Source organism: Anolis sagrei, chromosome 2 (assembly GCF_037176765.1).
Source record: "Anolis sagrei isolate rAnoSag1 chromosome 2, rAnoSag1.mat, whole genome shotgun sequence".
Classification (NCBI taxonomy): Eukaryota; Metazoa; Chordata; class Lepidosauria; order Squamata; family Dactyloidae; genus Anolis; species Anolis sagrei.
The window spans coordinates 194,462,323-194,606,501 of NC_090022.1; the positions used below are offsets into that span (position 1 = coordinate 194,462,323).

At 41.8% G+C, this 144,179-nt stretch overlaps 3 protein-coding genes across 3 annotated transcripts in view; 1 reads left to right on the forward strand and 2 right to left on the reverse strand.

The window, feature by feature from the left end:
• DCTN6 (dynactin subunit 6) overlaps positions 1-2,189 on the reverse strand; it is an 8,454-nt gene extending 6,265 nt beyond the window's left edge. Inside the window, exons 1-3 of the mRNA XM_060762717.2 lie at positions 2,081-2,189; positions 1,272-1,336; positions 305-410 (exon numbers count right to left, since the gene is read on the reverse strand). Of these exons, the coding sequence (XP_060618700.1) occupies positions 305-410; positions 1,272-1,336; positions 2,081-2,103 (194 nt within the window). The 5' untranslated portion in view covers positions 2,104-2,189. The remainder of the gene's footprint in view (positions 1-304; positions 411-1,271; positions 1,337-2,080) is intronic.
• A 3,036-nt stretch (positions 2,190-5,225) lies between these two features.
• Positions 5,226-9,483, forward strand: MBOAT4 (membrane bound O-acyltransferase domain containing 4). Its single transcript, XM_060760859.2, has 3 exons — positions 5,226-5,527; positions 7,303-7,527; positions 8,502-9,483. The coding sequence occupies exons 1-3, from the start codon at positions 5,409-5,411 to the stop codon at positions 9,481-9,483; spliced, it is 1,326 nt and encodes a 441-aa protein (XP_060616842.2). The 5' UTR covers positions 5,226-5,408.
• Positions 9,484-22,659: 13,176 nt separating this feature from the next.
• PRAG1 (PEAK1 related, kinase-activating pseudokinase 1) lies at positions 22,660-84,520 on the reverse strand. Its single transcript, XM_060762716.2, has 6 exons — positions 84,316-84,520; positions 63,643-64,078; positions 50,505-52,303; positions 36,348-36,505; positions 30,317-31,047; positions 22,660-23,924 (listed from the first exon to the last, which is right to left on the reverse strand). Exons 2-6 carry the CDS (start codon positions 63,988-63,990, stop codon positions 22,902-22,904), a joined length of 4,059 nt encoding a protein of 1,352 aa, XP_060618699.2. The 5' UTR covers positions 63,991-64,078; positions 84,316-84,520; the 3' UTR covers positions 22,660-22,901.
• Between the last annotated feature and the right edge of the window lie 59,659 nt (positions 84,521-144,179).

The following is a 144,179-nucleotide window of genomic DNA, read 5'->3' on the forward strand; positions in this document are numbered from 1 at the left end:
AAAACATATACACACACACATATATATATAAAATATGTTTTTAACTACATGTAATCTTTCAGCCTGTTCAATTTAACTGTTGATTCAATGTATTAAAAATAACTAGTATTGATTAAGATAACCTCAATGTATTACCTTGCAGTTTGATCAAGGAATATAATTTGTAACTGATCTTCTGTAAAGAATGGCCAAGAATCACACCTTTAAAAAAGTGCAGTCCAAAACATCTGGGGAACACTGAGTTGGGGAAACCTGCCATAGCAATTGCAATCGATGTAATTAAAATCAACTGAATCATACTAACCCATTTATGATAATGGCTTGTTCTTCTATGAGGTTACCTTCTCCGATCACTATTGGTCCAGCTTCTGCAATGATCCGTGCCTTGGGGTGAATTACTGTGCGAGGGCCTGTGGAAAACACTCATGGCTTATTTTTGATGTAACACTACTATGACATTAAAATACATCATGTTTTCTTGCACACATTCAGAAGTAAGTGCTTTCAGGTGCAAAGCTGATTTCAATTGTTCATGGAGCACAATCCTGTCATGTTCTACTGTGTCCTGGCCTCAATTGATAGGTTGTCAGTTTGAAGCCCGGGTCAGGGTGAGCTCCTGGCCCTTAGCCCAGCTTCTGCCTACATAGCAGTTTCGAAAACAGCAATGTGAGTAGATAAATAGGTACCACTTTAAAGCGGGGATGTATTTAAGGCACCCATAAGGAAATGCCAGAAAATGCCAGCAAATCCAAAAAGGGAGGAAGTTTATGAACAAAACTCTTCAGCAGGGAAACTGGAGTGATTTAGCCCCAATAAGCTGCCGTTATGTGCCAGGTATAGATACTAATGGCCAAAGTTATTATTATCAGAACGAGTACCAGCTGCTATGGGCTGCATGTATTTATTTATTTATTTACTTTATTTGTATACTGCTCTCCTCAGCCCTTAGGCTGTATGTATGTATGTGTGTGTTTGCAAATTATATGGGATTTTTCAAATTATTTTGAAGCCTTGTTGACAATCTTGCCTTTACTCTCTCCCAATGAAATTTCAAATGGTACTGCCAATTGCTATTATTATGCTGCTCACTGTTAATCACGGCACTTTCGAAGAGAGAGACAACTACTCAAGGTATGTTATCTAATGTTTGCTGTACAACAAAGCAGCTTGGGAATTGTGAGGAATTTATGTAGATTAACTTTCAAGTTCTGATGGTTACGGAAATTAAATCCAAAGAATCCAAAAACAGCACACAAACAATGTTTTCTTACCTATTGTCACATCTCCCTTGATTTCACTCTCTACACAGACAACAGCGCCAGGAGCAATCTTTACACTAGAAAAGAGAGCAAGAGAAACAGCAGTCATATTGCACATCTCCATCCAAAATATGTGTATTTTGAATGCAAACTCATCTGATAGAGAATGTAGAGGCTTACATGGTTTTTAGCCCTAAAACAAGGCATCTTTCTGAACTATCTTACTAGGAGAGGACTGGTTCCTACTTAGGGCCAACCAGTCCAACTCCCTTCACAAGGGCAAGAAAACATAATCAAAGCCCTCCTGACAAAGATCCATCCAGCGATAGATAGATATGATTTACACACAGAGAGAGATATAGTATCATAGATTTGAAAGGGACTCCTAAAGAAGGATGTTGCATGTTCCAGAGTAGGCAAACTAGACAATTTCCACATCAACGCTGACAAAGAACAGCAAGAAATACTGTTTACCCACAAGCATCAAGACATTACATAGATTAGAAACCAAGACTTTCTCGTTACTTTATTCTCCAGATCACCAGACTGTGCCACAGCAACGCCTGGCAAGGGACGGCTAGTATTTCAATATCGACATTGAAAGCTGTAACCTATTCACAACCGTAACAGCTACTGAGAAAAGGGCCTCAAGAGCAATGCTAGGCCGAGGTTTTCCCCTGTAACCACGGAAGGAGGAAAGGGCTCTCGGCCTTCTAGCACCTCACCGCCCCTTCCCAACCAATAGAGCAATTCAGACCCGGAAGCGACTGGCTAACCGACCCCCCTCAGCTGAACACCTCTATTGAACCAGTTGCACTCACCTCTTCGGCGCTTTCTCCGCCATCTTTTCCGCTCACGTCATCTATTGCTCGGCCTGCGATGAGGCAGCCTGGAGGAGAGGCGGGACATCTGCCAATCAACTTGTCAGCCTTGCGTTTGATTGGGCGGAGTTGAGCAAAGCTTTTGTGGGCGTGGCAAAGCGCGGTTCGCAACCAATGGGAAACATAGGAGGGTGGGACGAAAGGCGTTGCAGACTCCGCCTCCTTCCCTACTTGCCTTTGGATGTAAATAAATTGGGACCTGGGATGACGTCATGACATCCGCCGGGAGTGAAAGGAACAGCTGCAAATGTATTAGAGCCAGTGTAGTGGTTTGAGCGTTGGACCTTGACTCTGGAGCACAGGGTTCGAATCCCTTCGTGGTCACATCTATCAACCCTATTAATGAATGCAGTTTGACACCCCCTGGCTCAATGCTGTGGAATGCTAGGAATTGTAGTTTGCTGAAGAACCAACCAGCAAAGGCTCCAAGACCTTGTAAACCAGTGGTTCTCAACCTGTGGTCCCCAGATGTTTTCGGCCTTCAACTCCCAGAAATCCTAACAGCTGATAAACTGGTTGGGATTTCTGGGAGTTGTAGGCCAAAAACATCTGGGGACCCCAGGTTGAGAACCACTGTTGTAAACCGTATCTTGGGAAGTTTGACTTGACCACGGTAGTCCGTACTCTGTTTATATCCCGTATAGACTACTGCAATGTGCTCTACGTGGGGTTGCCTTTGAAGACTGTTCAGAAGCTTCAAATGGTCCAACGGTTGGCAGTCAGGTTACTAACAGGAGTGGCGCTCAGGGAGCATAGTACTCCTGGCTTCCAATTTGTTATTGAGCACAATTCAAAGTTCTGGCTTTAGCATATAAAACCCTAAACGATTCCAGCCCAGCTTACCTATCTGAATGTATCTCCTCCTATGAACCATCTAGGAGCTTAAGATCGTTTGGGGAGGCCCTTGCCTGCCTCCCAAGCGCGATTGGTGGGGACGAGGTACAGGGCCTTCTCAGTGGTGGCCCCCCAGCTATGGAACTCCCTTCCCAGGGATATTAGATTGGCCCCCTCCCTCCTGACTTTCCGAAAAAAGGTAAAGACCTGGATCTTTGAGCAAGCTTTTAGATAACACGGAACTATTAATGATGAACATAGATGATGTTATTGGATAACATTTTTAACAAGATGACACTGATGATTATATGCTTTAATGGTTTTTATTTATGTTTTATATTGTAACGTTGATTGTTTTTAATAGCACTTATATGAATACCTGACATCGAATTGTACCAATCTGTAACCCTCCTTGAGTCGCCATATGGCTGAGAAAGGCAGGCTACAAATATCGTAAATAAATAAATAATAACGACAATCCGTAGGATTCCATTATTATTATTATTATTATTATTATTACTACCTGAAATACTAATGTGGCCACCGTGAGTGTAAAGGGAGAGGCACAAAGGAAAGGCATGTGAAAGGATTACAGCCAGATCTCCAATTTGCTGGGATTAGATACACAGAATCTGCACGGAAGTGGAGAAACCCCAAATAAAAACCTGCTAGTGTTTTACCTAAGGCCTCTTCCACGCTGCCCCCATAGTCCGGGATCTGATCCCAGACTATCTTCTTATCCCAGATTATCTGGCAGTGGAGACTCAGGCCCCTTCTACGCTGCCATATAATCCAGATCATCAAAGCAGATAGTCCACATTCTTTGCATTGAACAGGATTATATGAATCTACACTTGCTATGTATTAGGGTTCAAAGCAGATAATCTATAATTTAATATTTTTTCTTCCACCCCTCCCCCCCTTTCTGGTGGTGCAGTGGGTTAAACCACTGAGCTTGTTGACCGAAAGGTCGCATGAGCGGCGTGAACTTCCGCAGTCAGCCCCAGCTTCTGCCAACCTAGCAGTTTGAAAACATGCAAATGTGAGTAGATCAATAGACACCGCTTCGGCAGGAAGGTAACAGCTCTCCATGCAATCATGCCAGCCACATGACCTTGGTGGTGTATATGGACAATGCCGCTCTTCTGCTTCGAAATGGAGATGAGCACCAACCCCCAGAGTCAGACACGAATGGACTTAATGTCAGGGAAAAACCTTTACCTATAAGGTATTTACTTCTGTTTGTTTTAACATTAACAAATGAATACCCCAACGTTAATATTTTCAGACCTGTACATAAAGTCTTTCCCCGAGATATATATTGATAAAAAGGTTTCCATTCTTCTGGGAATGTGTCCAGTGACATATCTATCCTTCAGCAACATTGTTAATAATAATATACTTTATATTCCGCTCTATCTCCCTATCTACAGAGTACATATATGGCAGATATTCAATGACATTATAAAATTAACAACAAAGACAGACAGTACATAGACAGAGGCAAGGCTTCCCTCTTTTTCATTTCCAGCATCTGGAGGCTGTGCTCGACTCGACCATGGGGAGGCATTGTTGTCCCATTTTTCCACATCGAGGAGCCCGATGTCCATGGATACCTTCCTGATCAAATTGCCCGCATGTATTCAAGAGCACCTTTTACTTCCCTGCTACAGCAGTACCTATTTATCTACTCACATTGCTGTTTTTGAACTGTTAGGTAAGTAGAAGCTGGAGCTGATGGTGGGAGCTCACCCTGACCTGTGGCTTGAACTGCCAGCTTTCCGGTTGGCAAGATTTTCTGTAGCTGGCAGTTTCACCCACTGCACTAACCGTGGCCCCTGTCCATTTCTATTCGCTCCTGCATTTAGAAGGTAAATGCAGAGTTTGGTATCTGATTGCTTTACAGACCGACCAGATTATTGAAGTATTTGTCCATTCCTGCTACTATTGCCTTTGTTTACACTTCATCTAGCGTGCATATGATAGCAACCAGAGAGAATGGCGAAGACCCAGCTTTCCTTCCTTGTTCTGTGCCATGGAGACATTGACATTATTTGCGTATTCAGGCTTTTATCTCCATTTCCACCTCTTCTTGTCGTCAGTGTTTAGAAGAAACCCAGCAGAACAAGCATGTCCCATATGTCAATCTGAGCAGCATGGCAGGGAAGCTCAGCAAAAGTAGTGTGTGGGCAAACAGAAGATATTTACTTTCTTTCTTTCTCTGACTATATTATATCAGGAACCCAAAGCAAAAATCCACAACTCTTCACCACAGTGGTTTTAAGTTCTGGTGGACTCACCTTTGTTATCTGTTTGATCTCCATTAAGAGCTCGCCCTGATATATGGAAAACTTAGCAATGTACAGGACAGGCTTTATTTAGGTGACAGTGAAAGACTACATATGAAACAAGCATTTTGGGATACACTGTCACAATGAACTGGGAAACCCCATTTTTATTTCAAGCCACGGCTTTCTATCAGTTGGCTGCCTTGCCATTTGCTGTCTTGTTTCATTATCTATGCAGCTCTATGAACCTCTCTATAAATTCAAGGTATGTATGCTTATTTTATGTTCTGTACAATATTTTTGATTTGTTACATTTTTGTTGTTGTTACCAGCAAGAAATATACTTAGAAATGTTTACAATGATAGCAATTGTATATCTATCGACTGTCCCAGGAAGGACAGACTTGACCAGTGGTTCCCAACCATTTCTTTTTTTTACCAGATACCACTTTGATTCTTTTGTCGTGAGCTCAGACCACAAGGTTCAAGAATAATAAACGGTGTTCATCTAAAAATAATCTTTAATCAAAACTTGTAACATATTCATTAAACATAATAGTAACATAAGAGTACTATTATAATATTAAAAGAACATTTTAAATTGAAAATTAAATTCGGTTTGCAGCAATATGATTTTTGAATTTGCATCTTCTCTACAAGTTGGGTAACCCTGGGGCTAATATTATTGCTCAAAGCTACACACATATCATCACTGACTTTCAATCAATTCTTGGATTTGTTTTTAATTGCCAGCAAAGCAGAAAACCCTTGTTTGCCTAAATAAGTTGTAGAGAAGAGCATAAGATAGAACAAGGCTATTGAGTATAAGCGTAACAAACAAAAACTATATTGTCTTTTTCATAACAATTGAAATTCATTTCAGTGGCCCCTTAATGAGAAGATAGGGAAGCTTGGAGAAGGCAATGTTGCTGGGGAAAATAGAAGGAAAAAGGAAGAGAGGCTGACCAAGGGCAAGATAGATGGATGGTATCTTTGAAGCGACTGGTTTGACTCTGAAAGAGCTGGGGGTGGTGACGGCCCAAAGCCAGCGTCGACTTTATCTCAGTCATAAGATTGGGTTGTTGTAGGTTTTTTCGGGCTATATGGCCATGTTCTAGAGGCATTTTCTCCTGAAGGTTCGCATGCATCTATGGCAAGCATCCTCAGAGGTAGTGAGGTCTGTTGGAAGTAGGAAAATGGGTTCCATGCAGCTGTGGACAAGTCTACATAGGGACCACCAAACGCAGCATTGCCCAAACACGAATCAAGGAACATGAAAGGCACTGCAGACTACTTCAACCAGAGAAGTCAGCCATAGCAGAGCACCTGATGAACCAAACCCATTTTCCTACTTCCAACAGACCTCACTACCTCTGAGGATGCTTGCCATAGATGCAGGCGAAACGTCAGGAGAAAATGCCTCTAGAACATGGCCATATAGCCCGGAAAAACCTACAACAACCCAGTGATTCTGGCCATGAAAGCCTTCAACAAATCATAAGATTGTTTTAGGATGATGTTGGTAACCGTGTTATGTTTTTATTTGATTGATTATTGTGTTTTGTTTTATCTGTATTAGGACTTGTCACTTTGTAAGCCGCCCTAAGTCCCCTTGGGGAGATGGTGGCAAGGTATAAAAATAAAGTTAAAAACATTAAATAAGTAAAAAATTAATATGAGTATTGAATACTCATGGTCAGTAAAACTACTGGAGCCGTCAAATCGCTAAACAGAAAAAAACAGATTTTCTGCTTGGAACTGCATTATATGAGTCTACACTGCCATATAATCCAGTTCAAAGCAGATAATGTGAATTCTATACAGCTGTGTAGAAGGTGCCTTAGTTTCCCTGCTTGCATCTTCCCTGCAAATACCCTTTACCCTCAAATTTATCTGCCTTAGCAGAGAGTTTATCTCATGTAATATCTGGTTCCCAATTTTCGAAATGTTCTGCAGTGCAAAAAGCCTTAGGAACAGCAGGAAACTTCTGAGGTTGAAAATTGCTTCATTGACTTGGGAAGCATTTTTGTTTCTTTTCAGGTATGTTTTTCTCTTGGTTGGTGGCGTCATCCTTGCTTGTGCTGCCATGGGGTGCTACGCTCTGCTGGTATTTGTATCTGCCTTCTGCTCTCTTGCTATAATCCATTCAGCTGACCTGCAGCATGTCCACAAACGGGCATTCTGCTTCCAGATGACTTGGCAAACACTGTGCCATCTTTGGCTGCAGTACAAAGAGTACTATCTCCAAGAAACTACATGCCCCAGGTAAAGTGGTAATTGCACCCACCTATTAATGCATACAATTATGCAGCTCATATTTTTTACAAGCTGTTTCTTTTGGCGGAGCCCCAGTGGTGCAGTGGATTAAACTGCTGAGCTGCTGAGCTTGCTGACTGAAAGGTCGCAGGTTCAAATCCTGGAAGCAGGGTGAGCTCCCACTGTTAGCCCCATCTTCTGCCAACCTAGCAGTTCAAAAGCATGCCAATGTGAGATGAATAGTTACCACTCTGGCGGGAAGGTAATGGTGCTCCATGCAGTCATGCTGATCATATGACCTTGGGGTGTCTATGGACAACACCGACTCATCATTTTGCTGAAGTGAAGCTTTTTAGTTACCTTTACTCATGTTGTAAGGCTATTTATGGAGCAAAACATCATCTTGTGTCATTGGGGGCGTGGGGAAGTCAGCGCCTCACATTCCCTATCGCCTGACTCCCAAGTCAGTTGATCCCATGGGAGGAAGCATTGATCTTGCGGTTTCCCCCATGACTTTCTATGGCAACACGGGAAGCCTCCTATGTTGCGGTGGCAACATGCACCAGCTCCGCCCTACTTCACCCACATATTTCCACCGGTGTCGTTTGATGGGAGCCAGCAGGCTCTGTGGGTGATATAGGGCAGAACCGGCATGTGCTTCTGGAATCCTGCCCTTGTGATGAGGTTTTAAGAGTGAAAATAATATTTTTCTGCACCTTTACAAAATGACAATGTTTTAGATAATTCTAAACAAGTGGTTCCCAACTTTTGGCTCTCCAAGTGTTCCCAGAAAACCCGGCCATCTTACCAGCTGTTAGGACTTGTGGGAACTGAAGTCCAGAACACCTGGAGGACCAAAGGTTGGAATCCACTGTTCTGGGTAGTTGCAACAATGAAATATTTCTTAAATTGAATTCTCATAACATAGAACCCACAGCCTTATAAAGGCAATTAGTATATCCTTCTGATCTTGTCTGTTTCAGATTTTCCATCACCCTTTCTGTTCTCATGCTGATGACACAGAGGATCACCTCACTGACTTTGGACATCCATGAAGGCAAAGTGAGGCTGTGGCTGCCAGATGCAGAGAAGGGGCCTCTTGAGCGGCATCTCCTGCAGGCACTGCCAGTTTGTACTTACCTGCTCTCTTTCCCTATCCTGCTGGGTGGCCCTCTGTGTTCTTTCAACAGATTTCAGACATGGATAAGGTGTTCCAGAAGAACCTCATTTTCTCAGTGCTTTCTTTGGGCTGCCATTCAAAAAGCTTTAGGTGCTCTGATGCTTGGCTTTCTGAAAAATATTCTGAGAGGATATATTTACTCCCAGGCTGATCAGAATGACTGCTCTTGCTTTGGCTGTATTTATGTCCTATGGACTTCAGCCTTGTTCTTCAGGCTGACCTATTACTCCAACTGGATGCTTGATGAGTCCCTCTTCCTTGCAGCTGGCTTGGGATTAGAATTAGACTGTGCGGGAACTGCTAAACTTATGGATGCAGACATTTGGACCCTAGAAACAACTAACATGATTGCCGTCTTTACCCGAACATGGAACAAGAGTACAGCTCAATGGCTGAGGAGGCTCATATTCCAGCGGAGCAAGACACATCCTCTGTGGGCTACTTTTGCCTTCTCAGCCTGGTGGCATGGCCTCCATCCTGGGCAGGTCTTTGGGTTCTTATGCTGGGCTGTTATGGTGAAAGCTGACTACTGTTTCCATCGCTTTTTCCATTCAATTGCAAAATCCCAGCCTCAGAGAGTAGTGTATCAGAGCCTGACTTGGTGTCATACCCAGCTACTTGTGGCGTACATTATAACAGCTGTTGAGATGAGAAGTGTCTCAGTACTTTGGTGGCTATTTTTTTCATACAATAGTTTCTTTCCATTAGTCTATGTAATTTCATTCCTCTTGTTAGCAAGGAAAAAAGTGACCAGTCCCACTGACCCTCATATGCATACTTCCTGACCTTAGAAATATATTCTTATATATTTTAAAGGATATGGGTAATTGTATACAAAATTTCATTGCATTCTTCAGCCAATTTTGCAGCTGTTCAGTGAGTTTTTAAAAAGTCATTATGAAAATCAGCAACTTGAATGTGAAAGAGAACCTTATCACACGAGGCAAGTAAATAGCAATTGCATCAGGATAATTGCATCTGTGGTTGGAGTTTATTTCATGGCATTGTTCTTGTGTTGTTTTCCTGTGGGGTATCGTTTTGAATTTTTTTTTATTTGACAAAAATTCATTAATGACTTCCTTTCCCACTTCTGTTGTGCTATGATTTCCTGTGCAATTTTTCCTTATGCTACTATTGTGTGGTTGAGGGTGCTCAGTCGGTATGCTTTAGGAGTGGAAACATCAGAGGCCAAGGAGTGAACATTTTAATGTGATTTCATTACATTTAGCAAAGTAATTGCAAGAAACTTTTACACTTTAATTTGTTTTTCTGTTTGGGAAAAAAAAATGCTCCTTCCCCAAACTGGAGATTGTCAGAGGGCCCTTCCAAACAGCCATATAACCCAGAATATCAAGGCAGGAAATCCCACGTTATCTGCTTTGAACCGGAATATATGGCAGTGTGAAATGAAATAACCCAGTCCAAAGCAAATATTGTGGGATTTCCTGCCTTCATATTCTGGGTTATATGGCTATGTGGAAGGGCCCAGAGAAGCCAAAACTTTGCTCATTGTCCCCCACCCAGCCTCATTTTCTAGAATCTCTCTCTCTCTTTTTAGTTCGATATTATAACATCATGGTGTGCAAACATCCCCATTCGCTTTCACGTAAAGCTGGAGATGTAAGAGGAAAAACCAAGAGTTTTTTAAAAAGCATTCATTCCATGGACCCCCTGCCTCTATCTTGCTGTTTCTTCTGTCAGACATATGGTACTAATAGCTGGCATGGGGATAGATCAGACATAAATATGGTAGTAGCTTTCCTCTACCGCCAATTAGTTACATCTAAGGCCCCTTCCACACAGCTGCATTAAATCCACATTGAACTGGATTACATGGCAGTGTGGACACAGATAATCCAACTCAAAGCAGATATTATTGATTATCTGACTTGATATTGTGGGTTAAATGGCTGTGTGGAAGGACCCTGAGAAGTCTGATCAATCCCCTCACCACTGAAAAAAGTTAAGTCTGTTTTCGTTTATATGGGAGTTCTGTGTGTGTGTGTTTATGTGCTGAATTAGGGAAAGGCGTGGGGATATTTTCTTGGAGAAGGTAGTGGGTGGGCAGACCCAAATGTTGTGTGCCATAAGGATTTGCCAGATACTGACACTGCAATCCTGGAATGATCGAAAGTCCACAAGTAAAGAAATAAATCTTGATTGAATAGCATTTTTGCAAAAATGCCAATGTAGTGGGAAAAGAGCCACGTGTGATAAAGCCCTCCATTCTGCCTCTTTCCTTCACGCTTCAGCAATGACTGAACCACATTGTAGTTGCCAACTGCAGCATGGCTTTTAAACAACTCATTGAAATAATGTCTGTATGCCTGCATATTCACATTCTAAGAAAGCAAATGCAATAAATAGAATATTTGCTTAGCATTGACTAGGATGGATGACTTGCACAGAGAACGGAATAGGTGGAGTGAGCCTCTGTTAGTTCTCCTGGACCTCTCGGTGGCTTTCAATACCATCAACCATGGCATCTTTTGTGGCTGCCTTGCTGGGATGGGACTTGCAGACACTGTTTCCTGGAGGGACGAGGCAGAAGGTGGTGCTGGGGAATTCGTGTCTAAACCTCTGGACATTGACTTGTGGGGTCCCTCAGGGCAGTGTTTTAGCCCTGTTTAACATAAACATCAGTGGTTCCCAATTGTTTTTTGACCGGGGACCACTTGACCAAGGCCCACTTTGACCAGGGCCCACTCGAACAGGGACCTCTTTAACCAGAGACCACTTTGACCAGGGAACACTCTCCAACATTAGAATGTTGGCCAGCTCTGCGGAAAGGAGAGGAAATAAAATCAAATAAAATAAGAGGAAGGAGGTTCGTGGACTGGATTTTCATTCTCATTGCCCACTGCTGGGCCACGACCCACAAGTTGGGAACCACTGATATATATGAAATAGTTGGAGAGGTCATCTGGAATAGTGCCATCTATATGCTGATAACAGCCCTAGATAATTTTCAATGGTAAGCAAACAGTATTTTGGCGTTCCCCCCCCTCCCCCCCCCCCACAAATCCAATCACTGATATATATTTTCTGTTCATCGTGGGAGTTCTGTGTGCCATATTTGGTTCAATTCCATCATTGGTGGAGTTCAGAATGCTCTTTGATTGTAGGTGAACTATACATCCCAGTAACTACAACTCACATATGTCAAGGTCTATTTTCCCCCAAGAGCGCCCCTGGGCAAAATCAACTATACTGCAAATGCTTACTTTGTGTAATGGGTTGAGCCGCCCCTGATAACACTCAATTCTACTTCTCCTTTCCATACAAAATCAAGGAAGCCGTTCCTGTTCTAAATTGGTGCCTGTCATCAGTAATGGACTGGATGAGGGAAAACAAATTGAAACTTAACCCAGACAAGAAAGAGGTGTTTCTGATCAGTCCGAGTTAGATCAGGGAATAGGGATGCAGCCTCTGCCCCCCCCCCCCCAAGATGCAGCTCCACTCTACTGCTTGACTTGGCATTGAACCTGGAGGCCCAGATTTCTGTGGTGGTCAAGAGTGTCTTTGCACATTTGAAACTGATGCGTCAGCTGTGCTGGATCTGGCTACAGTGGTTCATGTCTTTGTTACATCACGTTTGGATTAATGCAATGTCCTCTACCTTTGAAGAGTGTTTGGAAACTTTGGCTATCACCAGATTGTTAACAAGGGCTGGCTACAGGGAATGTACAGCCCCCCTGTTGCAACAGCTCATATTGTTCTCAAAATAGATGCACAGCTAATGTAAGGGTTGGGAAGAGTAAAGGTGAGTTGTTCATGGCATAGCTATTAACTTGTGGAAGACTAAACACAACCAAAACACATATAGAAACTGTTAATTTTCTGGAGCTTGCTTTGCATGACAAAATCTAATTTTGGATGCCAAGCATCAAAACACCCATCTTAGGACTTCCAGTGTAGCATTTATCTTCCTCTTGAACATAACCATTTAAGGAGAAGAAAGTTGCTTGCCTCTATTGTCGTTTGTACATATAATGTAACAAAAGATTTTTCCTGTGAAATGAGATTTGGCACCAATACAAAGTTTTCCAGTAGATTCCCTGTTCTCATTTAAATTTCCAAGCCAGGCCTTATTTGTTATTTTCTTACAGATGGGATGGTACCCATTTCCCATTTTACAAACCTTTGCATCCAGCTCCTATCCAGAATTAGAGGTGCTAAACCTCACAAATTTAGAGGAAACTTTGGGCCCTTCCAGGCAGTCCCTATATCCCAAGTTCTGATCCCAGGTTTTCTGTTTATCCCACATTATCTGGCAGTGGGGACTCATATACAATAGAGTGTCGCTTATCCAACATAAACAGACTGGTGTGGATCCCCTGGTGGCGCAATGTCTTTTGGTAACTACAAATATTCTTAAATGTACCTGAAGATGCCTTCAGGTATGAGATGGAGTCCCCGGTGGTGCAATGGGTTAAACCCTTGTTTCGTCAGGAGTGAAGACCGACAGGTTGAAGGTTCAAATCCAGGGAGAGCACGGATGAGTTCCCTCTGTCAGCTCAAGCTCCCCATGCGGGAACATAAGAGAAGCCTCCCACAAGGATGGTAAAATGTCAAAGCATCCAGGCATCACCTGGGCAACATCCTTGCAGAGGGCCAATTCTCTCACACCAGAAGCGACTTGGAGTTTCTCAAGTGGCTCTTGACACACACACACACACACAGGCTGGCAGAACACTGGATAAACGAAATGTTAGATAATAAGAAGGGATTAAGGAAAAGTCTATTAAACATCAAATTAAGTTATGATTTTACAAATTAAGCACCAAAACATCATGTTTTACAATAAATAGACAGAAAAAGCAGGTCAATACATGGCAATGTTATGTAGTAATCCCTGTATTTACAAATTTAGCACCAAAACATTGCAATGTATTGAAACAGCTGTGGATCCAAGTGGGAGGCAGACTTTGTTGGATAATACAGAAAGTTGGATGAGCGAAGTTTAGGTAAGTGAGACTCTACTGTAATCCAGTTTAAAGCAGAAAACCTGGGATCAGATCCTGGGATTTAGGGCCTGTCTGGAAGGGCCCTTTGCATGCCTTATGCTGCACAGCATGACAGTCTCAGTATGTGGAAAAAATTGCTGATGTTGCCAGATATACACACCTCATTTAAAGTATTACATATAGCAAAGAAATTATTCTGTATGGTCTGGTTATCGTATTCTATCCTATTGGACCGGGTTGTGACGCAGCTGGTTGGGGTGTCAGCTGCATTAAAATCACTACCGACCAAAAGGTCATGAGTTCAAAGCCAGGCCTGGTCGGAGTAAGTTCCCAACCATTTGTCTAGCTTGCTGTCGACCTTTGCAGCCCGAAAGATGGTTGCACCTGTCAAGTAGGAAATTTAGGTACCGCTTATGCGGGGAGGCTAATTTAACTAGTTTATGACACCATAAAACTCTCCAGCAGTGTGCAAAAGAATGAGGAAGTACTCCATTGGTGTCACAAGTGGACGGTGAAGCGACAACTCCCCTGGTGGCTGGAATTCAAAGTATACCCTCATTAAGCTGGAAAGTTAAATAGCCTCTGTCTGTCTGTCTATATATGTTGTGTGTCTATAGCATTGAATGTTTGCCGTGTATATGTGCATTGTGATCCACCCTGAGTCCCCTGCAGGGTGAGAAGGGCAGAATATAAATACTGTATATTTATAAATAAATAAATAAATAAATTCTAGAATTGCCCCAACATTTTGGCAGATTTGCCACAAATAAAAAAATATACAGTAGTACAATTGCGCAACTTCATTGTTGGTACTTTCAAGTCAACATCAACGCTATCCTATGTTTTTCTTGATAAGATTTATGCAGAGGCGGGGGGGGGGGGAGGATGTTGTTTTCCTGTGAGGCTAAGAGTGTGACTTTCTCAAGGACACGTAGTAGGCTTCCATGGCCGATCGAGAATCTGAATCTTGGTGTTCTGGAGTCTAATCCAGTTGTTCTTAATCTGTGGGTCCCCAGGTGTTTTGGCCTACAACTCCCAGAAATCCCAGCCAGTTTACCAGCTGTTAGGATTTCTGGGAATTGAAGGCCAAAACATTTGGGGACCCATAGGCTGAGAACCACTGTATTAGCCCTACAGCCCCTTTAATTTTGTCTCAAATCATTTTCACTGCTTGCTTAGCAAGAACAGCTGTGCTACAGCTCTCTTGCAAATATCAAAACAGACTGGTAGCACTTTACTAAAAGTTCCACCAGATGGCAGCATCACCCAATGTATTTGCATGACTATGGTTTCTCAGTGTCCTGTATCTGTGTGTACAGGACAAAGTTGAAGATCACTGTATCTGCTGCAATGGATTAAGGTAAGTAGAAGGCTGATTCCTGATCTGGTCTCTCCTGGGTTTGTACATAACTACTGAATTCATTGGAAAAGACTTTATAGTTAGCCCTCCATGTTTATGGATTTGACTTCTGTAGACTTGATTGTTCATGGATGTAAATGTTCTCTCTAGAGATTTCTAGGTCCTCCAGCATGAGTCATTGTCCAATGCTGAAAATACTGCACCAATCTGGCTCTGTTCTAATTCTCTGTCCCCGTGGTCGCATACTGTGGACTTCGTACAAAAAGGTGCATGGTAGTTTCCATATCTAGCCCAGTTTTAGGTAAGCAAGCATTTGAAGCATCCAGCAATCCAATTTCTCGCTTTGACTTCAGGGCGAAGGTCTTCCTTCACTGAAGATGTTGTGCAACTCCTTGAACTTTGCCCACTTATTCTGAGTGAGCACAATCTACCTTTGTGTGTGTGTCAACCAAATATCCATCCAAATATAACTCTGTTAAACTCCTCCTGCTTAAATTATAACACTAGTAATTTTTGCTCAGGCATAGCCTGGTTGCTAGATTCCCAGCTGTCACTGGACTTGGTAAACTGTAACTACATTGAATTCCAAACAATGTTTTATTAAATATTAATGCTATATAATGCTGTGGATTGGGATTGGGATTCTTTTCTCTGTTGGGTATCGCCTGGCTTACTAGTTCAGCTGGGGTAAGTCAAGCACTTGAAGCATCCAGCAATCCAATAAAATGATAAAAGGTCTGGAGAACAAGCCCTATGAGGAGCGGCTTAAGGAGCTGGGCATGTTTAGCCTGAAGAAGAGAAGGCTGAGAGGGGATATGATAGCCATGTATAAATATGTGAGAGGAAGCCACAGGGAGGAGGGAGCAAGTTTGTTTTCTGCTTCCCTGGAGACTAGGACGCGGAACAGTGGTTCAAACTTCAAGAGAGGAAATTCCATCTGAACATGAGGAAGAACTTCCTGACTGTGAGAGCCATTCAGCAGTGGAACTCTCTGCCCCGGAGTGTGGTGGAGGCTCCTTCTTTGGAAGCTTTTAAACAGAGGCTGGATGGCCATCTGTCAGAGGTGATTTGAATGCAATATTCCTGCTTCTTGGCAGGGGGTTGGACTGGATGGCCCATGAGGTCTCTTCCAACTCTTTGATTCTATGATTCTAAGCAGGTTCTCTGGGATGGAGCATTGCTGGCATCTTACCTACTTTCCTCCACACAGCCACTGATGGGCCATAGTTGGGTAGAAATGCTTCAATTCTTCTATGTGTCTTAATGTGAAGAGCAGGTGGTTTCCAAGCTCTCAATAAAATTCTCAACTGACTCTTTTGGACTGTATCTCCCAGAGCCCCAATGCTCTCAAGCTCTGTTTTTATTGTGCATTTATGCCATTGCCCTCAACACAAAGACAGTTTGCATAAATGGCAGCACCACTATTTTTCTCTATGGTTCTTTCAAGGTGGAGGAAAAAAAAGAGTTCAGCCAGATAAAAACTTAGGCTCTTGGTACCCTACTGCAAAAAAGGCAAGAAGCTATAGATGCACATATATAGCATGATCCCTCCTTATCCAGAGATTTAATATTCACTTATTCATTTGTCCATGCTCCAAAAAATAACCCCCTTGAAGTGTTTGTGGCCTTATCTTAGGTCTCTCAGGCTGATTCTATGGTATGTGTCTGGTCCAAGTATAGTCAAAGTAAACAATTTGCTATCCAGTTTCAGGTATCCATGGGATGTGCGTGTGTGTTGGAATGTACCCTCCACAGATACAGGGGTTGTACTTTAATCTCTAAGTAACTGCTGTAACATCAAATGACCCCATCCTTCCCTTGCTTCTGACACTGTCACAGACCATGTTGAGCTTTCACGAAAGGTAACCAATCTTGTTCTGGTACTTTTAATGCAGAGGTTACAAAACTGTGGCCCAGAATTTGCAAAGAGACCCTAAACTCTAGTTGTGTGCCCCCAGAGCTCCCTACCCGTGCCCTGAGCTAACCCTCTGTCCTCAAACCTTGTGAGGTTGGTAGGGATGAGGGAGAGGGCCTTCTTGGTAGTGGTCCTCCCAAATCTGGAATGCTCTCCTCAAGGAAATAAGATAAGCATGCACTCTTTTAACCTTGAGGAAGGAGTTAAAAACTGGCTATTTAAGCAAGCTTTTGATAATATCTAGAGTATTATCTAACTATCGAACAGGGCTTGATAACAGGAACAAGAAGCTATAGATGCACATATATAGCATGATCCCTCCTTATGGACTGGCGTTAAAACTGCATTTATATTTATATTGTTTTTAGAGGGCAGATAGTTTTTAGATTGTTATTTATTAATGTTTATATTGTTATTTTAATTGTATGAAGTGATAATTGTTTATTGCAGTCTATTGCTATATTATTTTCTGTATCTGTCGATTGGTGTATGCCGCCCCAAGACCCTTCGGGGAGAGGGGGCGGAGTGTAAATAAAGATGATGATGATGATTAGAAACACAAGATCACTCTGCTGACTGTTGTATTGGATCACATGTCGGACACTTCCCAGGTGTCTAGGACTAGGTGATGTATCGTTGAATAATGCATTCAGATCCCAGTAAGGTCGGCTTTTGCAGCTGTCAGATAATTTTGTCAGTGCCAAATGTGTTTAAGTACAGGTCAAGGTCTTTAGGCACTGCACCCAGTGTGCCGATCACCACTGGGACCACCTTTACTGGCTTGTGCCAGAGTCTTTTCAGTTTGATCTTTAAACCATCATATCATGTCAGCTTTTCTAGTTGTTTCTCTTCAATCCTGCTGTCGCCTGGGATTATTATTATTATTAGTTGCAATTTTCAGGTGCAGATGGGTAGATATAGATGTCCACTCTGGCTAATAGTAATCTGGCATAATGTGGATTTGGATCAGCAAAGTTACAAAGATTACATTGATGACATAGCAATAGAGTCAGCAATAGTATCCCTTGGACCAAACTGAGCCAGTTTAAGTCTTGCTTAGCCTTCAAACTGTCAACTTAAGTAACCAAACAGTTTTTGATGTGGGGAACTTATGATGCAGACAGTACACTGCTTTGGAAAGAAGGGAGTTAAGAGTGTTAATCCTAATCTTCCAACATAATTTATTATTGTCCAAGAATACTCTCCTTTCTAAACCTTGCCAGGCTGCTTATCCATTCTGGGCCCTTCTGGTGTGCAGTTCTTAAAAGTATGCAACCTCCCTTTGGCTACCCTATCAGTTTTGTATGGGAAAGTGGGAAGACGTCCAAGCCAGCCACACCGTGATGAACAAACCAGACGCTGCTTTTCTTATGCATGGCACAAAGCCTGCAGTGTGAAGGCTCCATTGTTCCCCTCCTTCCTCTGTAAACAATTTGACTGGTGGGGTTTTAGGGTTTCCTTGACTTCACATTTCTTGAAGTAAAGGATGTTTATCAGAGCATGGGCCTTTACCCTAGAAAGTCAGGGCTTTCACCATCTCCTGCAGCAGAGAAACACACATGTATACAAGGAAACGACAGGCAGAGAATTACAGCGGGAACAGGAAAATGCACCTTGTGAAGTAGCACTTGAGAATTTCATTTTCTATAAGCAGCACACAGTGTGGTCCCCGGGTTTGTTTAAGCATCCCCCCGCAAGCCAGTTCAGCTTCACCATGCTCTTCAAGCAGACCTTCGCATTTTGTGTCTCCAAACAGCCAACTACAACTTCTGATGTTGTGAACCATTGTTCATCATTTTGAGCACAAGGCTACATTAGGCTACATGAGTTTTCTGGGCTATACAGCCATGTTCCAGAAGCATTCTCTCCTGATGTTTGCCCACATCTATGGCAGGCATCTTCAGAGGTTGTGAGGTCAGTTGGAAACCAGACAAGCGAGGTTTATATATCTGTGGAATTCCAGGGTGGGAGAAAGAACTCTTTTCTGCTTGAGGCAAGTGTGAATATTGCAGCTGGCCACCTTGATAGCACTTTTCGATCCACTCTGCTGCCTGAGGGATCCTTTGTTGGGAGGTGTTAGCTGGGCCTGATTGATTCTTGTCTGGAATTCCCTGTTTTTTGAGTTTTGTTCTTTATTTACTGTCCTGATTTTAGAGTTTTTAAAATGCTACTCAAGGTCGCCATTTGCAACATTCACACTTCCCTCAAGCAGACAAGAGTTCTTTCTCTCTTCCTGGGCACTCCACAGATATATAAGCCTACCTGAGGGCATACAAATATTGTGTGGACAATTTGCAAGACATCTGGGATTTCACAAAAGGGGTACATAGAATCATAGAGTTGAAGGAGACCATATAGGCCATCTAGTCCAACCTCCTGCCATGCAGGAAAAGCACAATTAAAGCACAATTGATGGTCACTCAGCTTCTGTTCAAAAGCCTTCCAAGGTACTGAGGAGCTATTCCTGCATCTCGGGATTTCACCTTGCATGAGCCAGTCTAAGACACTTCATCTCTCCCTACTTCTCCTTTTCATCCTTGTTGTCTGCATCAGTCTGACTTCATTAGTTATTTTTATTTTAAAAAGAAAAAGGTGATTACATTTAGTATGTAAAGTGAGTTAGGCTGACCTGCTCAACACCAATGTCTAAAGCATAAATGAAGCGTCTGTGGCCTTTCAGAATTTGGCCTGCAGCATCCTTACAAGTTGATGCAGCAGCAAAGGTCAATGCAATGTTAGACGGCATTGACAGAATTAAAGTGTCTAGATTGAGACACATTCCATTCTCCTTGGTAAGACCTCACTTGCAATATTATTTTCTAAACACCATAAAGTTTAAGCTGGATATGGACAAGCTGGAACGTGCCCAGAGAAGGGACAAATACTATTAAAACCAAATCCTATGAGGAACAGTTGAGGAGTGTTCTGTGGGTTGCCTGTATTTAGCTTGGGAAAGAGAAAAGGGAGATACAATATCAGAGCCACCTTCAAACATCTAAACTGCCAACTACAGAAAACCAGATGGTTGGCAGTTCAAGCCGTGGGTTGGGGAGAGTTCCCGCCATCAGCCCTAGCTTCTGCTTACCTAGCAGTTTGAAAACAGCAAAGTCAGTAGATAGATAGGTACTGCTGTAGTAGGGAGGTAAAAGGCACCCCTGAAGACATGCCGGCAATTCGATCAGGAAAGGCGTCCATGGACAACAGGCTCCTCAATGTGGAAAAATGGGACAACAGCACCTCCTTATGGCCGAATTGAGCACAGCCTCCAGATGCCAGAAATGAAAAAGAAGGAAACCTTGCCTCTATGTATTGTCTGTCTTTGTTAATTGTATAATGGCATTGAATGTTTGCCATATATGTATTCTGTAGTCCACTCTGAGTCCCCTTGGGGAGATAGAGCAGAATATAAATAAAGATGATGATGATGATTATCAGCATCATCATGCAGAAGACCAATCCTACTCACAGTGATGATTCAGACATAGGAAGGAACTATATCATTAAATAGCAATTAGTATTGTCTATGCCATAGTATTTCTGATTTCTATGTATAGTTGTGATGGTTGGAGACTAAGGTTGACAGGAAAAGAATCAACTTATTTAAACCATGGAGGAGAGTTCTATGGATACCATTGACTACTAAAAAGGCAAATTAAGCATGAATGCTTCCTGGAAGCCTAAATGAGACTGTGGTACTTTGGACATATCATGAGATGAATTGACTCATTGGAAAATATTACAACGCTTAGTAAAGTCAAAGGCAGTAAGAAAAGGGAAAGATCACATGACAGGTGGCTTGATTCAGTCAAGTTTTCAAGACCTGAGCAGGCTAGTCAAATAATGGTCTCTTGGAAGTCTTTTCCTTTTTGGAGTTGCCAAAAATCAAAGTCAATTTGATGGCAAATAATAGCATGCAGCTTTCGAGGATCTACTCTTTTTTGCGTATGATTTTCTTTCTATTCCATTTTCCCCTTCAAAATGGCAAAATGCATCTCTTAGAATGAGTCAGTTTGAGTGCTATGCTAACCTTTGTAAGCTCATGCAGAAAGAGGACAAAATGGACTTAAAAGGCTGAAAATGCTAGAAGCTGAGAGAAACCCATGGCGGGTTTCTTCATCCCTCCCTGACACCTGGGAGGGGTGGAGGACCCATTCCTAGAATGCACTGCAACCCAGATGCTTTCTTGTGATCGACCAGGACAGCTATCCAACTCACAGGCCCAGGCAGATCTAGTGACCACAACAGAAGCTACCATAATTACAAGTTTAAGAAAGGGGTTTAAGAGGAAGGCTTTTTCTAATCTAGTGGGGGGATTCAGAGGAAAGGTTTGCTTTAATATGAGCTTGAGAAACACTTCTGAAGCTAATTCCCAAGACTTCAAAGCCCCAAATCTTCTTGCTGTGTTTCACTTTCCAAGATCTTATCCTACCCTGAATCCATGTATCCTATGTAGGTAGTAATTGAAAAAGGCACAGTAGAGTTGGAACAGGGCTGAAAGGAAGTTCTCAAGCAAACAAAACTTTGATAGTGTCGGGGTTCCTATCAGCCTTTCCAGGCTGAGGTGGAGTTGGAGTGCTGCTTTTTAGGAGACTGTGGTGCAGTGGTTCACAACCTTCCGAATGCCGTGTCCTCATGTTGTGGGGACCCCCAACCAGAACATTATTTTTGTTGCTACTTCATACCTGTAATTTTGGTACTGTTATGAATCATAATGTAAATATCTGATATGCAGGATGTATTTTCATTCACAGGACTAAATTTGGCACAAATACCCAATATGCCCAAATGTGAATATTGGTGGGGTTGCGGGGGATTGATTTTGTCATTTGGGAGTTGTAGTTGTTGGGATTTATAGTTCACCTACAATCAGAGAGCATTCTGAACCCCACCAAGGATAGAATTGGGCCAAACTTGGGACACAGGACTCCCATGACCAACAGAAAATACTGGAAGGGCTTGGTGGGCATTGACCTTGAGTTTTGGAGTTGTAGTTCACCTACAGTCAGAGAGCACTGTGGACTCAAACAATGATGGAGCTGGACCAATCTTGGCACAGATACTCAATATGCACTAATGTGAGAGTTTGGGGGAAATAGACCTTGACATTTGGAGGTTATAACTGCTGTGATCTGAACCCCTCCAATGATAGAATTGGGCCAAACTTCCCACACAGAACCCCCGTGTCTTGAAGGGACTCCCTGGCGTGAGCCTCTCTCCAGCCTCGCACGCTATCCCTTGCCTGCACACGAATATCACACTGCCATAAGTTCAGCACGCCTGCTCTTCTCTCCCCAGTTAAGTCTCAGAAACAGACCTCCCCTTGGTTGAGAGGCCAGCCAATCACAGCAGAGGACGACTTTTGGTGGGAGGATTCGCCATCTGTTTCCAAAAAGGAAGAGAGGTGAAGAGTTATTCGGCTTTCTCTGCCGAAGGGGTTCCTAAGACCATCAGAAATATGTTTTCTCTGATGGTCTTGTGCAACCCCTCTAAAACCTCTCCTCACAACCTCCCCAGGGGTCCCGACCCCCAGGTTGAAAAACGCTGCTGTCATTGGAGAGGATTTGTTTAAATATTTCACATTTTACAGAGAATAAGCTTCTGCTCCAACAATGAACAAATGCAAAAGTAACACGAGAAAGCCTTAGCAGAACAAATTCTTCCATATTAGGAAAAGACAAAACAAATGGCAAGAATTACCCAGAAAACAACACACTTGGTAGAAGGTCGAAGGTACATTATTTATCATTTCACAACACTCACAATAATTTCACAACACTCATGAAACATCTACCAGTTGTTTTTATCTTTTTGCATTGTCTATGAACCATGGTATGCCTTACCCAAATACAACTGCACAAAGGGGATTTAAGATGTGTACCATTGTTTTCACAGTTTCTCCAATAAAGCTCTTGATGCCACATCCCTCAGAACTGCCCCCCCAATTGAAAGACATTGTGGAAATCAAAGTAGCTGAAGAAGTGTCAGGGACTTAGAAAGAGACACTGGGTCTGCAGAGGCTAAATACTGACAGCAGAGCCAATCCTCCAGCTCAATTCTACGCTCGGTGTCCACAGCCCGCTCTGCAAATTTCATCATTAGCAGTGCCCGTTTCATGTCAATCCAGTTGTGAAGAGCCCCACGGAGGGCCTCCTCGTGGTTCAGCGGCTGTTCGGTCAAGTCCTTTCGGGGACCCCAGAGCAGACACTGCAGTATCCGCTTGGCTTCCCCAATGCGAATGCGTTTGATCGGATCGGCTTCCAGCAGCAAGTGAGCAAGTTGCTGGAGCCCCCGAGAATAGATGGAAAGGTTGGGGAGTGGAGGGAGATCATCTGGGCTGTATTCCTGTCCCCGGAGGTGGGCCTTCACTTCAAATGGGTTGGGCTGGTGGAGCAATTCGTAGATGAGGATGCCGGTTTGGAATTCATCAAACTTTTTGTACTGGGAAGCAGAAACGATCTCAGGAGCTAGCCGGGCCTGGTTCTTTTTCCCTTTCGACTCGGTTGCAGTTGGCTTCTGCTTGGCTTTCAAAAAGTTGCTGATGATGAGCCTTGGCAAGTGCTTGTCCTCTTTGGTTTTGTTGCAGCCACTCGGGCGAGGCCCACAATGTACCAGCAGCAGGTTCTCCAGGCAGAGATCTCGGTGGATTACGCTGTACTCTTTGAGGTGCTCCAGCCCATTGCAAAGCTGCAGGAGCAGGAAACACACCCGCCTCTCGTACAGCTCCGGCTTCGCTTGGTGGAAGGCCCTGCTTTCCCTCACAAAGTCAGCGGCAGTTTGTTGGGGCACTTCTCGCGTGATGACGACCACGCAGTCCTGTTCAGAGGCCACATGGGAGGGGCCCTGGCCCTCCATGGGAGCGCTTTTCAGCATGCTGGAGGGCACCGAGGCGACAAAATGGCCACAGTCCTGCTGGATGTTGTAGTGAACAGGAACAGAGGGGCTGCAACAGGAAGTGGCAGCTTTCGTGTCTTGAGATTTGCATATCTGTGAACAGAAAGGAGAAAATGTATTGTCGAAGGCTTTCATGGCCGGAATCACTCAGTTCTTGTGGGTTTTTTCGGGCTATATGGCCATGTTCTAGAGGCATTTCTCCTGACGTTTCGCCTGACCTCACCCTCTGAGGAAGCTTGCCATAGATGCAGGCGAAACGTCAGGAGAAATGCCTCTAGAACATGGCCATATAGCCCGAAAAAACCCACAAGAACTGAGAAAGGAGAAATGTGGCAGAAATAAAAGGCTAAGAAGGTAGCTGCAAGGGAAGGGGATGGGGAATGAATGTAAAGGAGCAAAAGTCTAGTTCCAGAAAAATATTGCTTCACAAAGGCTTAATTTCAAGCAGAGAGGCATAACCAAGAAAGCGGTTTTTCTGGGAAGCAGAGGAACATGGATAACAACATCTAGAGCAGTAGTTCTCAACCTGTGGGTCCCCAGGTGTTTTGGCCTCCAACTCACAGAAATCCCAGCCAGTTTACCAGCTGTTAGGATTTGGGAGTTGAAGGACAAAGCATCTGGGAACCCACAGGTTGAGTACCACTGCTCTAGAGTTTAAGAATGTTGTACGCTTAGATTATAACTCTCACAGTTTCCCATGTGATTCAGGGATATATGAAAATAAGCCATATTTTTCCATTCGGATTGTTCAGATTAAGGACTGGAGTAGAAATGTCATTGAATCACATTGGTTACTTTTACACCATTTGACTTTCACAGAGCAAGGAGCTGCAACGGGAATATTTGGCAGAAGTGATGGCAAGAGGAAGGCGTTTACATTCAGCAGATACTGAGTCCCAGGTCAGAGATGCTCTAAAGCAGGCACGGGCAAACTTTGGCCCTCCAGGTGTTTTGGACTTCAACTCCCACAATTCCTAACAGCCGATAGGTTGTTAGGAACTGAAGGAGTTGAAATCCAAAACACCTGGAGGGCCAAAGTTCGCCCATGCCTGCTCTAAAGTCAAGGCAGGCAACTCTGCCCTCTAAATGTTGGACTGCAACTGTCTATCAGCCCTAGCCTGACTATGAAATTCCAGGAGCATGTGATAACTCCATTATCCTGGAGCCAAAAGGGCAAATTCTAGGTAACCGAAGGGTAACAATATGAGCCGTCGATTAGATTTAGGAAACATCATGACATAAGACCTGCTGAAGATCATGAGACACATCATCTCTCCAAAGGAACAACCTGTCGGTGTGAAATTTTCCAGATTCTTTGGGGGCCAAAGGTTATAAAAACACAAGGAACTACACACAGTGAGAGAGAAATTACTTGGGACTCATGGAGTTGCCTACCTAGCTGTCCCTTGGGAAGTGTGACTGCAGGCTGGTCAAAGCTATACTGACTTGCTAATTCCCTAACCCAAAAGCAAAGAAAATCAAAACACACTGCAGACTAATTCAGCCAGAGAAGTCAGCCATAGTAGAGCACCTGATGAAGCAACCTAGAAACAGCATATTATTTGAGAACACAGAAATGCTGGACCATTCTTAACAACCACCATGTCAGACTACACAGAGAAACCACTGAAATCCACAAGCGTGTGGACAATTTCAGCAGAAAGGAGGAAACCATGAAAATGAACAAAATCTGGCTACCAATATTTTAAAAACTCTAAAATCAGGACAGTAAATAAAGAACAATACTAAAAAAGCAGGGGAATTCCAGCAGAAATTGGGGCTGCTGCAGTGCAGCAAGTTAAACCACTAGCTGGAGGAAATCTGCTGATCAGATGGTTGGCAGTTTGAAGCTGCGAGTTGGAGTGAGCTCTGCTGTTAGCCTTAGTTTCTGCCAATCTAGCAATTCAGAAGCATGCAATTTTTCCAAAGAGACAATCTGTTGGTGTGTAAGTAGATCAATAGGTATTGCCTTGACGGGAAGGTAAAAGGGTGCCCCATGCAGACATGCTGGCAAAACATGATCCGAGATGTCTACGGACAACAGGCTTCTTGGCATGGAAAAATAGAACAAGAGCGCCTCCCCATGGCTGGAGTTGAGCATTGCCTCCAGACGCCGGAAATGAAAAAGGGGAAGACCTTTACCTTTGTCTGTGTATTGTATGTCGTTGTTGTTCACTGTGTAATAGGCATTACATGTTTGCCTTATATGTGTATATTGTAAACTGCTCTGAGTCCCTCCAGGGAGATAAAGCAGAATATAAATAAAGTGTATATTAAATCTATGCTTTATTCTTACAGTTTTCTTCCCTAGCCCTGACCACAGTTGTCCTTCCAGTTTTGACTTTTTGCAGTTTTGACTTTTACAGATTTGAATATTCACAGGGGTAATTAAAAATCTCTAAGACTCTCTAGGTCCTCCATTGTGACTCTATGGATAGTTTCCTCCATTCATGCTGGGGGATCTAGACATATCTAGGGAGAAAATACCCCTAGGAATCTGTAGTTTCTCCAGTGCAATTCTAGCTCACTCTGTAAAATTCCATTAGCATTTATCATTTGTTTTATAATGGTTTTGTTATTTTCATTCCATTACTATGTTATTATTAAGCATTTTATTTGATGTTATTGTCTGTTTTATATGTACTTTTGCTTTATTGTAATTGTTTGGGCTTGGCCTCATGTTAACCAGCCTGAATCCCTCCAGTGGCGGGCTATAAAGAAGAAGAAGAAGAAGAAGAAGAAGAAGAAGAAGAAGAAGAAGAAGAAGAAGAAGAAGAAGAAACACAACAAGACGAGTCCACAGCAGACAAGATCACTCTGCTGGCTGTTGTATTGGATCACACATCGGACACTTCCCAAGTGTCTAGGACTGTGTGATGTATTGGCGAATAATGCATGCAGATCCAGGAAGGTGGCCTTCTGCAGCTGGCAAATGGTAATTTTGTCAGCGCCGATTGTGTTTAAGTGCAGGCCAAGGTCTTTAGGCACTGCACCCAGTTTGCCGATGACCACTGGGACCACCTTTACTGGCTTGTGCCAGAGTCTTTGCAGATTATTGTTGTTGTTGTTGTTGTTATGTTCAGCTTCCAGCAGATGCTGACCACAGAGTCATGATAGAAGGCTTAGAAATTCCTGGAGTGGTGTTCTCTCAACTAAAAAAGCAATTTCTTCATCTGTGGGTTTTCACTTTCATGGGGGTTCTGTACTCCTAACTCCTGTGAATGCAGAGGGCTGATTGTACTGCAAACATGCGTCACAGGGGAAAATGGGCTCAAGAAGGAAAATTGATAGGTGTTGAAGGGTTGTACAACTTCTTTCTTTGAAATTGTCTGCATATTCGGTTCTGCAGACCCACATTCTCAGTCTTTGGTCTTCTGTCAAATGTGTAGTTCAGCCTTGAGATGAGGCTTTTGAAGTGAAACTGCTTGGGCTCGGTTTCCTGCCAATCCTGCTCATTATTTTATCTTTTGTGAGAAAAAGATGAACAGTGCCTTGGCTCCCAAGGATGACAGGGGCCTTGTCTTTGCTGCTCACACTTTGAAAGAGTCAGGCCTGTTGAAGCTTGACTTCCTCAGTGATCTGATCTATAGCTTCTTTCATGCCTGCAAGCCGTGCCACAACATCACACGGATCGGGTGCGGTGGGGAAGGGGCCCCGGAAAATTCAGCTGCCAAGTCTTCAAACTATTGTCTATTAGAAATATTCCAGCAATGGGAATGAAAGCATTCCTAAAAAATTGCCTAGCTACATTTCCCCATTTGGAATCCATGCACAGCAGCCAAGCTTACATCTCCATTCTTTTGTTGGAGCTTCAGTGTGCTACTGTCTGCCAACGTCAGACAATAAAGGCACATTTTGTAATGCAGGGACACATGCGTGTGGTCTGCCGGGAAGACAAAAAATGGTTTGTCTCATTCCTTTGCAAGCACACCCTTTCTGTAGTAAGCCTCCATTGGGAATCCAAACCAAGGGAAGTAACTTGAGCGACAGGAAGGCTGGCCTTTGTGAAACTGGCATCTGTGCAGACGTCGGTGCGTGCAGCGCATTGAAAATGAGTGTCACAATTCACACTGTGTAAAGAAAGAGGGGCGCAAAGAGAAATTATGCAGGCTTTGGACTCAGCCAGTTATGGGTTTGTTTCCAGGCCTCTTTTGCTTGCTGTAGTTCTTACATATTTTAAAAAAATGATTTCTAGGTTGGCACTGCCGAGAACACTCTGTTGTTGTTGTTTTTATTCGTTCAGTTGCTTCTGAGTCTTCGTGTCCTCATGGACCAGCTCTCATCAGAGCTCCGTGTTGGCCATCACCACCCCCAGCTCCTTCAAGGTCAAGCCAGTCACTTCAAGGATACCACCCATCCATCTTGCCCTTGGTCGGCCCCTCTTCCTTTTCCCTTGCATTTCCCCCAGCATCATTGTCTTCTCTAAGCTTTCCTGTCTTCTCATGATGTGGCCAAAGTACTTCATCTATGCCTCTAATATCCTTCCCTCCAGTGAGCAGTCAGGCTTTATTTCCTGAAGTATGGACTGGTTGGATCTCCTCATGGTCCAAGGCACTCTCAGTATTTTCCTCCCATACCACAGTCCAAAAATGTCTATCTTCCTTGCTCAGCTTTCCTTATGGTCCAGCTCTTGCATCCACAGGTTACTATGGGGAATACCATTGCTTTAACTATGCAGATCTTCATTGCCAGTGTGATGTCTCTTCACTATTTTATCGAGATTGGTTATTGCTCTCCTCCCAAGAAGTAAATGTTTTCTGATTTCCTTGCTGCAGTCTGCCTCTTCAGTAATCTTCACACCTACAAAGACTTCACTGCTTCCATGTTTTCACTCTCTATTTGCCAGTTCTCAATCAGTCTGGTTGCCATAATCTTGGAAGGAATTTCTCAGCGAATCATGTCCCATGTCTCTGAACATCCTTTCACTAGCAACCTGTGGGAATGTAGCATCCCATAGATTACAGAGATATATGGGATTGTCCCTTTTTTGTATTTCATCTGATAGAAATGTTGATGCCAATACTCACTACCAGCCCAAGTTTGCTCTATCTGGGCTATAAAGGCTACAATAGCAAGTAGATAGCAGTGAACCCTATTGGCTGCACTTCAGTTTCAGGAGAACAGTTCAGAAGAACAGTTGCTTGCAGATCAAACAACGAATGCAACAAAAGCTTCTTTCCTGTTCTTTAATAACTTTTGGACCAGTTCTTTGGAGCTGACTCATGATCTGTATTTTAGTTTCAGTTCGCACTGGCAAGAGAAAGAGTAGCTGAGCAAAAGAAAAAGCCCTAGATCAGTGGTTCCCAACCTTTTTTGATCAGGGATTACTTCCAGGAACCACTCTCCAACATTAGATTCGGTTTGGTTATTTGGGGTGTTGATTCAGAACATTGCATCGGATAGACCACATCAGCTCTAGTTTCTGATATAGCACATATGCCATCCAGTAATCGCCATCTGCTTGCCCACAGAAAACCATATTTAATAAGTCTTGACACTATAAGAGGGTGTTGCGAGACGAGTTGCTCTCGTTGCAGCGATGTAGTAACAGTGAGGCTGCAGACCATATTTTAGTTCTTGTGAACCACAGGTTGGGAATCACTGCCCTAGACACTGCTGACAAACAAAATTCCCTCAATCATTTTTAGCAATCATCTGAAAATGTATTTTTTTTTAAAAAAAGGAAAGTTTCTAGTCTTCATGATTGAAGACAAATTTGAAAAATGAGGTCAACATGTGACTTGGGGGAAAAAAAACAAAGGTCAGGAAAAAGATGACTACCATTATGGGCAATACAGATTCGATCACGAAACACAGATAGCCTCAATTTTAAAAAATTGAAAGAAACTAAATTTGAGATTTCAAAATCTCTAAGTAAAATATGCAACGTATTTCTAAGATCAGCCTTCACACCTGGCCAAAAACAAGACAAACATTTTCTACTTCTTCTTTTAGAGACAATGGGATACAGGGAATCACAGGCCTGTAAACAGAATGTTCTGTTCCAGATAAATTGATATAAAGTGTTATTAATGACAAAATTATCAACAAAATTAAAGGACAAGTCCTGACGAAAAAGAATCAACTTGGTTTCTTGTGCTATATATACAGCGTCCCTACTTTGCGGATTTTCAGTTTTCGCCGGTGGTCCTGGAACGTAACACCCACGATAAGTGAGCGAACACTGTATACGTGTGTGTGTGACAAAGAGAGAGGGAGAGAAACATGGGGAAGAGTGTTACTATGTGTGAGAGGGCAACAGAGAAACAGGGACACTCTGCAGGTTCTATGTGACAGAACAAGAAGGAATGAAGCTGTACAGAGTGGATCTGCACAAGGCAGAACTATGCGACCTTTCTCAAATGTTGGGTCTGGTTTCATCCCATCATTAGCTTTACCATCTTTTCCATCAATGACATTTCCTGGAAGTCATCAACAAAGAAAAGGTGTTCCCTTTCTTCATTATGGAATAGCTGCTTACTTACCTTCACGGCATAGGTGCTCAAGGGGTCCTTGGAGCAGGTGGCACAGTAATATATGGCATCTCCTGAATCACAACATGGCTTGTTACATGTCAGTTTGAAGAGCGACCAGTTGTTCTCACTGAAATGCAGCTCACTCTTCTGGTCACGCATGAAACAGTCTTCGCATTTGGAAACAAGACGGCGTAAGGATTCTGCGTAGAGCCCTCCCAGCTTGGCATACACCCCTTCCTTGTTGTCAATGTTACTGAGGAGGTTGTGGAGCTGGAGGCTGGACCCGGAGGAGGACACCTGGGTGGACATACTGTGCTGGGAAGAAGAACGAGGGGGCAAGTTTTTGTTCTGGCTACAGCAGGCATTGCTGTTCTGACTAGAACACGGAAATGGGAAATTGGATCCTTTGAAAGCTTTCTCGAAGGATTCAGAGGAGGAAAATGTCCGGTGGTTGACCCCCAAGTTAGAGCCAAAGGAAGACTCTTCTCGGATACAGACATTGCTTTCTGACTGGCTGAAGTTCAGTTTGGGGCTGGTTGGGGGGATGGCTGCTCTAGCTGGAGAGGCTGGTCCCCAGTAAAAGCCATCGGGTGATGAAACAGCTCTGCTGACTGTTTTCTTCTGTGGCAGAGGGGGTGGTTGTAAATCTTTGCAAGGTGTCCTGTCTCTGCTGGAACATGAAGAGAAAGGAACCGAAGGAAAGACCTGCTTCCCTGCATGGCTCATTTTGCACAGTTGTCCTGAAAGACATATAAGTAAACCAATCATGAGGCAGAGATTCCTACCAGCATAGAAAAATAAAAATGCTTGACGTAAGTATCAGGTTCTGCTTATACAAGTCATCCCATGCAAGCATAGCATAAGAAAACAACCTAAAGGCTGAGAATGAAAATAGGGGTTGAGAGAAATGTAGTGTGGCATTTTGTGCAACACAACTGAATCAATCTTTGTCAAGGAAGATCACTTGGGCCCTATTTCTGTAGCTCCATTCTTTAGAATGGGACAGCAGTGGTGTGGAAAGTAACCTCCACTCAAGAAGAGGCCTCATATACTCCCAGGCGGAGCCAGGAAGAAGTGATAGTGAAACCCATTAGAAGTCTTTGTCATGGGCAGTTGAGTTATTTCAGAAATATAACAAAAATGACAGGGTGTGTTGTGGGGGGGGGGGGTACCTTAAAGACACCAGATCCTCTTTGGCCTTGGAAGCTAAGCAGGGCCAGTGTGGGTTGATTGCGGACTACCAACAAATACCAAATGTGATAGCAGGCATGGGATACACTAATTTGGAGGTTGCATGGTGGGTTGGATCAGGGTGGGTGGGCTGGGAGGGAGGGGGTTCTCCCCAAGTCCCCTCCCTGCCCTTTCCACCCCTTCCTCTTCTCTTTGGAGGCAGAAAGTCAAAGAAAAACAGGAAATGTTTGTATCTTAGCCTTGATCAGGATGAGATGGTGGACAGAAGAGAAAAAGTGTATCTATTAGACCCTGTATTGCCTACTCCTGATATAGAATCCTAGAGCTGGAAGAGACCCCCAAGGGCTATCCAGTCCAACCCCCTGCCATACAAGAAGGCACAATCAAAGCACTCTCAATAAAAAGCCTATGTGGAAAAGCCTCCAGAGACTCCACCACATTCCCAGGCAGCCTATGCCACTCTCCAACAGCTCTTACTCTCAGGAAGTTCTTCCTAATATTTTCAGCCTAATCCCTTTCCTTGCCATTTGAACCCATTGCTTCCTTGTGCCCTGGTCGCTAGAGCAGCAGAAAGTCAGTTTTCTACTTCCTCCTCCTTCTCAATGGGACATCATTTGAAATCTTGAAACATGGTTCTCATGGTCCCTCTCAACCTTCTCTTCTCTTGGCTAAATATCCCCCAGGAGGAAAGGAGGAAGGAAAAAGAGAAGGAAGGAAAGGTTGAAGGGAATGGAGGGAGGGAAGGGAGAAGGAAGGAAAGACAAAAGAGTAGAAAGGAAAGAGAAAGAGGGAGAGAGGGAAGGAGGGATGAAAGAGGGAAGGAAAGAAGAACGAAAGGGTGGAAGGGAAGGAAGGATGGGAGGAGAAAGAGGAGGGTAAAGAAGGGAGAGAGGGAAGGAAAGACAAAAGAGTAGAAAGGAAGGAGAAAGAGGGAGAGAGGGAAGGAGGGAGGAAAGATGGAAGGAAGGAAGAATGAAAGGGTGGAAGGGAAGGAAGGATGGAAGGAGAAAGAGGAGGGAAAAGAAGGGAGAGAGGGAAGGAAAGAGAGAAGGAAGGAAGGGATGGTGAATGAGAGGAGGGGCTGCGAAAAGAGCCCAAGGGGGCGCATTTGGGCCCCATGCTTGGTTTCCCTTTACCTGTGCTATAGGCTAAATTTCAGAGGCGGGAACTACCTCTGACTATTCCTTCTCTAAGAAAATTCTATGGAATACATGAGGTCACTGGAAGTCAAATTGAAGGTTCATGTGCACACACACATGACAAAATGGAAGGAACTGTTTCACCCCACAACTCCCTGGAATTAATCTCTGGAATGTTTCAACCTCTCTTCTCATCAATAAAATAATGTCAACAGATTCCAAAATGAGCACCCAGGATCACAATTATGAGCTTTCTTTATTTTATTTTAGATTTATTTTTATTTTAAACTGCTGAGAGATGAAGCAGAAAATGTGTAAAGTGACATTTAAGGTGTCTAAGGTATAAGTAGAGGAAATGTTTCAAATACTTTTGAAAGCATGGGTAACTGTTTATGCATTGCTTATGGAAGGATAACATATAGTACTTCGACAATGTACTATGAATTATGATCTCTTGCTCTATGTGGAAGTCTTCTCTTCCTTCTATTTTGTGAAGAATGAATACCAGTAATAATTCTTTGTGTTCTCAATGACTCATTGTCATGGGTCTTATACTTTCACAGAGCCACACTGAGAACCTTTTAGAGCTGAATAGCTTTTTGGTGGGAACCCCACTCTGAACTTCCAGTGTACATACCTAGGTGTGGCCAGTGCTATATTGCCTCCAGTCTTTTCCGTCTGCCACAAAAACAACATTGTGAAGAACATTCCCAGTTGTCATTAACCTTTGGTCTTCATTGCTAAATATCTTCTTTGAGGGGAGGGAAGTGTTCTGTATTTTCAAACTTGGACTGCTTTTTTTAAATGGTTCGTCAGACCACTCCTTAGTATCAAGCTGACTTTCTTTTGTGTCTGGCTTTGGTTTGATTTTCACATTATTGTCTTGGTGACCTCAATAGCTGCATGACCTTGATGTGGAACTTGCTTTTGGTAAGTTCATTTGCAACACACTTATGTGAGTTACAAAAAGCATAAGAAAGGCCAGGTTGCTCACCTGTAACTATGATTCTTTGAATAGTCATTTGTCAACTCACACAAACTACCCTTTCTACACTTGAATATATGCTAAATTGCTGAGGAGGATAAGGAACTGTGGCCCATATAGACAGATGCACTGAATGTAGTCCACGCTCTGGTTACATCCCATATAGACTACTACAATGCACTCAACGAGGGGCTGCCTTTGAAGACTGTTTGGAAGCTTCAAATGGTCCAACGGGTGGCAGCAAGGTTACTAACAGGAGCGGTGCTCAGGAAGTACACAACTCCCCTATTGCGCCAACTCCACTGGCTGCCAGTTTGCTACCGGGCACAATTCAGTGCTGGTTTTGGCTTTTAAAGCCCTAAACGGTTCCGGCCCAGCTTACCTGTCCAAATGTATCTCTCCCTATGAACCAGCAGGAGCTTAAGGTCATCTGGGGAGGCCCTGCTCTCGGTCCAGGGTGGGGGAAACAACTCTTGTTTGTTTGAGGCTGGTGTGAATGTTGCGATCGCCCACCTTGATTAGTATTTAATGGCCTTGCAGTTTCAAAGCTTGGCTGCTTCCTGCCTGGGGAAATCCTATATTGGGAGGTATTAGCTGGCCTTGCTTGATTCTTGTCTGGAATTCCCCTGTTTTTTGAAAGTTTCTCTTTATTTACTGTCCTGATTTTAGTTTTTTTAAAATAGCCAGATTTTGTTCATTTTCATGGTTTCCTCCTTTCTGTTGAAATTTTCCACATGCTTGTGGATTTCAATGGCTTCTCTGTTTGATCTGACATGACACCTGCCAACAAACAATCACCCAAGGCAGGAAACAGCCAGGCTTTGAAGCTGTAAGGCCATTCAATGCTAATTAAGGTGGCTAATTGCAACATTCACATCGGCTTCAAACAGACAAGACTTCTTTCTCCCACCCTGGAAATTCCACAGATACATAAACCTCACTTGCCTAGTTTCCAACAGACCTCACAACCTCTGACGATGCCTGCCATAGATGTGAGCGAACCATCAGGAAAGAATGCTTCTGGAACATGGCCATACAGCCCAGAAACTCACAGCAACCCAGTGATTCTGGCCATGAAAGCCTTCAACAACTCACTGAGAAGCGATCAGATCAACTGCAGAACTACTGAAGGTAATCATGGAGGAGTAGGTTTTGAATTGCAGGATCATAAAATGTTAAATTTTTTATCTTCGCTTTTGTATCTCACTCAGTAAAACTGTTAGGTTTTCTTTTCTCTATAGATATGAAGAAGTCACCTTTGTGGCCAGTGACTTCGTCACAAATGCAGGCAGTAAAAGAAACACCTGGAAGATCCCTTACATAAGTAACCATGCAATAGGTCTGAATGCAACTGAGTTTGGATTGGATTGAATAAAGCTGGATTTCTTGATATTTTTTTTCTAGGAAAAACTTAGGGCCCTTCTACATAAGTCATATAATCCAGAATATCAAAGCAGAAAATCCCACAATATCTGCTTTGAACTGGGTTATCTGAGTCCACACTGCCATATATTTCAGTTCAAAGCAGATATTGTGGGATTTCCAGCCTTGATATTCTGGCTTATATGTCTGTGTGGAAGGGCCCTTTGAAGAAAAATAAAGAAAACCAAGGTAAAAAACCAGAACTCAAAGCATAGCTCACCTGGAGTGGACCTTTTCCCTTTCCTGATTATGCTTTAAGGCTCCCTATTTTTTCCCTGGACAAAATGGTCATGTGTTTCTTGTCTTGCATGGAGCAGCGCTCTGCCTGCATTTCAGGAGAACATGCGGAATTTGGTGCAGGAAGGGATACTGCTAGGAGGACCCTTTGCGAGGACTGTGAGAGCTGTTCAGCAGTGGAACTCTCTGCCCTGGAGTGTGGTAGAGGCTCCTCCTTTGGAAGCTTTTAAATAGAGGCTGGATGGCCATCTGCCGAGGGTCCTTTGAATGCAATTTTCCTGCTTCTTGGCAGGGGGTTGGACTGGATGGCCCACAAAGTCTCTTCCAACTCTATGATTCTATGATTCATTTTAGGTACTTCTGCCCTGAATGGCTGAAAACAGATGGCACATGTTGCATTTTCAGGCTGGCCATGGGTAATGGCAAGCTTCCTACTCTGTGGCTTGAATAGAAAATGCAGCAGGCTGCCAAAGGTAGGAAAAGGACTCATGTCTCTTTTCTGCTTGAATTCAGGCCCTTTCAAAGAGTGTTATGAACAAGAAGGGGCTTTGTGGCTCGAGCAAAACGGCTCAGTTCATTTTCGGACAGAGTAATGCAATGCTACATTAGTTCCTCATTTTGAAACTCACCAAGTTGTGATAGCTGCAACCATATTTTTAAATATATATATGAAAGCACTCGGTTTGAAACCTGTTTACGAGGACTCGCGTGCTGCATGCAACCTGTACAGCCATGTGGCAAAGGGGGACATTCAATCAAATAAAGGAACGGGCCTGGAAGACAGAGCTAGTGTTTTGAAGATAGAGCCAATGTTTTGAAGACAACCTGGCTCCCTGCCATAGAACTGGGCAATTGCTGCCAAGGACGGGCAAAGCCAGAACCAGGTAAATATTTGAGCAATGTGGTAAGCTACGTGAAGGCTCCGAAAGAAGCAAACTTGCTTAGCAACAGATGCTGGTGTCAGGATAGGCATTATTTAGCAGGGTAAGACAGATACTAATAAGTGGCATTTCCCAATTTTTTCTTACACAAGTCTCACATTAATTAATGCACACTATTTAATTACCTCCATTGGTGAATGCATTTGTTTCCAAATCCAAACTGTCCGTGGAGCCGGCTTGGAAAGTGACATGGATCCCCTGGCAAGGGGCAGTGAGGTTTTCCACAGAATCACTGCTGTGCCTCTCAAACTCCGATTTACTTTGGTTCATTTTCAGAAAATGCCTAGAAATTCCAGGAAGAAACAAAATGCAATGAGAAGACTATACTTTCCAACAAGACATGGTTGAGGAACGTGATTTGGTCTACACAAAGAGTCCCTGTGGTCCAGCTAGCTTTGTTGCAATTTATTCTCCTCTTTTCTCTGGTCCCAATGTTGTTGCTGTTGTTGTTTTGTGTGCTTGTATTATCAGCACACAACATATCTACACTGACATATAATGCAGTTTGAATGGCATTATAATGGTCAGTTCAAACTGCATTATATGCCAGTGTAGACAGGGCCTCTTTGCACACAGGTAATACAAGTGCACAAAACAACAGCAGCAACAATATTGGGATCAGAGATGATAATAATAAAACTGAATTGCATTGAACTGGATTATATGAGTCTACACTGAATGCAGTTAATTTGCATTCCGAAACTGCATTACATGGCAGTGTAGATGGGACCAGAGTAGCACAAGAGGACAAAAATGAGTAAATGAGAACATGGTCTCAATACATGAAAATAACATGTTGTTAACATTAAGCAGGACTCAGACCACTCTGTGCCAAATCAGGCAAAAGCTTCAGAAAGCCATATAAGCTGCTTTCAGGAAAAGGAAAGGGGACACAACTGTAGGAAGCAGAAGAATTTGCACCTGGCAGTTGATCTACACTCCCATATGCTCCAGATTATCTGCTTTGAATTGAGTCTACATTGTCATATAATCCAGTTCAAATCAGATAATCTGAATTCAGAAACTAGATTATATGGCAGTGTAGATGGGGCCTGAGAAAACACACCAAGGGGTTGTCTGCACCAGTAATTCAGCTGTAAATCAAAGTATTCTTCCCTGGATTCTGCCTCTTAGCGCCACATTTACTCCCAATAAACTAGATGATAACTGCATTGATAGCCTCACATTTCCCATGCTCTTTTTTCATGAGTATAGGCCCCTTTAAATATCTTCCAACACACACTAAATAGGTAATCAGATGTAACCCGCACCTGCAAGCAGGCAATGTCAGACTTTAAAAAATAAGATATGTGCATAATTTACGGTGGGAAGAATCCTAAGTCCTTATCTTGTGTCCATTTTTTTACCTCAATGAATTTCAGAGGCAAGCTGATGCACATACTGTACCTGCAAATTTCCTATTTAACATTAGGCCCTCTGATGTGCCTTGCTGCACCACTATTATTTTCACATCTGCATTTGCAACAAAACTAAGTAGGGTTTTTCCATTTCTGGAATGGTTTTCTCTGCATGCGGAAGGCAAAGTGGCAGAATCTCTTGTATTGTCTTCACAGAATACCTTTGCAACAAGCACTTAAGAGCACTGTGCTGATAAATTGCAAAAAGGAATGCTCACTGACAAGGCAAAGCTCCTTTCCGATTACATTGGACCTCCTACCTACCTCTTTATCTGTAGCTCAAAAGCAAAACAAAAACTCGTGTAGTCATTTTCTCACCAAGCTATTATTCACTGAAAGAAAAAGCTATTTCTTTCCTGTAGTTATTCTTAAATTGCATTGCTTTGCAAAAAGGAAAAAAAGCACAAACATATTTCTCAGTCATATTTATAGAGTTTCTCTGATTTCAGTGGATATAACCTATAATTATAATTTGTACAACTATTACAAGTTGAGTATTCCTTATCTGGTAGTTTGGAATGCGAAATATTCCAAAATACAAAATTTTCCATATGTGATGCCTTTGTTTTCTGATGGTACAATGTTGACTGACTGTTTCATTGCCTTTGGGCATTGTGTGTAAGATGCACATGAAATTTAAATGAATTTCATATTTAGAAGGGACCTATCTCCAAGCTATGTAAAGGTAAAGGTTTTCCACTGATATTAAGTTTTCCACTGATATTAAGTCGTGTCCGACTCTGGGGGTGGTGCTCATCTCAATTTTTAAGCCAAAGAGCCGGTGTTGTCAGTAAACGCCTCCAACGTCATATGGCCGGCATGACTGCATGGAGCGCCGCTACCTTCCCACTGAAGTGATACCTATTATCTACTCATATTTGCATGTTTTCAAACTGCTAGGTTGGCAGAAGCTGGGCCTAACAGCGAGAGCTCACCCCACCGATTCAAACTACCGACTTTTCAGTGAGCAAGTTCAACAGCTCAGCGGTTTAACCTGCTGCGCCACCGGGGGTTCCAAGCTATGTATACATATGCAAATGCAGATATTACAAAAAACAAACAAACAAACAAACCCTGAAACCCAAAACTCTTCTAGGTCCTAAGTATTTAGGATAAAGAATACTCATATATATATAAAATTTACATACAATAACAACTTACATTATAAACAAAACACAAAACAGTAAACATTTTACAAACACATAAACCCACCACCAAGACCTGAACAAGGAATACTCAACCGGTACTATTATTTTTTTGCTTTAGGTCATTTCCCCCTTCACACCAATGTGCACATATACCTGCCAACCATGTGGTCTGCTAAACAGAACTCTATCACTGTCCACAAATGCTTATTCTGCATTGTAATACAGCTGGTTTCTAACTAATGCCACGAGATTATTTTGATTGCAGCAGATAAACAACATCAGGGCAGGAAATGGGAAACAAAAAGCCACAACCCCACCCCATAGAATGAAGTAATATATCTCACTATCTTAAAACCATTAAATCCAAAGGCTAAATTTAGATAATTTAGGGCTTATCTACACTAGCCTTAAAACCCAAAGTGGAAGAAAAGTGGCTCCTGGAAGTGCAAATTATGCCCAGGGATTTGTGCTCCTTAACCCAGGGTTAAACAGGGCTGAATCAGTTTAGTCCCATATTAAGGAAAGTTGGGGAATGCTCCATGGTTTCACCAAAACTATGGAGCAACTCGGCACTTTGGACAGAGAATGGGCAGCCAAATGGCTCCAAAGCAAACTGATTGGATGTCCATATGGGCTGGTGCCACCATCACCTGACAGCGCAGGGAAAAGAGAACAGACCAGCCTTTGCTGATGTTCCTGGCAACAAGTAGAAGCTCTTCTGGGTCTCTGTGGCTTTCTTACAGCAGCAGCAGCAGCAGCAGCAGCAGGAAAGGGACAGGGAAGGTCCAGTGGGGTCATACTGGTATTAGCCCAGCAGGATTGTAAAAACCCTTTGCAAGCCAGGAATGGAGATGGAGATGATGATGATGATACTATGTAACACAAGTTGAAAAAATCTGTTCCTGGTTTGGAAGTGTTATTCCTGTTTAATTGTACGGTGCTTACTTTGAAAGTAAGCACCGTACTCCAGAAACTTCATTTTTGTGACTGCCACAAACTATGTTGAATTGGTTGAGACTCTCTGAGATATTCATTTAAAAACTATTGCAAAATGTGCTGCAGGGTGTCCCGCAAAAACAAAGTTTTGGCGGTTTGATACACTTTTTAATGTTTTTATGACAGATCCAACTAGGAAATGACATTTATAACCTATCATGTAATTATTAACTTGATTTATTTATTCTCCCCTGGGGGATTCAAGGCACCTAACAGCCATACACTCTAATGACAATTTAAAATAAAGCAAATACAAAAAATAATAAAACCCAATTAAATATTTTTGTATGGATAGAAACTTAAAATCAAATTAAAATAGAGTAAATACAATGAAAATTACATTTTAAAGTGACCATCCTTCCAAAATTTCACTCACAACCCCACCCCCAGCAGTGTGCCCCTCCTCCCCCCCCAAATGCCTGGAGGCACAGGAATGTCTTTACCTGCCTATGAAAGGCAAGCAGAGATGGGGCCATCTTGGTCTCTCTTGGGAGGGAGTTCCATAGTTTGGGAGCAGCCACAGGAAAGGCCTTGTCTCTTGTTCCCACTAAAGGTGCTTGAGCAGGTGTTGGGACAGAGAGAAGGCCCTCCCCAGAGGATCGTAGATATCTATCAGGTTATAGAAGGAGATAACCTTGACCTAAGTCACAAATGAACACTTCTATAGCTACCAGGGTCAGTCTGGAGCATGGTAGCATTGCAGAAAGTATTATGTACTTCATTTTATTTATGGATGATATATCTTGTGTTATATTACCATGTTTGCTTAGCCTTTGACGTCTTTTGTGTTCTATTTTTATTTAATTTTTGCATTTTATATGTCTATTATCATGTATTTTGTCAGTTTTATATTGTTATAAGCTGCTCTGAATTCCTTTGAGGAAAGGGAGCAGGATACAAATAAAGTTGTTTATTATTATTATTATTATCATTATTATTTCTACTCCAGATTGGTCCTGAACTATTTCTAGGTGTAGATAGGCCCTTAGACCCTGTACAGCACTTCATTTGGCAAATACAAAAAGTTTCCACAAAATGAAAGGTAGTCAGAAAACAGCTGGATGAGGAAAACGTATGTTGCTAGTCAAGTTGAGTAGGGAGATTATTATTGGGGGGGGGGGGGGGGAGGGGTTGGACAAGATTGCAGCAAATTACTCGAATCTAATGCTAATCTTTTTTGGATAAATGACCTTGCCAAAATAGGGTGCACACTAGCTTTGTGTTGCATGGTAATCTTAGTGCTGAGGCAAAGCCGAAGGAGATGATGTTCTTCAGAAGCTCCCTTCAAAGGACCTCATCTCTAACTTCATGGCCATGGCTCAATGTTATTAATTCCCGGGATTTGTAGCTCTGTGAGACATCAGCTTTCTTTAGAAAAGAAAGCTCAAAATCTTGTAAAACTGAAATCCTTCTGACTCCATAGCACTGAACAAAGGCAGTTCAAGTAGATTCATTATACAACATCGCTGCACCCCAAGGCTTTTCTTTCCATTGCTGGAAGCTTTGGTGTCCTAACACTTTTGTTTTTAAAGAAGGAATTCTAAACAGGCAGCAACTGCAATAGCCATATTACAAAGAGGTTACCTTTTGCTGTTTCACATGACTTTTGGCAGCAAATATATTATTTTGGTTTCAGGGTTTTGAAAACAGAGGTGCACATTAGATTCGATGGCATATTAGACTCGAGTAAATACGGGTAGCTTGTGAGACAACTAAATTATCTACTTATTTTTGCTTTGCATCTGTATTGCTTGCTAATGAGCTAGGATGTGGCACCAAACCAAATCAGGAATAAACCAGAATGCATGTGTCACACAAACCACAATCAGAATAATTCATGTATGGATGTGGCCTCTGTCAAATACCATATTGTAGTCTCTAAATAGTTGACTACATGGTCACAATATCAAATTAGTAGAAGATTGATGTACTAAATATCAGACGAGAAAAATATATGTTCATATTCATATTGTCATTATATAATAAATCTCATCCTAGATAAGCACAAAGATTGTTTTTAGAGATCTCCTCACACAAACTTACAGACAATATGCTAATGTCTGTAAACAATTTATCTCTTCTGATTTTTCAGGAGCTAATAGACAACAAACTTTTCCCACTGAGGTCAATAGGATTTAGGATAGTTTAGGATTATAGCCTTTCGAACCCCATTCAGAAAGAAAACAATTACCTGTTAAAGGAAAACATACATTCATATAAAGTTCTATAAGGCAACTAACTCTATTATTAAAATCCACAATAACTATTTAAAAAATAAAGTACTAAAGCACTAGGAACCACCACAATTAGCATCCAGTTAGCCACAGATAACTTACCATCCCAGCAAATGATGTAAAACCAGAACGTCAAACTTTTTTTCAGGAGTGTCTGACATCTTAGCTATGCATCACACCAACAGCATCAGATCAATGCAATAAATCAATGGCAAGGCTTCACAACTGGAAGTCCTTTTCAAAAGCTATTCACAAAGTATAGCAGCACTGACTGTAATGAAGTCATATGTGAGGCAAGCTCTCTTTATTTCCTCTGCCCTCGTGCCTTGTGCAAATTGCACTTTCTGAATAGAGGTAAAACTGAAATAGAAATCATTGCTGCTTGGGAACAGCAGTTCCGGGTCTTTGCTGCCATACAAGAGAATAACCCCGGGGACTTTCAGTAAAGTAGCGGTCTTATTTTATATAACCCTGCAAAAGTACATGCCATTTTTCAAAGTAATGATACATACGTACAAACATGTGCGTACATTTGTACATACATACATACATACATACATATTTTTAAGTAAACCTCCTCCCCAAATCTAAGCAGATCACTTCTTAGGGGAACCTATAACATAATATATAATGTAAAATATACATATTACTTACTAAAACTATTAATACAATATTTACTAATACAGCATATATATACATATGTGTGCGTGTGTATTTTCAAAATAATTTAATATTTAAGTGTGTGTCATTTTTAAGTACACATCTTCCTCCAAATCTAGGGAGATCACTGCCCAGGGAAGTCTATAACGTAGAGGAGACAGAAAGGGGAATGGAGGCTGGCGTTGTCAAAACATTACAAAATGAAGACAAATCTAAGAATATGGGAATGTTTTTCTGAGCCATTATCAGCTCAGGCCACAACAAATATAAGTGAACTGATATCTTTTTTATTATTACACTGATGAATAAGTTGATGGCTTTGTTTCATATCTTCTTTCAATTGCCCTGCAATTTCTAGACTGCAGAGTGAGACAATGAAAATTGTTCACAATTTGAGCTCATATTTGTTGTGATAGGGATTTCCTTGTTACTGTCTCCTCCATTCTTTGGATTGTTGTTGTTGTTCATTCATTCATTCGCTTCCGACTCTTGGTGACCTCATGGACAAGCCTATGCCAGAGCTCCGTTAGCCGTCAGTAACCCCCAGCGCCTTCAAGGTCAAGCCAGTCACTTCAAGGATGCCATCCATCCATCCTGCTATTGCTCAGCCTCTTTTCCCTTTTCCTTCCAATTTCCCCAGCATAATTGTCTTCTCTAAGCTTTCCTGTCTTCTCATTGTGTGGCCAAAATACTTCATCTTTGCCTCTAATATCCTTCCCTCCAATGAGCAGTCAGGCTTTATTTCCTGAAGTATGGACTGGTTGGATCTTCTTGCGGTCCAAGGCACTCTCAGAACTTCCCTCCAACACCACAGTTGAAAAGCCTCTATCTTCCTTCGCTCAGCCTTCCCTATGGTCCAGCTTTCTTCTTTCACCTTGATTAGAAGGCTCCTCGGTTCCCCCTTGTCTTTTGACCATCAAAGTGACATCATCTACATATCTAAGGTTGCTAATGTTTCTATTCATAGGTGACTACAGGGAATACCACTGCTTTAACTATGCAGATCTTGGTTGCCAGTGTGATGTCTCTATTCTTCACTATTTTATCGAGATTGGTCATTGCTCTCCTCCCAAGAAGGAAGCATCTTCTGATTTCCTGGCTGAGGTCTGCACCTGCAGTAATCTTTGCACGTAGAAATACAAAGTCTCTCACGGCCTCCGCGTTTTCTCCATTTATTTGCCAGTTATCAGTCAGTCTGGTTGCCATAATCTTGTTTTTTTTGATGTTTAACTGCAACCCAGCTTTTGCACTTTCTTCTTTCACCTTGATTAGAAGGCTCTTCGGTTCCTCCTCGCTTTTGGCATTCAAAGTGGAATCATCTGCATATATAAGGTTGTTAATGTTTCTATTCTTTGGATACCTAATCTGTATTTCTAATGGCTCGTGTGAAGTTTTAAATTTGCATCAAGTATGCATACTCTCAACAGAACATTGTAGCACTCGAGACACAGTATAACTGGGACACAGTTGACCGTTGTCAAATTTGACCAACTCAGGATGGTGTACGAAACAGTGTTGTGCAGACACTCCTTGTTACTATACCCCAGTGGTTCCCAACCTTTTTTTTTTAACCAGGGACCACTTTGACTAGGGACCACTCTCCAACGTTAGTATCAAAAGGATTAAGAATCAGTTTTTGGTCAACTTTAGATTCGGTTTGGTTATTTGGGGTGCCGATTCAGAAAACTGAATTGGATAAGACCACATTAGATCTAGTTTCTGATACAGAACATATGTCATTCAGTAGTTGCCATCTGCTCACCCACAGAAAACTGTATTTAATAATCTAGAGCTGATGTGGTAGTAGTAATCTTTCATGATTAGTCAGCCTCTCCCCCCCCCCCCTGACATCCCCATTGTCTCGGCACTATAAGAGGGTTTCGCAAGACTAGTTGCTCTCATTGTCATGTGGTTTCAAGGCAACGGTGTAGTAATGGTGAGGCCGCGGACCAGATTTTCGTTCTTTGGGACCACTGGTGATCCAGGGACCACAGGTTGGGAACCACTGCTATAGCCATATGAAAAATCCAAAAACTGTGTAGGAACAGCTAGAAATCTCGTATATCCAGACCCAGTTGAATCCAAGTTCTCTTGTGTTAATAATAATAATGATAATGATGATAATAATAATAATAATAATAATAATAATACACAAGAGAACTGGGATTCAATTTGAAAATACATCACACAGTCCTAGACGCTTGGGAAGTGTTCGACTTGTGATTTTGTGATACATAATCCAGCATATAGATCTCGTTTGCTGTGACATACTGTATTTTTGTGTCAGTAAAGTAATAATAATAATAATAATAATAATAATAATAATAATAACAATAACACTTTATTTATATTCCACCCTTCTCACCCCGAAGGAGACTCAGGGTGGATCACAGTACACATTCACAGCAAACATTCAATGCCGTTTTTTGGATGGGACAAAGACACTAATGGACATTACCCTGGACGGGACAAAGATACCAATGGGTTGACCACTAATGGACATTACCTCTTCTACATTTGGAAACATGTCTGTGATATTTAGAAGCATGGATATTTGTAACAAAAGGAAACCTGTCCAATAAAAGATAATATTGTATTATCAAAGCACACACACACACAAAACAATGTGCAACAACAAAACCTAAGAAGTCAAAAGTGATTTGTTTCCTTTTCCTCCTACATTTCACTATCCTAAAAATGACACAGAAATACATGTAGCTATTCTCATTACACAAAAATCAGAATGACGTCCATTCTGTTTGTACAGCTTGAGACAACCGTTTCAGTTCTTGAAAGAAGTGGAGCCCTCGGCAGCTTTTAAGTGAGGCAGGTGCACATTCTTGATTTCTGCAACAGTACAACACTATGCATGTCTATTGCGAGGACTCATTAAATTTAATGGAATTTATTGCCAAGTAGGAAGGACAGAAGTTCTAACTTTTCTTGATCATCCCTTCTCCAAACCACCTGTGTCCAATATCTACATATAGAATGGAAATTTCAACACTTGCCCGGAAAAAAAAGGTGGAAAGTATTCTACACTTTCCTGTTTCTTTTGCAGTTTACAGTCAAGAGGAATGCCAAAGACATAGTGCCTGAAGGCAGCATGAAAACTGGGAAGAGGCACAGTGCCAGGTCTAACACTTGAGCAGAACTTAGGCAACAGACACCATTATGTATATAATTCCTATACTTTCCAAAGTATATGAAGTACTGCCTCCTGATGAATTAACACACATATGGAATTCTATTTTCATATATGAATAGAACAAAGATCCTTTTTCAAAGGACAAAAGTCACATTGAAAAAATGCAAAGGCCACCCATCCTTGTGTTGCTGATGAGACCTCCTTTTCCATGAAAAGAGCTTTCCCTTCCTACCCAAGGTTTCCTCTTCCCAAAGAAACTATCTAGAAAGCTTTATATTTATCATTTTCTAGGGATTATCAGGTCAAGAAACATACAACTAGAAATGTGAAACACATAAAAGGAGATATTGAAAATAATGCATGCAATTTTAAAGTGGAAATCAACAGAACCCAACTCAGACAAAATGTTCTGAGACCTCAAAACCTCAAGGCATGTCCAATTGCACTGACTTCTTCGTCTTCTTCTTGTTGTTGTTGTAACAAGTTCCAGCATATCTACTGTTACTATTAACTTAAGGTCCTATCTACACTGCCAGATAAAATCTAAATTATCTGCTGTGAACTGGATTATATGTCAGTGTAGACTAATAAAATCCAGTTCAAAGGAAATAATCTGAATTTTATCTGGCAGTGTAGATGGGGTGTTAGTGAATCTATAACGGGAGTTTCTTGGCAAGATTTCTTCAAAAAGAAGAAATCCTTCACCCAATATCTTAGTCCAATATCCACTGCCTTCATCTGTGAGAGTGTAAAATTCTGTTTGAAGATCTGATGGAAGAATTTTGATTAATGGCCGAATTAATCTTAAACTCAGTCTTAGTCAGGGAATCAGTTCAGACTTGGGAGGCTTCTCTCATGTCTCAACATGAGAAGCTGGAGCTGACAGACGGGACCTCACCCCGCTCCCCGGATTTGAACCACAGTCCTGCTGGCACAAGGGTTTAACCCATTGCGCCACTCGGGGCCCCTTACAAGGCAAATGAGTATCACCCTATGGTTTTTGACGGTAGATCTTGGACAATCTGTTGCATTTGCACCAGAAACTAAAATTTCAAAATTCTGAATTATCTCTAAAGTTCTGACCTTTGGAAACTCCCTGCTTTAGCCTCAGGTCCACACATTTTCTTATTAACAGCTGCAAGAGATAGATACTTGTTAGGCAATACCAGATAAGATCAATTTTATCTTTATGCCAAGTTTTCAAATTTGACCTATGGATATTCACTGGGCTCTCAGAAAGAAAGTATCTACTCCCATGCTAGCTGGGCTGGAGTCCCAAATTATTATTTTAAACACCGAAACCAGTGGTTCTCAACCTGTGGGTCCCCAGGTATTTTGGCCTACAACTCCCAGAAATCCCAACCAGTTTACCAGCTGTTAGGGTTTCTGGGAGTTGAAGGCCAAAACATCTGGAAAGCCATAGGTTGAAAACCACTGATGAACTATATTTCTCGCCGTTATTACAAATTAATTGTTGAGATGATTTAGTTTTTTAAAATCTCAGAAACATCATCTACTGACCAGTACAGATAGATTTGCAATTTCCCCAAAACCACGTATTCTAACAAGTAGTTTTACGAGGAACTGTTTTTAGGGAGTCAAGAAGTAGGTTGACAATGTGTTTTGAATCCTTTCCACAGTCATAAGGAAAAAGAGATTTTTCACAGGTTTGATATTGGCCTTAGGTAAAGGTAAAGATTTTCCTTTGACATTAAGTCCAGTCGTGTCCGACTCTGGAAGGTGGTGCTCATCTCCATTTCTAAGCCAAAGAGCTGGCGTTGTCTGTAGACACCTCTAAGATCATGTAGCTGGCATGACTGTATGGAGTGTTGTTACCTTCCTGGTGGAGCGGTACCTATTAATCTACTCACATTTGCATGTTTTCGAACCGCTAGGTTGGCAGAAGCTGGAGCTAACATTGGGAGCTCACCCCACTCCCCAGATTCGAATCTGCAACCTTTCGGTCAGCAAGTTCAGTAGCTCAGCGGTTAAACCCATTGTATCATTGGGGTCTCCTCCTTGGCCTTACATATGCAAAAAACAAGCTCTCAGAGCTCCTTCTCCTTTTAACATAAGAAACTGTGAGCCTCAGCAGATGTTCTGTCTCCAATGCAGATACTTGTTTATTTAATCACAAGCTGGAATCTCTTTGAGTCAACAAGCCTAAAATATCTCTAAAGAAGGAGAAACCCAACCCTGAGCCTGACTCCCATTTTTTTCTCCAGGTGCAGCTGGTGGTGGATGAAGGGAGATAACATCTGGGAAGGTACTCTTCTCCTAAGTCAGTGGTTCTCAACCTGTGGGTCTCCAGGTGTTTTGGCCTACAACTCTCAGAAATCCCAGCCAACTGTTAGGATTTATAGGAGTTGAAGGCCAAAACATCTGGGGACCCATGGACTTAGAACCACTGCCCTAAGTACATGGGAACCCATAAGGCGACAGTCAACTTGAGGGTACATACATGCACTCAAAGGAATTAAGCACACAGAAAAAAGGACCGGTATGTGTAACCCAGTCCTATGTATTCATAGAACTCCTCTTGATTTACTCCCAGTTTAAGTATGCACATGATTATAACCTTAACAATCTCTAATTATGCTATAAGTAATTGTGAATTGCTCTAAATCAGAGGTTGATCTGGGGGAGGAAAAAGACAGGAAGTTTGCCAACCATTCTGATTTCATACAACTGCTGTTCTTCTATAGTTGCTTTTTCAAAAGGGCCATGGCCTAAAGTACTAAAAATAACTAAATGAATGCCAATTACTTGCCATCTCTCTCAGCGGTTCTTCTTCCGCTTCTTTTAAGTGTTGCCTGCAGCGTATTTCTCGATAATACATGAAGGCCAATTTTTCCAAGCTTGACATAAAATAGATGATTACGTTTTGCGGGATTACTTGCTCACTGACCATTAACCGAAACAAAAGCTCTTTCAAAACATTCTTTCTGCCGCTCCATCACAATTCAAGAGTTTAGTAATCCACAACTACAACATCTAGAAATACAGGTTATAAGTTCAGTTAAATTTATACGAGTGTTCACTGAATTTAGTGAATTGGAGGCAGGGAGTGTAAATTCAGCAATTCGAGCAAACTGTGTCAGTTCTAGACTTACAAAGAGAGCTCCTGACTGTATACTGTGATTTATTCTCTTTTCAGTGGAAGTGGGACAACATACAAACATGGAAGTGGGACAACAAACATGTAATGGGACTTCTTCGGAGTAGGGCATGGAACTGTCCCTCCTCAAAACACAAACCGTATTCATCCACAAATCAAAACCTGGGCACCATCTAACACCTGAGGAAACTTATTCAGAAACAGGTGTCCTTTCAGATGTCCTGGACCCATATTATGTAGAACAGTGATTCTCAACCTGTGGGTCCCCAGGTGTTTTGGCCTACAACTCCCAGAAATCCCAGCCAGTTTACCAGCTGTTAGGATTTCTGGGAGTTGAAGGCCAAAACATCTGGGGGCCCAGAGAAAGAGTGGGTTGACCTCTTGCTTTTGTGAACCACCTACCTACATATAAATTTTAACTGGAATACAAGATCATCCAACCAGACCCAAGGGAACAGCTATTATTTAATAACTGGGAATAAGATTGTCAGTAGTATGGCTTTATTGGGGTGAAATATAGCTTATGATTTTAAACTGTGTGTGTCCGGTGCAGGACGTAATGCCATGTAATGCTATGCAAGGTTTAAAGGCATAGATGTGATTCAATTCCTATAGAGTGAACTGTGACCATTTCCTGTATACGTCACACATTCCAATAATGTGGATTTGAGATAACAGACTACTGGGCATTCTCTTCTAGCCATGCCAGAGAAGGAGCAAGACACGTGTGTGATTTCTCCTGTACAATGTTATGTTTGTTATTTTTGTAGCTTCTAGAATGTAACTAAATAAACATACCACTTCAAGGATTTGAAGTTGACAAAGGACTGCACACTTTGTTTTCATTGCGTGCCTCATTGCAGTTGCTTTGAGGCCGAATTTTTATTGACACAGATGCCCTTGACGTCCAACCCCAAATTATCCAGAAGGTTGCTACTAGATCTAGACATGGATTCTGTAAGCAATTAAGGTTCAATCTAAAAACAAAATTGATAGCTAATATACCTCTCTTCACAAGGGCCGGGCTTTAGCATAGCAGGTTAAGCTGCTGTAAATCTTGCCAATTGGAAGGTTGGCAGTTCAAAGCCTGGGTCAGTGTGAGCTCCTGGCCTTTAGCCCAGCTTCTGCCTACCTAGCCTACCTAGCAGTTTGAAAACAAATTTGAGAAGATAAATAGGCTGAGAAAGGCGTCATACAAATGCGGTAAATAAATAATTATAAATAATACTGCTTTAAAGCAGGGAGGTATTTAAGGCACCCATAAGGATATGCCAGAAAAATGCTGGTGATTCGATCAAGGAGGAAGTTTACAAGCAAAGCTCTTCGGCAGGGAAGATGGAGCGGTAGCATCCCTCCATGGCCGGGACCAAGCACAGCCTCCAACATGCCGAAGATGGGAAATCCTACATATACCTCTGTCTATTTACAGTTGTCTGCCTTGTAAGTGTATAATAGCATTGAATGTTGCTGTTCTGTCCTCCCTCTGGTACCTGCAATAAACCACAAGCAGATTACAACTACAAGCAAGCAAACATACATACAAAAAACTTGTTTCTGTACCTGGATTGTTTCTTTGGAGGTGGAGGAGGGGGAGAGAATTCATTTCCATTCTTCTCTTTAGGGAATTCAAAAGCAAAAGATGCCGATTTGCTCATTCCTCTGGGTTTATTCTCTTGGACAGAGCACTTCCCTCCTTGATGGCAATCAGAAGTACTTGAAGGGCTAATGGCTCCATTCTCCATTTCTACCTTTTGAGCAGTTTTCAGGAGTCCTTGCTCTTCCTCCTCTTCCTCCTCTATCCTACACTGCTTACTCCATGCCAGATTGTAGTACTTCTGTCTCCTCTCAGCGCTGGAGGGTGCTGGACCTTTGCCAGCCTCATCTGGAAAGCTTCTGTTCACATGAGAACACTGTGAGGATGAAGGCCCAAAGACGGGGCTGTTCCCACCATGCCTTGGAGTGTCAAGATCCTCATGGTCTTTACCGTCAGGGATTTCTGCAGTGGAACTGACTGAAGGGAGGAGAGACCCTTCACCCCAAGGTAAGCTCCCTTTGGACAGCTTTGGGGGAATAGCAGGAGTGTCGCCAACCACCTTTTTGCAAGTTATTTGGGAATGAAGATCCAAGCCATTTTCCCTGGAAGTCATCTCACTATTTGCTTGAGGGAACTCTCTGGGCTCAAAGAAAGGAGATGCTTTCTCACTCTCTGGATTAGAAATGGGGCTAACGCACGGCCATTGGACCCCAACTGCTGAGTCTGGGCTGCTAAGGAAGATCGTTCGATTGTCATCTTCCCCATGGGCAGCCATAATGGTAATAGTTGCTGCTACTTGTGTAGTAGAATCTTGGAATTCCCTTCCACAGCTCAAATGGGGGGATTTTTCATGACTGGGACTATACGGAGAAGGGACTATATTGGAATTGTTTAGCTGTACCTTTTTCCTTTTTGTACTCTCTGCATAGATAGGCTCATTCCGAGAGTCCATTTGAGAGGAAAGCTCTTGTTGTACAGAACTGTTTACATTTTCTATATGTTTGCCTTCAGTTTGTTCCTGTTCTCTGACCAAAGCAATGGAATGATTTCCCTGGGGTGAACTAAAGGGACTTCTGCTTTTTATTACAGTCTCGGGAGTGAATGTTGACATGTTGGTTTTGGAGCACAGGTGGTTATATATATAATCATGTGGATAATGCTTCTCCCCTTGAAAATCCGTATCGGAATTCAAGGGTCGGGTTCCCCTTTCATTGAAACCCATGCCTGTTGGCTCGATTCTTCCATTCACTGCAGCTTCCTGCCTCTGAAATGTGGAAGCGGGGTTTTCATTTCCAAGCCATGGTACTTTAGTTTTAGTATTGTCCAAGCCTTGGTGGGTGGGAGGTTCGGCACAATAGTTTGTAATGGAGCAGTACTCTCCACCTTCACTTTCTAAGTCAGAGGAATGGGATAAACTGGTCTTCTCCAAAAGTGATCTCTCTGCTCTTTGGTGGAAGGGAGGGCATTGCTCAGAGTTCAAGGAGGAATTGATACACTGATCACTAAAAATGGGTGATTTGTGACAGAGACCCAAATATGGCAAGGTCAACTTTTCACTGCTGGGCTTCTCAACACCATCCTCATGTGTACCTGCATCACTTGGAAACGTCATATTCCTGAAGGTGAGACATTTATCTCCTCTGCCTTCAAGACCAGACAAACTAATTAGCGAAGGAACCTGAGGACTGTGTGAATTACAGTCATTTGGAGCATTCTGAATTACAGGCTTCCTTAAGATGATTTGGCTGTACTTCTCAATGCACGCACTTTGTTCTTCTCCGGGTTTCACCAAGGCATGTTTTCTGAATGCTGTCCTCTTGGTAACCTGCATTGAGCAAAGATAAATGCATGTACATTAGTAGTGGGGAAAAATGTAACAGGCAAAAATGCTTAAGCTGCTGCTCTCCTTTGATATCTTTTGATATGTTACCGCAACTTTTTTTTTAAAGTGTGAAAATACTCTTAACTAGAACTAACATTTTATGAGTCCATTATAATGAAGGGGATTTGATTGGATTATGACTGAATCAAAGACAAACATGCTTAAATCCTAGCAATGCCAATTAAAATCTTGTGACTTCAAAATGCTTACATTTGACTTGATGAAGCTCATTTAACAACACTGCCAACCAACGTATACTGCACACACCAAACCCTATCTCACTTTGAGGTGCTAAGTATTAGGAATAACCCAATGGTGCAATGGGTTAAACCCCCATGCTGCTGAACTGGTGACCTAGAGGTTTGCAGTTCGAAGCCATGGGTCAGGGTGAGCTCCCGCTGTTAGTCCTAGCTCCTGTCAACCTAGCAGTTCAAAAATATGCAAATGTGAGTAGATCAATAGGTACCACTTCAGCGAGAAGGTAATAAAGGCCATGCAGACATCGACCAAGGAGGTGTCTACTCCCCATAGCCAGGGTTGAGCACTGCCCCCAGAAGATGGAGATGAAAGGGGAAGGCTTTACCTTTGCTTTGTGTATTTGTGTGTCTTTGTTATCTCATTAAAGGCACTGAAGGTTTGCCTATCTGTGTATGTTGTAATCTGCTCTGAATCCCTTCGGGGAAATAGAGTGGAATATAAATGAAGTATTATTATTATTATTATTATTATTATTATTATTATTATTATTATTTGAAACACAACAAGATGAGTCCACAGCAAACAAGATCACTCTGCTGGCTTGGATCACACGTCGGACACTTCTCAAGTATCTAGGACTGTGTGATGTATTGGGGAATAATGCGTGCAGATCCCAGTAAGGTGGCCTTCTGCAGCTGGCAGATGGTGATTTTGTGAGTGCCGATTGTGTTTAAGTGCAGGCCAAGGTCTTTAGGCACTGCATCTAATGTGCCAATCATCACTGGGACCACCTTTATTGGCTTGTGTCAGAGTCTTTGCAATTCGATCTTTAAATCCTATTACTATTATTATTATTATTATTATTATTATTATTATTATTACCATTTGCCTATTCAATATTTTAGTCTTAGGTTCTGTACCAATAATTTTGCTTCATAAACTAGATATTCTAGGGTCCTTCATTTCTTTAAAAAATGCATTCTGTTCTATTAGATGCTGACTTGAACCAAATTCCACTCTAACTCACCCAAAATCATAAGACTTTCCCATTGACCTGCTCCAAACTACCAAGCTTCACCCTTCTATACAGGTGAAATAAATCTTAAGTTGGCAAGCTTGCTTTGTTGTCTTCTTTGGTTTGATACAGTCCTGAGAACAAGCCATATACAGCTTTCCCACATTTCATAATCTATAATTTAGGTACAAACAGTGAGACGTAGGAATGAATGAGCTAGGAGTGTTTTTGTGCATTAGGCGGAATATGGGGGAGGCTAAGGTTATACAAATCAGTATTGTACTGTTTTTGTCCATATATATGTGCAAAAACCCTAATGTAACACAAAAGCAAAACCTTCTGAATATGAGGGAGTGTTCCTTCTGGAGCTTTAGTTCATTACATGGAGGATTTTTTAAAAAAATGCACAAGCTGGAATCCACTAAGGCAGTTAGAAACATCTTCACAATCCTTGCATAGGGAGTGGTTGATATTCACTATCCCTGCATAACCTCTTGTTCAGGGGATATAGATATATATAGAGAGAGACAATTAAAGTTCCCCAATCCCCATTTACCAGGCGGCAATAGTAGCAGCAGCAGCTGCAACCTATGGGAATCTATTTCCTATTGATCAGAAAGCAGCTGACTGATAGATTTGTGCACGGATCTGTTTTTAGCAGGTCCCTTCGGCCATTTGGCTTCTCTGTTTTGTTCGGGTGCCCAATACGGCAAGGGCCCAGGCGTCATGGATTTCCATCCGAAAAGAGACCATGTTGCAGCCAATCACGGCTCCTCCCCCCCTATTCGGCATTACCGTTGAATCTTTTTGATTTTCCTTTATTTTCCTCCTGATTCTTTTTATTTAGTGGGACTGACAGAGTTGGGAACCTGAGGGACGGTGGGTGGGGTACACGTGTGCATGCGCATTTGAGGGCTTGGAGATGGAGAGTCAACATTTTACTTTCTTTTTCTCCTTCAGAAAATATTTCAAAAAGGTAATAAATATTATCATTAATAATAATAATCCCAGCAAACAAAATGAGAAGCCTACTTCTCCTCTAGAATACAAAGTAGAAACAGCTTTAAGGAAGCAAAACCCCAAGCAGAAAGGAGATTGGAGACAGTAGAGAAAACAGAGGGGATTTTTAAGGTAGTCCAGGGAGGATAGCTCCACTGAGCTCTGGGTCATCGCTCTTCTTTCTCTGGGTCTCCTTAAAATGCCTTAGCTGCGTGGCATGCTGCTGTTGGGAATGGGAGAGAAAGTGCGTGCACCTGCCTCTCCTCTAGAGTAGAAACAGCTTGGAGTTCAGAATGCTCTTTGATTGTAGGTGAACTATAAACCCCACCAAATACAACTCCCAAATGTCAAGGTCTATTTTCTCTAACCTCCCCCAGTATTCACATTTGGGCATGTTGAGTATTCGTGCCAAGTTTGGTCCAGATCCATCATTGTTTGAGTCCACAGTGCTCTCTTGATGTAGGTGAACTACATAGGAATTCTGTGTGCCAAGACTGGTTCAATTCAGTCTTTGCTGGAGTTCAGAATGCTCTTTGATTGTATGTGAACTATAAATCTCAGCAACTACAGCTCCCAAATGACAGCATCAATCTCCCCTTCAACCCCACTAGAATTCAAATTTGGGTGTATCGGGCATTTGTGCCGAATTTGGCCCAGTGAATGAAAATACATCCTGCATATCAGATACTTAACGTGATGATTCATAACAGCAGCAAAATTACAGTTGTGAAGTAGCAACAAAAATAATGTTATGATTGGGGGGTCACCACAACATGAGAAAACTGTATTAAGGGGTCGCGGCATTGGGGAGGTTGAGAACCACTGAGTTAGCTGCTTCCCAAGTCACAGGGAACAGATCCTTTTTGATCTGGATTACTTTATAAGACTTCAGATTCTCAATGGGAACGCTCCTCCATTCAAAATCTTTCTGTCTTTAGCGATGCCATTGCTCAACATTGCTCCTGTTTGCAGGGAATATGTATTTTTGTAAGGAGGGACATTCAACCATTCTGACTCCACCATTGCCCCTTCCAGTCTGAAAAGCGCAGCCCACACATTGCTTTACCACTTCAATGAGAATGTGGCCTAACAAAGGCAGATTAAATTGAATGTAGGGAAATGCTAAGGAAGAATGGGGAACTGCGAAAAGATATTCATTACTTTTACTGATCAGATGAAGGCTATTTTTATTTTATCACTGTGTTCAGGAAATCTTCCCCCACAAGTTCAGAGTGACTGACTATTTCCTCTCTCCCCTCTGCACCATAAAAGGGTCCTGCCTTATCACTGCCCTCATCTGTTGCGAGCATTACAAAGGCGTAGGAGTCACTCTCTGAAAAGCGGGATCTAGTTTATTAAGAAAGAAAAGCACAGCAGTTCAAAAGCTTTGCCTTGATATAAATCATCTATGTTAAGGAAACCCTGAGCCTTAGGAAGAAATTCAAAGAGTTCTGCAGCTAACATCCTCTTAGGAATGACAGTAACACGGCTCATCTCCGGCAAATAATTTTTAATTGGTCACTTCTGATGTCTTTGCAAAAGGGAGAAATTCATTGTTAACAAAGGCAAAAAGGCACATACACAAGCTAATCTAGATATACATTATGGTATTGGCTACACTGATGGTTATGCTTGGGATGCTGTGCATTTTCTGGACCGTATGGCCATGTTCTAGAAGCATTCTCGTCTGATGTTTCACTCACAACTATGGCACGTATCCTCAGAGGTTGTAAGGTCTGTTGGAAACTAGGCAAGCGGGGTTTATATATCTGTGGAATGTCCAGGGTGGGAGAAAGAACTCTTGTCTGTACAAGGCAAGTGTGAATGTTGCAATTGGTCAGCTTGATTAGCATTGAATAGCCTTGCAGCTTCAAAGCCTGGCTGCTTCCTGCCTGGGGGAATCCTTTGTTGGCCTGGATTGTTTCATGTCTGGAATTTCCCTGTTTTATTTACTGTCCTGATTTTAAATAATGGTAGCCATATTTTGTTCATTTTCATGGTTTCATCCCATCCTGGGAATTCCATTTTGGGCATTCCACAGATACAGAAACCTAAATTGCCTAATGTCCAAGAGATCTCACAACCTCTGAGGATGCCTGCCATAGATGTGGGCGAAACATCAGGAGATGGAACATGGCCATACAGCCCAGAAAACTCACAGCAACCCAATGATTCCAGACATGAAAGCCTTCGACAACACATTGTTAATGTTTTGATAATGTTTTTTTGGCCTTGTACTATTTTTTATACTATATGTTAAATGTTTTGAATAGTATTTATGACTGTTTTAATTGTCCTTTAATTGTTGTGGCATCAAATTGTTGCCGACTATGAACTTCTTTGAGTTGCCTCCGGGCTGAGAAAGGTGGTATACAAATATGGTAAATAAATAAAATAAATAAATTGTTATGCTTATTTCGGAATCAATCTCATTGGCTTATGGTGCATCCATACTGTAAAGTTAATGCAGCTTGACATTACTTTAAGTGCCATAGCTCTATGCTATGAAATCTGTTTTGCAAGCTCTTTAGCATCCCTAGAAAATAACTTTGAATTTAATAAACAAACCTAAAAGTCATCATGAGATTTAAAAAAAACTAGCTTTGGGCTGCAATCTGCTTCAGCCTTAACTTTGGAGGAAGCCCCACTGAACTCAATAAGACTTACTTCTGAGTAAAGATCTTAGGACTGTCCTGCAATTATTTAAATTTTCCTCTCTATAACAGTAGTGTATGAGTGCCAAAGTAATCTTACCTCTCCATATCACCAATTAAAACAAAGCCATTTCAGTTAATCAACTAGAAAAAGTAATTAACTCAGTAAAGCTTGAGGTCTTCCTTTTAATAATGGGTCAATAGAAATGGATATGACTGTAAATTGCTTTAGGTTAAAAAAAACCAGTTGTAACACATTCACATCTCTTAAGGTAATTATTCCTCAACTTCCTGCAAAGGTGAATTTCCTGGTTTTCTGAGCTGACAAAGAATGGTGGAGCTATTCATTTCCCATATTCAAAACCACAAACACACTTTCAGAAACATCAAACAGATTTTGGAATCATGAGATCTGAAAGCATAATACATGGAGGCTCCTGAATATATATATATTCCTTTTCCCTTTCAATTTGTGGCTTTGGGGAACACCGCTGTCACAGTTTCCCATTTGCTCTACAACAAAGAGGGCTGGAGAATTGCTTCTAAAATGATTTTTAAAAAAGATATCTAGCATTCTCACAGCAGCCCTTAAGCATCACACAACCCTTTCTTCCTTCTATTCCACACATTCTGATATGATTAATTCATCGAGTGTCCAAAAAAGGCTTTCAGTTACACACATAGGTAACGGAAGACTGAACTTTGCTTTAACAGATTGCGATGGAAACTTGCTCATTAGGGATTCTTCCCAATTAGTAACTGTTGTACTTTCAAGTTAATGTATGGGATCAGCGGCATGTCTTGTTTTTCTTTCTGGTCTTTTCTTTATCTAACACAGAGTTTCTCAACCTGGAGGTCGGGACCCCCAGGTGGTCTTGAAGGGGGTGTCAGAAGGGTTGCCAAAGACCATCACAAAACACAGTATTTTCTGTTGGTCATGGGCATTCTGTGTGGAAAGTTTGGTCCAATTCTATCATTTGTGGAGTTCAGAAGGCTCTCTGATTGTAGGTGAACTTTAAATCTCAGCAACTACATCTCCCAAATGTCAAGGTCTATTTTCCCCAAACCCCACCAGTGTTCACATTGGGCCATATTGAGTATTTGTGCCAAGTTTGGTACAGATCCATAGCTGTTTGAGCCCACGCTGCTCTCTCGATGTAGGTGAACTACAACTCCCAAACTCAAGGTCAATGACCACCAAATGCTTCCAGTATTTTCTGTTGGTCATAGGAGTTCTGTGTGCCAAGTTTAGTTCAATTCCATTGTTGGTGGAGTTCAGAATGCTTTTTGATTGTGTGTGAACTATAAATCCCAGCAACTACAACTTCCAAGTGACAAAATCAATAATCCCACCCCCAACTCCACCAGTATTCAAATGTGGGCGTATCAGCTATTTGGGCCAAATTTAATCCAGTGAGTGAAAACACATCCTGAATATCTGATATTTACATGATTCATAACAGTACCAAAATTACAGTTATGAAGTAGCAACAAAATTAATTTTGTGGTTGGGGGGTCAACACAACATGAGAAACTGTATTAAGAGGTCGCAGCATTCGGAAGGTTGAGAACCACTGATCGAATAGCCCTTGTCCAAAATTAGAGTTGGCACCAAAGTATTTCTGAAGGAAAATCTCAAGGTGAAGACACACCGGGTCTCAAGATCTAAGGCAACTGCATGGAAGCTTTGAAAAGACTGCTGACATTTCAGGATGTGTGTGCTTATATCTCTATCTGATATTTTTCCTGGAATACATTCCAATTCAATAAATGACATCTAGCACTTTTGTATCTTAAATAATCCCTGCATCAAGACTTTTCTTGAGCATAGGAACAGATGGAGTCTCATGTCAAGTGCCAGATGGAAACACAGGTAAGGGTTCGTCTTTCATATCTGTTGCTGTGAGATATCTCAATGAGAAGGTCATCAGAATCAGGGGGTTTGCAATAGCTCCTTGCCAGCAGATCTTGGGAGAAACACTCTTTCCAGTCACGCAAGATGAAATTCAGAGTTCAAAACTAACAGACCACTAATCGACAATGTTACCGGTAACATTTTATGTTTTGAGTAACAGTGGCATTCCACTGTGATTAAAAGAGACATAATAATGGGTAACATTTGTTACTTACATGATATCATGGAGTGTGGGGGTCAAATTATGCTATAATTTACAGCGACCCCAAGGTGAATCTATAGTTTTTCTGTGGTTTGGGACTTGGCCAAGGTGGTGTTTCATGGCCAAGAGGAGATCTGAATCCTCACCTCCATCAATGAAATGTCACACTGGCCCTGTTGTGTTCATTTCTATAGTTTAACTGCATTTTCAAATGTATCAACTAAAGTGTACTAGTAATACATTAACAATTTAATGCTAACTTGCTGTTCTCTAATGATTAGTATCACCGAGTTACTTAAAAATCACTGTGAAAAAAAATATTGGACCTTATTCTGTGCAAAACATGCACCGGGCATTTTCTACCCAAAAAAACCAAGTGCAGAAATGGACACAAATATCCAGAAATGTTGTCTACTGTTCAGGAGACTTGTTTTCAATACAGGAAATGTGTTTCTGCGAAGAAACGTTATTTTTCTATGCAAAATTCTGCTTTTGTATGGAACTTATGTTTCAAAAAGAACTTATTCTATGCAAAACGTGCACTAGGTATTTTCTGCCCAAAAAACTTTTGGATCTTTTTAGAGATCATAACCTTTTGGAAAACCAGACTCTCCATAGCCATTTGGATGTGTGGCCCTTTTTGGAGATCAATTAGCATTCAGACTATTTGGAATAATCATAACCTTTTTGTAAAGTATGATCTTCCTCAAAACAGTTATAAGCTTGCTTGAGTCAATCATCTCCTTAGTGGTAAATATCCACTAGTATTCATGCAAGGCAATTTAGGTTTCTCAGCTGTTAGACTGATATCCCTGGTTTTCTCTTTGAACTGTTAGGAACAAAAATATGCCAATGCATAAAATATATAGCAGATCTTCAGAAGTGTTATTTTAGTTGCCCCAAAAAAGTCTACTATCCCATAAAATATACTGTTTTTAAATCATGCTCTTATAAGACCAAAAAATAAGTAGTTTTCATTAAAAATATGGGTTTTTATATAAATGTTACTATATTGTCGATGTTTAATTTTTTAAGCTTTATGACTAAGTGTTCTTTTATGTTTATGTTTTACTTTGGTTATTTATAATTATATGTTATTGTCTTGCTATTATATTTTGTTTTTACATGTATGTATGGCATTGAATTTTGCCTTTATAATGTTGGAAACCGCTTTGTGTTCCCTTAGGGGGAGAAAAGCCGTATATAAATGTAGTAAATGAAATAAATAAATAAATGTTAACACAGTTAATTTATTTACAAAGTTCATGTATTCAGCATACAGGTACATTGCTTATTGGTTCAAAGTTTAAACAGTCTGTTCTTTAAGCATTCTGTTTCAGTCTCTTCTCTGTTGTATACAGACTAACACTCTCTTCTGATGCTTACTGACTGACTTACTGATACATACTGACTACTATACTATACTCAACTGTACTGATTTCTAAAATGGAGTCTCAGTTTGAATAGTCCCAGATCTGGTCACATGGTCTGTAGTCTTTCCCACAACCTCAAACAACATAGAGTTAAGGGGAAAACTGCATGCCAATATACACATACACTATAAGAAGAAATCTCAGTTATATACATAACAAATAACTGGTATAGGAGGCTTGTAGAGCGTTGCTATTTCCAACAAAAACAAAATGCAGAAATGGGCACAAATATCCAGAAATGTCTGCTGTTCGAGAAACGTGTTTTCGGTAGAGGAAATTTGTTTCTGCGGAGAAATATTATTTCTACACAAAATTCTGCTTTTTTGCACAGAAATTGTTATTTTTCCACACAAAACACCATACATTTCATATTAAGTTTACATTGTGAATAAAATCTATGCCATAACTCATAATGAAGGTAAACATTAATTCTTTCTGATTTGTATTCAAGGATAGATTTGGTTGGATAGGGTGGATCTGCCTAAGAGGTCAGTCTAAGGAGCTCCAGAAATGCTGGTTTGTCATGTTTGAACAGCATGCTGGTGCGTGCTTCCTGATCACTTCCCTTTGTACAGGTAAAGGCTAAGCAAATCACCAAGCAATGTTTATTGTGCTACCCAGATGCAAGCAGTGTTCTATTTCTAATTTGTCTCATAACAAATCAGAGAAGCAAACAAAAATCAAATCCTGGATTTATTATCAAGGTGGTTGGGAGAAAAAACAAGAAAGGCAACCATTGGGAAACAACACAGGAAAGCTATGAGGTTTAGTAGTTTCCACTGCAAGCAGACATGACAGAAGAACATGTCCTGACACATTGCTCTAACCAAAAAGGCAAGGTGCTTGCGATATGTGGCTTACCATGCCCAACCACAGCCTTTGTGTTAAAGGTTTCAGCTACCTAGAAACATGATGCTCAATTATTTATTTCATCTTGGGTTCCTTTACAAAATACAATTTGTATTTAGCGTGTGTAATATTTAACACTGTTTTTATCTTTTTACATCAGTTTGTTACCAATTGTGTGATTGGTGGATTCCTGTCTCTCTATCTGTTTCTGACATTTTATCTTGCTTTTCATATGGGAGGCTCAGAGGACCATGCAGGACATCTTCCATCTCATTTTATCTTGCTTATTACTTCATCACACTAGAGAATGAATCCACTTTAAATCAGGTTTCTGCCTCCTGCAGAATTCTGAGGTTTGTAGTTTAGTGAGGATGTTATTTATGAAATGTATGAAATTTATGAAATCAAGCTGAGAGATGATAAGTGGCCCATAGCCACTGAGCTTTAATGTTGGCAGAAGATCTGACCAGTATTTTTCTTACTTTGACAAGCATACCTAGTACACATCACTGTGTATCACCAAAATTTTGAGTTGGTTGTTTTTTTTATTGCTGCATTTACATTCACTTGACTGTTTTAATATAGTCATAAGCCATTTTGGACACTGTTTACTTAAAAGCTGGGAGATAGATATTATGCACAAATGAAAAACTATGGAAGATGAAAACTTTATACCACGCTAAGCAACTTGTCATCAAAGATAGGATAATATTTGTCAAAAAAAAAGGAAGATAAAAATAGTATATCTTGAGTGGAATGGAAGATTTTCCAGATATAGACAAAATTCTGGAGCATGGCTAATATGAATAAGCTGTCATATTGGCATTTAGAGCTGGGACAGAAGATGTAAATCTGTAGTTTGAAGACCTATGGAGAGTTCCAGATATAACATACTGAAAGCTGGGATGATTCCTTCCTAAAGTATGGTATTACACCAGATTTGGTCCTCCAGATGTTTTGGACTTCAATTCTCAGAAATCCCAGCCAGCTTACCAGCTGTTAGGAACTATGGGAGCTGAAGTCCAAAACACCTGGAGGACCAAAGGTTGGGAACCACTGTATTACACAAATGAGACATGGCCTCAACAATTTCCCTCTTCTCTGGCTTTGATATGGCTGCAAGGAGATCGGAGTATATAATTTCCATTTTTAACCAAACACATGTTAGTGTAGGCCACAGAACAATGGATTCGAACTACAGGGAAAGAGATTTAATCTACACACTGGGAAGAATTTCTGATGATCGAACTGTTGGAAAGTGGAATGCAACTGTTGTCTGAGATTATAGTGGTGTCTCCTTCTCTGGAGATTTATAAACAGTTGGTGGATGGTCATCTGTTGGGAGTGCTTTGATTGTGTATTCCTGCATTGCAGGAGGTTGGATGGCCCTAGGGGTCTCTTCCAACTCTATGGATCTGGTTTTAATTATATTGAAGTTACACAAATTTATTCACATGTAGAACAGAATGAACTTGCATTTTTAAAAACTCAAAATGTGTCATAAATTAAAAATTGATGGCATTGTCCATTCAAACACAGAGCTGTGTTTGGAACTATGAACCACATTGAACTACTGTATGTTTACACTGAATTAGGAATCAGCCAATACTAGAAGTTTCTGGTGCTACGAGGAAACTTGTTTGTTCAGTTTTAGTATCAGTTGAGTTCACCTGGTCTCATACAGCCAAAGAACCACATGATACCAGGTAAAGACTTGGCGTAAAATTAGGCATTTGATACTTTCCAGTTCTCCCAAAAACCTCATGAATTTTATGGGATCTTGCCAACAGAAACCTAGAAACTTATGACAGCATGAAAATGTTTCCTATGTGAATGATGAGCAAAAGAATTCCAGCTTCTTGGCTGCAGAACCTCCCTTGGCTTGTCCACAAAACTAAAAGTAGCATATTTATGGGAGTCCTGCCATAACAAATACCAGGACTCCTCTAGGGCAAATGAACATTTTCACAGCAGAATCAACCTTGTAAGATACACCACACCCTTTATTAATCATTACCTGTGGATTATCTGCATTCAGGTTCCCGTCTGCCCACACGTCAGCGACATCTGAGTTTATCATGGTTGGTTTAACGGCAATTGTTGGCTTTGAATAAGGCAAGGAAATTATGCCGTCACCCTCCAGAGGCGTACTCTCGCCTTTGGCTCTGGTTCCATTCAGATTCTGATTGAGACCGCAGCTACCTGCCAGGTCAAGAGGCGTCAGCGGCGTCGATGTTGGCAGTTGGTGGAAGTTTCTGGGGCAGAAGCAGTTCTTGCAGGAGCCAGGCTTCCAGATGTGTTCTACAAAATCACTGCACGCGGACATTTTCAAGCCCCCTTGCTTCACTTCGATGGCCCTCTGCATCTTGTATATTGAGCTTCGTTGTTCATTTTTCTCTGCTCCACTCTTTTGGCTGGCCTTAAAATGTTGGCTCGTCCTATAATCCAGTTATCTGGAAAGAAAGAATATGGCACTGCCATAAATGATGCTGCACTCTTCAATCTTTTGAACACTTACCAAACTTCATTGATTTCCTAGAACCCAACCCTTGTTTTTACTAAATGCAAGACAAAGTCTCCTCAGTTGGCATTTCCCATGAGTGTATACTGATTTTTCCCATAACAAGCAAATCATATTTATTTATTTACTTACAGTATTTCTATACCGCTTTTATCACCCCTGGCAGGGGGGGGGGGGGGCTCAAAGCAGTTTACATAGGCAATCAACACAAAATAATTTGCAAGCACCAATGCTCATGGGCCAGAAATTTCCAAACCATTCCAGGCACCCAGACAGGATATACAGGTGGGTGTTTAAGGAAGCAAGTTAATTAATTGTCTACACCAGTAGTTCTCAACCTGTGGGTCCCCAGATGTTTTGGCCTTCAACTCCCAGAAATCCTAGCAGCTGGGATTTCTGGAAGTTGTAGACCAAAACACCTGGGGATCCACAGGCTGAGAACCACTGGTCTACTCTATCATGGTTAAGGATATTGAGGAGCAGGCCTGCAGCCAGGAAAGGGCTATTAAGGGTTCAACCTTCACCTCCCAAAATGTTTCAGTAAAAAAAAAAACTCATGAATTTTAACTGGTTAACCAATTCATGAGCAAACCAATTTTTATTTTTAACCTGAAACATTGTGGGGGAAAGGAGGTTAACACTTAACCCTCCCTCTGGCTACAGGTCTGTTGGGGAAAGTTTTTTAAATTGTTTATTTATTTCTTTATTTATTTATCCTTATCCTGCCTTTTCCCCATAGGAACTCAAATCAGCTAACAGGGGGCCCATTCAGACAGACTGTGTTGGTTTTACCAGATGTGTCCAAATGATGTCTCCGGTTTCCCTTCCCTGTTTTCTTCTGAATTAATTAATTAGGTAAGATCTGGGTTTTACCAGGTGTGGGCCCACACAGCCTTCTCGGTCTCTTGGGTTCCAGGAGCCTGAAAAACCGAAAGGGATGCACCTGTCCGCCCAAAATTACCCCTTAAAATAAAAGAAAATTTACCTAGCTTCCAGGAGACCGGGGGGGGGGGGAATGGGGGACAAGGGATTTTCCTCCTTGGCCCCCCTATGTCTCCTGGCACATCATTTATGGGGGAGCTTCAGGGTTGCTGCATGCCACCTCAATAGTAAACGGGATTTCTGATTTCCTTTTCTCTATTTTTCCTCCCTCCTTCCCTTCCTTTCCTAGTTTTCTTCCTTCCTTCTGTTTCCTACCTACTTACCAACCTTTCCTCCTTCTCTCCTCCTTTCTCTCTTTTTCTACTTTTCTTTCTTTCCTTCCTTCCCCTTTTTTAAATTCTTTTTTTCCTACTTCTTTCATTCATGCTTCCCTCCTCCCTCCCCCTTTTCCCTACCTTTTTCTCTTTTTTTAACCTCTTCCTTCCCTCCCTCCCCCTTTTTCCTGCCTTTTTCTCTTCTTCTTTTTCAACCTCTTTCTTTCTTTCCTCCTTCCCTTTCTTTTTCCTACCTTTCTTTCTCTCTTTCCTGGTGCTCGATGGGTTGCATGCAGCCCATGTGTTGCATGTTGTGCAGGTCTGATCTAATCTATCCCTTATCCTTGTAAACCCAGCTGAACTTTATCCTAAATGTTTGAATAAGGTTATAAACATGTGGAACTGCAGCTTATTTTAAGTTCATCTATGGATAGTAAGAAGAAGCCAGGATGAAACCAAGAAGGTGCACGGCATTATGTGGTGAGGTGGGGAGTCTCACAACCTGATGGGGATTTGAGCTGGATGTGTCTTGCCAGTGGAATTCTAGGAAACATGACAAGAATGAAATTGACAGCTTTTCACATCCCTACTCCATATCCAGACTAATACAAGTATAAAAGACATTTACCATTAAAAAAACCCCCCTAATTTCTTAGGTGGAGGGGGGCAGCTGGAGGATCTCAGAGTCCTATTTTTGGATCTTTCAAGCCGTGCACTGGCTGCATCCTCCCTTGCATTTTGATGAAACCAAGGGTGACTTTATCAAAGCAGCATAATTACATATCAAGGAATCTCCTGGAGGCACTATTTAAATGTTTTAATCCACTATTTTTTTAAAAAAAAATGCTGATGTAGAATATTTAGGGAATCTGACATCTACACAACTCTGTAGCCAGCATGCAATCGGCAGCATCAGGCATGTTGCCGGGAGAGGGGGGGGGGGGCTCAAGGGGCTTCAGCCCCCCCCCCCCCCCAAATTCTCATGGTGGTTTGCGAAAAGGCCTTACTGGTGCATTATTTAAACTGTTATGTTTATTTATATCATGATCTGATCACCATACTCAATATATCCCATATGCATGGGGGTATTGGGGTAACGATACAAAAGGTTTGCTAGGGTAGACCCTCTTTCACTCAGACTCAGCCCCCCCCCTCCTGAAACAAACTCAGCCCCCCCCCCCCCCCCGCATCGAAATCCTGGCTATGGGCCTGGGCAGCATGAAGTACTCCCGCCCTCACTAGGAGTTCAATCTGCTCTGAAGAAGTCAAAGCTCTTTATTAACTTACATTACAATGGTTAATTAAAGCAGGGATGGGATGTGTACAGCCCTCCAGATGTTGTTGAACTATGTTTGCATGTTTTCCTCACCACTTGCTAAGATGACAGGGGCTGATGTGAGTTGCAGCTGAACAGCATCTTGAGGGTCATATGATTCCTACTCCTGAATTAGAACAATGATACCAACAGCCTCATCCAGCCTTACCTAATTAGTACCCACACAATTGTTGTTTAACAGTGATGCATTTGTCATTGATGTTATTGTTGTTGTTTACCTTCAAATCGACCCCAACTTATGATAACACCATCAGAGAGATTTCTTGGTAAGATCCATTTAAAGAATATATGTCTTATCAATTTGAGTTTAAAAGGTGTGATTTGCCCAGCGATTCAGCAACGTTTTACATAAAATATTTAAAGAAGTGGCATCCCACATACCCAATCTTCCCACAAAGCATTGACTTAACTTTTGAAGGAAGAATGTCACAGTATAAGGAAATAAGCAAAAACAATGACCTTGTGTTGAGCACAGAAATATGAAAACAGTTATTTGATGTGCATTTTTATCTAAGATGAAATAATTTTGCATGGTTGAACAAAGATGTGACCCAAATTCAGCTAACCTTTAGAATTCCTACACTTCTGAATACATCTCAGAAAATAACAGCTTGCCAAAATTGCCTGTAGGTTAACATTGTGTATCAAAATGCCTGTAGCTGAATGTATACAAATTTTCATATATTTGTATCGCAATATTAGGGATAAAATGCTTAAACTAAAACCGATATATTTGTATATCACAAGATGGAATGACAGCAGTATGAAATATAAATAATGACTGACACATTTTATGTAAGGGGAATCACATTGTTTCTGGCCCTTCCAATCTTTAGTAATTCTTCTCCCAGGTTAAATTTTCAAAGAAAGCAAAGCCAACGTACAGGATACTGGACTTGTCTGTCTTCATCTATTTTTTCTATTCTCTCTTTTCATATTTCTGTGCACCTATCACATCCCTCTTATTTCACTGTTTCCTCCACTGTCAAAACTCAGGCTATGTATTGCCGAAGGCTTTCATGGTTGGAATCACTGGGTTGTTGTAGGTTTTGGGGGCTGTATGGCCATGTTCTAGAAGCATTCTCTCCTGACGTTTCACCTGCATCTATGGCAGGCATCCTCAGAGGTTGTGAGACCTCTGCAGGTAAAATGTCAGGAGAGAATACTTCTAGAATATAGCCACACAGCCCCTAAAATCTACAACAACCCGAAAACTCAGACTGTTAAGATTCGTGGAACAGAGGATTGGCACTGAAAAATGGGGAAGATTTAAGCTGGTTCTTAGCGTCTCTATTGAGATCAACTGGATTTCAGAAGAAATGCTTAACATTATCAAGATCCTGCTGGAAGCATTCAGATTATTTTTAAATTCCACAATTTTGACCTTTAACAGCAAACATCCGGAACATGCAAGACCTATTGTCAATCTGAAGATAAGCGCCATATATCTCGCCCACAGAAAATACTTCATTCTATTATCTGATCACACTGCTTTTGTAAATATAGAGGAAAAGTAAAGTGCATACAGGAATGGGTTGGGCTTCTGAAGAAATATTTTTTGCATGATTCAAACAAGTACTTGATATATTTCTCCTGCAAAAGAAGCATTTTTTCCCTAAAAGTCAAAGCATCCAGCAATAATCAGACAAATGACGGATGTACAACATATGCCACCATGTCCATTACAAACAATGCTTGAGCTTGTATGTGTGCCTTCTAGTTGACTTATGGCAACCCCATAATGTATTTTCTTAGGCAAGGAATACTCGGAGGTGATTTGCCATTTCCTTCCTCTGAAATAACAGCTAGAGAACCTATTATTCATTGGTGGGCTTTCCTACATGGCTGAGAGGAAGCCACAGGGAGGAGGGAGCAAGCTTGTTTACTGCTTCCATGGAGATTAGGACAAGGAACAATGGCTTCAAACTACAAGAAAGGAGATTCCATCTGAACATGAGGAAGAACTTCCTGACTGTGAGAGCCATTCAGCAGTGGAACTCTCTGACCTGAAGTGTGGTGGAGGCTCCTTCTTTGGAAGCTTTTAAACAGAGGCTGGATGGCCATCTGTCAGGGTGATTTGAATGCAATATTCCTGCTTCTTGGCAGGGGGTTGGACTGGATGGCCCATGAGGTCTCTTCCAACTCTTTGATTCTATGGTTCTATGACCCCCTTAGTTTCCAAGATCAGGTAGGTTTTGATGTGTTCAGAGTATTTAGGTCCGAATGCTTGAGCTTGTGTTTCATATAAATACCGGGCAAATCTCTTATATATGAATTTGATAGCCACAGATTTTATTTATTTATTTATTTATTTATTTATTTATTTATGCGCTTGTATACCGCTAATATCTCAGCCTAAGTCGGCGACTCATTGCGGTTTACAACACTTTTCACATGTACCAAATAATTTTCACATGTACCAATAATCTCTCCTCTTGCTTCCCCCCGCCCCCACCCGGGGATGTATCTTCCAGTGCAATTCCATGGCATGCCTACAGCATAAGTATACTCATTTTCACCGAGGGTCACACTAACCTTATGGTTGCTTTGAAAAGGCCGTTTGTAATTGTAAGACTGTATAAATTATTGCCCTGCCATTGAAAGCCTGATGTGGCAGGCTGGATTCGGTCTGCGGGCCTTGTGTTTGACACGTATGAGATACAGGGTTTACCATCATCCCCAGCTTAGAATCAATGTGTTACAATAAAACATGTTTTGTATCTGCTATATATAGGCAGTCCCCAAGTTAGGTTCTGTAGGGTTTTTTTTTCATAAGTTGAATTTGTATTTAAGTCAGAACAGGTACATTTTTGAAGTGTAACTCCCGCCAAATATATTATTATATATTAGTTTTGGATAGTATAGGGAAGGGTGAACACCCTTGTGGTGTTGTTTTGCTCTCTGTGCCCCTGTTCAGAAGAGTTCACCTCACTTTCTGTCCCTGTGATAATTGGGTTTTGAAAATGTTGGCTTGTTGTGGAAACAAGGGTTGGTGATACAGCTTCAGAGGAGAAACCTTTTTTCCCATTATAACTCTTTCTGGTATGAATTTCTCTTCCTAGGGGTAGATCTCTCTCACTTCCTGTTGTCTCACTTCTGTTTGCAACTATGACTCATTGGTAAGTTGGATGTTTGTAACTCAGGGACTGCCTGTATATTTGTATATATTTGTATATACAGTATTAACGGTTTTCAGAAAAAAGGAGCAATTTTCTTCTCTTTGTAAAATAGATCTGGAAATAGGAAGTCAGCCTGAGCTAGATGGGGTCACACTTCATCTGAAAATGCAGATTCGCATTTTGGGGGTACTCCTGGATTCAATTCTCAACCTGGAAGCCCAAGTATCAGCAGTGACCAGGAGTGCTTTTGCACAGGTAAAACTAGTGTGCCAACTGTGCCAGTTCCTGGAGAAGTTGGATCTGGCAACGGCGGTGTTTGCCTTGGTTATATTCCAGTTGGACTACTGTAGTGAGCTTTATGAGCGGTTGCCTTTAAAAAGCGCTCAGAAACTATGAGGCAGACTAGGCTGAAAGATTGCAACTACCTGGCTCAAACTTTTGAACACAGGAATCCACATTTTTATTATTCACTGCACACTGTGTCAGGTACATCAAAGAGAACAATTCTAATCCTCAGATCCACTAGTTAGGCTAGACTGAATGTGGGATAAACTCACTCCCACTGGGATAGAGGGGTCCCGACACTGGAGGGACTCTGACCACTCTCATGTCCTGATTTTACCCATGGAAATTTCCACAAGTAGAAGGTTATTTGTTAGTCTGTTTTCCAACAATCCAGTCTAGTTCTTGGAGCCGCAATTTAAGACAGATATTGACAAGCTGGAACACGTCTAGAAGAGAGCAACCAAAATATTACAAGGTCTGGATGCCAAGCCCTATGAGAGTGGCTTAGGGAGCTGGGTATGCTTCATCTGGAAAGAGAAGGTTTGACCAATTTAAATATATGAAAGGATGTCATATGGAAGAGGGAGACAGCTCGTTGTCCGCTCCTCCAGAGGCTAGACAAAGAATTGCGAATTCAAGCTACAAGAAAAGAGAATCCACCTAAACATTAGGAAAAACTTCCTGGCACTAAGAAGTATTTGTCAGTGGAATATATAGTGTATCGTCTACAAACGTCATTCTTGACTTCTATAAAGATTACATCAGCATTGCCTCTGAAAAATCCTTCAAATCTCTTGGGAAGAAGATAGGTGGACAAACATCAGGGTTCTGGAAGAATCAAAGACCACCAACATTGAAGTCATGATCCTTCGCCATCAACTTTGTTGTTTGAATGCCCGATCACCATCTCCGAAAGCAGTTACTTTACTCTCAACTCAATAACGGAAAATGGAATGTTAGTGACCAGGAAAAGAGGTTTGAAGATGGGCTTAAAGTGAACTATAAAAAATTGTGGCATAAACACAGAACTGGGAAGCACTGGTGCTCGAGTGTCTAACAAGAGCTCAGCTGTTACTAAGAAGTCTGTGGATTTTGAAGAAACATGGATAGAGGACAAAAGGGAGAAATGTGCCAAGAGAAAGGAGCATCAAGTCAACCCCTGTGGAAACCACTTTCCATCTGGAAATTGATGTCCTCATTGTAATAGGTCATGCAGATCCAGAATAGATCTCTACAGTCACTTATGGACCCATCACCAAGATTCTACTTCTGGAAAACAACCATACTTGGCCATGAGGGATTGCCTATAATAATACCGTGAAAAAGAGGCTGAATGGCCATCTGTTAGGAGTGTTTTCATTGTGTATTCCTACTTGGCAGTTGGGGCTAGAGTGGATGACCCTTGTGGTTTCTTCCTGCTTTATGATCTTATGATTCTACAACCATAAATAGGTTATTTCAGTGGTGTGGCAGTTTTGGGCTCAAGAGCTACCTGGACTGGATTCTAGAGGTACACCAGTTTGAAACATCTAATGAGGGGTGACAGATGTTATTAAATATCCACAGATAATCCCTATATCTTCTGCCTTTCTAGGGCAGGCTAGATCTTGGGATGAAGTAGCAGATCTATCACTTTCTGCTTCTCTAACCATAAGAGTTTCTTTGTATGTCTACAAACCCATCAAATACAAGTAAATTAAATCACAATACTTGAGGAAAAAGCAATAAAACGTTGTACTAAAAGCTGTATATGAGTGTTCTAGAGAGTACAAAAGCTCTCTGTGTTAATAACCTTCCTTACCTGATCATTACCGTCAACAATTACTAAACATTCTAGAGCAGTGCTTCTCAACCTATGGGTCCCCAGATGTTTTGGCCTTCAACTCCCAGAAGTCCTAACAGCTGGTAAAATGGTTGGAATTTCTGGGAATTGTAGGCCAAAACAGGTTAAAAACCACTGTTCTAGAAGGGGAAAATTAATCACAAAGATCAGTACATCAAATCTGCTTTGGACTTTTCTAAAGGCAAGGAAGAGTGGAGCAAGGTATATTAATAATATACAATGTGATACAGTATAAAAAGTACACAATGCTATTTCATTTAATTATACAAATCTGGAATGAAGATAAAGTTAGAGCAAGCCAATCTTTCTCCCTCATCATTCTGGCCTCAAGAAATCTATTTCATCGACTGCCTATTGCGTGGAAAATATTTGCTTTACTGAAGCAGATTTTCCAATTTAACATATGCTCAGTGCATTCTATAAACAATAAAGAAAGGAAAAATGATGAGCATAATTAAGAATTGTGTGGCAACATGCCATAGTTGTTCTATTATTATATTTTACGATCTCTAAAACTGTTCTTTGTTCCTTTCCCCCCTCCTGATTCCCCGCAACCTCCAACTAGTCTTGATTCATAGTCCAACAGTTAATTGTTTTCGATCCCTGAATGCCTCTTCCCCAGCAGAGTCAAAACTCTCTTTTCACACTAGTAATTGGATCACAAAGAAGGAGACAAAAGAATTATAATAGAAAATGTTAATTGCCCTCATTTTAAAAACTAGCCACACTGCTAATCATAAAGCTAAATGATGATTAGCCGAGAAATGTATTGTTATGACTCATAAGGAAAGCGGAAAAAAGTAATTAACATTTGAAACTTTCAACTGAACTATCAAAAGGCATCAAATAAAAATGCATGATAGAGTCATTCAGATGACTATCTACTTGGCATCAGTTCCAGTTGTTAGCATAATTATTCTGGAATAAATAGACTACAACCTGTGTTCTCAGGCTGCTACTTGCAAATAGTTTAAGAACTTGGTCACCTCTGCCAAGAATAATACATGATCAGATGCCAACTCTGGACCTAAAGCCCTTCAAAAGGGGGCACAAGCAGGATACAACATTTCCCCCCTTCCACACTATTCACAGTGAATACAAAAACACACTTGTTTTGAGCAACATGAACTCTGGCAGATGCACTGCAAACTCACTGTGGCTTGTTCACACAAACAATACTCACTGATGAACCAAGCCGAAGAGAAGCTGGTTCCAGGTGCATGCAATTCAACACTGGTTGATCATGATGCTAAGTGATCAAAATGTAAAATATCTTGTAATTTTTCAATTTAAATTTTTTTACAAAGGTTTTCAATATGATTTAAAGGCTCATTCACTGCATCTCTTTGAACACACTGTCTGATTTTGAAAGCTAACCAGTGTTTTGTCTGGGAGCGCCTTGAGTTTGTGAACGGAAAGTAAGAAACTCCATCATTTACAGTACAGTTCCTGTATCTGCAGAAGTTACATTCCTGGACTTTGTAGGGATATACAATGCCATGGGTAATAGCAAGCCCTATGGATTTCTGGTCCAAGAATACCAGAATCAGGCTGCAAAACCTAGGAAATGCCTGGAGAGAACATGGATAAATGAAACGGTGGGTCCTAATCCAACAGACATGAGGAGTGGTACTGTACTCTATTGTATTAAAAAGTACCAGGAACTGTAACAAAATGTGGATAGCACAGTGCTCTCAAGCTACCCCACCAGAAAACACGCATTTCAGGTAAAGGCTGCATACTGTGCACAGATTTTCCCTTTCATTGCCACAGCCATTACTTTCTGCTCTATTATTATTATTTGAAACACAACAAGAGCATCCACAGCAAACAAGATCACTCTGCTGGCTGTTTTATTGGATCACACGTCGGACACTTCCCAAGAGTCTAGGACTGTGTGATGTATTGGCGAATAATGCGTGCAGATCCCAGTAGGGTGGCTTTTTGCAGCTGGCAGATGGTAATCTTGTCTGCGCCGGTTGTGTTTAAGTGCAGGCCAAGGTCTTTAGGCACTGCGCCCAGTATGCCAATCACCACTGGGACCACCTTGACTGGCTTGTGTCAGAGTCTTTGGAGTTCAATCTTTAAATCCTCTTATTGTGCAAGCTTTTCCAGTTGTTTCTCTTCAATCCTACTGTCACCTGGGATTGCAACAGAAATGATCCACACCCTGTTTTTTAACACGATTGTGAGGTCAGGAGTATTGTGCTCCAAAACTCTGTCAGTCTGAATTCGGAAGTCCCAGAGTAGTTTGACATGTTCATTTTCTGTAACCTTTTCAGGTTTGTGATCTCACCAGTTCTTTGTCGCAGGCAGATGGTATTTGTGGCACAAGTTCCAATGAGTTATTATTATTTTACTGACACAAAAACACAATATGTCACAGCAAACGAGAGATATATGCTGGATTTCGTATCGCAAAACCACAAGTTGAACACTTCCCAAGAGTCTAGGACTGTGTGATGTATGTATGCGCTCAGATCCAAGTAAGGTGGCACAGATCCTTTTATTATTATTATTATTATTATTATTATTATTATTATTATTATTCCTTCCTACTTCCCCAAGGGGACTCAGGGCGGTTTACAACAGATATTGACAAACATTCAGTGCCCTAACTAGCTGAACAAAGAACCAAACTCCTAAATCCCAAAAACAAATCCACATCTATATCAAAACTAGTAATACATTATCAAAAATTAAATGGTAAACATGATAAATGTTTGATTTCACAACTAAGACTTAGGGAGACAAAACAAGAATCCAAAAAACAAAACAAAACAAAACAAAAAACAAAACCCAAGATAAAGTTTAACATTTTAAAAAACATTTTTACAACCTGCAGCTAGCATGACCTGCCATTTCTACTCCATGGTGATTATGTATGATATTCCATGCTCCTCCTCTCTGTACGCTTGAAAGCATAAGAAAGTTTTTAATTGTGTTTTAAAAGGGAGTAAGAAGAGGGCTGTTTTTATCTCTTTAGGGAGAAAGTTCCAGAGGAGAGGAGTAATCATGAAGAAGGCCCCCTCCCTCGTTCCCACCAACTGTGCTTGAGATGGGGGTGGGACTGAGAGCAGGGCCTCCTCCACTGATCATAGTGCCTGAGCAGGTTTGTTTGGGGAGATGAGGTTTACCAAATAGTCTGGACTCAAACCATTTAGGGCTTTAAAGGTAAAAACCAGCACTTTGTATTTAGCCCAGAAGCAGAGCAGCAGCCAGTGGAGCTGCTGCTGCTGCTGTTGTTGTTGCTGCTGCTGCTGCTGCTACTACTACTACTTTTTTTTAATCGTGTCAGGAGCGACTTGAGAAACCAAGTCATTTCTGGTGTCAGAGAATTGGCCGTCTGCAAGGACATTGCCCAGGGGACGACCGGATGATTTGATGTTTTTATCATCCTCATGGGAGGCTTCTCTCATGTCCCCGCATGAGGAGCTGGAGTTGATAGAGGGAGCTCATCCGCCTCTCCCCGGATTCGAACCTGCGACCTCTCGGTCTTCAGTCCTGCCGGCACAGGGGTTTAACCCACTGTGCTACCGGGGGCTCTCCACTACTACTACTAATAATAATAATAATAATAATAATAATAAACCAATAACAAACCAAGACAACAATAAGTTTCAAACCAAATGATTATCCTCCATTCCTGCTTTCTATTTTCAGAAGTGTACCTGATTGGGGCTATTCTTGAGGTGAGTATGAGCTCTTTTGACTGATAGTTGTTTTTATCCCTGTTTTGATGATCTTCCTGGGAAGTAGCCCCTCTTTCTCTTCTTGACCAATTCAGTTAAACCCCTTATCAGCACTCCCCCTTTCCTCAAATACTGAACTAAGGATTGAGGCCAAGTTTAATTACTGGGATAATTTTGCCTTCCATCATTAAATTCTAATCAACCTTTCAAGATTTATTAAAATTAGCATCAATAGAGCCAGAGATGATTCTAACCTCCTTTCTTATCTACTGCTGCTCTGAATCTGTGAGTGCGTGTGTGTGTACACTCTGAAACTAAGATTTTGCTAACCACTTAACCATCTTCTGGTACACACGTGCCCAAAGGCAAGATATCATTGTTGTGTGCCTTGAAGTCATTTCTGACTTACGGGAGACCCATAGGCAGAACTGCCACAGGATTTTCTTGGCAATATTTGCCTTTGCCCTCCTTTAATGCTGAGTGTGACTTGCCCAAGACCACCCAGTGGACTTCCAAGTCCCCAGAGTCATAGTCCAATGCTCACACCCAACACTACTGATTATTTAAGGCTTTGGTATCTAGCAGATGCAGTTCAGTATCTCTCCTTTTATGATGTCTGTCCATACAAGTCTCCAAAACCAGTAGCTAGATTGCTTATGTAAGTAAGTTTTATTGATTAGCCTATTGGCCGTATCAAAACATTCGACAAACACATATACATACACATACAGTACAACATAAAGGCTGAATTGCTTATGTTTACAAATCAGAGACCTCCATGAACTCTGATCAAAACCAGGCCAGCTCAGCACTTGCATATTGAAGACTGCGCTTCCTCGATTGCATCTATCTATCTGTAATGCACTCTTCTTATTGGCTCCAAGAATTACCATCTTTCCCAATGAATCTTTTCATGATACATCCAGAATATGATAGCCTCTTTTTAGTGTATTTGGCTTCTCATGAGCTTTCAGGCTGAATTTGGTCTCATGTGTCTTTTTGGTAGCTCATGGTATCCGTGGTACTCTGTTCCATCAGATTTCGAAGGCGATGATTCTCTTGTTTTGAAGGTACTGAACTATACACTACTTGGGGATAATAGAAATTGTTGCCCAACACATCTGGGGGACATCTGGCTGGTGAAGGGTATACTAAGCATTCCTGAACAAAAATGTTCTGCTGTTCCTTATCATCTAGTTCTCAAGGCATCAAGTTTTGCTGTAGATTGGTCATCCCATTCAGTTATGAGAGCTAATAATAATTAACAACTAAATACTTGTGTCTTCTGTGCATTTTTACATTTTTTAAAAAATCAAGAGCAACTTGAGCTTCTGGTGTGAGAGAATTGGCTGTCTGCAAGGACGTTGCCCAGGGGACGCCCAGATTATGTGATGTTTTACCATCCTTATGGAAGGCTTCTCTCACATCCCAGCATGGGGAGCTGGAGATGACAAAGGGAGCTCATCCACGCTCTCCCCGGATTTGAACTTCCGACCTGTCTGTCTTCAGTCCTGTAGAACAAAGGTTTAACCCAGGGGCCCTCAAACTTTTTAAACAGAGGGCCAGATCACAGTCCCTCAAACTGTTGGAGGGCCGGATTATAATTTGAGGGGGAAAAAAACATGAATGAATTCCTTGTTATACTGCACATACCTTATTTGTAATGCAAAAAACATTTAAAAACAATACAATAATTAAAATGAAGTACAATTTTAACAAATATAAACTCATTAGTATTTAAATGGGGAGTGTGGGCCTGCTTTTGGCTGATGAGATAGGATTGTTGTTGTTGTGAGCTTTCAAGTCATTTCAGACTTAGGTTGACCCTCAACAAGGGCCAGGTAAATGACCTTGGTGGGCCGTATCCAGCTCTCGGGCCTTAGTTTGAGGACCCCTGGTTTAACCCATCGCGTGCTTTTAATGGCCATCACCTTTACCATAAAATCTGTTCAAAATTCCTTTTCCTGCATTATAAGTTTAGGTTTTGAACATTAATTCTGGATTATACTTGGAGTAGAGAGGGAATACTGGTGTTGTATAAAGTGTGAGGCCTGTATTCATAGATACATTTCAAGAAATCCAGTGGATACCTGAAACTATGAAACCCTATATTTGACTATACTTTGACAAGAAACATACCATAGAATTGCATTGGACGATCTAGAGAGCCTCACAAACATTTCCAGTGAGTGGGATATTTTTTGGACTTTGAGTGAAACCATGGATAGCAAAACATGGATAAGAGGGTTATACTGTACTGGCAGTTTCTGATTGCTCACTACCTCAATTTGCGTAAATGTTAATTTGCTTGGACAACTTGCATTTCAACTGGCATCATCTTTATGCCAAATCTGCATAAATGGGCTATTTTGGAGCCAAAAATGTGATTACATCCATATTTGATATGTAAATTTATACTGCCTATTGAATTATGGATTATACAATGGATTAAATGCAATAGAGATAAGCTATGTTTGCTTCTGCAGTTTCATTCAAATTAACATCCTGTACAATAGGCTGGGAATTATACTGCTCTCCAGATGTTGGTTGACTGCTCTATCCAATATTCTTCATCATTGGCTATGTTGGGGCTTCTGGGATTTGAAGTCGGTCCAACATCATTGAGGAGAGGGCACTAATCAGATTTGCACAAATAAACATATGTACTTTAGTATGAATGCCATACTAAAGGGTCAGCAAAGGAGGAGTTCCTAAAACACAAGGGTACACCTACACTTTAGAATTAATACAGTTTGACCCCACTTTAACCGCAATGGCTCAGTGCAATGGAATCGTGGGAGTTGTAGTTTTCCTCATCTGCCAAAGAGTGGTGGTGCCTTAGCAAACTACAACTCCCATGACTCCACTTTAACTGCATTGAGCCATGACAGTTAAAGTGTAGTCAAACTGCATTAATTTTACAGTGCAGATACACCTATGTTTAAAATCTAGCATCTCAGGAAGAGGAAGGTCACTCTATAAAGTGCAAGACTTCACATGAAGGACATATCCTAAATACTTATTACTTAGGCAATCCCTCATAGCCTGAGGATGATGGTCCTCCAAGTGTGGTGTCTTGGCAGTGGGTCCGTAGATGGCTGTGGAGACCTATTCTTGATCCACATGTTCTCCCATAGTGAGGACATTAATTTCCAGGTGGAAGGTGGTCCCCGTCAGGGTTGGCATGATGCTCCTTCCTCTTGGCCTCTTTCTCCCTCCATTCGTGCCTCTTCAAATTCTGCAGCACTGCTGGTCACAGCTGATCTCCAGTTAGAGCACTCAAGGGCCAAGGCTTCCCAGTTCTCAGTGTCTATGCCACAGATTTTAATGCTGGCTTTGAACCCATCTTTAAATCTCTTTTCCTGTCCAACAACACTACATTTCTCATTCTTGTGTTGGGAGTATAGAAACTACTTTGGGAAATGGTGATCGAGGATTCGGACAATATGTCCAATCCAGTGGAGTAGATGGCGTAGGAGAATCGCTTCAAGGCTGGTGGTCTTTGCTTCTTCTGCTATGCTGACATTTGTTCGCCTTTCTTCCCAAGAAATTTGCAGGATTTTTCGGAGTCATTCCAGGAGCTGTGTGTGACGTCTGTAAACAGTCCACGTCTCGCAGACATATAGCAAGGTTGAGAGGACAATAGCTTTATAAACAGGCACCTTGGTCTCCCTATGGATGTTCCGGTCCTCACTTGCTGCTTCATTCGGAAAAATGCTGCACTCTCAGAGCTCACGTGGTGTTGTATTTCAGTGTCAGTGTTGACTTTTATGGAGAGGTAGCTATCAAGGTTCAATTGCTGAGCACCAACTCCCAGAATCAGACATTACTAGACTTAATGTCAGGAGAAACCTTTATCCTTTGCCTTATAAGTGTATAAAACAAACTGCATCACAACAGTGTGCTTCAAATAAAACTGAAGTAAAACATTATGCAAGGTGAGATTCCTTAGACTAAATGCAGCCTTATAGACATGCTCAGTGGTTTGCTAGCTGCCTCCCCTTTTTGCATTACTAGATAAGGGATAAAGCAAAGTATGCCCCTAGTGTATCACCAGATACAAAAACTATACAAAGTAGGCTGACAGGGTGTACTGGCTCAGTGAACCAATAAAGCACTAATAATCTAATTGACAATAATGACTTTATTGTCATTAATTAAATGTTTCAAATGTTTAAAAGCAATGCTTTTGGTTTGGAAAGATTAGCCATTTATAAGAAACATTGCCCAGGGGACACCCGACTGTATTTACTCAGTCTTTGAGGAGGCCCACATTTTGTGTGACTGTGGAGCAGAACAGACAACTCTGCATCTCTATGTTTGTCCACAATGCCCTTCCTCATGTACAGAGGAAGAATTGTTGGAGGCTACAGACAAATATAAAAAGATATTTACCTGCCTGTGCTCCTTCTATTTTTATCAGTTTTATACTAATTTATGCAATGCTTTTGATACGAAATAAATAAATTGTCATTAATTGCAAGTTAATAACAATTTGCAACTGAATCCGTTTCTAGCCCGAGGGCATGTTTTCCTGGCCTTCCTGTGATAGCCTTTTCTTAATGGCACAGATGGAAGAAAGAAAAAAAACAATTTAAGACCAAACCTACAGAACCTCTCTTGTTCTTAACCTGTACTTGCTTACCAGGAAGTAAGGCCAGTCAACAAAGCAGGGCTTACTTCTAGAGAGGGTCTAGGAAAACAAATATGACAGGCGCTGGAAATGAAAGCCCAACTAGACCAGGTATGGGCAAACTTTGCTCCTCTCGGTGTTTTGGACTTCAACTCCCAGAAAGCCCAGCCAGTTTACCTGCTGTTAGGAATTGTGGGAGTTGAAGTCAAAAAAATCTGGAAGGCCGAAGTTTGTCCATGCCTGAACTAGGCCTAAACATTCGGAAGAACTTAGAATCACAAAAACATAGAGTTGAAAGAGACTTCGAGGACCATCTAGTCCAACCGCTTGTCAAGAAGCAGGAAAATCGCATTCAAAGCACCCCAGACAGATGGCCATCCAGTCTCAGTTTAAAGGCCTCCAAAGAAGAAGCCTCCACAACACTCTGGGGCAGAGAGTTCCCCTGCTGAACAGCTCTCACAGTTAGGAAGTTCTTCCTAATGTTCAAGTGGAAGTTCAGTTAGGAAGTTCTTCCTAATGTCATTTCCTGTAATTTGAAGCCATTGTTCCACATGCTAATCTCCAGGGCAGCAGAAAACAAGCTTGCTCCCTCCTCCCTATGACTTCCCCTCACATATTTATACATTGCCATCATGTCTCCTCTCAGCCTTCTCTAACCGTGCCCAGCTCTTTAAGCTGCTCCTCATAGGGCTTGTTCTCCAGACCCTTGAACATTTTGGTCACCCTCGTTTGGACACATTCCAGCTTGTCAACATCTCTTTTGAATTGTGGTGCCCAGAATTGGACACAGTGTGGTTTCAGGTGTGGTCTGACCAAGGCAGAATAGAGGGGTTGCATATCTTCCCTGGATCTAGACACTAGACTCCTATTGATGCAGGCCAAAATCCCATTGGCTTTTTAAACCCCGCATCACATTGTGGGCTCATGTTCAACTTGTTGTCCACAAGGACAGCAAGATGTTTTTCTTGGAGTCCTTGTGTATTCCATCATCGAACAGATCTTTTTAAAGGTATGGTTCTCAACCTGTGGGTCTCCTGATGTTTTGGCCTTCAACCCCCAGAAATCCTAAGAGCTGGTAAACTGGCTGGGATTTCTGGGAGTTGTAGGCCAAAATACCTGGGGACCCTCAAGTTAAGAACCACTGGTTTTCATGTTTGAAACAGTAATGGGGGTGGAGTGTAGGGGACAGTTCCATCTTGTTTCCTGCATATGTCATCAGTTGGGGACCCCTCCCCCCACCACCAACCGCTGCTCTTGGCCAGAGTGAAGCGGGGGGGGGGGGGGGCAGGGGACAGTTCCACCTTGTCTCCTGTGCTATGCTAATAATATAATGCAATGCAATGCAATATAATACAATACATATACATATAATATTTATATTATAATGTAATACAGTATAATACTAATAATAATATATTATAATTATATATTTTATATTACATATAATATTATTAATAATATTACAAAATAATGGTATAGTACAATATAGGTAAAGGTAAAGGTTGTCCCCTGACATTAAGTCTAGTCGTGTCCGACTCTGGGGGTTGGTGCTCATCTCCATTTCTAAGCCGAAGAGCAGGCGTTGTCCGTAGACACCTCCAAGGTCATGTGGCCGGCTTGACTGCATGGAGCGCCGTTACCTTCCTGCCGGAGAAGTAACTATTGATCTACTCACATTTGCATGTTTCCGAACTGCTAGGTTGGCAGAAGCTGGGACTGACAGCAGAAGCCCATGCTGCTCCTCACATTGGAACCTGCGACCTTTCGGTCAACAAGCTCAGCAGCTCAGCGGTTTAACCTACTGCGCCACCGGGGGCTCCATAGTACAATATAGTAATATTTAATACTGATACTGCACTACGCTAATAATATAATGTATTGTATGCATGTATATCTTGTAAGCCACTCTGAATCCCCTTCGGGGTGAGAAGGGCAGCATATAAATGTCGTAAATAAATAATTTGGGACTACAGGCATGGAGTAGATTATTTCTTTCTGAGAGCCCAGTGAATTTCCATTTCTGGGAGTTGTAGGAGAAAACATCTGGGGTTGAGAACCACTATCTTAAAGGCAAGACCTGTTTGATAATGGGATATGCTGACTCCTCTGGCGGTTTTAAAGCAGAGGCTGGATGGCCATCTGTTGGGAGTGCTTTGATTGAATGGGGTTGGACCTGATGGCCGTGGGGGTTCTCTTCCAACTCTAGGATTAAATGATTCTAGGCAAAGTTTCAAGGGAACACAACAACTTCAGAGTATAATTGAGCAACTGGCAAAGGCAGAGAAAAACCTTGCAGCGAAATATGGAATAAGGCTTTTTTTCCCCTCCACACAATATCCAATTACAGTCTGGAGTTTAAGTAGAAAAAATATCCTTTGGCTGTTCAGAGAAGTCTGGTTTGAAACAGGCAGGATATTAGGAAGCTCTAGGTCCAGGAAAGCAGCCCGGCCATGTGCTGCTTCTACGAAAGTACTTGCACAGGCAAGCAAGAGGCGCGTTCACAGTGCAGAACAGGCATGGGCAAACTTTGGCCTCTCCAGGTGTTTTGGACTTCAACTCCCACAATTCCTAACAGCTGGCTGTTAGGAATTGTGGGAGCTGAAGTCCAAAACACCTGGAGGGCCAATGTTTGCTTATGCCTGCTCCAGCAGCTGATCCGAGGCAGCTCACTGGGGATGTGGGAAAACTTGCAGGGAATGCCTGGCCACAACTTGGGCTCCCTGACCATCTGCTGGGGAAGGTTTCAGCGCCAGTCCCTGGACGCCAAACAAAGAACGGGTGCTCTTACAACAGAGAGGAAGGCGAGCAAATGGAAGGGTGCATGGCTCCAAAACAATATCCACGAGTGACCACCAAAAAAAAGGCGAGAGCAAAAGTCTGGAAGAAGGGATCCAAGGCTCGCTTGACTCCCTAATAATAATAATAATAATTATAATAATAATTATTATTATTTATACCCCGCCACCATCTCCCCAAGGGGACTCAGGACAGCTAACATGAGGCCAAGCCCAACAATACAGAAATGCAAATAAACAACATACAACGACAGTGAAATATAAAAGTAAAAATTCAAGAAACAATATAAATAAACACCGACAATATAAAATCGCAATAATTTAAACACAGAAAATAAATCACAGTGGGCAGGGATTAAAAGTTTAAAAACACTGGGTGAGAAGGAAATGTATTGTATCTGGACAGGGGATCAGAGGGATGAAAGTAGGCTTCAATCCCTCTGATCCCTCTGATACTTTGCACTAGTAGATAGAAAATAAAGTGCTTCTGAGGACATTATTTTGCAGGGTTTGGTCAGGTCAGAGGTTATAGTTCAGTTAATCATTCCTTAAAGGCACACTGGAACAACCAAGTGTTCACGCTCTTCCTAAAGACTGCCTAATTTCTCTGGGGAACGAATTTCAAAGCTGAGGGGCCACCACAGAGAAGGCCCTCTCCCTCATCCCCACAAGTCATGCTTGCGATGGAGGCAGGAGCGCGAGGAGGGCCTCTCCAGAAGATCACTACCAGTTTCTGGATCCAAATGATTGCCTCTGATATAGCAGTGTAGACTCAAAGGGTCCTTCCACACAGCCTCAGGATATCAAGGCAGAAAATCCCACAATATCTGCTTTGAACTGGGTTATCTGAGTCCACACTCACATAATGTGGGATTTCCTGCCTTTCTATGCTAGGATATAGGTCCCAGTTCGAAGCAGATCACCTGGATTCAGAAACTGGATTGATATGACAGTGTGGATCCCCATAGGAGGCACTTCCAGGGCCCCATCTCTTCTCCCCCTGTGATGCATTCTAGGGTCAGTGTAGTAGACCCACACACTGCCATCTCAATGCACCCTTTGAGTCTACACTAACCGTATCGATCCCAAAGCGCCAAAGTCCGGTCTCGGGGTGTGTGGAAGAGGCGATCTCCTTCCCCAGCAGCAGGGAAACTTTCTCCTCCTCGGGCTCCGGGACTCCAAGGGAAAGCTCTAGGAGGCAGCGCTGCGTGCTCAGAATGGGAATGAATGGAAGGGCGGGCGGGCGGGCGGGCAGGGGGAGAAGACCTACCTTGGCGACGTGCATCCGCAGCGCCATGAAGCCTTCGCCTCTTCGGCAGGAAGGCTGGAGAGCTCGAGGGAAGCGCTGCTTCTTGCTCCTCCGCGCGCTCAGGGTCAGCCTCGCCGCTGAATGGGAAGACGAGCGCGCGCTCGAGCGCCCGCCTGCCTGCGCGCGCGCCTTTGCTGCTCCTCGTGCGCGCGCGCACTCCAGCCAGCACTGCCTGGCTGCGGGATCCCGGCGGCGGCAGCTCCTCCTCCTCCTCCTCCCTGTCTCTCATTCTCCAAACAGACCCTCCTCCTCCTCCTCCTCCTCCTCCTCCTCCTCCACCTCCTTTTGGCCCCAGGCTCTCCGCCTCCCTTTCGCCAGCCGAAGCCTTTGCAGCAATATATGCCCCTGCCTGGTCTACACCGTGGAATTGTTCCACAACATTGAACCATGACAGTTAAAGGGGTCCCCCATAGGCCATCCAGGCCACCCTCATTTGGCAGTAAAGGAAGACACCATCAAAGCCCTCCCGACAGATGGCCATCTAGTTGGAAAGGAGCCCCAAAGGCTATCCAGGCCACCCTCATTTGGCAGTAAAGGAAGACACCATCAAAGCCTACCAGACAGATGGCCATCTAGTTGGAAAGGAGCCACAAAACGCCATGCAGTCCATCCTCATTTGGCAGTAAAGGAAGACACCATCAAAGTCTTCCCGACAGATGGCCATCCAGTTGGAAAGGAGCCCCAAAGGCCATCCTGTCCAACCTCATTTGTCAGTAATGGAAGACACCATCAAAGCCTACCAGACAGATTGCCGTCCAGTTAGAAATGAGCCCCAAAGACCATCCAGCACAACCTCATTTAGCAGTAAAGGAAGACACCATCAAAGCCTACCAGACAGATGGCCATCCAGTTAGAAAGGAGCCCCAAAGACAATCCAGCACAACCTCATTTAGCAGTAAAGGAAGACACCATCAAAGCCTACCAGACAGATAGCCATCCAGTTGGAAAGGAGCCCCAAAGACCATCTAGGCTAACTTGATTTGGTAGTAAAGGAAGACACCATCAAAGCCTAACAGATAGATGGCCATCTAGTTGGAAAGGAGCACCGAAATGCCATGCAGGCCAACCTGATTTGGCAGTTAATGAAGACACCATCAAAGCCTACCAGACAGATGGCCATCCAGTTGGAAAGGAGCCCCATAAGAGAGACCTGATTGGCCGGATGCAAATGAGTGTGTGCCAAGATTTGAAATATGGGCGGAGCCAAGGATGACAGTTGGAGGAGGCCAACTGAGCATTCTATGTCAGTTGGTCAGTTAGCTGGAGTTAGCTAAGGTCAGATAAAAAGTTAGCTAGGGAAGTAGCGAACATAGTTGACTGAAAAGCAAGAAGCTAGTGACAGTAGAGAGGTTTTAAAAGGACCAAGTGGTCAGGTTCTCTACGTCAGGTTAAAGATTGTTAGAAAACAGTTTTCAGGTGTTGCTGCCTGCCAATGCCGTTTTGCCGCCTGGGGCCCTGGCCTGGCCCTGCCTGGGAGGGGCGCCCCGAGGGTGGAGAATAGCTGGGGCTATTCTCCAAGCAGGGCTCCTTCCAGGCCTGCTCCACCTCCAAATCAGGGCCCGGTTCTCCGCCACCTTCTGCACCCCCTTTCCCCGAGGGCTCACAGGGGGTGCCTCGACGGGAAAGAGCCTTGACATCTTCCAGGCATCATCACAGGACAGGAAGGAACTGTGGGAGGGAGGGAGGGAGAGCAAGTCTCACTGGGGGGCAGGGAGTGAGGGAGGGAGAGGGGGGGGGCTTTGGGTCCCTTCATCCGACTCTGAGAGACTCAGTCACTTGGCCTTAGAGAGCTTTGCCACGGCCTTCCTCTGAGTGTGCCCTGCCCAAGTCCATCCAGGGCTGAGGGGGGCTTCAGATCTTCCTCTTTGCACTTCCAAGCCACACTCCCTCACTATAAAGTGCTAATCCTTAGAGTGCTTTGCCTGGCCTTCCTCTGAGGCTGAGAGAGTATGGCTCATCCTCTAACCACCTCATCACATTGAGAAATTTCCCTTTAATAGAGCACTCCAGCCTCTTTCCTAGCATGGAGAAGTACTGAGCTCATCAAATGTTCCAGGGTTGAAAAGATGCTGAAATGTCCTGAAAGGAGGGAGCTCTGAACAGGGGCCAGTAATATAATAATATTAATAATGTGTCATTTATACACCGCTCTCTCTCCCCAAAGGGACTTAGGGTGGTTTACAGACAAAAGAACAAAGTGACAAACATTCATTGCCAAAACGAACAAACATCAAACAGCAATAAATTACCTGGAGCTGCCATGGCCTTGAGGAGGGTGATGGGGAGGCCTTCCTGGGCCTGTTGGTGCTGTGGCAGCCTTGAAGAGTGTGATGAAGTCGGGCCAGCAATCCTGTTCAGAGCTTCTACCTTTTACCACACTTTACTCCCATCTTTACAACTGAAAAATAGGTGGGATGGGAACCATCAGAGTTTTCCCATCTTGTTTCATTGTCGAACTGTCAGCAGTCTCTTGTGTCCGATGGGATTCCATGCAGATCAATAGAAACCCAGGGAAAGCAATGGTTAAAACCTGGCTTCCTGTCTCTTGTATCTTTTAGGGTTCCACGCAAATGAATAGGATCCCATGGAAAGCAATGGCGTTAACCTTGATCACTTTCTTTTGTAATCCCTGGGTTCCATGCAGATCAGTAGGGTCCAATGGAAAGCAATGGTTTTAATGGGTTGTGAGTTCCCTGGCCCTGACTGAGGTAGTTTTTAATTATGGCTTTAAAAGAAGCACATCTCTTTGCATATTGCTTCAGTAACTGAAATATGTGGTTAACCAGACCCATACTGCAGTGCTGGTACTTCCTGCTCATTCTGTTGAAAGTATCTGACCTGAAGGTCCAGCCAGACTACAAAAGTGCAGACACACATTCACACGCATACCATCACACACCAGCAATTGATAAAATCCTGAGAAAGTTAATTGAAATAGAATCATAGATGCTGCTAATGAGAAAGTGTGGAGTGATAGGACCAGATACCCCTCCTCTAATAAGATATTGTCTATCTTATGATAAAGACAGAAAAAAAAAAACTTCTATTGTACACTTCTTTGCTCTGCATCTGATAGGCTCCAAATTGGAATGGAATTCTTTGTCAGTATCATGATATGGAGCAGGCTTTGCATAACCTGCGGCCTTCCAGCTATTTGGGCCTCCAACTCCCAGAAGCCCTAACCATCTTGTCCAATGGCCGGGAATTCTGAGAGTTGGAAGCCCAAACAGCTGGAGTGTGGCAGTTTGTGCAAGCCTAGGAGAAAGGAAATATTTTGCTTCTGGTTGTTTAGAGGTTGGAGTCTTGTTTTCAGTTTCAAAGGTAACAGGAAACCGAAGTTTCACAAGACATATTAGAAGAACATTGAATGCAAGAAGCATGAATCATGGGAAACTAGACATGATAGAAGAAGAAAAGGAAGGTGTAAACATTGCAGCGCTTGAGGTGAGGACTCGGGCATTTTGAGTCAGAGAACACTATTTAACATGATTTTTGTTCCTGGGTTATAAATGTCATTTCCTAATTGGTTATATCATAAAACATGGAAAAACTTTATTAAACTGCAAAAACTTTGTTTTTGCAGGACATCCCGCAGCATATTTTGCTTCAATGACTATCTCATAGAGTCTCAACCAATTCAACATAGCTTGTGGCAGCCACAAAAATGAAGTTTCTGGACTGTAACAACTATTTTCAAAGTAAGTTTTGAACAATTAGATAGGAAAAAACCACTTTCAAACCAGAAACATATTTCCCCCCAAATTTCATTGCATAGTGTAATCGTACAGTATTTCCCTCAGGAAATGAAAATCTACGAAGTGGAGTAACCTTCATGATGGGAGATTTAACAAATGTAAGCACCAGATATAATGCAAAGTCTAACTGAATGATATTAATAAGATCTCAGGGGAAAACCATCAATTTCACCATAATCCATGTTTATGCTTCAACATGAGAGGCAGGAGACGAAGAAGCCGGAGTCCGGGAGGAAATGGAAAACTACCTTGTGTTAGTGGAGTGCATCAAAGAATATCAGAAGTAAATAAATCTGTTCTTTAGATTATGGCAAAGCCTTTGATTGTGTAGATCATGAAAATCTATACATTATTCTTAAAGAAATCGCTTTTCCCTAATACTTGGTTGTCCTGATATACACCAGTAATCTATGTCAGAAAACAGATAAATCATTGTAACAGAATACAGAGAATCTGAATGGTTTCCAGTTGGGAAGAGGCCAGGCAAGATTGCAGTTTATCCCCTTATCTATGTAACTTGTATGCTGAACATGTTTTCTATCAAGTAGGATTAGATTCGGGAGAAGGAGGCATGAAAATTGGAGGATGAAATAGTAACAATTTTAAGATATGCATATAACACCATACTACTTGCAATAAACAGAGAAGACTTGGGACAATTACTGAAGGAAGTTCCTGGTGGTGGCAGTTCAAACAAAAGAAGCAATCCTTTCCACATTGTATGATACTGCAGGTGCCTTGAGGAAATGGTACCAAAAAGGCCAGCTCCCATCACCTTTCCTTGGTGAGCTGGGGCTTCAGAAAGGGATGGGACTTCAGCTGAATCTCAGCAGGATGAGTGGCAAGGTTTCCAGCTGATGTGCTAGAAGCTATCCATCTATATAAATAAAAATGTAATGTTCATTTGTGGGATTAACATAACTAAAAAAACACTGGACGAATTGACACCAAATTTGGACAGCATACACCTAACAGCCCAATGCATGTCCTTCACTTAAAAAAAACCCAACAAAACAAAACAAAAAACAAAAAAAGTAGAAAGGACTTCTAAACCCAATATTCCTACAGGAAGAAACAGCACATGTCCACAAAGAGTTGGAAGGGATAGTCCAGAAGTAACGGGAGAAGGAGGGAAAGAGGGAAAGAAGGAAGGAGAGAAGGAAGGAAAGAAAGAAAGGTAGTGAAGGAAGGAAGGAGAAAAGGAAATACAAAAATTAAAGGAAGGAGAGAAGGAACAAAAGACAGAAAGAGAGAGGGAACGAAGGAAGGAAAGAGAGAAGGAAGTATGTAAACAAAGAGCAAAGAAAGGGAGGAAAGAAACAGTTGGAGAGAGAAGAAAGAAGAAGAGAAACAAGAAGGGAAAGAAAAAGAGGGAGGGAAGGAAGGAGAGAAAGAGGGAGGGAAGGTTGGCCACAGCAACGCGTGACGGGTACAGCTAGTCCTGCTATAAACGTACAAATGCTTTCACCCAGTGAAACCCAAAATGCCAGCCTCAACGCCTTTTCTTTTGTACCTTGATGTTTTTCTTTTGGGAAAAATTGTGTACCAGATTTGAAAATGTAAAGAAAAAACATCCCTCCTGCCTTCACACGCATTCAGCCTAGTGGCAGCATTCCCAGAAAAGCGACAAAAACGACAAAAGAGGGTATAGATTTGCGTCAATTGTGTATGTGCTCATTTATATCTATAGCTGGAAATTTGGAAATAATTACTGTAATTTCAGGACAAATGCAACACACCTGAGCACAGTGGGGGAAACTGTTGCTAAGTAATTTGCATGCCTGCTCAGCCAATATGGATGAATAACAGGCATTTCAAAGTAGGCTTAATTAAGAATAGTACATAAGATTTCTTCCTCAAGATGTAGTAATGGACATTGATTGGTATCAAGAGACGCAAAGTTAAAATAGCACTTAATGGATTTTTTTTCAGGTCTGAAAAGTATTCCTTTCTTTTAAAAGATTTTAATAAAATTTTAAAGTAAGTAATTGAAGCATGGCAGAGGCCTCAAGAGCTGCAGAAGTGGGACTTGCAAAAGTTACTTTTTAAGCAAGCTATCCTGGCTAAGATATAAAGAAGGGTCCAACACTGAACAAAGGGAGGGAGCAGGAATTGTGACATTGAATCCTTCATTCCTTACCTGCTTTTGGGGCAAGGAAGGAAAGCCCGTTCGCAGGCTGGATTGCAAGGAGGAGGGGGCAGTCAAAGCCTAATGTTCAAGCTCAATCACTGGCTCCTCATGAGGAAGCAAGGGAATGAAAGGAATCACGAGGGCGAGCTTCCTCCCTTTGGGTGACCCAGTGGAAGAGCTCTTGGGAGCCCATTCTCCCAGACTGGACCTTGAAGCCCAAAAACAGGAGCCTAATATTCGGGCTTCAAAAGCCAGTCAGGGAGTCTACTACTCTTCAAGATCCAGTCTACTATTACTCATTGCCACAACATGCTTATGGAATTGAGCAATAGTATTGATCCAAGAATTCCCTAACTAGTGAAAGAAATGCAAATTCAAAAATCACAGTCATTATTTTTATTAAGTCTCATGATGGTGTTTCATCTTTATATCACAAAATAAAAAATGTATATGTGAATGTTAATATGATTAAGACATTCTAGTTATTTAAAAACTTTTAAAATTTATTTTTGTCTGGGTGGTGCGGAGAGGGGTTGAGTGATCTTGACTGTCCATGATGTATCCAGTTTTTGTCTCAGTGGTCCACGGTCTCTTAAAGGTTGGGAATCACTGATCTATCCTGTAACATGTGACTGTGGAAAGTGGTGCCTCCAAGGCCATTTTTGAACCCCAATTTTTGTAGTTTTAAATAACAGTCTGCCATGTCTCCTCTTTCCTGGTTGTTTTAAGCCTCAAATTAGCTTTTTTTGAACCAATAATTGTAGTCTCACAATGCCTTCTCTGTCACAGAATGCAGGTGCCCCACCAAATGACTACTTCCAGGATTTCATAGCATTGAGCCCTGGCAGTGAAAGTGGGTTAATTTCCATTAAATATATAGTGTAGATGCACCCCTAGTGTTGGCCTTGTCTTATTCAACTGCTGCCCTGTTTGGCACACGTCTGCTCACACAAAGCAAGTGATGTAGCATAATCACAGGATGTCTCAAACCTACACCTGTTGATAGACTATTCAAGCTAGCTGGCACCCCCCTCCCCCCCCCCCCCCGATGTGCAATAGGAAGTTGCTGCTAACTGTGAGAGAAATAAGGTTGAACACTGTGAAAGCCATCTACTGCATGGCTATCAACCTCCTCCCAGTAGACTCAAATCAAGGAAAAGTTTCATGAGAACCACCACTCCTCTTAATGTTCCCCCAGAAACAGAAAGTGTATCCCTCTGGGCAGCTAAAACCAGGAAATCCCAAATGGATGCCCACCCCCCACCCCCACGAGGTTCTCCCTCCAGGGCAAACCAAGAATTGGCAACTTAGAAGTCCCTGAACAGACTCAGAAGCGGAGTGGGCAGATGAAAAGACAACTTGGCTAAATGGCATTATCTAGAACGGTGGTTCTCAACCTGTGTGTCCCCAGATGTTTTGGCCTTCAACACCCAAAAATCCTAACTGCTGGTAAACTGGCTGGGATTTCTGGGAGTTGTAGGCCAAAACACCTGGGGACCCACAGGTTGAGAACCACTGACCTAGAGGAATCTTCCACCTTGTGCTACTGAGGAACAGAACAAATAACTCAGCACCTGTATGCTTGCCCACAATGCCCTGCCTCACGCACAGAGGAAGAACTAGAACATGGCCATATAGCCTGAAAAAACTTACAACAACCCAGAGGAAGAACTGTTTAAAGCTACACACAATGAGGTTGCCGTTGCTCAGTTTTGGTCTAAAATTATTTAGCTGCTTGTGCTTCCTCTATTTTATCAGTTTTATACTTATTTATACAGTGCTTTTGACACACAATAAATAAAAAAAAGAAACACCTAGTCCAACACTGCAGTCAAACCACTACCCCATGCTGCTAAGTTAAGGTTTTTACTTACTTTCCCCCCTGAGAGGCTCCTCTTTCACAACAGCACAGCAGGCAAATACAGTCAGCTGGTATGCGGGTGAAGGAGTTCGAAAGCCATTGGCTGTGTCTTTCAATGTTGCATATTCAATTGAGCTTTTGACTCAATTACTTCTATGTTTTGAATTACATTTTAGTTTTCAATGTGTATTTTCTTTTTTACTTATCTAAGAGCATTTCTGGCAGAAAGGGGGGGGGGTACGAATTAATTAAACAAGAGGATAGCAAATCCAATTTGACTGATGCGGATCACTGAGAGCTTTGTTCATGCAGCTTTTTCTTTTGTGAAAGACCTTGCAGAAATCTACACACCATTGGGTTGTTGTAGGGTTTTCGGGCTATATGGCCATGTTCTAGAAGCATTCTCTCCTGACATTTCGCCTGTATCTATGACCTCGCAACCTCTGAGGATGCTTGCCACATGGTCATATAGCCCGAAAAAACCTATAACAACCCAGTGATTCCAGCCATGAAAGCCTTCGACCTCACACACCATTGTCATAAACAAGATGGAAAGCATCTTGGGGAGTGAGAGAAAAAAAAAAGAAAAGGAAGGGAAGGGAAGAATGAGAGATCCATCCTTCTGTATCCTACACATGAGTCATGCCTTTGCGCTTGCCTCCTGCCTGTTAGGACTTGGAGGCCTGGAGCAAACTGTGATTCACGCAGAAGCACAAGAAGAGCGTTCCTTTCGATGACAGACAGTTCTCATTTTGCATATTTTCCCAAAGTACCGTTTTTGAGGAATAAGAATAGAGCACACACTCAGTTTCAGGGTGGGGAGAACACATGTTAATGTGACTCAGCTCTCAAAAAGTATGGGAAACCCTGGACTAGGAATCTATCATTTTTCAAAGACAGAGGTCATCATATAATTACAATTCCCGGAAATGCTGGGGACGGATCCAACAAGCTGAAAGCGCATATCCATTTCCTTGTAGTGCAGGCGTTAGTTTCCTTAGCTGAATTTGTCACCTCTAGACAAAACCGCAGTCCCTATGCCACCTTCGTGGAGAGCTAAGATAGTTAAATTGGATCCCATTTCATCAATTATCCTCATGAATTTTTAAGATGTTCCTGTTCTATATGTGAAGAAGTTTCCTATTTTCAACATCATCCTTTATTATTAAAATCTCTGGCAGTTCCGACTATGACTGCCTAATAATTTTGCATCTTCCTTAAATCACTGGAATATATGCATTGCAACTTATTCATGTGATTGTCTGTGGCTAAATTGCCAAACAGGGCAAAACAATGTGGCTGTGTTGTTAAGGCTGTAATCTTCTATCTCCTAATTCCTGACAAATACTGAATCTTTTCCAACAAAGGTAATTTCCCTCATACACACTCATTCGACAGCGGAGGCTGATCAATTAATCACTGTAGTCTTTCTTTTAACATCTGTGTGTAGAAAGCTTTATGAATATTAAATAGCTCATCTCCATGGAACCCAGGGCTGCAATGGCCACGTTACAGAGATGGGCAAAAGAAACCAGATGATAAAATCCCTGGGCTGTTGTATTTTTAAGGCATACATTTTTAAATAGCTACTGGCACATCCATGACTTGCATTCATATAAGTTTATAATAACAAATACAATTATTATATGTTCTTTAAAAAAGCAAGAGCCAAACAATGGGAACACAGGAACCAATCCTGTTTGGCCTTGTATTTCACTGAACTTCATACAGAGCAGAGTCCTCTCTTTGAAATCCTGTCCTATCCAAGCTCAGTTTAAAGATAAAGAAATATAAGAAGAGAGGGCACTTATTAGCACCTGGACTTGGGGGTGGTTGTGGTGGTGGTGGTGGTGTTATTTTGTCTCATAGCCTTCCCATTGTAATGAGATGAATTGCACTTCTATTTGAATTACAGTATGACTCCTGTATCTGTGGCAGAAGATTGCACGGATACGTTCCAGGAGGTTGCATGGATACAAAAAACCATAGTTAATAGTGAAACACATTAAAGGAACTATTTCCAAAAGAAACATACCATAGAGCCATACTAGATAGGAAACTTTTCTAGGTACTGGTAGGCCTCATATCGCAACTCGAGTGAAAGAATAGCATAGAATTGATGGTCTAGATTGTTGGAAACAACAACTGTCTCAAGCCTCCACTAGTTATTTGTTATGTGTATAATTCAGATCACTTACTCTATTGTATGTTTGTATATTGGTATGCATTTTTACCTTAACTCTTTGTTGTGGGAGGGGCTGCAGACTATGGGCGCTTCCAGACAGGCTGTTATCCCAGGAGGATCTGCATGTTCCTTCAATTTAGTGAACAGATGATAATCACTGGGTGCAAGATCCGGGCTGTGAGAGGGGTGGCCTAAAACATCCCAACTAAATGAAGTCAACAACTCTTGTGCTGCATGAGCGGGGTGCGGATGTGCATTGTCATAAAGGAGATAGATTCCCGCCCCCAGCATCCCACGACGTTTGTTTTGGATGGCTCTGTGAAGTTTCTCCATGGTCTCACAATATATTCTGTACCCATTTTGCCACATATTGTCTTGACATTACGTCCTCTCCATAAAAGGAAATTATTTTGCAATAAATGATAGCGGTGTTCATGTCCTTAGCATTTAGGTAGCATATTACAACACACACTTTGCTCTTGGAGGGAAACAGAAGGAGGATGCACATCTCTAACCTTCACCACAACTCCAGTAGATGAGCTATTGATGACTGGCACTGCTCATTCGCTTCCGCTGGCTTCCTGCTACACAGCAGTGATGCCAACTTCACCGTGAGAGCTACATGTCTTGAAACGTTACTTTCTGTATAACCATCGTATATATACAAACATGGACACATGCACACAAACATACATACATGTTTGGCAGAAGTTACACTTAAAAATGTGCCTGTTCCAACTAACATACCAACTAACTTAAATCAAGAAATAGCTTTCTAAGATCTACAGAGACCCTCGCTGGAACACATCAGCAAGCGAGAGTCCAAAAGTGGCAGGCTCAAACCCAGAACCTCAATCAATGGTTGATACCAAATGAGATACTCCCTCCTGGGCACAGAAAACTGGGCGACTTGGAAGGCGCTGAACAGACTGCGCTCTGGCACCATGAGATGCAGAGCCAACCTTAAGAAATGGAACTACAAAGTGGAATCTACGACATGCGAGTGTGGAGAAGAGCAAACTACAGACCACCTGCTGCAATGCAACCTGAGCCCTGCCACATGCACAATGGAGGACCTTCTTGCAGCAACACCAGAGGCACTCCAAGTGGCCAGCTACTGGTCAAAGGACATTTAATCAACTACCAAGCTTGCAAACTTTGTGTTTTATATTTTGTTTGTTTGTTTGTTTGTTTGTTAAAAATGCAATGCAACTGTTTGGTCTGCTCCTGACACGATAAATAAATAAATAAATAAATAAATAAATAACATAGAAATTTAACTTAAGAACATGCACATTTTGCATTTTGTCTTGAAATTCAACTTAAGAACAAAGCTACAGAACCTATCGTGTTTGTAACTTGGGGACTGCCTGTACTCCAGCGCTCAAACCACTACAGATAAATTATATTAAATGCTATTAGTCATACTTTCTAGAGTTGAAAAATTACACCTGCAGATATCAATGCAAAGACTCTCCAAACCAGCGTGGCCAGTGTTTTCTGGGGTCACTTTGACTATATGGCCATGCTGGTTAAGAAATTCCAGAAGCTGCTGATCAAAAATGCAATTTTTCAAGCTGCAATCTTTTTTCAAGCCAGGGTCATTTAATGTATTTTAAAAACACAGAGATACGTTTGCATTTTTTTCTTGGTATGTCTGAAACAGAAGAAAGATAGCCTTTGAAATCTGAATGCTTCCGCAGTCTACAATCCCTAAATCAGCCCTTTTATCTGTGGAATGGCTGGCATGTATTAATTTTTGTCTTCACGCGTAGCTCTTTGAAATAATGTCTACACTGACCAGGAGCCAGAGAGAGTTCTGGGCAGTGGGACAAAGACAGACCCCAGCCCCATTCACACACACGCACAGACACACTCTAAGGACAGAAGTTGCAAAGAAATCCTGGGAGAATGGGTCTTTTGATTGAATGTGCAGATTCGGCTTTTGAAGGCCGTGGCGATGGCTGGAGAAGGGGACCGCCGGCCATGTGACAGGGCCGATTAACAAATGGGCTTTGTCATGTGTCACTTCGAGGACACCTGCAGCTGCTCCGGTCTGCCTTTCACAATGGGGGTGCTTTGTTTGGAGACTGGACTCCAAAGGATGGAGAAAATGAGCACAAAGAGGGAACGTTTTTTGCCGATTAAGTCACTGACTCTCCCGCAAATAAAGCTGTGTCATATATGGTGCTCTCTCCTTGAGTCATGGGCTAACTTCGAAGGGCCGAGGTGAGCAGGATCATAAACAGATGAGTCCTTTTGCAACACATTTCCCTTTGGAAAAGGAAATGGCTAGTTTGTAAATCTCCAGCAAACAGCCATAAAATAGAATGGCATTGGGCTAGCATCTATAATAAAATAGACCTTCAAGTACCGACTCACAACACTGACTGCATCTAGTGTTCATTGACAAAAATAATATTTTTTAAGGAAATGAAGCACAATTTCCTTTACTTAAAGAGATTAAAGCTGTGATCCTTTGTACATTTCGGAGAGCATGAGATACTCTGAACTCAGTGGGACTTATTTCCAATATCAAGTTGCGTGTCCGGCCTGCAGATGAGAATCTACAGCTTCCACTTAACTGTGCTGTAGAAAACATTTTCTGTTATTTGGCTTGGCAACAAAAGGATCCCCGCCTTCTCTTCTTAATAGCTGTTTTAGGAAGACTGCTGAATAATTGCTTCCATTTTTTGATAGGCTTCAGTTGGCTGTTTTCTTGGTAAATTAAAAGAACTGAATTAAAGATTTCAATTCTGGTGCACTTTGTAGTCAAACTGTAGTAAGGCTTTCATGTAAATACAATGGGGTTCTTGGTATCTGCTGGGTGTGTGTGTTTCAGGACCCAACGTCACTTTTGTGGATACCATAGATGCTCAAGTAGCCATTATATCTATATAAATAAAAATGTAATGTTCATTTGTGGGATTAACATAACTCAAAAACCACTAGACGAATTGACACCAAATTAGAATGCCTTACACCGATCAGGCCAACGAGTGACCTTCACTCATAAAAACACTGAAAAACGCAGAAGGGACTTAAAAGGCCAAAAAAAAAAAAACATTACAACGCATGCGCAAACCCACACACGCATATACACATATATATACACACAAAATTCATATACAAAGAGTGGTCCACAGCAATGCATGGCAGGGGACAGCTAGTACAATGCCATCTCTTATAAAAATGGCAAAATCAAGGTGAGCTTTTAGGGTTTTTTTGGTGGGAATATTTTCAAGCAGAGGACACTTGAATCCATGGATTGAGAACCTGTGGAGGGCCTACTGTAGTATACACACAGCCTTTATTGGCATACAACAACAAAATCACAATATAGGTATATATAACAAGAGGAAGTGAAAAGAAAACAAACTTAAAAGTTACTAATCCCAAGGATAAAATTTGCAACAGTCTCACAAAAGAATGCATCAGAGTTGTTCAGAAGATATGGAATTTTATAAAACCCTTGCCATTGAGAACACTGTGAAAAATGGAATTCCTGTATTTCATCTGTATATTGTCATATTTGGGGCAAACAAACAAAGAACGGTGAAGTGTTTCAACAGAGACCAAGTCACAAGAACAAACCCTTTTGGAATGTTCCATGTTTTTATATCTTCCATCCAAAAGAGCTGATGGCAACACATTCACCAAAGCTCTTATCTGGGTGGGATTAATCAAAATGTGAAGCTATGCTGCCATGACTCCATGCCTGTATGGAATTAATGATGTGGTAGGGGAACAAGCTGTTTTTGCTGCAAGAGTCAGATTATGAAAATCAAGATCCAAAAGTCTGCTCTTGACTGACTTGCAGGCTTCCACATTTGTGAGCCTTAAGAGTGCTTCCAAAAACAGGCCAATTGCTTTAGTCTTTCTGAGAATCTAAAAATACCATTCTGAAATAAAATGGTCCGATAACAGAGAGGGAATATAGCTATCAGGATCTTCTTGAAAATAATAATAAACTTTATTTGAATCCCATCCCATCTCCCCTCTGGGGACTTGGGACAGCTCACAACACAATTCGATGCAAAAAGTACATAATAAATAAACCAATGTGAAGAGTCTCTTAATAGAAGGATCCTTGTAACTTTGGTTTAAGAATGGCAGATTTATTAATAATAAAGCGCCTAATCATGCAGGAGTTTGTGTATATCTAATAAAAAGAAACAGTGGATTTTGCAGAAATGCTTTCCATCATAAGACTGAGGGATGAGCATGCATAGCTACTTGGGTGGCCAGACAACAATTTTTGTTCAGTTGCTGACTAATGCTTTTCACTGAACTTTTCAAAAACAATGCCTTTAGTTGCATATACAATTAAACATCCTGCATTAAGATTTTGTGGACCTCAAAAAGCTGACATTAACTCCCCCCACTTCCCACCCTATTCAATGAGCTCTGCAGTTCAACTTCTCAGGTAGCAGCAATGGGAAGGTTGTTGATTCTATCTGGATGCTGACTGTGGGGAACTTTGAAAAAGGGTATGTGGGCAGGATGGTAGATCTCCCTTGGCCCTCATAAGCTTGTGTTGTATATTTCATTCCCACAGACAGAACAGAATGGAATGTTTTTATTTAGAATGTATGGGGGATGCAAAACGATGTGATAATATTCATTACTGCAGTGCACTAAGGAAGTGTCAGTTTGAGTCTGTGTAAGCATCTCTCTCTTTCTCTGTTTGTGGTAAATAACAGGAAGAAGTGTATAAAAATGGCCAAAGGTGGATAAGAACATAGGAAGAACCTTGCTGGCCACACAAAGGATCTCATCATATGCTAGCTTTCCACTGTTTCTAAACACTTAAAATACATTTTAAGACTGAGTCCCACAGAGCCCACCAAACGATGCCTATAGGACTTCGTTTCTAAAGTGTATAGAAAATGAGTTTTTTTGTGTCAGGGATCAATTGACTCCAGAGCTCCCAATTTGCATAGAACTGGCAAAAGGTGCTTATTTTAAGGTGAGATGGGAACTGTTGGATTTCTCCCTTTTTGGTCATTTCAGTTATGTGAAAGTGTGGGCGTTCTTGTGGGCAGTCTTTCGATGTGCCTTGATGCTCCTTTTGTTGCCACACATAGTCTTTAACAGTAATATATATACTTCAGAAAAAGCACAATTTTGATATATCTCTAATTCACTGTAGCTATATTTTCCATTTTTGTAGACTTGGGATTTCCCAATTTGGATGGATTGTGTTACTGCTGCTTTCCCTACTTTGTGTTGAAAAATTAGGAATACCAGGTTTGATTTTCTTCAAAGTCCTTGAAGCAGTAACGTCTTTCCATTACCTCAAGATTTAGGACTTCTGCAATAGTGAAGCTTTCCTTTCTTTTTATAAAAGAAAGAAAGAAAGAAACAAAGGAAGGAAGGAAGGAAGGAAGGAAGGAAGGAAGGAAGGAAGGAAGGAAGGAAGGAAGGAAAGCGGAAGGGCGGAGACTATACTTCTCTGTGTGATAGTTCAGTAAGTAGATAATGTCTCTAGAAATTGACAGAATCCATCACGTGATGGCGGTGAATAAATTTTCTGTTTCTCTTTAAATCAGAAAGGCATGAAATGCTATTGTAAGAATATGATTCACTCCACTTTCTGTCCCAAATAGGATGAGGTCCATAGGGTCCCACTACCATTGTTTTGAATTACTGCAATTTAAAGGTAAAGGTTTCCCCTGACATTAAGTCCAGTTGTGTCCAACTCTGGGAGGTGATGCTCATCTCAATTTCTAAGCTGAAGAGCCGGTGTTGTTCGTAGACACCTCCAAGGTCATGTGGCCAGCATGACTGCATGGAGTACCGTTATCTTCCTGCAAAAGCAGGAACAATTGAGCTACTCACATTTGCATGTTTTCAAAATGCTAGGATGGCAGAAACTGGGGCTAACAGTGGGAGCTCACCCCGCTAACCAGGTTGGAACTTTTGGCCAGCAAGTTCAGCAACTCAGTGGTTTAACCCGCTGCACCACCGGGGTTACACCATTTTAACTAACATGACTCAATGCTATGGAATCATGCGAGTTATAGTTGTGTGAAGTGCCAGCATTAGCAGAGAAGTCTAAAGATCTCTCAAAACTACAACTCCCATGAGTCCATAGCATTGAACCATGGCAATTAAAGTGGCATCAAACTGCAGCAATTCTACAATGTAAATGCACCCATGGTTGTGAATTTAAATGGCAGTTGAAGCCATGGTTGTGGGGTCAGACTTTTAATGGGGTGTTCTGCCCTCATTTTGGCTGCTATTTTAAACTTAGCTTTGCCTCAAGTTCATCTTAGTTTTAACATACAATTTTACTGTTGTTATTTCTTTAATCTAGACCACAGTCTCTTTTACTAGCTATTTTTGAGAGGTAGGATATAAATATTTTAAGTGAGTAAATATTTGGGTTTTATATTTAGCACATGTGTCCTGACAGCTTGGTCCTCAGACGTTTGCTCCAGGGAGTTCAAAGAGAAATATTTACTCCTGTCAAAAGAGTTCCTGACAAATGATATAACACTCAGTTTTGCATGGCCCATGCCTTCACCATTCTTCCTTTGAATCATCAGTAAAAGTAACTTTTAAAAATAGAACAAAGTCCATGTGAAGAAAGCATGGATAGCTCAATGTGACGAAAGTCAAACTTGCATGACTCCGGAGGGAAAAGAGGAAGCAATTCAGGAGGAAGTTGCTGGAAGGCAAAAGTGTTGCTCTGCCGAAGTGAAAGGGGACAGGCAAAAACTTGTTGGGTGCCCTTGAAGAACAATGCTCATTTTGACGGTTTCAGATGAAGCTACACACCACATCAAAGCATGTTCTTTTTCCCCAGTGAAATGTTACATCAAGTCCCTCAGCATCCCTTGCCAAGAAGTTCATTTGTCAAAACCAGCAAATGACAAATAGGAACTGGAAATGCAATTGCATAAGAGTTTCTACCACTAGATCAATGGCCAATTTGAAACCAAAATATGCCAAAACCTTGAGCAGATAGATACTGGTCAGCAAATACTTGGTAGCTATCACAAAAAGAAACACACCCCAACTAGTCTTCATCTCTGTCTGTACCTTCATGTTAGCTGTTGACTTATGATAGGAGGGTTTTTTTAGGCACAGTGGGTTAAACTGCTGAACTGCTTAACTTGCTGACCGAAAGATCAGCAGTTCAAATCCGGGGAGCGGGATGAGCACCTGTTGTTAGGGCCAGCTTCTGCCAACCTAGCAGTTTGAAAACATGCAAATATGTGTAGATCAATAAGGACTGCTTCTGCGGGAAGGCAACAGCACTCCATGCAGTCCTGCTGGCCACATGACTTTGGAGGTGTCAACAGACAACAGACAACACCGACTCTTCGGCTTAGAAATGGAGATGAGAACCACCCCCAGAGTCAGACATGACTAAACTTAATATCAGAAGAAACCTTTACCTTTTATTCAGGTGTACCCATTTTATTCAGGTGTACCCATTAATTGGCATGGAGCCCCCGGTGGCGCAGTGGGTTAAATCCCTGTGCCGGCAGGACTGAAGACCGACAGGTCGCAGGTTCGAATCCGGGGAGAGGCGGATGAGCTCCCTCTATCGACTCCAGCTCCTCATGCGGGGACATGAGAGAAGCCTCCCACAAGGATGATAAAAACATCAAATCATCCGGGCGTCCCCTGGGCAACGTCCTTGCAGATGGCCAATTCTCTCACACCAGAAGCAACTTGTAGTTTTTCAAGTTGCTCCTGACACACACACACACACATATCCAGGGCAATTCCTTTAAATGTTGTTACAGTTGACTTTAGTTAAACAGTTTCCAATATAACTCTCAGTGTGGCTTTTACTTCCACCAGACTGGTTTTAAACTTATTTCACTGCAAAGTATCTTTCTTTTCTTAACAATTCTTGACAATTCAAGGCACTGACTTGCCTTTTACTCCCTTCAGCTATCCCCACTGAAGTTATGGATTTTTACTGGGGTTTCTTTTCCCCTTAGCTCACAAGCTAATTACTAATTTAAACAGGTCCAATTGACTCTCTAAACACACAGGCTGAAGACTTAAAGCCCTGGGTTCATTTTACCCACACACCTGAACCCAACTTCCACTTTTTTCCACTGACTGAAAGAAACTGATCTTTTAAAAAATGCCTGCCCCTGCCAAGTGGCAGTTAGCTCCACCCCTTTGGCTTCTCTAACTTGGATACATCCTAATAGCCGGTTTTGTCGCTAAGGCAATGCCTCAGTTCAGGCGACACATAAGCTGGCCTGCACTTATCATATCCCAATGTCAATAAACACATTTAAAACATACATTATAATTAACTATTTTGTTACACACACCCTTTCATCAACCATAGATTCTTCTGATCCAACTTCCTGTGGCCTGTGGCATCCTCTTGTCAATGGATGGAGGAAATGTCATGTGTGGGTGAGAAGCAAACTGTCTCCCTTCTGCCTTCCTTGCAGAATGAGCTTGGATAAACATGTCAGCCAATAGAATCCTCTTGGTGAGAAAACATATTTTTGGAAATTCCACTGGGTGGGACTAACCTGGCAACTGGGAGTGAGAATAGCACCTAATTCTGTTAACCACTCCTTCCAGAAGATATGCTAACCCCACTTCTGAAACTCCAGCACAGCAGGGCTTCCAATTAGCTCCTTGAGCAAAAGGAGAGATTTGTGAATTGACAAAAGAAAGTGTGGAATTTGAAATAAGTTTGCTTGCGATGAGAGATTTATGTGTAAGAAAATGGAGGTAAATCTTTTCTAGTGTAAATAAACAACGCTGGAGTTCTAGTCCCCTGCAGTGAGAAAAGTGGCTAAACAGAGCCTTAAGTCATATTCTTCCCAGTAAGGTAGCCAGTGAAAACAGGAACTATCCTGGAATTGGTTTGAGGTGATGTTGGCATCCTTGCAGCTGTTTTAAACATAACAGTGAATCACTTCAAACAGGGGGAGAAGTACAATCGCTTGCATTTTAATGCTCTTCCTGAACCAACACACAAGTTCAGACATATCCCCAGTTTTTTTCCAAATGTCATCCAAAGCCCTGTGATAGGTTCACCTAAGGGTTGCCATAAACCAGCAAAGACTTGAAGGTATCCAGCTACTACTAAGACCAGGATTTAAAAATGAAGTCAACAATGTGTATTAAGGGAAAGTGCACACAAAACCACATACACTAAGAAAATGGCTTATGGAAATATACCAGGGAATATGTGAGCACAGGTCACTTGTATTAGAAAAAAAGGACTGCGCATACCCAAAAAAGGTTAATTAGGCAAACATTTAATGTGAATGCAGTTTTTAAAAGAAGAGTTAGAAGCCAAACAGGAAATGCAATTAAACAAATTGAAGTCTAGACAAATTGGAAGCAGAATAAAACTGACATTTACAGATTTGTTCTTCTCTGTTCGTGAAACTTCATATTTATCCCACCCACTCCCTTCACATTTCCATGCTACTCTCAGTCTGGATTGCTCAGGATAACATGTAATTCCCCTTTGCATATTATTTTGCCCTTTCAGCAAATGTACTGGGTGCCGACCCAAAATTAATAAGAACATCAGCCTTGTCTTACGCAACGGCACAAGTCTGACCACACGAAGCAGGTGAAATAGCACTAAACGAAAAATCTATATATATAAATCTGTTAGGTTGGTTCAACGGGACAGCAAAACTCCACAACCCCCCAACGAAACTGCACCAAAATTGCCATGCCCATAACACAACCCACAAGGTACAAACATATCTACTCAAAATGAAAAACAACACAACAACACACTCACAAAATGGCAAAACAACAAAACTCAAAAAACCCCAACCAAACTTAACCAAAATTCCCATGCCCATAACACAACCCACAAGGTACAAACATATCTACTCAAAATGAAAAACAACACAACAACACACTCACAAAACAGCAAAACAACAAAACTCAAAAAAACCCAACGAAACTTAACCAAAATTCCCATGCCCATAACACAACCCACAAGGTACAAACATATGTACTCAAAATGAAAAACAACAAAACAACACACTCACAAAACGGCAAAACAACAAAACTCAACCCCCCCCAACGAAACTTAACCAAAATTCCCATACCCATAACACAACCCACAAGGTACAAACATATCTACTCAAAATGAAAAACAACACAACAACACAGACACAAAACGGCAAAACAACAAAACTAAAAAAAAAACCCAACGAAACTTAACCAAAATTCCCATGCCCATAACACAACCCACAAGGTACAAAGATATCTACTCAAAATGAAAAACAACACAACAACACACTCACAAAATGGCAAAACAACAAAACCCAATGAAACTTAACCAAAATTCCCATGCCCATAACACAACCCACAAGGTACAAACATATCTACTCAAAATGAAAAACAACACAACAACACACTCACAAAATGGCAAAACAACAAAACCCAATGAAACTTAACCAAAATTCCTAAGCCCATAACACAACCCACAAGGTACAAACATATCTACTCAAAATGAAAAACAACACAACAACACACTCACAAAACGGCAAAACAACAAAACTAAAAAAACCCAGTGAAACAACCACACGCACACACAAAACCCCATGCTCCATCACTCCCCCCGCTGCCACACACACACACACAACCCCACGCTCCATCACTCCCCCCGCTGCCGCGCACACACACGCAACCCCACTCCCCCCGCCACCGCACTCACACACGCAACCCTACACTCCATCACTCCCCCCGCCGCCGCACACACACACGCATCCCCACTCCCCCCGCCGCCGCACACATACACGCAACCCCACGCTCCATCACTCCCCCCGCTGGGGCACACACACACACAACCCCACTCCCCCCGCCGCCGCACACACACACGCAACCCCACGCTCCATCACTCCCCCCACCGCCGCACACACACACGCAACCCCACGCTCCATCACTCCCCCCGCCACCACACACACACACACAACCCCACACTCCATCACTCCCCTGCCCCAATCTTACCTCCTTTTACTTCACGCCACCTCCAAACCCCACCCTGCCCCTTCCCGCCCTGTCAAAATCCAGGAAAGACGGGAAGGAAGGAAAGAAGGAAGAAAGAGAAAGGGAGGTAAAGAAAAAGGGGGAAGGGAGGAAAGTTAGACAAAGAAAGAAGAAGAAAAGGAAAGAAAAGGAAAGATGGAAGGAAAGAAAAGAGAGACAGCAGAAGAGTAAGAAAAAGGGGGAAGGAAGGAAGGAAGGAAAGAGGTAGAGAAGGAAGAAATGAGAGACAGAGGAAGAGAAAGAAAAAGGGGGAAGGAAAGAAAGAGAGAAGGAAAGAAAAAAGGGAATGAAGGAAGGAAAGAGGGAGTGAAGGAAGGGGGAAGATGTAGAGAAAGAGGGAGGGAAGGAAAGAAGGAAAGAGAGAAGGAAGAAAAGAGACCAGAAGAGAAAGAAAAAGGGGGAAGGAAAGAAAAAAGGAAATGAAGGAAGGAAAGAGGGAGTGAAGGAAGGGGGAAGATGTAGAGAAAGAGGGAGAGAAGGAAAGAAGGAAAGAGAGAAGGAAGAAAAGAGACCAGAAGAGAAAGAATAAGGGGGAAGGAAGGAACGAGATAGAGAAGGAAGAGGAGAAGGAAAGATGGGAGGGAAGGAAGGAAGGAGGGAAAGAAGGAGAGAAAGAGGGAAGGTTGGCCACAGCAACGCGTGGCGGGTAAAGGTTGTTATTTCTATGATTATTATGATGCTATTATTCCTATGAGACCCTTTTAGGGGGAATGGGAGAGGTGTCAGGTCCCAGAGGCAATGCACTGCATTATTGTTATTGTTATGATGGTGGTGAAATAAAAGGAAATAAAAAGAGAAAGAAGGAAGCAAACAGGGAGGGAAGAAAGGCAAAGGAAGACAGGGGGAGGGAATGAAGGAAAGAGAGAAGGATGAAACCAAGTAGTGAAAGAAGGAAAGAAAGAAAGAGGTAGAGAAGGAAGAAAGGAGAGAAGGGGGGAGGAAAAGGGGGAAGGAATAGGTAGGTACCTCTTTCATAATAGTCCAGATATCTACCTCAACTTTGATAAGTTTTACTATAGGCCACAGCAACGCGTGGCAGGGCACAGCTAGTTTAGTATAATCACAGGATGTCTCAAACCTACACCTGACTCAGAAGTGGAGTTGGCAGATCAAAAGCCAACCTGGCAAAATGCCACTACCTAGAAGAATCCTCCATCTTGTGTGATTGTGGAGCAGAACAAACAACTCCGCATCTGCATGCTTGCCCACAATGCCTGGCCTCATGCACAGGGGAAGAATTGTTTAAAGCTACAGATAGTGTGGTCACTGTTGCCTGTTTTTGGTCTACAATTATTTAGCTGCTTGTGTTCTCTCTATGCTATCAGTTTTATACTTGCCTATTTATACAATGCTTTTGACATGAAATAAATAAAGAAAAGCAAATATATGTTGGAAGTAAGGGGCAACATAGGACTTTATCATCCCAGCCTGCTATCTTGTTTAAGCAAATCGAAACATACTCTATCACACGTTGTGCAATGCTGGCACTTTGGTGATGTGCAATCAGCTCAGCAAAAGAGATTCCAGTTAGACTCCCCTCCAAAAGTTAGACTTTCCCACAGAGTTGTGACCCAAGAAAGCGGAAAGCAGAACTATGAGATGATGAATGATTGCAAATTTCATTTTTAGAGGTAAGGCCACTCCTAGGACAGGAACACTGAAACGCAGGAGCAGACTTGTTTTTTTACAAAACAATTAGACAGAAGAGTGACTTTACATTTTGGCCCATGCATCTTACAAGGTCCAGAAGATTTATTTGAAAGCTGGGGATCTGGCCAGATGAGATCCTAATGGCTACAACAGACATGGACAAACTTTCTTAACTTGGCGGCAGCATGGCGGGCCGGAGCGGGGTGGACAGGCTGGGAGAGAGGGATTTTCCCCAGGTCCCCCCCCCCCCCCTTTCCTCTCCTTCCTCTTCTCTTTCGGAGATGGAAAGTGAAGGAAAGACAGGAAACCTTTGGATCCCAAAAGGGTTAGCCTTGGTCAGGATGAGATAGTGGATGGGAGAGAAAAAGTGTATTCATGAGACCCCGTATTATCTACACGTGTTATAGAATCCTAGAGCTGGAAGAGACCCCCAGGGCCATTCAGACCAACCCCCTGCCATGCAGGGAGGCACAGTCAAAGCACTCCCAATAGACAACCTCTGCAGAAAAATCTCCAGAGAATAATAATAATAATAAAACTTTATTTGTACCCCACTACCATCTCCCCATGGGACTTGGTGCGGCTTACATGAGGCCGAGCCCACAATACAACAATAAACAATATAAACAATAATACAAAACAATAAATAAACTCATAAGCAAAAATAAGCAATAAACATTAACAATAACACGACGCGTTTAAAAACCTATGGCTGGGCCAAATGTAATAATTTTTTTTTTAAAAAAATCCTGGGCATGACAAGGTGACATGCAGGCCCGTAGCCAGGATTTCGTTTCGGGGGGGGGCTGAATTTTTTTTCAGGGGGGGTTTCGGGGGGGCTGAGTTTCGGGGGGGGGGCTGAGTCTGAGTGAAAGAGGGTCTAGCCTAGCAAACCTTTTGTATCATTACCCCAACACCCCCATGCATATGGGATATATTGAGTATGGTGATCAGATCATGATATGAATAAACATAACAGTTTAAATAATGCACCAATAAGGCCTTTTCGCGAACCACCATGAAAATTTCGGGGGGGGGCTGAAGCCCCCCGAGCCCCCCCCCCCCCCCTGGATACATGCCTGGTGACATGTAACTGGGATAGAAATTTTGGAGAGGGAAGAAATGTGCAGACAATCTTATATTATTAATAAAGTGCGTTTCGGAACATATTGCTGGGAGTGTCCTTATTCCGGGAAAGCACACTGAAACAACCACGTTTTCAGGCTCCTTCTAAAGACTGCCAGAGTTGGGGCTAAAGACTGCCAGAGAAGGAGACTCCACCACACTCCCAGGCCACTCTCCAGGAAGTTCTTCCTAAACTTTTCAGTTGAACCTCTTTCCCTGCCATTTGAAACCATTGCTCCCTTGTGTCCTGGTCTCTAGAGCAGCAGAAAGGCAGTTTCCCCCCTCTCTCCTCCTCAATGGGACAACCTTTGAAATCCTGAAACATGGTTCTCATGTTTCCTCTCAACCTTCTCTTCTCCCAGCTAATCATCTCCCAGGAGGAAAGGAGGGGGAAAAAAGAAGGAAGGAAGAAAGGAAGGAAGGAAGGAAGGGAGGAAGGGAGGGAGGAAGGAAGGGAGGAAGAAAAGAGTGGAATGGAGGGAGGTCGGGAGGGAGGTAGGGAGGGGGTGTGAGGAAAGAGGGAAAGAAGGAAAGACAAAAGGGAAAGAAGGAATGAGAAAGAGAGATGGAAGGAGGGAGGGAGGAAAGAGGGAAGGGGGGAAGGAGGGAAAGATGAAAGGGTGGAAGGGAAGGGAGGGAGGGAGGAAAGGAGGAAGGAATGAGAGAAAGAAGGAAGGATAGGATGGTGAGAGAGAGGAGGGCCTGAGAAAAGAGCCCAAGGGGGCACATCCAGCCCCCAGGACTGGATTTGCCCATTCCTGGACTAGAACATGACGTGCCTAGAATCTTTATTTTTTCTCTCCTGATGGTCTTTTATTATACATCGAAATGACTTTCTGAGAACAGCCCAGTACCCATCATATTTTATACATAGCATAAAATGTCATATCTATATTTTAATTTTTTTTAATTTTAGTATCTCATGGCATGCTTTACAGTTCTCTATAAAATAATTTTTCAGTTCAATAATCATTTAAACATGTTCTGTGAAGGCTGCAATTTATATAGAAGCAATCCCAATTGGCTATTTTTTATTTTTTATTGTTTTATCCCACTCCCACCCTCCCCTCCTTGTACATGCAGTTTATATAGCAAACTACAGAAGTTACATTTGAACTATCAATCTCGGTCTTAATTTTTCTACTCCACATCTTAACACATTCTCTAAATAATTCCTAACTGGTTTCCACATCCTCTTTGTTATAGTAACCTTTTCAATTTTATCTATTTTATTCCATTTGCAATTTGTTATTTCCACATTCAACATATTAACTATATACTTATACCAATTAGTCAATGTCCATTTTGTACACACGTGCCTAGAATCCAGGCATAATCAAGCGAACAGAGTAGCATGGCAGATGTAACACAATATACGCTGCATATATTTGCTGGTAAAGTAAATCAAAAGCAACTTTTCATTGCTTTGGAAACCTGCCAGAAGGCAATTTGGAAAGAGGTGACTTCATAATCTCCAGTATATGGATGATTTTCTTCTGGGGTGATTTTTCTAATGTAAATAAAGCAAAGAAGGAGTTGAGGAAGAGTCAGAAAAAAGATGGCTGGACTTTTTAAAGATTTGGTCATTGATGTTCTCATGTAAATTGTTGAGTCTTGCTGTATATCACTACATTGTGTAATGATGGGGTTTACCTAAAACAGCATTTTTTTGGCTTGATTCTCCTATGAGGCTATTTTCTCCAGCCTCTAAAATCTGCCGAGGGTGAGCTTGTGACAAGACTATCCATGCATCAAATCCAGAGAACAAAGTCATGTGGAAATTCATTCTTATTAATTAAGGCATTCCAGCTGAGGTTCACAGACCGAGCCGTTTCCTGAATTAAAGCACTATTTGTGTGCTTGGGCAAGCATTGGAAAACTGCAGTTAAGGGAGGTCTGAAGGCTGGCTTAATTTCATGTTCACCATGTTTTATATTTTCCTCCTTGTATACTTTTCCACAGGGGATAAAAATGATATCCAAAAAGGATAATTAAATTGTTCAAAAAGAGATTGAACCCTTTTCTTAACATGCCTTGAAGTATCAAAAATTCTAATTGGAAAAGACTAGCTGAGCTACACTTCTGTCTGTGAAGAATGGAGCAAGCAGAATAATTTCCACAAGGATTGTCAGATCTTCCAAGCATCTTCATAACCCAGTGAGTCCCAAATTGGGTCAGAGCACATTCTGGTGGAGCTGTAGAAAATACTAGAAGTCAGAGGTTGGAATTATGTGACCCCAGGCCATATGTGTTCCGGCATATCTTTGTTCCTGACAGTTCAAAGAGATAACCAGGTATACCAGTCTAACAACTGAGAAGCCCAATTTATCTTGTGTGAATACTCGTGAATATTTACCACTAAGGAGAAGATTTACTCAAACGAGCATTTAACTCTTCTCAGGAAGATCACACTTTTCAAAAGGGTTATGATTATTCCAAATACTGTGAATGCCAATTAATCTCCAAAAGGGTCATGTTTCCAAAAGGCTACTGTTGGAGCTCAGCCTGTGATTGTGTTTCAGGATCAGGGTGCTTTGGATGTGGGGAGTGATGTCAATGAGTTTCAAGATGAGTTTCAAGATGGCAATGGTTTGATAAAGGATACTGATGCAGAGAATGGCCAGGAGATCCCTGTTCCAGGTGTAGTGTTTCCCATGAGAATGTCCCTGAGAGGTGTGGGGATGATGGTGTGATTTCTGAATTGTAACCAGAGAGTTCCCATGATAGGGAACATAAAGAGAGCTTGGCACCTGGCCCAGCTGCAGAAATTAATGAGCAAATAGATAGACGGGAGGAGATCAGTCAAAACAGGAGAGCCGAACAGTGGCTTCGGCATTCTGCCAGGCTCTGAGAGAAAAGGATAAGAAATTCTCAGCTAAAGCAAAACCAATTTCTGAGTGCTAGAGACATAACTAACGAGGAGATAAAAGTCCCAAGTACAGGATAGGTAGTCAGATGAAGCATCGTTTGGAAGCAAGTAAAAATCTCATCCTTGTTTCATGGAAGCTTTACTTGGAAAACTCATGTTTTAAGTGCCTTTGTATCATGGTTTTGATTCTTGGATTCTATGTTTTTATATTCATGCCTTGGATTCATGTTTCCCGATTTCTTGCATTTTATTTGGGAAGTTTTGACTTTGTTTTTTTATTGACTTTGCTGGACTTTTACCCTGGACTACTTTGCTCCTGCTTATCTTCCTTTCTAATTGGATTTACCTATTTCTTTTTAGTGCTTTTTTACTTTATTGCTTTTTAATTATCTTCAATAAAATGATTGTTTTCCATCCAACGGTGTGGTCAGAGGGCTTTTTCTGTCCTGGAGTGCAATAGCTATGGAGATTTCTGGTTTCCTAAAAGGTTTAATTCCATTCCTTAGCATCCAAGTCTCGAGGGCAGCAGAAAACAAGCCTGACCCCTCCACAATGTGACATCTTTTCAAATATTTAAACATGGCTATCTTGCCCCCTCTTGGCTTTTGTTTCTCCAAGCTAAACATACTTCGCTTCCTAAACCACTCCTCCTAAGGATTGACTTTTAAACCTTTGATCATTTTGGTCAACCTTCTCTGGACATGTTTTGGCTTGTCAGTGTCCTTCAGAACTGGACACAGTATTCCAGTCAAGATCTGACCAAAGTGGACTATAAATCCCCTCAATCTTGATACTATATTCCTAATGATGCAGCCTAGAATCATATTGACCTTTTAAACTAGCCCATCACACTGTTGACTCATTTTCAGTTTATGATCTAATCAAGACTCCTTTCACATGTAGTGTTTTCAAGCCAGATATAAAACTACAGATAATCATTATTTTACTTTGGCATGTCCAACAAACTATTACTGCTCTAAGCATTTTCTAAGCCCTCATTCATTTAAATCAGATTCATAATTACCTGTGGTTTCACACAACTATGCAAAAACCACAAATATATCTCCTACAAATACTGGAGTTGTTCTGTATACTTGCACATCTTGGCTGGTATCTTATTACTGACATTATTCCAAGTTGTAGGGATGGGAGGAGGAAGAGGTCTGGATGTGAGGAAGTGATTAGGCAACCTACAAGGGTTGAATGAAAAGTAATGCCTCCACCTTCGTTACTTGGGTTTGAATAAGAATATTTTAATAAATCAAACGCAGAAAGGATCTTTAGAATGTGCTCTTTAACTACCACTATTCGCTTTTCCACATAATCACCAGACAATTGGATACATTTCTGCCAATGATTAACAAGTTTTCTGAAGCAGTCACGGAAGAAGTTGACACTCTGTTTCTGCAACCAGTGTCTCACAGTTCCCTCAACGTACCGATCATCTACAGATCTTACGATAGCCAAGCAAAGCAATAATGTGACCCACACATTCTTGTGAAATGCTGATTATGCTTGAAATTTCTCTCTGAGTGATACAATGATTGTCCTGAATCAATCTGTCAACCTTTTGCTTGTGAAACTCGGTGGTTGCTGTCACAGGACATCCAACTCTTTATTTGTCACGCAAGTCAGATGTTCCCACCTCAACATCTTTAAACTTACTCGCCCAATGACGCACAGTACTCACATCAACACTATCACCATAAACAGTTTGCATTCTCTGATTAATCTCCTTTGGGGTGACACCTTCTGCTATCAAGAATTCAATTATTGAACGTTGCTTAAGTTGCATTGACTGGCAGTCTGCGCAGGGTTCCATACTTCACACTTTAACAACCCAACCGTTCATGCCAAAATGGAACTATAGAGGAGAGTCTACTGAACAAGCCAGTACCTGCTGCATACCAGTACTGCCATCTGTTGAAGAGTTACGAAGGTGGAGGCATTACTTTTCATTCAACCCTCATAAGTGGGAAGGTATCTAGAAAGGAGAATCGCTTAAAGCCCAATGTAGCGAAAGCCAGTGTATGTTCAGGTTTTCGTTTCATCTAAGCAGCCAGATTTGAGGCTACCAGTCTGGAGTTTGTCTCTTTTTAGATTCTGGATTATCCAGCCTGCATTGCTAGCATTTTTGTTCCAAAGGTATTTATATATGTCTATATGTACCCACACACACTGCATGCCTGAGATGTTCTCTATTTGTTAGCCAGTATTGCCTGAAAAATATATGGTGCCCTGCAGAGCTGGATATGAGAGAACATGAATGCTTTTTTATATCTGTTTGGCAAGTCTGCTTTGAAAACTCGTGTCTTCTGCCTTATAATTTTTTAAACACTGCTCAGAGGCTTCAAAGAGAATATTCCCTCTTCTTTTTACTGCAAGGTACCGAGATGTAAGAAAAATTCTCCTTATGACTTTGAGCAGCCAAGTTGTACTCCTTGGGAATTCATTATCCCTTGATACACACCCTCAATCTGGATGGGTTTGGAGGAGAAAGGCTAATGGCTTTCTAAATATTAGAGTCTAAAACAGTGGTTCCCAACCTTGTTTTGACCAGGGACCACTTTAACAGGGACCACTCTCCAACATTAGTACCAAAAGGGTTATGAAAATCAGTTTTTGGTCAACTTTAGATTCGATTTGGTTTCTTCTGAAATACAACCTACAGCATCAGGAACAGGAACAGATTTTTAAAAGAATTTGTTACATAGTGTAATAATAGTGATAATGCTAATTTGCACAGCACCATAAGACCACTCAAAGTGGGTGAACAGCAGAGTCCCAGGGCCCTTCCACACAGCCCTATATCCCAAAATATCAAGGCAGGAAATTCCACATTATCTGAGTGTGGACTCAGATAAGCCAGTTCAAAACAGATATTGTGGATTTTCTGCCTTGATGTTCTGAGATATAGGGCTGTGTGGAAGGGCCCCCAGATATCCCAATTCAAAGCAGATATTGTGGAATTTTCTGCATTGATTTTCTGGGATATAGGGCTGTGTGGAAGGGCCCTAAGTGTATCAAGATTATCAGTATTAAAAAGAACTCTAAAATCAGGACAGTAAATAAAGAACAACACTAAGATAACAGAGGAATTCCAGACAGGAAACAATCAGGGCCAGCTAACACCTCTCAACAAAGAATTCCCCTAGGCAGGAAGCAGCCAGGATTTGAAGCTGCAATGTTAATCAAGATGACCAGTTGCAACATTCACACTTGCCTCCAACAGACAAGAGTTCTTTCTCCCACCCTGGACATTCCACAGATTGATAAAGCTCACTTGCCTAGTTTCCAACAGACCTCACAACCTCTGAGGATGCCGGCCATAGATGTGGCTGAAATGTCAGGAGAGAATGCTTCTAGAACATGGCCATACAGCCCAGAAAACTTACAGCAACCCAGTGATTCCAACCATGAAAGCCTTCCCCAATGGGAAAAAAGGGCATCATCTGGGTTCTACATGTTGGAAGGGCATTGCCCTTTTCTTGATGTGCCCCTCTTCCACCTTGTGGAACAATAATCAGAACAAACCTCTTGTAAAGCTCCCTCACCCATGTTTGAAACCAACTTTGGAAATTGGAAAGCTGCTCATAGCGTTTCTAGCAAAACCACTTTCTGTTTGCATAGGAAGCAAAGATTGTGAGGCAGCTGATTGCCAAAACAGATAAAAGATAAGTGCCACAAACTTTACAAATGCCGAGTCTCAAGATTGTAGGTGACTTTTGTAGAAATAGTTGGATAATTTTAACTGAAATGTGTACACACCCAAACCGACCTGGGAATGCACAGCTACATTTCAACAGAACACCCAGGATCATAAAGTATGGCAGGGTGTGTGTCCTGCCCTTCCTCACTCTTCCCCAGGGCATGCGTGACATGGAGCTTGACTCCTTGCGTTCCAGACAAATGATAACTCTGGTTTCATTCACAGGTTTTACAAACATGGTGCTGAACAGAAACTTGTAAGTGTCTCTGGAATTCAATGGGAGCAATTAAGGAGGCAGGAGTAGGATAAATATGACCTAAATCTTATTTATGTATCTATAAAAGTAAAATATTAGAATCCCACCCAAAAGGGCTGCTCCAGGGATTTATCCCACTCACATAGCCATATGAATTATGCCAAATGCATCACATTATGGTGGTTGGTTTCTCTCTTAACACTAACTCATCCCAGTAGGCAAAGTGTGGATATTTATCCTTCCTATATTCGTCTCCAACAGAAAATACTCAGAAGTTTCCTCTTCATATTATTTGTTTTTTCTTGATTAGCAGACATATTGGCTAGGAGTATTTGCTTTTGCCTCTGCTCTTATCATGTTTAATTAAAACCTGTAAGAACGTTTTTGATAAAGCAGTGAGTACTCAATTACGTGCCTTCTGCAAACAACAATTCTCCCACAACCCATGCCTTATAACTCTCTCAGCAAGGGGCAAAGGCTGCATTTGAAATGGATTAAGGGCAGAATCTGATCTGTCACTTTGCAGCCTTCATTATTACCTGTCAAGCCAGGCTTACATTATCTTCAAGTTCCTTTTCGTATCCTTTTAATCAGCTCTCATGACATTCAACTACTTTGGTCTGGGGTATGGTTGGCAACCCTTACCACCCAATTTTATGCATTTTTTTCCTGGAGTTGCAATATATACCATGGGACTTTGCTGCTGTGTGCCTTCAAGTCATTTCTAATTTATGGCAACCCTAATGTAAACTTTGGCAGGATTTGTTTTTCTCTGCATTCATCTGAGGCTGAGAACATGTGATTTACCCAAGGTCACTTGGTGGGTTTCTGTAGTCAAGCAGAGATGCAACTAATAATAGTTCTTTACTTGATCCACTACACCAGTGGTTCCCAATCTGCGGTCTGTGGACCACCAGTGGTCCGCAAGAACTAAAATATGGTCCGTGGCCTCACCATTACTACACTGTTACAATGAGAGCAATTGGTCTCGCGAAACCCTGTTATAGTGCTGAGGTTTATTAAATATGTTTTTTTGTGGGCAAGCAGATGATGACTACTGGATGGCATATGTTCTGTATTAGAAACCAAAGCTGATGTGGTCTATCCAATGCAATTTTCTGAATCAGCACCCCAAATAACCAAATCTAAAGTTGACCAAAACCAATTTATAACCCTTTTGGTACTGATGTTGGAGAGTGGTCCCTGATCAAAGTGGTCCCTGGTCAAAAAAGGTTGAGGACCACTGCACTACACCATGTTGGCTCTCATGGGGGATGGCTTTGAGAGTGCATGGGTCAAATTCCATGGAAATGCAAGTCACATTCTTTTTCAGCCTCAAAGGAAAGCCTTAGCAAAACATCTCTGGACAAATCTTGCTGCAAAAACAGTATGATAGGCATGTTTTAGGATCACCAGATGATGGAAGTAATTTCAAGGCACACAACAACAATAAAAACAGCAAAACAAATCATAGGATTTTCTTGGGAAAATTATTCAGAAGAAGATTGCCATAGTTTTCACCTGAAAGGATGTGACTTCCCTACAGTCACCCAATATGGCTGAGCAAGGATTCAAATTCTGGTCTCCTGGAATTATAGCTTAATACTCAAAAAAGTACATTGCATCAACTTTCGCCTTTCTTTTTTTGTTGACAACTTTTAAATTCTGATTGTAACATCCGTTTTATGTTTTTTTCTTCTTTAATGCCATTTCTTGGCAAACTGGCGGATATCCATCTACCCACCCATCTATCTATCCACTTCTGTCTATTGTGTGAACCAGAGCAGAATTTACCTTGTAGTTCACCAGCCTTTGGCTTGTCTGACTTAGTTCTTGCACCTGATCCCTCTCTCCAGCAAGAGAGAATAAGTTATTTTACCTCTTCCTGTTCTTCTTTCTGTCTTTCTCTCTCTGACTCTTGACTTTTTTCCTTTTTCATGTCATTTGGTCTACCTGACGTTACCAAATGACATTCCATGGTGGATAACTTTCTAGATTAGTCTTGCATTTCAATTCCCACAACAGTGGGTAAGTGTTGATAGTAGCAGTAGTGAGACTCATCTTATTTCAGGGCCAGATGAGAACAGTGGCCAGTTGTACTCCGATCTAGAACTAAAGAGTGTCAAGCTAGAACTTGGAATCTGGAGAAACTGCACCAGAATCACAACAGGCAGAAAGTACTGCTTTGTTGATCTAGCTAGTAGCTACTGGGCTAGTGAAACTGCTCCAGGTTTCAAAGGGGGTGTTTTGGGGATATGATTCAGCACCTTGGACAGTCCCCTTAAAGTCTGGACGAAGCTATTCATTTTCCTATTAGCCACTACTGCATCTTGCATGCACAGCAGGATCCTAGCATCTATATTTACCGTAGAGTCTCGCTTATCCAACATTCGCTCATCCCACATTATGTATTATCCAACGCAGTCTGCCTCCTACCGGATCCACAGCTGTTCCAATACATTGTGATGTTTTGATGCTAAATTTGTAAATATAGTAATTACTACATAATGTTACTATGTATTGAACTGCTTTTTCTGTCAATTTGTTGTAAAACATAATGTTTTGATGCTTTAATTTATGTTGGATAAGCAAGATTCTAGTGTACTATGTCCTGACTGATGGTGACCCTAAGGTGATCCCATCATGGTTTATTTTCTGTTTTATGTGTGCAAGATTTATTCAGCATGGGTTTTCTTTGCCTTCCTCTGAGGCTAAACATTTGTAACTTGCCCATGGTCACCAACAGGGTGTCCATAGCTGATCAGGGATTCAAACCCTACTCTCCTGCATCAACTCTCAACCCACTATACCACACTTCCTTGACTCACCATTCAGCTCAATGGGTCTACTCTATCAACAGGATTCCAGCCAATATGGATTCTAGCCCTCACCCAATAAATGGTATACTGTACAGGATAGTGCCATATGTGGGGAAAACCTCAGATGTTTTGGAAAGACGAATGGAGGGACCTTAAAAGTTACTTGGAGAAGGAGGCTTCAGAAACCAGAAAAATGTTGGCAAAATACATTGCTGAAAGGTTGATAAAGGGCCTCTAGCTGCCTGTCATCCCACACACCCAGTTTTCAAACTAAAATAAATACTCTGCTGTGAAACATTAACCCAAATTACCTTAATAAATCACAAAACAATGTCTGAACCTTGACTCAACAAGGCTATCACAAACCCTGAAGCTTGATTCAAACTTTACATACAAGCTTCTTGTTTTCTCATTTCTGGTTGTTGAGTGTGATTGGCAAAGACAGAGCCTAAAAGAAGCACCAGCTCTCGCAACTCTCTCTGTCAAGGTGCTGTCTCTGGGTTTTTTGAATGACTGAATGGGGAAATGGTGGTGGTGGTGACTGGTCCCCTGAGGTGAAGCTGGTGCTTTCCCCTTTCCACAGAATGACTCTCAAGTTATCCATGAGGCATATCAAAATCTATAATTTTGCCCCCAAAACCTTACCTTGACTCATACATGAGGTCAATTTACACATGCACATATATAAGCAATTATTGTCTTTTACACTAATTTTTTTACTTGAGGTTAAAATAAGGAATGCCTATCTCCTCTATCCACTGGAGCTTACCTACCATAGTCTTCCATGAATCCCTTCTGGATATGGATCTCAAATGGAAGGCGAGAAGACATAGAAAACAATCTCTTGGGCAAGGCAAAATGGGCCACTTCCTTGGAGGATGGGTAATTGTTCTTCAGGCTTCTGGCTAGAAATGTTGAATGGGTGATCTGAATATAATAAAGCCATAGAGTTAGAAGAGACCACAAGGGCCACCCAATCTAATCTCTTTCAGCCATGCATGAACATAAAATTAAAGCACCCATGACAGATGGCCATCCAGCCTGTGCTTAAAAACCTTCAGAGAAGGAGACTCCACCACGCTCCGAGGCAGTGCATTCCATTGTTGTACAGTACTTACGGTCCGGAGGTTCCTCCTAATATTTAGGGGTAATCTTTTTACCTGCAGTTTGAATCCATTGCTCTGTATCAAGGACAGCAGGAAACAAGCTTGCCGCCATCTTCACTGTGACATCCTTTCAAATATTTAAAAATGGCTATCATGTCCCTTCTGGGCCTTCTCTTCTCCAAGCTAAACATATCCAGTAGATTACTGCAATTCGGCCAAAAGGCATGCCATTTCGGGGTCCGTTTTCAGCTAACCTCTCCTTCCATTTACTAGGAAGTTACTTGAATCAAGAGGAGTACAATGGTCCCTCACTCCTTCACAATCCGTTTATCAACGACTCGCTGTTTCACAGGTTTTTTTTATTTTTTAAAAAAAGAATTTCACCTTCCTTACCTTCCTCTTCCTCCTCCTCGCCGCCGCCCGGGGCCTCTTGCTACCGCTTGGGCCCCATGTGGCATTGCAGTAAGAGGCCCCAGGCAGCAAAAAGGAGGAGGAGGAGGAAGGTAAGGAGGGTGAGGGGGGAAGAAGAGCCAACCCCTCGCCCTACTTACCTTCCTCTTCCTCCTTCTATTCACCGCCTGGGGCCTCTTGCTGCTGCGTGGGCCCCAGGAACGTAACACCCGCGATAAGTGAGGGACCACTGTAATGCCATTTTCATTCAGTAAAGATTCAATAAACTAGAAATATCAACCAGTGATAATATATAACATCTGTAGCATTCTGTAGTATGCAGGAAGCTGTAACCTTTGGATAACAGAATCCCCAAGAATCCCTTATCTGGCAGTTGTTCATAGAGGTGATGTGGTTTTCTTCTATGGACAACTTTGAAAACAGGCTGGACAGTGACCAGCTCAGTGTTTCTCAACCAGGGAGTCAGGAAACAGTCAGCAAATCCTCCTACGAAAAGCCCTCCTCCTGCTATGGTTAGCCGGCCTCTCAGCTGGCCTCTCAATCAAGGGGAGGGCTGTTTCTGAGACTCCAAGTAGGGAGGGGAGAGCAGACAGTGTGGTGCGCATGTACAGGTGAGGGAGAGCATGTGACAACTCCCAACTACAACTCCCAAATGACAAAATCAATTCTTCCCAACCCCACCAGTATTCAAATTTGGGCGTATTGGCTATTGATGCCAAATTTGGTCCAGTGAATGAAAATACACTCTGCATATCAGATATTTACATTACAATTCATAACAGTAGCAAAATTACAGTATGAAGTAGCAACAAAAATAATTTTATAGTTGGGGGTCACCACAAAATGAGGAAGTGTATTAAGGGGTTGTGGCATTAGGAAGGTTGAGAACCACTGCTTTAGTTGGAGATCCTGCATTGAGCAGGGGGTTGGACTCAATGGCCCATAAGGCCCCCTCCTATTCTATGATTCGATGACTTTATAATTCTGATTATTTTCACCAATAGGTAAATATCTTTACTTAGGCTTGCCTTACATGTTGTTTTTCTTTGTTAGTCTGAAGAATGAGAGGGAAGAAGAAACAGTTGACATGCTTTAGTTTATTCTATTGGATTGGTAATTTTTTTACTGTACAACATGACCCCTGTACCAGTGGGGCTGGAATCCATGGTTTTAGCTTGCCACATCTGACAAAATATGCAATTTCTAGAAATGTCTACATCTTCTAAGTAATTCTATGTTATTTTTTTGCTAGAAGTTGCCATGGAGTCAACCTTGGAGGACCTAGCCAATACCTCTCGAGGAATTTTCTAGGTCTTCCAACATGACTCTCTGGTAACTTCTGACAGAGTAATTCATTTCAATAGTGTTCAGTCATTATCAATGGCTTTCTGTTTCCACGGTAGGTTCAGAAATATTATCCTCTTGGATACAAAGGGTCTACTGCATTTTTTGTGTGATTGTTTTTAAATAATGCAAATTTTAAATAATGCATTTTAAATAATGCAAAATGTTGGAATGGGGAAAAAAGCTTAAAATCTTTAACTACAGAATCATAAAAAAACAACAGTCATCCTCATATCCATTAACAAGCACAAAAATATTTCACTTATGAAATTGTTTGCCACTCACAATGGGCTCGTGATCTGCAGCATGTGTGTGGGCATGAATGAAAGGACCCGAGGTACTCCTCCTGGCATCTAGTGAGTTCTCTCATTTCACAAATTTTCACAAAGCTGAAGAGATTCATTTCTCAAACAAGCTGAAAATCACGCCTTCTGACATTTCACAGAGTAACATACATCAGATGCACATTTGCAAGGAACTTGGATTTGGTCATGAACATGATAAAGAAGCTGGATGGTGAAAGCAAGGTGTTTGGAGCCTAGATTCTGCTCAAAATCAACCAGCAAGATATGATGTCTCAGCGTAGATGAGAGAAACAGCCCTCTCCATTAATGGAGTTTTGTCTCCTATTCCCTAAAACTGTGGGTTAGTCTCCCTATCTCCTTCTCTAGTTACATCCACAGTGCACAAACTGGAAGAAATCGACAAGCAGCAAATGTAATTGAATGATCCTGTTCCTCTCTCTGACCCTGAGAAAAACCATGTGAACCAGACGATTTGATCTTGCTAATTCCTGCCTGAAGTGAAGCGTACCTTCGAGACTCTTAGATGGTGACAGCCATGCTTGCAAACCCAATACTATCTCGTCAACTAATCACTTTGTAAATTGTGGAGGATCATGATAACATGTTTTTCAAAAGTGGATTCATCTAGTACAGGTCTTGCTCTGCTCCAGTCTTATCTCATTCTCTAGGGAAATTGGCCAGAAGTATGTGTTTTGCTGTTCTACTCCTCATTTCATAAAGGGACCCAAGAATTAATCTGGCTGCTGTTTTGTTGCCTGCATGTCACAACTTGGCAGGGCTTCCTAATAATGAGAACACCAGCAGTAAAAATGGCAAGTTCTGACCAGCTTGGTTTGCAGCAGTGCTACATACAGCTGCTGTGCTTCAAAACCACTTTTTTACAATGAGCCAAACCAAGCTAGAATTAGGGTATTAGAAGGCTTCAATCCCTGGACTACATCCTTCAGAATAATCACCACTGAAATATTAAAATTTTATATGGATTGAACTAAAAACTATTTAATAAAACACACAAAATAAGTATATACACATAATTCATACAAGTTGCAAAATTCAACTTTTCTTCTTACAGAGTGTCTAAGTGGGGATACTAGTGTACACCTTATTTATTTATTTATTTACATCATTTTTATCCCGCCCATATCAGCCCGAAGGTGACTCAGGCAAACAATCGGCACAATCCGATGCCATATATAAAATACATACATCAATGAAAATAAAAACATCACATTACAATGTATCTAAAAACATCAAAACAGTGAACAATAAAAAAATTTAAACTATGTTGTTATGTTCAGTCCTCATCCGTTCCATCATCTTAGCCATTCCTAGGTCATTTTCCAATTCAAGTTTATCTGATTAAGCTGAGGCTCCAAAAGCTTGCTCAAAAAGCAAAGTTAGGAGGGAGGGGGCTGATCTGATATCCCTGGGGAGGGAGTTCCACAGCTGAGGGGCCACCACAGAGAAGGCCCTGTCTCTCGTCCTTGCCAGACGTGCTTGTGAAGCAGGCAGGATCAAGAGCAGGCCTCCTCTGATGATCTCAAGTCCCTGGTGGGTTCATAGGGAGAAATGCATTTGGATAGATAAGCTGGGCCTCACTGTCCCTCCAATCTCGATATCCTTACTCAGAGGTAATGCCTCTGCCTATTACTCCTAATGCCTATTACCTCTGAGTAAGGATACACTTACTCAGTTAATTACACTTATTCATAGGTAAGTGTATATACTGTATAGCAGGCATGGGCACACTTCAGCTCTCCAGGTGTTTTGGACTTCAATTCTCACAATTTCTAACAGCCAATAAGATGGCTGGGATTTCTGTGAGTTGAGGTCCAAAAAACTTGGTGAGCTGACATTTGCCCTTGCCTTCTGTATAGGCTTGTAACTTAAAAATGTGAAACACACCAGTCAGGTTGCCTGTCTCTGGGAAATATTTAAACCAATGGTTCCTAACCATTAGTCCTCCAGTTGTTTTGGACTCCAACTCCCAGGAATCCCAGCCATCTTACCAGCAGTTAGGATTTGTGGGAGCTAAAGTCCAAAACATCTGGAGGCCCAAAGCTATTGTACTTGCTGAACCATTCTGGACCTGGCCACAAATACGGAAAATTTAGGATGATGATCTCCCGTTTGACTATTTATGCTGAGGAAGACTTCTTTAATGAACCACGGTGATTGATAAGGAAAATCTCTGAGGAAGAAGACAGGATGACTTTAACAGTACATTACATTATAATGGTAAAATCAACTATAGTTGTCATCCTTCTGGTAAACTCTGCCTCATCCCAGTCATCTTTCCAGTTCTTTATCACAGTGTTTAGGCTCCTTTAAAGCCTTTCAGTAGCAATGCCTCCAACTTGTTAGCTATAAACCCAAACAGTCTTTATTTTATCTATATGCCTTCCCAAACAAGTGTGTCTGGAATTCATGTTAGCAAGGTTAATGGCCTGAGGAAAAACAAAAAAGTAAAGAGAAAAATTAACTAGATTACATTAGGAGAGATGATAAACCAAATCAAAGAAAACAAGTGAAGGCCTGCAAAAAACTGCATCAGCAGCAAGGTGTGGGGTAAAGGAAAAGAGAGGAAATTAGTGGGTTTTGCTGTTTTCCTCCCCTAATTCCATTCAAGTGCCTTCTGTTTGGATTTTAAATTCAATGTGGATGCCACCACTCCTAGAAAAGTTCACACGTATGTATTAAAAAGAAAATGTGTTTCTTTCTTTCTTTCATTGCTTCATGGTTTTAACCACCTTACTTTGGCCTTGCTGGGGATAATCCTTCCTTTTCTGGTGTAAATCTCTTGCTCATGATTGCAACATGCAATTTATTTTGCTGACTGGCAACATATAGCCTTTGCCTTTTTGGACACATGTCAACCTTGACATTGGAGGCAGGAGATTATCAGAAAAGACTCAGTTTCACAATAATTGCCAAACTAGTTCTTCAAATATCACCTTTCCCTGTGAGGATTAACAACGGCTCTTACAGGACCCTTTTTTAAATTCCTCCGGAGAAAGATGAGACGGCACATTTAGATCATTTTCTTGCTAATCTATAAATCAAGGTGTGCACTTTGCAGTTGAACCGTGTGAACAGTTGATTTTGATTTATGCTTCAGGTCAAAGGAGTTGCAATACAATAGGATTGGAAATTGAGGCCCAAGTGAAAACTGTGAGAAGGCATACTGGAGAATCTCAGATCACTTTCTCCTAAGCATGTCTTTCCAAATTATGGACATATTAGCATATTGATTCAAATTACTGGAAAGGAGTATCCACCTGAACATTAGGAAGAACTACCTGATTATACAAGCTGTTCAATAGTGGAACTCTCTGCCTCAGAGTATGGTGGAAGCGCCCTCATTGGAAGCTTTTAAACAGAGACTGGATGGCCATCTGGCATGGGTACTTTGTGTTTTTCCTGAATGACAGTAGGTTGAACTAGATGGTCCATGTGTTCTCTTCCAACTCTATTATTCTATTATTGAAGGAGGTAATCTATGCCTGGCACACCTTTTGGCTGTATTCACCACTATGTGGTTTATTGGACCACAGATCCTCAGGACCTGTCAGCAACTTGGACAGGATTTTTCATATCAGAATTAAATCTGGGACCATCTTCATGCAGAAGAGGCATTCTGCCACTAAGGCACAGGACTACCCAAGTCCTATCTATCACCAATATAAAATTGGTCACGTAGCAATATCCTAGTTGTCAGTCTTTAGCATAACCTCTTGCATAGTTCAAATACAGCATTAGTATGCCTCAAGGCCTCTGGGGTGCCGTGTTTGATGTGTGCTTCCAATGTTGAGCTGTAAAGTTGCATGAAACATCTTATAAAGGGATCTTGGTTTAAATAAAATTAATGAAAGAGCATTCACTCCTTCATCTGCCCACCTCACTCCTCCCTTTCTTCCCCTTATATTCTCAACCATCTGGATTTTTAAAAAAGTATTTATCAGAGAAGTCTCAGGAATGATCAGATGTCGGACTGTGATTGAATTACCAGTTCACGCTGGCCACTGAGACGACTGACCCTGTGACATTCCTCCTCCTGCCATGGCTACGCCTCCAGCCACAGTAGTATTTCCTCTTTTGTTTTTGTTTTTCATCAGGCAGGAATCAGTTTCTTCAGATGACAACCCCTTCGGCCCACGGATCAAAGTGAGAGCCGGGACATTCCTTAGATGTTCAGAGGCTGCTCTGGCACTTGGTTATGGGAACCACCAACTAGCATGCTGGTTTTATTTCCACTTAAAAGGGTGTGCTCATGTTACCCTGTGCATGTGCAGATATGTGGGGGAATCTCTGTACTTGTGTTCATTCCTGATCTATACCAAAAGCACAAGAATTCTTTCAAACCTAGAGTACAAATCCAGTCTACCATTGTATTGAAGCACATGCATGTTTGTGGGAATGTATGAATTGAATATACATTCATTTGATGTAAGCCTGTATATACAGCACAGCGCCATAAAGCTTGAAAGCAACAGAGCTCTTTTTGTCCCTGAATAAATTCCAAGAATATCTCTGTTTGAGAGGACAATTCAAACGGAGAATAGAACAGTGTTTCGCAACCTGCAGATGGGAACCCTGGAGGGGTTGCAAGGGGGTTTCAGAGGGGTCGCCAAAGACCATCAGACACACATATTTCTGATGGTCTTAGGAATTCCTTTGGCATAGTAGTTTGGGTTCACAGTGCTTTCCGGATGTAGGTGAACTACATCTCCCCTAAATCACTGTCAATTCATCCCAGATCCCTTCAGTATTTTCTGTTGGTCATGAGGGTTTCTGCGTGGGAAGTTTGGTCCAATTCTATCATTGGTGAGGTTCAGAATGCTCTTTGACTGTAGGTGAACTATAAATTCCAGCAACTACAACTCCCAAATATCAAGGTCTATTTCTGCCCAGCTCCACCAGTGTTCACATTTGGGCATATTGAGTATTCATACCAAGTTTTGTCCAGATCCATCATTGTTTTGCTCTCTGGTTGTAAGTGAACTACAACTCCAAAACATGCGGGGACATGAGAGAAGCCTCCCACAAGGATGATAAAACATCAAAAATCATCCATGCATCCCCTGGGCAACATCCTTGCAGACGGCCAATTTTCTCACAACAGGAGCGGTTGCTCCTGACATGACAAAAACAACAACAACAACAACAAACTCCAAAACTCAAGGTCAATGCTCATCAAATACTTCCAGTATTTTCTGTTGGTCATGGGAGTTCTGTGTGCCAAGTTTGGTTCAATTCCATCATTGATGGAGTTCAGAATGCTCTTTGATTTTAGGTGAACTATAAATCTCAGCAGCTACAACTCTCAAACTACAAAATCACACACCCCACCCACCCACCCCCAACCTCACCAATATTCAAATTTGGTCCAGTGAATGAAAATACATCCGACATGTCAGATATTTACATTATGATTCATAACAGTAGCAAAATTATAGTTATGAAGTAGCAACAAAAATAATTTTATGGTTGGGGGTCACCACAACATGAAGAACTGTATTAAGAGGTTGCGGAATTAGGGAGGTTGAGAACCACTGGAATAGAAGATTATAGAGAGGAAAGATATGAAGAATAACACCCTTTGAGTGTGTGTATGTGTGAAAGTAGCAAATAAAGAAGACACTGGAGGAAGCATATTCTCCAACTGTTCAAGTTTGGCAAGGACAGTCCCAATGAATCTTCTGTCCTCCCACATTTGTTTTTTAAATGATCCAGTTTCTTTTTCTTCCTCCCACTTTCCACTTTTCCAATTATTGCAAATTGAATAAAAACGAAGAAACAATTTGCACACAATTAACTCAGTAGTGGGGAGAGAAGAGGATGGGGCATGAAAACAAATCACTCTAACGTCTCCCAGTTTGTACTAACTCATTAGTAATGTTTGTGCTCTTGCCCACACCGCAATGTTGCTTGGCCATGTGTTTTTGCTTTCATCTGTGAAATTTGGGGGTTGGGTATGAGTTAATGTTTTCAATGGACATTCTTCATCCAACAGCAGATTTGGCCAGATGAGACAGGACTGTGAAAAATCCAAATTACTTTTCTAGTATCTCAGACTATTTTTTAGGAATTCTTTAAAAAGGAAAGGAGGAGAACCATAGGACCACCTTAGCGACCCCTACCCTTGATGAGCCCTAGAGCTGGTAAAAGAAAATCAACAAGCAATCCTCCAAAAGAATGGAGCATGTGGATGCAGTATTAAAAATTAGCAAAACACAAAAACTATTTTGCAAGAATTCAAATTGTTTTAGGTAACCAGGAAGATCTTTGAGTAGCTAGACCTGTTTTCAGAAAATTTTGTATAATTAAAAAAAACCCAAAAACCTAACCCAAGCCTATCAGCATTGTTTTAGAAGAAGAACAGAAAAATATTTTACTAGGAAGGAAGTATTGCACTGGAGCCTTACAACATCTTTTCACCCAATACCACCCAATGTTCAGATAATCCAATAAATAAAAGGTTATTAATGAATAAGTATAAAAGGAAAAAGGCAAGTCAAAAAGAAGCAGCAAAAGTACAAAAAGTAATTCCTAACGAGATCAAGAGTTCATCATCTTGGCCTCTACTATTCTTCCCTCCAATGAGCAGTCAGGCTTTATTTCTTGAAGTATGGACTGGTTGGATCTTCTCGCTGTCCAAGGCACTCTCAGCACTTTCCTCCAGCATCACAGTTCAAAAGCATCTATCTTCCTTCGCTCAGCCTTCCCTATGGTTCAGCTCTCACATCTGTAGGTGACTATGGGGAATACCATTGCTTTAACTATGCGGATCTTCGTTGCCAGTGTGATGTCTCTACTCTTCACTATTTTATCGAGATTGGCCATTGCTCTCCTCCCAAGAAGTAAGTGTCTCCTGATTTCCTGGCTGCAGTCTGCGTCTGCAGTAATCTTTGCACCTAGAAATACAAAGTCTGTCACTGCCTCCACATTTTCTCCCTCTATTTCCCAGTTGTCAAGCATTTTTGTTGCCATAATCTTGGATTTTTTTTGTTTAGCTGCAACCCAGCTTTTGCGCTTTCTTCTTTCACCTTGATTAGAAGGCTCCTCAGCTCCTCCTCGCTTTCGGCCATCAAAGTGGTATCATCAGCATATCTAAGGTTGTTTTTACCCCAGCCTTGCATTCCTCAAGCCCCGCACATCGCATGATGTGTTCTGCATACAAGTTGAATAGGTTGGGGGAGAGTATACAACCCTGCCAGACGCCTTTCCCAATCTTGAACCAGTCTGTTGTTCCATGGTCAGTTCTTACTGTTGCTACTTGGTCCTTATACAAATTCCTCAGGAGAGAGATAAGGTGATTTGGTATGCTCATACCACCAAGAACTTGCCACAATTTATTATGATCCACACAGTCAAAGGCTTTAGAATAGTCAATAAAAGAGAAATAGATTTTTTTCTGAAACTCCCCGCCTTTCTCCGTTATTCAGTGGATATTGGCAATTTGGTCTCTCCTTCCTCTGCCTTTTCTAAACCCAGCTTGTACATCTGGCAACTCTCCCTCCATGTATTGCTGGAGCCTTCCTTGCAGGATCTTGAGCATTACCTTACTGGCATGAGAAATAAGGGCCACTGTACAAAAGTTTCTTTAGCATTTTCCTTTTTTGGTAGGGGGATATAATTTGAGCAGTTAGATTTATAACCAGATATTTAATAACTGTGGTTCCTTTTCTAGAAAAGGGGTAAATAAGGGAAGAATGGGTGCATGGTCCCAAAATCCACAAAAGAACCCTGCATATTTAGAAACCAATTCTGGACATGAAATTAAATCAATTGGCCCTAAAGGAGAATTGTTCTCAAAATGGCTGTTTATTCAAAGCCAAATCCTGTTGAGCAGAGTTGCCATTGTTCCCAAGGAAGGGTGCATAGCCTTCTAGTATTGTACCAGAGAGGCCCTGAGGGCACAGGCAGTTTGGATAATGTCAAAAGGCAAACAACACAGACAGCTGATTGATTTCTACCTCTGGATAGGTTCTCTGAGGACAGATACTGGTATGTGTTTGTACAACACCTTTGGAACTTGGCTCCCTCCATTCCTTTTCATTGAGCGAACTCCAGCCTCAGACAATTGTTTTACAAACCTGATAATCAGGAATTGGCAAAACTACAGCGAAAAGTTGGATATCTACATAGGAGTGGCTATTTGCTTCTCGCATTCCTCCCTCCTCTGTTTCAAATGGTATCCATTGCTTCGTCCTCTGAGTTCCACTTAATGACTTTAAGTCTTGCTAGTTTAAGGGGATGGGGATGAAGGATATGTTAGAGAGTTACAAAATTCTCATGGTGGTCCACGAGAAGGCCTTACTGATGCATTGTTTAAACTGTTATGTTTATTCATATCATGATCTGATCACCATACTCAATATATCCCATATGCATGGGGGTATTGGGGTAACGATACAAAAGGTTTGCTAGGGTAGACCCTCTTTCACTCAGACTCAGCCCCCTCCCCGAATCAAAATCAGCCCCCCCCCCCCCCCCGAATCAAAATCCTGACTACGGGTCTGACCCTCATCCAGCTTTAACTCTGTACAATTTTTTCACAGGAATGGAGAATTAGTAAATTTAATGGTGTGTATGTCTTTTTGTCTATTGCTAGACAGACCTTGTGAAAAATAGACCAGACCAGACTGATCTAAGACTATTTGTACAACAGCTAGAAAAAACTAGTTTCGTGGACTACAACTCCCAGAATTCCACAGCTCAGCATGAGCATTAAGCTTTTTAAAAGCCACGGTAGCACAGCAGGTTAAACCACTAGTTGCAGAAAATCTGCTGACCGGAGGTTTAGCAGTTCAAAGCCATGAGTCAGGGTGAGCTCTCAGCTGTCAGCCCTAGCTTCTGCCTACCTAGCAGTTCGAAAGCATGTAATGTAGTTAGATCAATAAGTACCACCTCAGTGGGGAGGTAAAAGAGCGCCCCTTGCAGACATTCCGACAATGTGAACAGAGAAGTCTATGGACAACAGGTTCCTCGGCATGGAAAAATGGAAGAAGAGCACCTCCCCATGGCTGGAGTTCAGCATTGCCTCCAGACGACAGAAATGGAAGGAGAAGGCCTTTACCTCTGTTTGTGTATTGTATGTCGTTGTTTACTGTATAAAGGGGCATTAAATGTTTGCCTTATATATGTAAAACTGCAATCCGCTCTGAGTCCCTCCGGGGAGATAAAGCGGAATATAAATAAAGTCTGTTGTTGTTGTTGTTAAGATTGAAGGTTCCTTTGGAGCAGGGACTTGCCTTCGTTGTTTGCACTACCATGTGAAACACCATGCATGCAGATCATGTGCCAACAAATTATTAGAGATCTGTTTCATTAGAGATGGTATCTCAAGGTTCAAATGGGATTCACTGAACCATAGGGAATGCCTGCCAATTACATGATCACTCTAAATAACCACATTCCTGGAGACATGCTGGGAACAGTGTGATATTTGATTAAACTTGGAGTGAGGTGTGGTCTTGGAATTTGCCCCATGATTCACACCAGCAGCTTTCTGAGGCTAAAGTCCATTCCCCCCCCCACCCCCCCCCCCCCCCCGCTTTGAAACTGAGATGTCAGAGCTAAGATAACACCACCACAACAGGAACTAGCTGAAGAATTGACACAGCATCTGGAAATGTACTATCACTCCAGCACCTTTTCAATTATGTGCCACTTTGCCTTTTCCAGCTTCCATGCACTTTCTCTTGCCTATAACTCACAAACTCTTCTCAACTTTTATAAAAAGGAAAGAAAACAGATACTTATGGGATCTGAAGATTAAATTCTGTATTTTTTTTTTTTGCAATTATAAGACTATGGATATTGCATAATAGTGATTAAATGACTGTTTTTTCATAGAGATTTTTTTTGAGATGCAAGTTGGGGAATCAATTATAATTTCAATGCTGACAGTGATTACCTTAACTTATTGGACAGCCACATTTTTATATTTATACATTTTTATAAAGATTTTAACTGCGTAATGTGTTTTTATGGGGTCTAATTGATTACTTGTTTTAGCCAAGGTTGTTTAATTTGTATATTTTAACTGTTTATTTTAATTGCTTGTTTGTTTCATTTTATCTTGTTTGTTTTGTTTTATCTTGTCACTGCACATGACATTGATTGCTTCCTTTTGTTTTTGGAAGCCGCCCTGAGTTTTTTTAGGGAGAGAAGATGGATTTAAAAAAAGGATTATTATTATTTTACTGACACAAAACCACAGTATGTTAACATGATTGTGAAGTCAGAAGTATTGTGCTCCAAAACTCTGTCTGTCTGAATTCGGAAGTCCCAGAATAGTTTGATGTGTTCATTTTCAGTAACTTTTTCAGGCTTGTGATTCCACCAGTTCTTTGTCGCAGGCAGATGGTATTTGTGGCACAAGTTCCAAGTAATCATCTGAGCAACCGTGTTATGCCCCTGCTTGTAGTCTGCACAATCTTCTTGCAGCAGCTGAGGATGTGATCTATTGTTTCATCTGCTTCCTTGCAGAGTCTACACTTGGGATCTGTTGTCGACTTTTCAATTCTGGCTTTGATGGCATTGTTTCTAATGGCTTGTTCCATTTATTATTATTATATCAGAGTTGTGTCTGTTTTGTTGCAATAAAGATAAATAAACATTCATGGAAGAAATTATCTTCAGTTGCCTCATCCATTCTTCTTTGATAAGAATATAAGAAGAACCATGTGGGATTTTAGGCCAAAGCCCAATCTCTAGTCCAAGTTTCTCTTCTCATATAGAGCCTAGTAAGTTGTGTATGGGAAGCCCACCATCTCATCCTCCCAGCAAACAATATACAGAGATATCTGGCCTTTTGTATGGAAGAAGATATATTATGTAGCCATCCTGGCCAAAAGCCATAAATGGCTCTAATCTCCAGGAATTTATCCAGTTCCTTTAACAATTTATCCAAGTTGGCAAGCCACAGCTACATTCCATGATGGTGAAATCCACATTTTAACTACGTGTTGTAAGAATAAGTACTTCTTTTCATTTATCCTGATAGTTTCACCATTTTGCTGAGGTGGATGAAGTAGGGTGGTCGTATTCTGGAAGAGGGAAAGGAAAATCTCCATCTGGTTATCCATAATTTTATTCCCTTCTATCAGCCTCTGGAGAGAGGAACCGGGATATAAATAAAGCATTGTTGTTGTTGTTGTTGTTGTTGTTGTTGTTGTTGTTGTTGTTGTTACTACTATCACTTACTTGCTTTTTTCTAAGACAAGCAGTTGTCCCCATTGTACTATTTTGTCACAGATGAGTTGTCCCAATCCCTTAACCATTAAGGTAGCCTTTTTTTCCTTCACCTTTTCCAGCTCCTAATACCCCTTTTTTGAGATATGCTGAGCAGATCAGCCCACAGTGTTCCAGAAGTGGTTGCAGCTTGGATTTGTATATGAATGATATAATATTGGCAATTTTATTTACATTTGCCTTTTTCATCATGCCTAATAGGGAATTTGTCTTTTATAAAAACAGCAGTCTCATCTAGCAGTCAACATTTTCATTGGTCTATATCTAACCATATTCCAAATATCCTTTTCTTAATCTGTTTCTGCCAGCTCTTATGTTACCCTTAATGCATGTAACAAACTACATTTAAGTGGAATAAATGAATACACAAAGACAGAGATGTCTAAATCTGGCTTCCCAACAGTACATATAAAAAGGGGTTTTAGCAGAGTCCGAGCTGAACACGAGTCAACAATATGATGTGACAACTTAAAAGGCCATTCTAGGCTGTGTTGATACTTACTTACTTAGGCAATCCCTCGTTGTCCGAGTAAGATTATCCTCCAAGTGTGGTGTCCTGGCGGTGGGTCCGTAGGTGGCTATGGAGCCCTATTCTTGACCCGCATGTTCTCCCGCAGTGAGGGTATTGGTTTTCAGGTGGAAGGCGGTCCTGGTTGGGGTTGGCTTGAGGCACCTTCCTCATAGCATGTTTCGCCCTCCATTTGTGCCTCTTCAAATTTTACAGCACTGCTAGTCACAGCTGACCTCCAGCTGAAGCGCTCAAGGGCCAGGGCTTCCCAGTTCATGGTGTCTATGCCAGAGTTTTAAAGGTTGGCTTTGAGTCCATCTTCAAATCTCTTTTCCTGTCTGCCAACATTCCATTTTCCATTCTTGAGTTTGGCATAGAGTAACTGCTTTGGGCATTCAGACAATGTGGCCAGTCCAGCAGAGTTGATGGCTGAGGACCATCGCTTCAATGCTAGTGGTCTTTGCTTCTTCCAGCATGCTAACATTTGTCCGCCTGTCTTCCCAAGAGATTTGCAGGATTTTTCAGAGGCAATGTTGATAGAATCGTTCCAGGAGTTACATGTGACGTCTGTAGATAATCCATGTTTCACAGGCATATAGCAGGGTTGGGAGGACAATAGCTTTATAAACAAGCACCTTCGTATCCCTAAGGATGTCTCAGTCCTCAAACACTCTGTGCTTCATTCGGAAAAACATTGCACTTGCAAAGCTCAGGTGATGTTGTATTTCAGTGTCAATGTTGACTTTTGTGGAGATTGTATTGTTAAGAGTATTGAGATTGTATTGAGATTGTATTGATAAGTGTATAGTGTCCAAGTTGGGGGAAGTATTGTCTGCTTTGATCAGACCTGGAATATTGTGTTCAGTATACAATAGGCACTAAAATTTAAGAAGGAAATTGACAAGCTGGAATGTGTCAATGGAGGGCTACCAAAATGATACAAGGTCTGGAAGATGGAGCGAGCTTATATTCTGCTGCTCCGGAGACTAAAACATGAACTAGTGGATTCAAATTACATGAAAAGCTATTTCACCTAAATCCGGCAAAGAACATTTCTACAACAAACAACTGTATGAAAGTGGAAAACAACCCAGGAATTAATTGACTAATCTTCTTTGAAGGACTTTAAACATAGGCTGGATAGTGATCTTTTGCTAGCTTGCTTCATTGTGGCAGATGTTTGCTCTTTCCATAGGCAGAAGCCAGCCTTTTCTCTTCTCAGAGATCAAGTGCAGTGGTATGACATAACTCCTTCAGAACACCTCAGCAAGCGAGAGTCCAAAAGTGGCAGGCTAAAACCCAGAACCTCAATCAATGGTTGATACCAAATGAGATACTCCCTCCTGGGCGACTTGGAAGGTGCCGAACAGACTGCACTCTGGCACCACGACTTGCAGAGCCAACCCTAAGGAATGGCGCTCACCAAAAGCCCTCCTCTGCTGTGGTTGGCCGGCCTCTCAGCTGGCCTCTCAGCCAAGGAGAGGGCTTTTACTGAGACTCCAAGTGGGGAGGGGAGAGCAGGCATGCTCGGCACATGGCAGTGTGGTGCACATGTGCGGGTAGGAGAGACATTTGAGGCTGGAGGGAGAGGCGAGACAGCAAGTCCTTTCAAGGCATGGGGGGGGGGGTCTGTGTGGCCCAATTCTCTCATTGGTGGGGTTCAGGATGCTCTTTGATTGCAGGTAAACTATAGATCCCTGCAACTACAACTACCAAATGTCAAGGTATATTTTCCCTAAACTCCATCAGTGTTCACATTTGGACATACTGAGGATTCGTGCCAAGTTTGGTAAAGATCTACAATTCCAAAACTCAAGGTCAGTGCCCACCAAACCCTTCCAGTATTTTTTGTTGGTCATAGGACTTCTGTGTGCCAGGTTTGGTTCAATTCCATCATTGGTGGAGTCCAGAATGCTCTTTGATTGTAAGTGAACTATAAACCCCAGTAACTACAACTTCCAAATGGCAAACTCAACCCCTCCCCCAACCCCACCAGTATTCAAATTTGGGCGTATCAGGTATTTCTGCCAAATTCAGTCCAGTGAATGAAAATACATCCTGCATATCAGATATTTACATTACAATTCATAACAGTAGCAAAATTACAGTATGAAGTAGCACGGAAAATAATTTTATGCTTGGGGTCACTACAATGTGAGGAACTGTATTAAGGGGTCGCGGCATTAGGAAGGTTGAGAAACACTGCTATAGGAGACATATACATACACACACACACACACACACACACACATATTAAATGGCACCTGGGTTTTGCATTCCCAGACAGGGTTTGAATTCAACAGCCAAGGGCAATCAGCTACATACCAGAACATGACCTTATCAGCAAAAATCAAATTTGAAGGCACAATATATGTCCGCTTTATGTGAAGAGATGCCAAGTGACTGATAAATGACCCTTGTTTGGGGTCTTAATGTGTCCCATTCAAAACCTTGCACAAAAGGAACACTATGTAGCGGAAGGAAGCTGGAGCATGGAGGCAACAGGCAGTGTGGGAGGACGATATGGTCCAGCAATGCAGTTCAAATCCTGTTTGTAGTTTATATCCTGTTTGCCTCTGCCTGCTGAAAGAAAAGCAATACATCCACAAGGTGACAGGATAAAAATGGCCATAATTATCAGAGAGCATGTTTCTTTTTCCATGTCAAACTCCTCCTCTTCCTCCCTATTTTGTTTGCATAGGCAATTTTAAAAAGTCTTTTTCAAAATGACATTAGGAGTGCACATGCCCATGAACCAGAGTTCTTCAAGTTTCATTCCAGAGGTGGCTTTCTATCTGTTTTGGTACTGGACGTAGGGTGTATCTACATAATCCAAGGACTTCATCCCACGGGATAAGTAAAATGAAGTAAATTGTTGGTTTTCCCTTAAGCTTCGCCATGCCCCATTTTGAAATTAAACTGAAGATTTTCCTACTGCCATCACACTAATCCTTTCCTCCGCTTTCTTTAAGATTTATCCATTTGATTTTGGCCTACATAAGTAGGAGTCTGGTGTCTAGATCCAAGGAAGTCATACTACTCCCCTATTCTGCCTTGGTCAGAGCACACCTGGAATACTGTGTCCAATTCGGGGCACTGCAATTGAAGGGAGATGTTGATAAGATGGAATGTGTCCCAAGCAGGGCAACCAAGGGCCCTTCCACACAGCCATATATCCCAGAATATCAAGGCAAAAAATCCCTCTTTATCTGAGTGTGGATTCTGATAACCCAGTTCAAAGCAGATATTGTGGGATTTTCTGCCTTGATATCCTGGGATATAGGGCTGTGTGGAAGGGCCTTAAAATGACCAAGGATCTGGAGAACAAGCCCTATGAGGAGTGGCTTAAAGAGCTGGGCATGTTTAGCCTGAAGAAGAGAAGTCTGAGAGAAGACATGATGAGGGCCATGAGTCAAAGAGAGGAGGGAGCAAGCTTGCTTTCTGCAGCCTCCTCCCCTCGACTTTGGAACTCCCTTCCTAGTGAGATTAGCCTCCTCCCTCCTGGGATTCAGGAAACAAGCAAAATCCCGGCTTTGGAACCAGGCATTTGAAGACTAGCTACATTGCAAGAGACAGCTGGGGATTAATGTGACTCATGGACTTTGATTTTGGACTATGTGATTGTTTTAATTGCTGTTTTAAATCTTGTTTTAATGGATTTATATGTTATTTGGAGCCCCTGGTGGCAAAGTGGATTAAACCACGGAGCTTGTTGACCAAATGATCACAGGTTTGAATCCGGGGAGCGGTATGAGCTACCACTGTCAGCCCCAGCTTCCGCCAACCTAGCAGTTCGAAACATGCAAGTGTGAGTAGATCAATAGGTACCGCTCCAGCGGGAAGGTAACAGCACTCCATGCAGTCATGTGGCCACATGACCTTGGAGGTGTCTATGGACAATAACATAATTAAACAAAATAACATAAATAAACCAAATACATTTATTGCTATGATTCAATAAGCCATTTAAGTATGAGTGTCTCATTTCACTTCATTGTGAGAGTGTGCTGGGCATGCCACAATAATGTTATTCCAGCTATTTAAAAAAAAGTCAAGCAAACCAATCATGATGGGGCAAATGGAATGGGGGCAATGGAAAGGGTGCAGATGAAAAAGTGTTACAAATCAGACTATTGTAGCATAAATGTGGCAAGGGTGTGATACAAAGAGTAAACAATCAGCTACCATTGTGAGTGGGTTTCAAATGTTATAACTGGCATAACAGTGTGGTGTGATAAGGACCTAAGTGACTGACTTGCTTATAAGTGCTGTAGCATTTTGAGTGCTTTGCTGAATAAAAAAGCACTTGTTTTTACCTAGTTCAGAACTGAATAACTTGATTTGCCCAGATTCCTTTCATTGTTTTAATTCACAATGGAGTAATTTACGGAAAGGCACAAACTAGATTTAATAGTCTCTGTTAAAATTTCCTGCTACCGTCAGCTGAGGTTCATTAACAGTATCTGCAGAGAGCAAGAGCAACACTGGAGATTTGATATCAATCATTTGAATGAGGAATGACTGATATATCCCTTTAAAGCAGTTATTCTCAGCCTTCCTAATGCAGTGACCCCTTAATACAGTTCCTTGTGTTGTGGTGACCCCCAACCATAAAATTAGTTTTGTTACTACTTCATAACTGTAATTTTGCTCCTGTTAGGAATCATCATGTAAATATCTGATATGCAGGATATATTTTCATTCACTGGACCAAATTTGGCACGAATATTCAATATGCCCGAATTTGAATACTGGTAGGGTTGGGGGAGATTGCTTTTGTCATTTGGAAGCTGTGGTTGCTGGGATTTATAGTTCACCTACAATCAAATAGCATTCTGAACTCCTCCAACAATTGAATTGAACCAAACCTGGCACAAAGAACTCCCACGACCAACAGAAAATACTGGAAGGTTTGGGTGGGCATTGACCTTGAGTTTTGGAGTTGTAGTTCACCTACATCCAGAGAGCGCTGTGGATTCAAGCAATGATGGATCTGAACAAACTTGACATGAATACTCAATCTGTCAAATTGTGAACACTGGTGGAGTTTTGGGAAAATATACCTTGACACTTGGAGTTGTAGTTGCTGGGATTTATAGTTCACCAACAATCAAAGAGCATTCTGAATTCCACCAGATGATGGAATTGAACCAAACTTGGCACACAGGACTCCCATGACCAACAGAAAATGCTGGGAGGTTTTGGTGGGCATTGATCTTGAGTTTTGGGAGTTGTAGTTCACCTACATCCAGAGAGCACCGTGGACTCAAGCAATGATGGATCTGACCAAACTTGGCATAAATACTCAATATGCCAAAATGTGAACACTGGTGGAGTTTTGGGGAAATAGACCTTGACATTTGGGAGTTGTATTTGCTGGGATTTATAGTTCACCTACAATCAGAGAGCATTCTGAACCCCACCAATGATAAAATTGGGTCAAACTTCTCACACAGAAACCCCATGACCAACAGAAAATACTATGTTTTCAGATGGTCTCTGGCGACCCCTGAGACACCCCTCGTGACCCCCCAGGAGTCCCAATCCTCAGATTGAGAAAAACTGCTCTAAAGCATCCTGATTCAATAGATATGCATATATAAGTGCATAGATTACAAATTACACAGATAAGGACATCTTCATAAGCAGACATGTGAGGAATAAGAAACAACAGATGACCTAAGTGGGCATCCCAAGGCATCTGAAAGGTGATGCTGTTTGTGTAAATTATCCTCCTTTCAAAACAATATGCATTCAAATCCATATTAAAATGTCCAGACATCTACTAGAGCATAAATAATATTTAATAGCACAGCTTGAATTAGTTTGGGACTCTTGTTCTTTTATTCAGTAAAAGAGCTCTAATTTAATTCAAACGCTGGAATCAAATCAGCAACTGTTGTTTATCAGGATACAGATAAATATCGCTTAATGACAGGAGCATTTGTCTGTGTGCTTATATTAGTATTTCTAAGCTGCTTTGTTCACCAAAGAGACCCCAAAATGGTTAATCACAGCACGATGTGGTGACATATGTTTAACAAACCATTTGGGAATGTTCATAGTACTCCATAGTCCCTAAGGGCAAGGCTGAATCTACGCATCAAATATCTGCAGTAGGAAATAGTTCTTAGAGCTATTTCCTGTTGAGATGTCTGCTCCAAATATTGGAGGAATTGCTACCTAGAAATCCACTAGGAAACTTAAGGTCATTGAGGAGATAAATGTTCTATTGTGCTCATATGGTTGGCAACAGGTGTCTGTAAGGAGACTCCAATGGATGACAGCACACATTTCAAAATAGAAGCAGTGTCCTTATTTACAGTTTACACTGAAAGAAGCAAGTATGTTAATGAATATAATGTAGGAGTCCTGCTACCAACTGCAGGATATAATTTTAGAAGAAGTTGTGAATTTGATCCATTACAGATCTTTAAATTGAAGTGTCTTCACATCTACTATTAGAAGCACATTAATGTGTTGTCGAAGGCTTTCATGGCCAGAATCACTGGGTTGCTGTGAGTTTTTCAGGCTGTATGGCCATATTCCAGAAGCATTCTCTTCTGACGTTCCACCTACATCTATGGCAGGCATCGTCAGAGGTTGTGAGTTCTTTTGGAAACTAGGCAAGTGAGACATATAAACTGACATATAAGACATATAAACTTCATTTGCATAATTTGTAACAGACCTCTCAACCTCTGACGATGCCTGCCATAGATGTGGGTGAAATGTCAGGAGAGAATGCTTCTGGAACATGGCCATACAGCCCGGAAATCTCACAGCAACCCAGCACATTAATTTTTTGTCATTTTGCTGACATGAACCTGTGGTTACACATTTAAAGGAGAGAATAGACAATTTCAGCGCAGAGCCCATTGTCACTAAACACTGCCCTTGTTTACATTTTGTAGAAATTCTCACAGTGAGAGAGGACATGGCATTGTCATAAATAGGGAAAGGACCATGACACATCCATGACATTTTCAATCTTAAACCCTAAAGAAGTTGTAGAGTTATTAGCTACACTTAATATGCAAAGTGTGAGCATGGGACTTAGCCTGGTGCCTTGTTGCTGTTTTTTTTATTATTCCAGCCATGATAATGCAGACCATATGTCAACACTTTTGTCACTTAGTTCAGGCTCTGTCACTCACTAAGCTTTTCTTTTTATTGTATCCCAGGAAAGTGTGATCTTCAGATTCACTCTAAAAATAAAATATAATAACTCTCAAATGATGACTTGGAGAACATTAGATATTGTGATGATGATGATGATGATGATGATGATGATGATGATGATGATAATACACATATTTTGGTGTCTCAAATGTTAGAATTGTTTCTGGGTATATCCGACCTGATGATTCCAAATATGGCACCAATTTTCCTCTATCTACTCTAGTTTTTGAGATACAGAACCTATGCCATCTCCCAGTCTTCATCTGTTGGCCCACAGAAAATCACGATAACCATATTTAAGAAACAAGAGCTGATGTGGTCTACCCAATGCCATTTTCTGAATCAGCACCCCATATAACCCCAGAAACAAGCCTAAAAATCAAAACACCAATACATTTTTTCCTTATTGGACTGTGTTATGAAAGGCTGAATTCTTGTTGTTGTTTATTTGTTCAGTCACTTCCGACTCTTTGTGACCTTGTGGAACAGCCTACACCAGATCCCGTCACCCCCAGCTCCTTCAAGGTCAAGTCAGTCACTTCAAGGATGCTATCCATCCATCTTGCCCTTGGTTGGCCCCTCTTCCTTTTCCCTTCCTTTTTCCTTCCATTTTTCCCATCATCATCATCTTCTCCAAGCTTTCCTGTCTTCTCATGATGTGGCCAAAGTATTTCATATTTCCCTCTACTATCCTTCCCTCCAGTGAGCAGTTAGGCTTTATTCCCTGAAGTATGGACTGGTTGGATCTTCTCGTGGTCCAAGGCACTCTCAGAATTTTCCTCCTACACCACAGTTGAAAAGTAGCTATCTTCCTTCGCTCAGCCTCCCCTATGGTCCAGCTCTCACATCCATAGGTTACTATAGGGAATACCATTGCTTTGACTATGCGGATCTTCGTTGCCAGTGAGATGTCTCTACTCTTCACTATTTTGTCGAGATTGGTCATTGCTCTCCTCTCAAGAAGTAAATGCCTTCTGATTTCCGGGCTGCAGTCTGCATCTGCAGTAACCTTTACACCTAGAAATACAAAGTTTATCACTGAGTAGATTTCTAAAATTCAAAATGCGTTTATCAGAAACAGACAGACAAACTAGTAGCATGCCAGGCTAATCGTATGTGTGTTTTTCTGAAAGAATTACAAGCTTGGTAGATGAAGGAAATGCTGTGGATGACCTTTATATCAGTTAACAAGCCCCCCCCCCCCTCCCCATTATGAGCTTTAAAACGTAGGCAAGACAATGACATATCTGCAGCTGGAATATTTTATAGGTTTAGGAAAATGCAGATGTCTTCTGCTCGGAAAGGCAGAAGCATAGGAAGAGTGTGATACTCACTTGTGAACCCTATTAAAATAGTATTGTAATAAAACTGGGAGAGGTCAGTGTAAACATGCCCTCACGCACACTTGCTCTGGAATGCAGGACTTAAGTATGCCTCCAGTTTTACTGTATAGCCCTCCCCCATTCCTATCTTGGCTAGTGGATGTTTAGGAAACACATGCTGGGTTAGATTTTTTTTTAAAAAAAAACTCTGTGTCTCCTTTGGCAGCTTACACAGTTCAGGGCTCTTCAGTGGAAGTGCCAATTCCAGGTTATGTGAAGGACATCTGACATTCAGGCCATTGATTCTGACTCCGAATGTGAACAACCAAATGCCACAAATAAGTTCTGACCCTCAGCAGGCAATCAGGTTGCATCTTGAAAGGAAAAAAAAACCCAACAAATCCTGCCTTCCTGCAATGGCTGAAACCTAAGCTTTCCCTTTCCTCACTGGATGCCAGTATTTTGTTCCCCTCCCTCCTCCCCCACCACCATGTCTCCCTTTTAAGGCTTATAAATAGCAGGAATTCTTCTGTGTGCATTTCAGAGCAGGAGACTTCTCCGTGTTCATTTCCATAAAATATGCCTGCTGTCGAAATGCCATTGTTGAGGATACAATGCTTAACCCATTTCCCAACCTTATTTTCCATCTTCAGTGCGAAGTTGTTGATGAGAAGCTTTTCACCCATGTGTAATTCACATACTGGACAGCTCTTTAAACTCGGCAGGCTGAAAGTAAAAGTAAAGCCAAAAGTAAAGTCACACCAGCTTCTGTAAGGTAAAGGTTTCCCCTTGACATTAAGTCTAGTTGTGTTCACCAATGGGGGGGAGGTGGTACTCAGCCATTGTTGAGGATACAATGCTTAACCCATTTCCCAACCTTATTTTCTAAGCCAAAGAGCCAGCATTGTCCGTAGACACCTCCAAAGTCATGTGGCTGGCATGACTGCATGGAGCACCATTAATTTCCCATCGAAGTGGTACCTATGGATCTACTCACATTTGCATAGTTTTGAACTGTTAGGTTGGCAGAAGCTGGGGCTAATAGTGGGAGCTCACCGGACTCCCCGAATTTGAACCACTGACAGTTCAGTCAGCAAGTTCAGCAGCTCAGTGGTTAAACTCACTACGCCACTGGGGGCTCCACAAGCTTCTTTACAGAACTCCAATATGCTGACGATAATGTAGTCTGTGCTCATTCAGAGGAAGACTTACAAGCCACTTTAAACACCTTTGCAGATACATACAATAAGCTTGGCCTCTCACTGAACATAGACTCTCTTTCAAAACTGACTGTTGTTATGGAGTTTATTACTCAAGGCAGGCCAATTGGGATTTACAGCCACAATTACACCCACTACCAGTCTGCCTCCACCTCATGATTCTTCCATTTTTCGCTATTAATGGGTAAAACCTGTCAATAGCGCCCAAACCCACAATGTTCTCATCAGCTACTTTGGTGCGATGGGTCCTGTGACTTCTGTGTCAGTATGCTGGCAATATACAGTAGTGAAAATGGGGGGGAGGTATCACGATTATCCCCTTCTTGCTATTGTAACATTGTCAAGTTTTTATTTATTCCATTGTTGTTGTTTATTTGTTCAGTCGCTTCCGACTCATTGTGACCTCATGGATCAGCCCATGTCAGAGCTCCCTGTCAGCCGTCACCACCCCCAGCTCCTTCAAAGCCAAGCCAATCACTTCAAGGATGCCATCCATCCATCTTGCCCTTGGTCGGCCCCGCTTCATTTTTCCTTCCATTTTCCCCAACATCATTGTCTTCTCTAAGCTTTCATGTCTTCTCATGATGTGGCCAAAATACTTCATCTTTGCCTCTAATCTCCTTCCCGCCAGTGAGCAGCCAGGCTTTATTTCCATATTTATTCCATATTTTATCATTATTCTTGCTTCTTTTTCTCCAATGTTGAAATTGTGAAATTGCCCTAAAAATGAAACTGTGGTTTTGTGGGTAAGTGAGGTTATGAGAGCATGAGGACATACAATTGTGGGACCACAAATTGGTGTAGCAGAACAGTTACACAATTGAAGAGAGGTGTGTTACTGAAGATACTCAACCTGATGTGTAGCCAATATCAATAACAGCACAACTGTAGTGGAATAGTGGGCTTGTGTAATAAAGTCCTAAAGCTCATTTTCATCTGAAAGGTACACTGTGTCTGTACAACTAAAATCAGCCCAGAGCACCTACCTTCCTTTCCTGTGGTGTTAATCTCCTCTCAACACAATTTGCATTATTGTCAGTTATGTTGGGGGATACTGCAAGAGGGTCAGAAAATGGTAATTTCCAGTGAGGATATAAGCATAAGCCCATCTACTGGGATATTATCAGTGAGACTGAAGCCCCTGGAGGTGCAATGAGTTAAACCTTTCTGCCAGCAGGACTGCTCTAGGGGTGAGCTCCCATCTCAGCTCTAGCTATCCATGAGGGGACATGAGAGAAGCCTCCCATGGGAGCGTAAAACCAGGGGCGTCTCAACCCATTACGCAAAGTAAGCATTTGCAGTATAGTTGATTTTGCCCAGGGGCGCTCTTGAGACGCCCTTGGGGGAAAATAGACCTTGACATATGTGAGTTGTAGTTACTGGGATTTATAGTTCACCTACAATCAAAGAGCATTCTGAACTCCACCAATGATGGTTGGTTTGGGGGGGGGGGGCGCAAAATACTGTTTGCTTACAGTTGAAAATTACCTAGGGCCACCTCTGGGTAAAACATCAAACATTTGGCCGTCCCTTAGGCAATGTCCTTGCAGATGGCCAATTCTCTTACACCAGAAGCAACTTGCAGTTTCTCACGGCACTCCTGACACACATACACACAAATCAGTGAGACTTACCATTGAATAGGCGTGTGTAGAAACCCTTGTAGGCCACTACACAAGAACCAAGCCAAGTTTGGGGAACTTGGACTGCTTACTCTCCCCATGTTTTGGCTTAAGTCAAGGCACAGAATTTTCCCAGATGATTGCTCAGTTTCTTTTTGGTTTTTGCAAGTTGG

Coding starts and splice junctions, on each gene's coding strand:
- MBOAT4 (XM_060760859.2), top strand. CDS start 5,409: ATGAACTGGGAAACCCCATTTTTATTTCAAGCCACGGCTTTCTATCAG. Junction 5,528..7,302: donor AACCTCTCTATAAATTCAAG/GTATGTATGCTT, acceptor GTTTCTTTTCAG/GTATGTTTTTCTCTTGGTTG. Junction 7,528..8,501: donor CAAGAAACTACATGCCCCAG/GTAAAGTGGTAA, acceptor TGTCTGTTTCAG/ATTTTCCATCACCCTTTCTG.
- PRAG1 (XM_060762716.2), bottom strand. CDS start 63,990: ATGCAGAGGGCCATCGAAGTGAAGCAAGGGGGCTTGAAAATGTCCGCG. Junction 36,506..50,504: donor CCTCCAAAGAAACAATCCAG/GTACAGAAACAA, acceptor TGGAATTTCTAG/GCATTTTCTGAAAATGAACC. Junction 31,048..36,347: donor AAATGCATTCACCAATGGAG/GTAATTAAATAG, acceptor TATGTCTTTCAG/GACAACTGTGCAAAATGAGC.